This window comes from Stylophora pistillata, chromosome 6 (genome assembly GCF_964205215.1).
Source record: "Stylophora pistillata chromosome 6, jaStyPist1.2, whole genome shotgun sequence".
Lineage (NCBI taxonomy): Eukaryota > Metazoa > Cnidaria > Anthozoa > Scleractinia > Pocilloporidae > Stylophora > Stylophora pistillata.
In genome coordinates this window covers 20869575-20999574 of record NC_142524.1, presented here as the reverse complement: position 1 = coordinate 20999574, position 130000 = coordinate 20869575, and the positions used below count along the sequence as shown (strand labels likewise).

The 130000-nt window shown below is 38.4% G+C and overlaps 7 protein-coding genes, 3 long non-coding RNA genes and 4 pseudogenes across 11 annotated transcripts; 5 read left to right on the top strand and 9 right to left on the bottom strand.

Annotated features, from left to right (window-relative positions):
* Positions 1–6104: 6104 nt before the first annotated feature.
* LOC148728725 (uncharacterized) lies at positions 6105–7488 on the bottom strand. The gene is made up of 2 exons (XR_016002308.1): positions 6613–7488; positions 6105–6327 (listed from the first exon to the last, which is right to left on the bottom strand). It is a non-coding gene; the product is annotated as an uncharacterized LOC148728725 (long non-coding RNA).
* Positions 7489–31118: 23630 nt separating this feature from the next.
* On the bottom strand, positions 31119–31953 carry LOC148728724 (uncharacterized). Its single transcript, XR_016002307.1, has 2 exons — positions 31653–31953; positions 31119–31345 (listed from the first exon to the last, which is right to left on the bottom strand). It is a non-coding gene; the product is annotated as an uncharacterized LOC148728724 (long non-coding RNA).
* A 6211-nt stretch (positions 31954–38164) lies between these two features.
* LOC148728723 (uncharacterized) lies at positions 38165–41166 on the bottom strand. Its single transcript, XR_016002312.1, has 2 exons — positions 41002–41166; positions 38165–39558 (listed from the first exon to the last, which is right to left on the bottom strand). It is a non-coding gene; the product is annotated as an uncharacterized LOC148728723 (long non-coding RNA).
* Positions 41167–41708: 542 nt separating this feature from the next.
* On the top strand, positions 41709–44229 carry LOC111330700 (uncharacterized). Of its 2 annotated transcripts, XM_088762675.1 has the most exons (5): positions 41709–41799; positions 41912–42274; positions 42406–42448; positions 43037–43172; positions 43518–44229. In XM_088762675.1, the coding sequence occupies exons 1-5, from the start codon at positions 41724–41726 to the stop codon at positions 44025–44027; spliced, it is 1128 nt and encodes a 375-aa protein (XP_088618801.1). In that variant the 5' UTR covers positions 41709–41723; the 3' UTR covers positions 44028–44229. The 2 variants fall into 2 exon arrangements, with proteins under 2 accessions (XP_088618801.1, XP_022791341.2); XM_022935606.2 differs by having other exon boundaries at positions 41724–42274.
* A 609-nt stretch (positions 44230–44838) lies between these two features.
* LOC111330714 (cation channel sperm-associated auxiliary subunit gamma-like) lies at positions 44839–65124 on the top strand. The gene is made up of 24 exons (XM_088762720.1): positions 44839–45207; positions 46909–47102; positions 48000–48239; positions 48846–49065; positions 49473–49577; positions 49858–49912; positions 50486–50626; positions 50763–50846; positions 51436–51555; positions 52236–52298; positions 52657–52798; positions 53320–53437; positions 54474–54617; positions 56605–57103; positions 57922–58046; positions 59372–59452; positions 59929–59985; positions 60332–60473; positions 61034–61193; positions 61727–61810; positions 62813–62905; positions 63377–63482; positions 63897–64116; positions 64619–65124. The coding sequence occupies exons 1-24, from the start codon at positions 45013–45015 to the stop codon at positions 64693–64695; spliced, it is 3465 nt and encodes a 1154-aa protein (XP_088618846.1). The 5' UTR covers positions 44839–45012; the 3' UTR covers positions 64696–65124.
* Positions 65125–65375: 251 nt separating this feature from the next.
* On the top strand, positions 65376–66428 carry LOC148728722 (large ribosomal subunit protein uL30m-like). The gene has a single exon (XM_088762712.1). The coding sequence runs from the start codon at positions 65530–65532 to the stop codon at positions 65911–65913; it is 384 nt and encodes a 127-aa protein (XP_088618838.1). The 5' UTR covers positions 65376–65529; the 3' UTR covers positions 65914–66428.
* Positions 66429–67430: 1002 nt separating this feature from the next.
* Positions 67431–79641, bottom strand: LOC111330695 (polypeptide N-acetylgalactosaminyltransferase 2). The gene is made up of 15 exons (XM_022935600.2): positions 79341–79641; positions 78906–79099; positions 76540–76641; positions 75943–76010; positions 75594–75659; positions 74887–75008; positions 73837–73924; positions 72766–72853; positions 72104–72207; positions 71171–71297; positions 70598–70690; positions 70120–70203; positions 69821–69950; positions 69470–69589; positions 67431–68607 (listed from the first exon to the last, which is right to left on the bottom strand). The coding sequence occupies exons 1-15, from the start codon at positions 79539–79541 to the stop codon at positions 68458–68460; spliced, it is 1737 nt and encodes a 578-aa protein (XP_022791335.2). The 5' UTR covers positions 79542–79641; the 3' UTR covers positions 67431–68457.
* Positions 79642–81045: 1404 nt separating this feature from the next.
* On the bottom strand, positions 81046–83953 carry LOC148728721 (uncharacterized; annotated as a pseudogene).
* A 5455-nt stretch (positions 83954–89408) lies between these two features.
* LOC148728720 (uncharacterized) lies at positions 89409–90273 on the bottom strand (annotated as a pseudogene).
* A 1684-nt stretch (positions 90274–91957) lies between these two features.
* On the bottom strand, positions 91958–98133 carry LOC148728719 (uncharacterized; annotated as a pseudogene).
* A 6536-nt stretch (positions 98134–104669) lies between these two features.
* Positions 104670–113504, bottom strand: LOC148728717 (uncharacterized). The gene is made up of 3 exons (XM_088762711.1): positions 112611–113504; positions 105498–105688; positions 104670–105411 (listed from the first exon to the last, which is right to left on the bottom strand). Exon 1 carries the CDS (start codon positions 113242–113244, stop codon positions 112807–112809), a length of 438 nt encoding a protein of 145 aa, XP_088618837.1. The 5' UTR covers positions 113245–113504; the 3' UTR covers positions 104670–105411; positions 105498–105688; positions 112611–112806.
* On the bottom strand, positions 108621–111710 carry LOC148728718 (uncharacterized). Its single transcript, XM_088762704.1, has one exon. The coding sequence runs from the start codon at positions 111515–111517 to the stop codon at positions 110894–110896; it is 624 nt and encodes a 207-aa protein (XP_088618830.1). The 5' UTR covers positions 111518–111710; the 3' UTR covers positions 108621–110893.
* Positions 113505–117076: 3572 nt separating the features above from the next.
* On the top strand, positions 117077–118301 carry LOC148728716 (zinc finger protein 862-like; annotated as a pseudogene).
* Positions 118302–123376: 5075 nt separating this feature from the next.
* LOC148728715 (uncharacterized) lies at positions 123377–124760 on the top strand. Its single transcript, XM_088725021.1, has 2 exons — positions 123377–123746; positions 123880–124760. The coding sequence occupies exons 1-2, from the start codon at positions 123377–123379 to the stop codon at positions 124758–124760; spliced, it is 1251 nt and encodes a 416-aa protein (XP_088581147.1).
* Positions 124761–130000: the final 5240 nt, after the last annotated feature.

Here is a 130000-nt window from a genome sequence, read left to right as displayed (position 1 = left end):
GTTACGCTGTCGGAGCTTGTATGCAGAAAAGATAAGGTGGACCAGGCAGTGAAAACAGCCAACAAGCATCTAAAGAAGTTCTGCCATCAAAATGGACGGAAATTAATCCATCATGAGAACATATCTCATAGTGGACTCAACAAAGGTGGACTGCACTTAAATTTTAAAGGTAATGAGCAGTTTTATAATAATTTTAAATCGCACCTAGAATGAGATAATGCCATCAATGCCGTGCGGGATCAATTAAGCAACCAAAAGGCCGAAAAATCTGTCTCAATATTGCCTCCTTTGCGCGGTTTTAGAATGGCATCACTCAATATTAATCAATTAACTACTCATATAGACGAATTAAGAATCATATTAGCAAACAATGATATCGATATTGTTTCCATAAATGAAACAAAACTGAACGAGAGTATTCGAGATCATGAAGTTCATATTCCGGGATACGAAATAGTTCGCCGCAATAGACTAACAAAATGCGACGGAGGGGTATGCTTCTATGTAAAAACTTCAATCAACTTTACAGTACGAAATGACCTACACATGGATACACAAGAAAATCTTTGCTTGGAAATCCATAAGCCAAATTCAAAATCTTTTGTGATTGTTACTTGGTACAGACCACCTGACTCTCCTATTGCCATTTTTTCACCTTTTGAATCCCTAATTGGGAAATTGGATAGTGAAAATGTAGAATTTTTCGTACTGGGAGACATGAACTATGACATGATCACTACTCGATATGACAATAACACATCCAAATTAAAGAGTATTGCTGATGTCTACGGACTCGAGCAGCTCATCTCTGAACCTACGAGGATAACACCCACCTCATCAATTCTAATTGATTTAATCTATACCAACTGCTCGGATAAGATTGCATGTTCGGGAGTTTGTCATATCGGAATAAGTGATCATAGCATGGTGTATGTATATAGAAAACTTGCCTTCAATGGGATGTCTAACGGACATAATTCTATTACATATAGAAATTTCCGAAATTTCGATCGCCAAAAGTTTCGTTATGATATTCTATCTCAATGTTGGGATAATGTATACGAGTCTTCCAACCCAAACGTGATGTGGCAGCAATGGAAATGTACATTTCTGGCTATCGCTGACAAACATGCCTCACTGAAAACGATCCGCGTTCGTTCACGGAGTTCTCCGTGGATTACCTCTCAATTGAAAGACCTTATACATAAAAGAGACATATTAAAAATCAAAGCTAGCAAGGCAAATGATCCTAACGATTGGGCATTATTTAAGAAAGAAAAAGATATAGTTAATAAGCAAATACGCTCAGCTAAGCAAGTTTATTACCAAAATAGTTTTAATAAGCACACCAGCGACTCCCGAAAGACCTGGCAGACTATAGACCACTTTCATAAATGGCTGCCGTATAAATATTCTTTTGCTTAAATTTAAATTAGCCCTACTGGCCTCGCTTGAGATAATGTATTCTTTTGAAATTTGTACTGGAGAACGAGGCCAGTAGGGCTAATTTAAATTTAAACAAAAGAATATTAATCCGGCAGCCATTTATGAAAGTGGTCTATAAACGAGCTAACTTCTCGAAAATCTGGGAAAACGCCAGTGTCGTCACTAAAAGTGAACGGATTAACGATAACTAATCCGTTAGAGCTATCAAACGAATTTAATAACCGCTTTATTTAATCACTTTCACCAGAGTATGGTGAGGGTCGCACAACAGAGCGAGGCTCCAAATTAAGTGCGCCCAATATCCCACCCATCCCACCCCAGGGGAGGACATCCATCACACAGTAATCTCGTGTGTGGGAAATTAACGTCTCCTACCCCAACCCTGCAGGAGACGGGACCTCCATTTATTCGTCCCTATCCGAGAAGACTAGAATATCTAACCAATTCTTGATGTTATAGAAAGGTAGCAAATTCTTCTCAATTATTTTAAGACCCTGAGTGTTGGTCCGGCCGGGGCTCGAAGCCTCGACCTCCCGCACAACAGTCCAGCGCTCTATCCATTGAGCTAACCGGGAGGCGGTGAGCTAACCGGGAGGCGGTTAGCTCACCGCCTCCCGGTTTGCTAATATTGGTCCAAAACTTGCTAGTGAGACAAATTGTGATAGTCGTAGCTATCAAAGATATCTTACCGCAACAGATAAACGGTTTAAGCTCCAACCCACCAATCCAACTAAAGTATTTTCACTTTTAAATAAAGTAGACAAGTCAAAGGCAACGGGCCTTGACAAAATATCTTCTAGCTTTATCAGGGAATGTGCTGATCTTATTTGTGTGCCGAAATGTGATATTTTCAATCAATCTATTAGCCAAGGGGTTTCCGGACGACTGGAAATATGCAAGGATTACCCCTCTTTATAAACAGGGTGACCGCGGTGATGCTAACAATTACCGCCCAATATCGGTGATTCCAAAAATGACGAAGGTGTTTGAAAGGATAGTTTATGAACAGTTATATGCCTATTTGGAAGAGCACGATATTCTATGTCAAAACCAATCAGGGTTTCGTGCTAATCTTTCAACTGTAACAGCTTTGTTGGAAGCGACAGATTCTTGAGCATATAATATTGATAACGAGAAAATCAATGGAGTCATTTTTCTAGATTTCAAAAAAGCTTTTGAGACTGTTGATCATCAGATCCTTCGATCGAAACTAAACTATTATGGTATACATGGAAAATCTTTCAGATGATTTCGGTCATATTTGGAAAACCGAACACAAAAATGCTCTGTGAACGGGTCGCTATCCAATAGCTACCCATTGACTTGCGGCGTCCCTTAAGGGACCATCTTCGGTCCATTATTGTTCTTATTATATATCAACGATCTTCCAAATTGCTTATCAAATTGTAAACCGAGAATGTATGCCGATGACACGCACCTCACATATGCGGGAAGCAATCTTGAGAACGTTCAGTTTTGTCTAAATGAAGACCTACAAAACGTCTTCAACTGGCTACAAGCGAACAAACTCACGTTGAACATGACTAAAACCGAATTCATGCTAATAGGGTCGAGGCAGAGACTGAATACTCTCACAGCTTCACCAACAATTAAAATGAACAATACTCAAGTGAGCCAGGTTACAGCTACAAAATCGCTTGGTGTAATAATAGACGATAGACTCGATTGGCATAGTCGCATCGCAAAACTAACGAAAAAGATCGCCTCTGGTATCGGGGCCCTAAAGCGAATTAGGCACCTGACCCAGCATCAACCTTACATCTCATTTACCAAGCTTTAGTAAAAACCTCACTTTGATTGCTGTCACATTGTTTGGGGTAGCTGTGGGAAAACGCTACGAGACAAACTGCAGAAATCTCAGAATAGTGCAGTCCGTGTGTTGACATTCTCTAACTATAATGCTGATGCAACTGAGCTACTCGAGTTTTTGGGGTGGAAAAATCTTGCACGCCAGCAGGAAATCCATAAAACCACCATGATGTTTAGATGTCTGCACGGGCTAGCTCCAAGGTATCTATAATTATTCAAAGTTTACGTGGCGTGACCTGCTTATGACCTCAGGGACTCTGAAAATAAGCTTAATGTTCTACTACCGCGCACTAATTATTACAGAAAAAGCTTTAGCTAGAATGGCGCCATATTATGGAACAGTCTACCACGCGATATAAGGAACACAGAGTCTCTGGGGTTATTTAAACGTAAGATCAATGACATTCTTTAAGTCTAACGCACGGCATTCACGGAAAACAGCTTTAGTGTTATAGTATGTAGTTTTAATTTTAAATATCTTAGCATATGTGATATGTATTTTTATAGGCTGATGAATTGATCGTGTTCAAATAAAGATTAAATAATATAAAAAAAATAATAATAAGTGGAGTCTCCTGCGCGAGAGAAAGGAACGCAGACAAGAGACTGTGCTCGTAGGGTATGTGTGATCGTCCTCTTCAGTACAGTCCTGAGAATAACTGTCGTCGGTAGCGGTGACTGAAGAATGTTTCGACAACGTGAGCGGATCGGAAGTCATAATCGGGGTCAAGTGAGGAGATGCTCACTCAAAGAAACTTATGAATTCCGATTTGAAAAATACTCGAATGATTACAACGTAAATAAAATTAGTTTTAAGTATCATTAAAGAAACCAAATGCATCGCGAGGTAACTTTTCGTATGTGCTTAAGAAGTAGAAACTTAAACAAAAGAGAAAGAATGAGCTTTAAGGCTTCCCAACGAAAACGGTAGTTGCCGCCTGAATTTGTTTTACCTGAACTAAATTTTCTTCTTTTAGAGGCCTTTTTGTTTATACGTCGCCGAGTAGGCTATTTTAATTTCCACCTCGTGCGAAGCTGTTTTAATTTCCCAACCTCAAACACTTCCTGATAAGTCTTTCAATGCAATAAAACTTTCCTAGAAATCGACTGCTGAAAATTGCCGCCACTAGGGACGCCTTTTATAAAAAAAAACACCTTTCTTTTATCAAAGCGCTGGTCTTCAGCAAGTAAGGCTCGGTTATCAACGTTCAAGAAAAGATCAGAGCCCCCACTTTGTAGCTCAGCTTTCGGAGTGCACCCCTGGCAGATATTTATAGGGGTCTGCCATTTGGTTCTCCATGTGTAGACAAAATTCCAAATCACTTTAGTTTTGTTATCGCATCATAAAGATCCGGAGAAGAATCAATATCACCAATTCGTAAATTTCACAAGAAAATTCGTTGCAATAATGAATTTAAGATACTTTTGATTCCAAATCACTCATCTGTATTTAAAACGGCAAATAGCCATATACAGTCTTGTGAAAATCATATCCTACCAAAATATACCCGTTTCGAGACCAATACAGCTCGAGATCCCGTACCTTGAAGATGGAAGAGTGGTACACATGCTACCTAGGTCGCGTGGGAGAATAGGGACTTTAAGCAAACGTACCACAACGGCTACGGTAACTAGAACGTGGAAAAACAATAGATCTAATTGGCAGAACAATAGCCCAGCACATGCGTTTTAAAACTTTGTACATTTCTTAGCCGACCTTTCAAAACAACAACGTGAAATCACCAGAATTTGCGTCGTCTGCGAAGCGAAACCACGGCGGCAAATTATTTTAATTTACATTTGGAACTCAACGCTACTTTTATGCGTTATGTTGAGTTTGAGATCTGGCGCCCTATGAGACAGTAAACACATGCAGCCATTTTCGAAATTCTAACTAAAAGTAGAAACTCGTTTTTTAATCGAAGTCTTCCGTGGCGTTGCCGTCCTGACTGCTTAAAGCCCCTAATATCCCTAAATGCATCGGGGTCCTTCTTAGTATTCAAGGACGATATCGAACTTCAACCCCAAAACTAGATCAATTCATAATAGGGAAGTTTTAAAGTGAGTTTGTTTGAAAATTTGCATCCCATTTGTTGCAACACGCCCACATTAAACTGTGATAATTACATGTATAAGCGAAACGTTGATAGGTCCATTATCCAACATTATCCCCCTTCCGAAGTACATTCTGTATGCTAAGTCGTGGCTACAATTGGAAAAAACGGAGCGGTAATAAATGAAAAAAAAAATGAAGTAAGCTTTCTGAAAAATTTAGCTGGATATGACACAAGGCATATCACCATTGCGAATATTTTTAATTTTTTCTTTGATGTAGTGCTGTCACGCAGAACGACAATCATTTCCATCTCCAACAGCTATTAACTTAACTTGTTTATTCGCAAATAGTTTATAATGAACTCATTGTTTCTGAATCAGTCTTGCTAAGCAGCTGACTTGCTAAGCAGCTGATTTTTAATTTGGTATCATGATCCTTAAGCAAAATAAGTTGTGCCTCTTACGTCTAATTCTCTTAAAAAAAAAAAAAAAAAAAGAAAAAGAGAACACTTTCAACCACTCTTTTTGTAAACAGCTCAGTTCGAATAAGGACGAGTTTCTAGATTAATTCGAGGAAAATCGTACCCGATCAAGACATATGCTCATTTTGAGACCGAAACAGCTCCGTAATCCGCAACCCTCGAGAGGGGAGGGTGGGGGACATACTTATCAAGGACATGTGGGGGAATGTCCTTTAATACAATAGGATCCCACCTATTATTCAAGAACCAATGTCGAGACTCAGCGTCAAAACCAGACTATTCCAGACTTGCGAATTATTCATTTACTTTATTGAATTAACGAAAGAAAACGCGTTTAAAAGAGTGCTTCCTTTCTGTTTACTCATTTTTCAAACATTTCCCCAACAACATCTTCCTCACGCAGTCCTCTTTGGTGTGTATCTTCGTTCCGCATGATCTGTTCACAATTCAATTGTCGAGCAATCGAACAAACCCGTCTTGCGTGACCTTCCCTCCGCTTTCCTATTGGACAGGGCTACAAAAGAAGAAAACATGTATGGGTATACCAAAAATCACAATTGCATTCATCAGTTTTAACCAATTTCAATTTTCTGTGGCTTCAAACGAACGCTTTCTTGTTTGTTTTGTCTTTCTTTTGTTGTTGTTGTTGTTGTTGTTTTGCTTTTTTTTGGTTTTTGTAGTTTTCTTCGTTTTCCAAGCAGCATTCGTCTGTAGCAATTTTAATTTGGTTTAGGTTTAGTCAAACTGAGCTGAATTTGTCACTCAATATGGTGTAACTGCACATGCCCTTGTTACATACCGAGCCATGGGTGCAAGCTGTTGATAGTCCTACCCCATCGGATCCTTGGACAAGAAGCAGGGATAACAGGAACAGAATGCTTAACATCACTCGTGCTTCCATGACTTTCCTGATGTTCCTGACTTTCACTGAATGATTCAGTTGACGGTGCCTGTCTGGATCACTTTGATGCAGTAGGAAAGTGCCTGGGCTTTTATAGAGTGAATTTCGTGAGAAATCTGCATCTCCCTCGTTCCAAAACGCCTACATATAGTCAGCTTTATGAGATCAATTTCTTCCTGACATGAAAACAGTGAAACAAAATTCGCGTATCAAATAATTAAAGCGAAAGCCGGAAAAAATTTGATCTGCCCATTACCTCGATCCCTCGTCAAGAAGCATCTGGTCGCCTAAGGGTTGTTAGAATTGCACAAAACGTGCCGAGAATGAAAGAGACGATAAACGCAAAAACGTAACTTAAGTTTTTCCTAATAATCAGACTACTATTTTAACTGGACTAAGTTACCACTGATGCAAATAGATGCTTCACGAGTTTCCGGTCTGCATGTGTTTTTTCTTCGACTTTACTACCTGTGCCTGCAGCAGGTCAAGTTGAAACGTAAATTCATAAACTAATTTGCCCCAAAATAAAATATTTTATGTCTTCTACCGAATCTTTAGGGATTAATTTTTTATATTTTTCATTTTTATTTGGGATACCTAGGCGATGAGGAAAGGCAAGAAATACTAAGAGATCGATGAATCTTTTTATGGTGCCCTCACCATTGGTACAACTTACCGTTAAAAAATGAAAATTCCCTAAAAAATATTTGTATTAGACGTAAGTTTGAGGAAATAATGCGTGGCTAAAATTTATTCCAACGCAGTCCGTAATCCATAGTCCACGAGGCTTTGAATCTTAGACCTTCGGATTCCAACCTCCGATGCTTAATCACGACGAACCATCTAAACTGCGCCAACTGTTATACTTCAATGTTATGGTGTTTCAGGAGTCTAGATGTTTAATAAACCTTTTATTATTACTTGTTTGTAATCGTCCTCATTCTAACTAGAATAAATATGATAAATCAACCAGTAACTACTGAGTCGTTTAACAAAGGTAATGGCTGAATGAAAATTTATTTAGTTAGAACTATTAATTTAGCCGTTCTCAGTCAACATTGACCTCTCCGACAAGTTAACTCTTCCTCCCGACAGAAGACAGGACTTGAGGAAATGCCCGTTTAGAAACAAATTCAGAATAAAATGTAGTAAATTCTACTAAATGTAGAAAACTAATTAAAGGTCGCTCTTAACTTGTTTATCTTCAGCTGAAAACATCTGTTTAAACTTTTTCTAAAAGGGAGAGATCAATTTTCAGACTTAAATGTCAAAAATTAAAAAGGTTTTCAGTTTCTCAAAACCCTTATGCGCGTCGGTGGCTGGGTAGATACAGAAAGTTGGAAATAAATTGATAACGTTCTCAACGATAGGTTGATAACACAAGGCAAACCTCCGTAAGGAATTTTGATTGTAAGCGAGTTTTATCTATTTTTTGCTCTGACCGAGGGATGACACTCAAAATGACAACCTGAAAAAAATTGGGACACAGCTTTTAACCTAACTTATCCACTTGTTTTTCAAAATCACCTCATTTCTTGTAAATTAACTTACAGGTGTAGCTGAGCACCTGATGGAGAATCATATACTCAAACAGCTTAAGTGATAACTCTACCTCGAATAACAGGAACTGAGTAAAGTATTTTCATCTCTAGTATAACACCTCTAATGGAGATGGTCGAATTAAGACGAGCCAAAAGCAAAATGTTCTTGCAAACCAACAGCATACTCAAAAGCAAATAACTTTCAATTACAAGAATATGTTCAGTTCATGGTTTTCTTTTTGCTCAATTTGTTATTGATTTCCATTGCATTTTATAAATACTAACGCACTTTGTGAAACCGACTCATATTCCGTTCCATTGCAAGTTGGCAAATGGACAATATTTGCGTGTCAAGTGTCAGAAACTCCCCTAAAAAATGGAATTTTAAAAAACAAAAACAAAAAGGTCTTAAAAAAAACTCGTAGAATAAAGCAAGAGGTAAATTATTGCATTTTTACCTAGCAAGGTATTGTTTTCTTGAATCTCTCCCCTTATTATGTCTCGTTTTCAAGGTTAACTTTACGTAAGTTTTCATTACTGAAATGAGCTGTATCTACAAGAAGATCATTGACTAAAATGGTAACTGGGCCCGCGAGGAGTCCTGGGTAAGTAGTTATAGAATGAAGGGAGAGGAAGTGGGCGAGGCTTCATGTCAGTAGGGAAAAAATTCAAAGAGAGGAAAGCATTTTTAAAATTTCAATATGCTCTTTCGAATAACTTCCTTTATTACATGAATTCTAACAAAATACTATATCACGTGTCGATGTTATTACCGCCCACGGAGAACATACATACGAACCCTTTTTTTTCACGATGCCTTCCCAGTGACTGGGTGGATCAACATGGTTTTTGTACTTTTTACAAAAGGTTTTTCATAATTTACATTCATCATGAAGGTTTAAACTTTTTTTCATTAGGGACAGGTTGGTATGGCCAGCCTTATTAATAAGTACAAACCGAATTAGAAAACAACTTTCATTTAATAAATATAGTGTTTCTGCTTTTTTACAAATAGGCTTTTCATAAGTTGCTTCATCAGAAAGGTTGAAAAAAGTTTGCGGTCTTTATCCCATCTCAGTTTTCAAACAGGTTTGGCTGACCTTATTGAAAACTACTTATTGAAAAAAAGAAAATGAAAGGGAAGAGACTCGTAAAGCGTCCATTCACTGTATTGAATAAACAAAACTGACAAAGTGGAAGCAACTGCTACGGAGCTCAAATTACCTCGATAATGATATAGTCAGACATAAATAACACATTGAAAACAAAACAAAAAAAGAAACACTGTTTTCTTTCGGCTAGTTCACCTGCCTCGCCTCAAAAATACGAACTAACAGCTCAAGCAAATTAAGGTTTTGTATATGAGTGTGTCAAAATCTGATGGCGCTCGCGTTTAGACAACAATGAACTCAAAATCGCTCGTTTCGATCACGCAAAGGGTAATCTCGGGAGCGAGCATATCATGATCAGCGTACGTTTTTAATTTAACTGAGCTACGAACTGTCTCCCCTTCGTGATTCGGATAAAAAAAATGACTGTGAACGGGAGAAAAAGGATACGAGATTAACTACAAGCAAAAGAAGCAAAGAAATTTGTGCTTAATTCTAGCTGCTTTGTCTCACGAACATCAAAAAGCAAACCTCTTGGGTAAATTCAAGTTTCATAACATCAAAGTCTCATGCCGCTCGAGTTGTAAATTTCAATTAAGAGGCTCGTCGAAGCCAAGCAGAAGAAACTTTGGTGAACAAGCATGATCCATGTATAAGTTCCAAAACTCAACCAGTGTTTTTCTTAAGGCATGCTTCCGACAATGTTCTGATTAGTTAGTCGAAAACGAACGTACTGAAGAAATAAAAATTCCCCAGGTTCAAACTTGGAAGTACGTTGATGACACGACGGTGGCAGAGATCGTCGCGCGTAACGCATTAGGTGACGCCCAAACCGCTGTTAAAGTGGTAGAGGATTGGTCCAAAGCACAGAAGATGCAGCTTAATGCTAACAAATGCAAAGTTATGGTCATCGACTGCTAAAGGCAGAAAGACCATTTCATTCCCGTCTTGGTAGATGGCAAAGAATTGGAGACGGTAGAGTCGGCTAGGATCCTAGGCGTGACTATTTCGTGTAACCTTAAGTGGAATAACCACGTCAATGATGTTATAAAAAGAGCAAACAAACGATTATACTTTTTAGTCCTCTTAAAGAGGGCCCACGTTCCAGCGGATGACATAACTAATTTCTATTGTACAACTATACGTCCTGTTCTGGAATACTGCGCACAAATATTCCATCATGCGTTACTTGCGTATCTTAGTGATGACATTGAAAGGGTCCAAAGACGCGCATTATCCATCATTTCACCTGAACTGTCATACCATGACTCTTTAGAAAGGCACAGTTTAGCTTCGCTCTATGACAGACGTATGAAAGTATGTACGGATCTGTCTTTGTCTGTCTCAAATCCATCTCACAATATATACTAGACAATACTAGACACCGGCGCGTTTTTAACATGCCGCACTTTCGCACTGATCGTTTTAAATCTTCATTTATCCCGGCTGTGTGCGCGTGCTAACCTAGATTGTTTGCTATTCCACTGCTGTATATTAGTTATATTAGTAATTTTATTTAGGTCTTAGCATTTTTGTAACGTAATAGCGTAATATATTTAATTATAATATATTTAATAATAATAATATTTCATAACGTAATATATTTATGTAACGTAATTGATAGCCTTTCTGAGTGGTTCCTCTGGGCGGTCATTCTGGCAAATAATACACAGGTGCAAATAATGCACAGGTTGTCGAAACGTCAGTCACTGCCACCGACAACAGTCCTTCTCAGGACTACACTCACCCGGACGATCAGACTACACCTTCACAATACACAGTGTGCTACGGGACAGTTTCCTTTTTCTCGATTTTGGAAGTAACGGTATGGTGAAGCCCTCAGAAAAGGAATCTTTATCAGCCATTCTATAATCTAGTAACGAATTTTAAAGTAGCGTGTCACATAAAAAACATAAAGCCATAGAAAAAATATGGCAACCAAATATAAACATTTTGAAATATTGCAAGACATTGCGTTCTAAAAGGACATAAAAAACAATGGTCGACTGTTGTTGTTGTTTTTTTTGTTTTATAAAAGTATTAGTTTAAGTAAATAAGATACAGCTATTCTATAAACGTACTTACAGCTATTCTATAAACGTACTTACTCACGTGCTCGGTCACCTGACCTTGCTTTGCAAACTTTGAGCATGACTGGGAAATTATTTGTTAAGAAGCAACGATATCATAGGTTTCCCTTGATAATCAATTGCAAATAACGCTGTAAACAGAAGCTACCGAAATGAGCCTCGTTTTCATGTTGACCCAGAAATGGAAGAAAAATTACCATTTTTTATTGTTTCAGTTTGAATAAGCTAGAATTTGTGTCAAATTGTGTAATGCACTAAAAGTACGTATAAAAACATCAGTTTATCTGTGAATAACTAACACATTTATGGTAGTGAGGACGTTAAAATAGGTTAGTAAAAGCTCTAAAACATCATTTTTGACCTTGCAACTGTGACGTGCTCGGTCACGTGACCTCAATTTGAGCAATCTGAACATGGCTAAGATTCGTTCTACAAGGGTGTAACGATATTTGTAGATTCAGGTCAAAATAAACGTTTAATTTACGCATTATCAGTGGTCTTGTATCTTAAGCTGGTTTCCATGAATTTAAACAGGTGGCCTATTAAAATAGCCGCTTAACACGTAACCTATACCACACTTCAACTCTACTAACTAGCTGACATTGATAAGCAGGTCTTGTTCTATCAAAATCCACTATCAAACCTTTTCTGACCCGATCATTGTACGAAACCCTTTTTTTAGGGTCCTGGCTTCCGGACTATATATAGTCTTATATAATCAATGATTGTGAAAAGCACGCAATTCAGCCTATGGCTCCAATGTATTTTATTTGGTAATAAACTATCTATCTTACGTATATGTGCTCGATCCTTCGCAGGATCCGAGCCGAGCGATGACTGGTTCTATCTTTCTTGTGGATTGGCTCACCCCCAGGCTCTACTTGCCACTCACGCTCACCATGTCATTTTAATGCAATCACCCAATTGCAACCCGGGGAGCCAAACTCCATCACCTACTTCAAAGAGGATTAAAACATGCTATGTAACGTAAAAGGTATGACAGAGTCAGATCGACTCCAACTATCTCTAGAACAACACATTCTTGCTTGTGACATCCGTCACCTGCAAATGTAAGTGAAGGAGGAACAAAGAAATGGAAAATGGTAGATTTTACATGAGGAGTTCAATCTTTGGCCCTTGTTACCACTGTTGTGTTGGAAAATGAAAACAAAGAAGTTGAAGTTAACAAAAAAAATGGCGGACAATTTGAATCATATTTCTCACGAAGAAGAGCCAGAATGGCTGGCAAATATAGATTCAAGTTTTTTAGATGAATCGAACGAAGAAAAACACTAGACGATCAGGAAATTTCTTCATTTATTGAAGAAAAAAGAAACAGCAACGCGACAACGCGCCAATTCCGTTCCGCTTTACATACTTCTGTCACGCACTGTAAATAAATATCCACAAAATTCGCCCGCACTGAAATGTAAACAATTTGGCGTGTTGGATAATAAGTAACCTTTTAGACGATTTGTTGTGTAGTATCGCTGAGTATTTTTACTCGTTATTTGTATAAATACGGCGCAACTCGGGAAAATACTCAGCGATACTACACGACAAAACGTCTATGTCCTATCGAAGTTGTCATGGCATTTCACCATAGCAAATATATCCAAAACCTGGATAACGCAAAATCTCGACTCTGTAGTGAATGGCTACATCCGAAAATGGCTTGACATTCCGATATCTGGAACACTGAGCAATGTTTTCCTAGAAAGCAATAGATTTGGTCTTAATATTTGTCCTCCTTCTATCAAATTTACTCAGTGCCAGTCACTTCTCCGAAATTCATTAAAAAAGTCCCCAAATGATTCCTTGAAAGCTCTCTGGAAATCGTCAAGCTGTCACACTAATATTCAATATGATGTGTACAAATCCACTAAGGAAGTTCTTAAGGATTTCCGTTCTAATCAAGAGGATAAATTGGAACACCACCTAACATCTCAAGGTTTCTTCTTCTCAAATGTTATCAAGTATTCATTGTCATCTGTTAAATCTATTTGGTCAGTGGCACAGTCCCATCTACCGAAGAACATTTACAACTTTACCATCCGCTACATCAACAACTCTCTTCCTACACGTAAGAATTTGGTAAGATGGGGATTATCACAAAGTCCTGAATCTTCCTTTCGCCTTAATCCTGAGTCACTCCTTCATGTTGTCGCTGGTTGTCAACATTGCCTTGATCGCTTTACCTGGGGACACGACTCAATCCTTAACTTCATTGCCAAGTCCCTTCAACCTGTAATTAATGTTAGCTCCTCGATCTATGCAGATGTTACTGGTTTTCTAAATCCCTCAATAATAACTGGTGAAAATTATCGCACAGATCTTCTTTTCCTAACCCAGTCCAAGTGCCTATATGTTCTAGAATTAACAGTTGGTTTCGAATCTAACTTGTACAACAATGCAGTACGTAAGAAAGAGAAAAATATCGGAATTTGATTAACGAAATGAGTAGAACTTTCAGATGTGTGAAATTTGTAAATCTCTCCATGAGCTCCCTTGGCGTTTTCTCAGATGAATGCTCTACGTTCTTAGGCATGATGAATGACATAGGCATTGCCAAAAAGCAGCAACTTTATATAATCAAGAAAATGATAAATATAGCTATTAGAGCAACATATTACGTCTTTTGTTGTAGAAATAGGAATTGGGACAACCCAGATTTGATACAATTTTGATTTTTGTATGTCTGTTGAATAAGCCAATCTCAAGCAGCATTTGTAAATTGCCTACACGTAGTGAGATTTACAACTGTACACTTAAAAACACAAATAAAGTTTCCATTATTATTATTGTAGAAATAGGAATTGGGACAACCCAGATTTGATGCAATTTTGATCTCTGTGCGTGTGTTGAATAAGCCAATCTCAAGCAGCATTTGTAAATTTCCTATACATAGTGAGATTTACAATTGTACATTTAAAAACAAATAAAGTTTCCAGTATTATTATTAAGCTATTGAATGAAATTTAATTGTAGCGTGCAATATGTGAAAAAATTCCACACTTGGGAATGATATTATATTTGTTCTTCACCCCTTGTAATTCCAATTTTTGACTTGTCCAGCCGTTATGATGGCTTCTATTGCATTTAAATATGCGCTTAGCTGTTTTCAGTGTCGCTTCAGCTGATCAATAACATTCTTACAGTATATCCTGCTGTCCCTTTTTCCCGTGATGTGGCGTAAACGTGTAACGTTAATGAAAGAAAAGGTGATCATCAGCCATGTACATAAACACGGGGACAATTAGACAAATTAAGAGAGAGGAAATATTTGCTTTTCACCGTCACTGCATTTTTTAGTATCATTATTGTAGTGTAAGGTCGCTTTGTAAGCGGCCAAAGGCGCATGTACAGGGAAAAATTAAAGATGGCTTTACCTTTCTCAGTTGTGTAACTAGTCTTGACTCTTTTTGGCCTCTAACCAACGCTTTTTTTGTTTCTTTTGTCTTTGTTTAGTCTGTTTGTTTGTTTGTTTTGTTTAGTTTTCTTTTTTTTTTCGTTTTTGTTGTTTTTTTCGTTTTCTAGGCTGAGTTCGGCTGTAGTGAATGATTCGATGAGGTATGTATCGCAGTCTTAATAAACTGAAATGTGTTCTTCACTTTTAAATAATTTCTTTTTCTATAAGCTCTTCCCGTCTGCGGTGAAACAATTTTAATTTAGTTTCGACTCAGTCAAACTGAACTGAATTTATCACTCAATATTTGTAACTGCATATGCCCCTGTTACATACCGAGCCATGGGTGCAAGCTATTGATAGTCCTAACCCATCGGATCCTTGGACAAGAAGCAGGAATAACAGGAACAGAATACTTAAAATAACTCGTGCTTTCATGGCTTTCCTGACTTTCCTGAGATTCACTGAATGACTCAGTTGATAGTACCTGTCTGGATCACTCTGATACAATCGGAAACGGCCTGGGCTTTTATAGAGTGAATTTCGTGAGAGATCTGTATCTCCTTCGTTCCAAAACGCCCAAAGATAGTCATAACATTTATGAGATCAATTTCTTTCTTAAAAAAAACTGAAAAAAGCCAACAAAATCACTCCAAATCGAACGAATTTTTAGAATACAACAGAATCATAAAATATTCCGTTCTTACAAAATTTGACGTCCGAATTTCTTTTAAGCTTTCAAAGTTATTTTTATTGACAAATAGGTATACTAAAGATCTTATATTGATTACTTGTTTTTTAATTACCACCTTATCTTGCTTGAGATATTTACCCGAAATAGGTTTTCATTCGTGTCAACTTAAATGATCCTGACAATTCTTCATTGCTGTTTTGTAGTGCAACTAGTAAGGCATTTCCAAGACGTTTCATAACCATGAATTAACAAGAAAGGTTAGATAATGGATTGGATCAATACTAACTAATAACATCAACTGTATCACCTGTTTCATTCTAAGTTTTTAGTTGAGCTTTTGCAGGGGCTTGGGCTGCCAAAAATAAAAACACACGGCTCCAAATATTGTTTGCATGTCATCTTCTTTGCTTTTCCAAGTAAAATGATGATTATTCACAATTAGGGTGACCAACACTTCGTCCAGCTGTTTGTAAATATGACTCTACTTAATTAACTTTGAGGCTTTAATGCAACCGTTTTATGTTTTCCTCTCCTATTGGGTTCATTTTTCTCTCCACTGAGACAGAAATTTAGATTCAGATACTGTAGGGTGATTTGAAAGTATTAGCCGATATAGTAGCAAATTTATGATAAAACTGCAGACTCATTTGTAGAACAGACGTGCTTACCCTTCATTTCTCATCTCTCTTTATCATTCGGGAAACAAGAATAATAAATTATCCTGCTTCGATGCCAAAACACTTTAAAAACCTAACTAAAACAATTTGCAAAGAGGTCTTTAGAACAATCTATGCGGAATAAATTAAGTCCTGTTATTACTGAGAAATTAAGAAGTCATTTTCAGTTCTTTCTGTGTGCTTCATTTTCTGTTGCTTTGATAGGTGGGGAAAACCTTTACTTTAATTTTCGTAAATCTTATTGTGCACGCATAAAAACGGTTCGATAACACAAAATTGAACACGCGTACTTGTAATTATAAAATGGACTTTATAATCTTGAACGAACGTTGTACGGTTTCGAAAACTAAAAGAAACAAAGGAAATTACAACTATAAATACGCAAAAGGACTGGACAAACAAGAAACAAAATCAAAAAAAAACTTACGTTCGTGTCCTTATAATATAAACGATTTTCACTTCGATCGAGCACATGCTTTCTTTTATAACCCGCAACGCCTCTCGTGATCTAGCTAATAAGTGCATTAACACTTACGGTTCCTTGCACCACAACAAGAAACAGAATTGGAATACCAGAATAGGAATACCACTTTTGTTTTCATCTCTTGGATCGCCTTGATGCGGCTCAACCAGATGATGATAACAGCTGCTTAATTCAGTCTACCGCAGAAGGAAAGTGCCCAGGGCTTTCGTTACAGTGAAGAGGATAAGACATCGCTCTAGCAACTATCACTTGCAAGTCTTCTCCCTTACCCTAGCTGAATATTCATGACAACTGCTTTTGCGTGTAGATAAAGAAAAAATATATCTAACAACATTGATGTTTCAATTCAGCCGTTTTAAGTTATTCTAAAATTACTTCTTCTCCGAGTCGAGTTTTCTTTTCAGTTTCAATGATGATGAAACTTTTGATTCTGTTGATTAAAATTTTTATGACATGGATTATTTTACAAATACCATGTCTTTTCTAAAGCATCTCGGCGCAATTTTAAGAAAGCGCTCTTAGTCTATCAAAATATTCCTTAAGTAAGGAAGCACGAGGCGTTGCTTAAGTTTAATTCATTTCTTCTATTCATACATCCCTGTAAAAGAAGGAATGAAATAGGATCTCTCTCTCAGCGCTGGTCGTTCGCGAGTAACTTATCAATTCCTGAACGTTCAACAAGAAAATGTCAAAGCATGCTTTTTGGTTGTTCCTTATCCGGGGTGTGCCCATCGAAGATATTTGAAGAGGAGCTAATGCTCGAATACACACGTCGCAACCATATTTTGAATTCAAATTTTCAAATCAAAGTTTTCAAATCTTAAGGGCGTTCTGATGATTCAAACATTAACCGCTATCACTTATTGGTAAAGTTTATCCAAAAATCAGTACTTTGGGTACTTTTCTTTCTTTATTGCTCATATTAATTGAAGACCCAAACTAATTTTATACTGTATAAACCAAATTGATAAAATACATACCCTTTTTGAGTTCAAGCAGCTCACTACCGGCTCCAAATGATATACTTCACAGCCGACACTGATTTGGATCTGAATCTCTGATAACCTTCCAAAGATACGATGGCGTTAATAACACTCTCGTAGATACTTAAGATATCAATAACCGTTGTCTTAATAGCATTCTGCTAAGTTAAAGATCTTTTCCCGTATATGACGATTCGTAGCAAACTTTAATCTTAGAGTTTCTTCAGGTGTTTCATTGTGCGCATGAACGTTTTTGGGGAATGGATGACAATTGAAGCTGTTCAAGGAGTCAGTAATGAGACTCAGCCCTGACTATTGAAGGCAATGACATGTTCTGTGCAACAAGCAAAATGGTCATATTGACTCCGTTGATGTCTTTTACAATTTTTCCAGTTGTTTACAAATATTAATGTAGAGTATTTTATTAGCATTAAAGTTTTAATGTAGTCATTGTAGGTTTGGCACTTACGAGCAGATCCGTGCAAGAATCAAACAAAATCGCAAATCTTCGGCAAAGCTGAAAAAAATCAAATTCACTCGTCTTTTGCATATAGATAGCCTTTAGTAAGTATATAAATTCCATGCAGTTTTTTCCTTGAAATATCTGTTAATTCCTGAGAAAAACGGTGGAAGCCATTTTCAACTTAGGCACAATTTGGCGATCCCAAACGCGTTCAAACAGTCTGGAAATTAGGCATGATTCACTTGATTCGCTTGTCAAAACTGTTTCGCTAGAAAAAGCCGTCATAGTTCCAATTTGTTGTATAACTTACCATGGTCTAAACACCATGATTTCATAAACAATAGATTTATCTGAGTATTCAAGAGAAGCATAGTTGAAGTAGAGAAGTTTTGGCTCTCCCGTGCTACGTAAAACGGTAGGCGAAGAATAACGATAATTTTGAGCATGTGCCTTTGATTAGAATTTCGTAAGATTAATAATGACAATACCCGAGTTAACGATCTTTCAAAATATGTAAAGTTTACTTTAGGGAAATGAATGCGGGATTTTTAAAAATTTGTTGAAAATCGTCGACGAAATACCTAAAATCACGCCATGTTGTGTATGCGTGACCATTAACAAAAACAAAATCGTTTTTGTTTCAGAAATCACGGCAACTCAAAAAGCGTAAAGAACAATGCAAATATACGGACCCCAACTTGGATATGATATTCTCGAATTTTCAAAGTGCTTCATTGTACCGTTAGGTTAATTTCATTCGTGAGGTTTATCATGAACTGAGAAGCCCGCCGCTGCAGCCATGAACAGAACCGGCTTAGTTTTCAACGAATTCTTCGTAGCTCACTTTTCACATTTGTACCCTTTATACTGGTAATACAAATTTTTCTGAAAATTCTCAAGGAAACCATAAAAGGGCTGACAATAAAGCCAACTAGTTCAAGTACGTGTTCCCATGCAGTTTACCGTGGACTGTTTTGAGACTATATGTAAATTACGTCTTGCTCGCAAAGCACCACAAAATTTGCATATCAGGCTGAGCAAGAGTTCGTGACAGTAACTGGTGGATAAGGTATTCTCAATGGCCAAGATTAGGTCTTTTAGCCATACGTCTCTTTTCTTTTGTTTTTGACGATTGCTGTTCCGAAGTTTTCAATCAAATCAGTTCAAAACAGGAAAGAGGTCACGATGGTTTTTAATTGACAGAACTACCCTACGTAATCTGCATAGCGCGACATTATAATGTGATAAATTTGCGAACATGGACTGGCGACTATACTCCCGAAAGAGCAAAAACCTCTACCTTTTGTCCAAGAGCAGGAATACGCATAATATTGTCTTCCTTAATTTTAGAATTTTTCTTTAGTTCACGTGGGAAATAAAACATGCACTAATGAGGTCAATTTAATTACATAAACTTGAGGTGTTCCATTCTTCAAAAGTAAGTAACAAGAAAGATAAATTCTTGGTAAAATAGTTTATTAGCGAACTAAAGAGAAATCTGCTACTCCAAAGCAGAGTGAGCCCACACAAGCGGCGTGTCTGGTCGTTTGTTTGAAATATAAAGAAATGTATGCGAGAATATTAAGTCGTAATATATGGTACACTTATATCAAGGAATGTCTAAGCTCAAATGGCCGCAGAATGGAGAAAACAGCAAAACAGACTGAAACTCTGGACTCATATGAACAGCTAAGAATATAATATTTGATTTAAGGTTATTATATTTACTTTCAATTGCTATATGCATCGGAGTCGTGTTAATTTTTATTATGTCCATGTCTGGATGGTCACATGTTCACAACAGGATGGTGTGATTTTCTTGTCTTTCTTCGCGATTTTCAAAAACTTATAAAAAATTCCAAATTCATTTTCCCAAACTAAACTTTACATATTCTGAAAGACCATCAGCTCTAGTATTATTATTCGTAATCTTACGAAACTCTGAGCAAAGGCACATGCTAAAAACTATCGTTTTTCGCCTAACACGGGAGAGCCATAAGCTTTTGACTTCTCTTAAATACTAGAATTAATCCAATCTTTATGAAATCGCGGTGTTTAGACTATGACAAGTTGTACAACAACTTGAAACTGTGATGGCTTTCTCTAACACAGTTTTCTTGATAAGCGAGTCGAGTGAATCATGACCTATTTTAAACCTGTTCGGTGTCGCCAAATCGATCCTAGGACTGAAAACTAAACGTTTTCGTTTTTTCGGAAGCAAATAATTTTTTTAACGTGAAAACTGCACAGCAATTGTCTACTTTCTAAAGGCTACTTCTATGCAAAAGAACAGCGAGTTTTAGTTTTTTAACTTTGCCATGTAATGTTTGATTTTTGCACGGATTTGCTCTTAACTTTCTCCTCATTCAAAAGCAGAATCAGTTTGATTTCTATCGGCAGAGAAAAGGACTGGCCTCTATCAAAATAAGTTTATCATAAATCTCACGCAATCCTTCGAAGTACAGGTGTATAAAATGTGTCTCACTTTAATTTTTCACCTCTGCGAACCATTTGTTTAACCTCCGGGCAACATTGTATATTTAGAATATTCAAGAATTAAAACTAAAAGGGTGTTGGCTTCCTAAAATAACTAGAGACAATTCTAGGAAGCCAAATAACGTTTCTTGTCGTTTATGGATTAATTAAAAGGTAGCGGAAAAACAAACACACACCCCAGTTCTAATAATTCGAAATTTAAAAATCGGTCCTATTTTATAGTAACTGTCAAAAAATGCTATGAGGGAAAAGAATTTTTTTTCCAGATTTCAGCTGTACACACCGGCGTACGTGCGCTTATGGAAACTACCTCCAGGTTATCCTTCTTCGATGTAAAAGTGGTTCTGAGAGACAAAGAGATTTCCGTAGAATCTCAATGAATTAAAATGATGAGTTATTTTTTTAATTTTTTTCTTATTGATTTATTACACATTCCAACAATTAAGAAGCTCTTCTGTAACAATACTAATCTAATCTAAGTATAGAAGTAGTGTGGCACACGAGGACGGACAACTTCGCGCGAAGGAAGACATGTACTCAATAAAAAGTCTAAAAAGTTTAAAAACTTTTTAAACTTTTTATTGAGTATATGTCTTCCTTCGCTCGAAGTTGTCCGTCCTCGTGTGCCGCGCTACTTCTCCTACCATTTATCGAGGTTTGGACTGTGAATCCTTTTGGATCCTTTTGGCGCGGCGTCACTGTTGGCTCGAGACCTTTTAACTTATCATATATATTTAACAATTATTCCACGAGCGCGCGTTGGATATGAGATGATAGATAGCCAACGAGGCGCGTAGCGCCGAGTTGGCTATAATCATTTCATATCCGACAAGCGCGAGCGGAATAATTGTTTTATTAAAAAGGCCCCCAAGAAATTATTATTTTGTAAGAAGAAACTGGATTTTTTAGCTCCCTTCTGATTTTAAGCTGGTGCGTACGCTTACCATATTCGTAGATTATGGTATATTGGCTGATATACCATAATGGCTAAGCCAATAAAAAGTGTTGAATTGCATTATCCAATGATCCAGTTTTTAATAAATATATATATATATATAGAATAAATGTTTGAAAAGAAAATTTGCCCTAAGCAGGATTTGAACCCACGTCCCCCTGTTACTATTCAGGTGTGATGACCACTGCACTATTAGGCGGACAACGATGCTGGCAACACGGCGATCAAAGATGTGATTTACGTGATCGGAGACGTGGTCTCTCGGGAAATTGAACTTTTTAAGGTGACCGGGTAGGGGAGGCCTATAAGCCCATATGAAACCCAACTAAGGATAGTGTAGTGGTCATCACACCTGACTAGTAACAGGGGGACGTGGGTTCAAATCCCGCTCAGGGCAAATTTTCTTTTCAAAAATTCATTCTATTTAAGTATGATTACTTGGGGTGTACAGGGTCAGGGTTTCCCTCGCATACAGAATATATATATATATATATATATATATGTAGTAACTAATTAAAAGTATAATAACAATAATAAAATTAATCAATGTAACTTATCGTGAGATATTAAAATATACAATACATATTATGTGGATTCAAGACCGATATTTAGCAAATAAATGTTTCTTAGCACTACGGAAAAAAACATTATGTTCTAAAATGTTTCCTGTTGCTATCGGGAGTCTATTGAACAACTTTGCCGCCGAGTGCTGGAAAGTTCCTGATTCTCTAGGAGTAAAAAGTATGGGTTTCTCTTGATGATCTTAAATTATAAGCAGTTACTTCATGGAGAGTCAGTCTCAGATACTCGGGAAAGCTATTATTGTCGTACGATGATTTATGAGCGACTTTTAAAAATATTGAATTCAACGTTTTTTTTAACTGGTAACCAGTTTAACTTAATAATATCCTCGAGACCTGCAAATTTTCTTGTGACAAAGCCAGCACACGCATTCTGTAGACGTTAGAGACGCTTTTCTAGATAAACGGGCAAGGGATGAAATACCGTGCAAGCATAGTTTAGCTTTGAGAGAACTAGGCCTTCTCCGAAATGTTTTCTAACGTGGAATGGCGCTCGGTTTTTGAGCCTACGCAGAATGGAGAGAGACCACATGACGAGCTTAACAGAGAATCCACATGTGTGTTCCATGAGAGATGTTGATCTATGTGGACACCCAATAGCTTGGTACAAGAATTCTCTTTAGCGCTGAGTCCCCGCAAACAATAGGAACATCCCGTTCCTCTAAACTATGATAGCGTGACATCTCAGGTGTGGAGATGAGCATCCAGATTGTTTTAGCTGGATTCAAAGCCAGATTACAGCTAGTGGAATAGTTCTTGAAACTTGTGATGGTTTTATTTATTTGGGCTGCTGAGGAGTCCAAGTCTCCGGGCTTCGAGTGGACATAGGAAGTCGTATCGTCAGCATATTGATAACAAACGCACTGTAATTCCTTCTGAAGATCAGCAACGTAGAGATTAAAAATTACTGGACCAAGAATGGAACTCTGCGGGACTCCAAATTCAACTGTAGCCATGTCCGATTTTCTATCATCTATTTGCACCAACTGTCTTTGATCCGTAAGATAATCAACCATCCATAGTAAGAAATCCTTAGAAGAAGCAAGGTTATGCATCTTAGTGAAGACAGACTTGAATTGGACGGTGTGGAATGCTTTGCTGTAATCTGCACAGACCATTAATGTCACCTCCCCTCTGCTAGACGCTCGTATCAGGGCATCTCGAATTCCTAATAGAAAACTAGTGGTGGAATGTCCCTTGCGGAACCCCGAGATGGTAGGACCAAGAAGAGCTTCCTCGTTTATGTATTCAACGAGCTGGCGGAGCACTAAGCGTTCAAACATTTTAAAGACCGTTGGCAGGAGAGACACGGGACGGTGAACTGTATCACATCGAGGTTCACTAACCTTGGGAATCGGAGAAATTCTTGCAATCTTCCATAGTTTAGGAAAACTCGATGTCACAATGCATCTGTTAATTATGTGCGTTATAGGGCCAGAGATATAATCCTTTGCCAGTTTTACAAACTTCACCGGTATCTGATCCATGCCAGTCGACGTGTCAGAACGAAGTTCACTTATTTCTTGATCCACATCTTGTCTCGTTGCACAACGCAATTTAAAAGAAGAGCGGAAAGGCAATGGCTTCTCTGAAAAGGAGTGTACAAGTTCTATTAGGTCTGATCTTTCGTCTGGTTTGGTGCCCATTGTTCTTTCATTAGTTTTAATAAAGAATTCGTTCAGTCTATCCGGATCTGCTTGAAGACGTTTGGGGCTAGGATGGAGAATACGATGAATAATTCTCCAGACTTCCTTAGGTCGTTTTGAAGAGAGCGCGTTGGTTCCGAACGACCGTTTGGACTTATTAATTGTTGATTTAAGTTTGTTACGCACTTCTTTAAACGTATCCCAAGAATCATCAGTGTTTTTTTCATGAGCTTTACGTCGCAATTTACCACGCTCCGCCTGCAACTTGCGTATCTGATCGGAGTTCATCCATGGTGCAGGTGGGCGTGTGACCTTCATCCTCTTAAGGGGCGCAAGTCTCTCAATTCACTCACCAAAAAGTGTGTTGAACCCTTGCACCATGTCATCTGGTGAGTCCAAGCCGTAGATAAAGGACAGAGGCAGACGAGCACAGTCCATGACAAATTCATTTGCATTCAGGTTCTTCTCCAATCTAGTTTCCATAGTTTAGTTCCGTTATAACTAAAAACTACTTATCTGATTCAAAATATACCATACCGGTGGAAAAATAGAGGCCAAAATGTTAGACATTAGTCAAATAATACATCCCTTACATAATAAAATAGCAGGGTTGCAGCTAGGGGGTTGCTTATGATCTACCCTGTGGGTAGAGTCCCGACAGACACAACTTCAACGCTACACTGACAGTGACATGATGGCGTGCGGACGTGTATCTGAAGGCTCCACGAATTCCGCCGAATTTGTTGCCACTGAATCTTCTTCATCTCCCTTAAACCAATTTCTACATTGCGACGACAAACAAAGTCTATTCAAGTGGAAAGCGAGCCTAACACAACTTCAGGGATTTTTTCCCACAGTCCTGAATTCGGAAGTTTCTGCAACCGCGAGTCCCTCTGAAAGGTCTAGTTCTTTGAAGTCGAAGACAATCACGTTGGTTTTATTTAACAGTACCGGTACCTTACAAGTCCAAGGTCCGGATGCAAAAGCAATGAAAGCCAAACTGAAGAAACTACTCCAGTTACCGGTTGATGACGACTCAGTTATTCTCGTGAATGAAGAAGAAGCTTCTACTCCGGCGTTTAACAAGAATGCCAAATCAGTACAAGAGGAGTCGGACTGTCTGAAATCTGAAGTGCTGAACTTATGGGCTCATATAAAAGACAAACCTAATGAGAAAGACCTGAGATCCGAAAATTCTCGACTTAGGGAGATAATTCTATCTTTGAAGGAAGAAAATAAAAAGTTAGTCCAAGAACGCGATTCTTTAAGTTTTGCATTGCAAATCGTATCCAGAGAAGCAGCTACTCAATGCCGTTCAATGGGTAACACCTCTAACGAACATACCATTGTCCAAAATATGGATGAGTCAACACCTTGCGCCAACAAAGAAAAAGGCTTCCTTGTGAAATCAAAGAACAAAAGAAAGAAATCGAAAGGTAAAGGAGGTCCTAATAACACCCTGACAGGAAAAGAATCCGAACCCGAAAAACAACCAAAAGAGCGCACAACCCTGTTCATAGGAGATTCGATGATCTCAAGAATACCTGGAAAAGATCTGGGAAAAGCAGTTAACCACAAGGTTATAGTCAAGCCCTTCTCGGGCGCTACGACAATGGCCATGAATCACTATCTCAAGCCAAATCTGGAATCTTCGCCCAATAAAGTGATTTTACACATTGGGACTAATGATCTTAAAACCAGGGAACCAAAGGCTGTTGCGGAATCGATTGTGGATCTCGTGAGACAGATCGAGGGCACCTGTGATACTACAGTTACGCTGTCGGAGCTTGTATGCAGAAAAGATAAGCTGGACCAGGCAGTGAAAACAGCCAACAAGCATCTAAAGAAGTTCTGCCATCAAAATGGACGGAAATTAATCCATCATGAGAACATATCTCATAGTGGACTCAACAAAGGTGGACTGCACTTAAATTTTAAAGGTAATGAGCAGTTTTATGATCATTTTAAATCGCACCGAGAATGAGATAATGTGTTGTCCATCAATGCCGTGCGGGATCAATTAAGCAACCAAAAGGCCGAAAAATCTGTCTCAATATTGCCTCCTTTGCGCGGTTTTAGAATGGCATCACTCAATATTAATCAATTAACTACTCATATAGACGAATTAAGAATCATATTAGTAAACAATGATATCGATATTGTTTCCATAAATGAAACGAAACTGAATGAGAGTATTCGAGATCATGAAGTTCATATTCCGGGATACGAAATAGTTCGCCGCGATAGACTAACAAAATGCGGCGGAGGGGTATGCTTCTATGTAAAAACTTCAATCAACTTTATAGTACGAAATGACCTACACATAGATACACAAGAAAATCTTTGCTTGGAAATCCATAAGCCAAATTCAAAATCTTTTGTGATTGTTACTTGGTACAGACCACCTGACTCTCCTATTGCCATTTTTTCACCTTTTGAATCCCTAATTGGGAAATTGGATAGCGAAAATGTAGAATTTTTTGTACTGGGAGACATGAACTGTGACATGATCACTACTCGATATGACAATAACACATCCAAATTAAGGAGTATTGCTGATGTCTACGGACTCGACCAGCTCATCTCTGAACCGACGAGGATAACACCTACCTCATCAACTCTAATTGATTTAATCTATACCAACTGCTCGGATAAGATTGCGTGTTCGGGAGTTTGTCATATCGGAATAAGTGATCATAGCATGGTGTGTGTATATAGAAAACTTGCCCTGAATGGGATGTCTAACAGACATAATTCTATTACATATAGAAATTTCCGAAATTTCGATCGCCAAAAGTTTCGTTATGATATTCTATCTCAATGTTGGGATAATGTATACGAGTCTTCCAACCCAAACGTGATGTGGCAGCAATGGAAATGTACATTTCTGGCTATCACTGACAAACATGCCGCACCGAAAACGATGCGCGTTCGTTCACGGAGTTCTCCGTGGATTACCTCTAAATTCAAAGACCTTATGCATAACAGAGACATTAAAAATCAAAGGTAGCAAGGCAAATGATCCTAACGATTGGGCATTATTTAAGAAACAAAGAAATATAGTCAATAAGCAAATACGCTCAGCTAAGCAAGTTTATTATCAAAATAGTTTTAATAAGCACACCAGCGACTCCCGAAAGACCTGGCAGACTATAAACGAGCTAACTTCTCGAAAATCTAAAGTAAACTAAAAGTGAACGGATTAACGGTAACTAATCCGTTGGAGCTATCAAACGAATTCAATAACCACTTTGCTAATATTGGTCCAAAACTTGCCAGTGAGATAAATTGTGATAGTCGTAGCTATCAAAGATATCTTACCGCAACAGATAAACGGTTTAAGCTCCAACCCACCAATTCAACTAAAGTATTTTCACTTTTAAATAGACTAGACAAGTCAAAGGCAACGGGCCTTGACAAAATATCTGCTAGGTTTATCAGGGAATGTGCTGATCTTATTTGTGTGCCGATATGTGATATTTTCAATCAATCCATTAGCCAAGGGACGTTTCCAGACGACTGGAAATATGCAAGGATTATCCCTCTTTATAAACAGGATGACCGCGGTGATGCTAACAATTACCGCCCAATATCGGTGATTCCAATAATGGCGAAGGTGTTTGAAACGATAGTTTATGAACAGTTATATGCCTATTTGGAAGAGCACGATATTCTATGTCAAAACCAATCAGGGTTTCGTGCTAATCTTTCAACTGTAACAGCTTTGTTGGAAGCGACAGATTCTTGGGCATATAATATTGATAACGAGAAAATCAATGGAGTCATTTTTCTAGATTTGAAAAAAGCTTTTGACACTGTTGATCATCAGATCCTTCGATCGAAACTAAACTATTATGGTATACATGGAAAATCTTTCAGATGATTTCAGTCATATTTGGAAAACCGAACACAAAATGCTCTGTGAACGGGTCGCTATCCAATAGCTACTCATTGACTTGCGGCGTCCCTCACGGGACCATCTTCGGTCCATTCTTGTTCTTATTATATATCAACGATCTTCCAAATTGCTTATCAAATTGTAAACCGAGAATGTATGCCGATGACGCGCACCTCACATATGCGGGAAGAAATCTTGAGAACGTTCAGTTTTGTCTAAATGAAAACCTAGAAAACGTCTTCAACTGGCTACAAGCGAACAAACTCGCGTTGAACATGACTAAAACCGAATTCATGCTAATAGGGTCGAGGCAGAGACTGAATACTCTCACAACTTCACCAACAATTACAATGAACAATACTCAAGTGAGCCAGGTTACAGCTAAAAAGTCGCTTGGTGTAATAATAGACGATAAACTCGATTGACATAGTCACATCGCAAAACTAACGAAAAAGATCACCTCTGGTATCGGGGCCCTAAAGCGAATTAGGCACCTGACCCAGCATCAACTTTATTTCTCATTTAGGAAGCTTTAGTAAAACCTCACTTTGATTACTGTGACATTGTTTGGGGTAGCTGTGGGAAAATGCTACGAGACAAACTGCAGAAATTTCAGAATAGAGCAGTTCGTGTGTTGACATTCTCTAACTATGATGCTGATGCAACTGAGCTACTCGAGTTTTTGGGGTGGAAAAATCTTGCACGCCAGCAGGAAATCCGTAAAACCACCATGATGTTTAGATGTCTGCATGGGCTAGCTCCAAGGTATCTATATTCAAAGTTTACGTGGCGTGACTCTGCTTATGACTTCAGGGACTCTGAAATTAAGCTTAATGTTCCACTACCGCGCACTAATTATTACAGAAAAAGCTTTAGCTACAATGGCGCCACATTATGGAACAGCCTACCACGCGATATAAGGAACACAGAGTCTCTGGAGTTATTTAAACGTAAGATCAATGACATTCTTAAAGTCTAACGCACGGCATTCACGGAAAACAGCTTTAGTGTTATAGTATGTAGTTTTAATTTTAAATATCTTAGCATATGTGATATGTATTTTTATAGGCTGATGAATTGATCGTGTTCAAATAAAGATTAAATAAAATAAAATAAAAAAATAATAAGTGGAGTCTCCTGCGCGAGAGAAAGGAACGCAGACAAGAGACTGTGCTCGTAGGGTATGTGTGATCGTCCTCTTCAGTACAGTCCTGAGAATAACTGTCGTCGGTAGCGGCGACTGAAGAATGTTTCGACAACGTGAGCTGATCGGAAGTCATAATCGGGGTCAAGTGAGGAGATGCTCACTCAAAGAAACTTATGAATTCCGATTTGAAAAATACTCGAATGATTACAACGTAAATAAAATTAGTTTTAAGTATCATTAAAGAAACCAAATGCATCGCGAGGTAACTTTTCGTATGTGCTTAAGAAGTAGAAACTTAAACAAAAGAGAAAGAATGAGTTTTAAGGCTTCCCAACGAAAACGGTAGTTGCCGCCTGAATTTGTTTTACATGAACTAAATTTTCTTCTTTTAGAGGCCTTTTTGTTTATACGTCGCCGAGTAAGCTATTTTAATTTCCACCTCGTGCTAGGCACTCCCCAACCTCAAACACTTCCTGATAAGTCTTTCAATGCAATAAAACTTTCCTAAAAATCGACTGCTGAAAATTGCCGCGACTAGGGACGCCTTTTATAAAAAAAAAAACACCTTTCTTTTATCAAAGCGCTGGTCTTCAGCAAGTAAGGATCGATTATCAACGTTCAAGAAAAGATCAGAGCCCCCACTTTGTAGCTCAGCTTTCGGAGTGCACCCCTGGCAGATATTTATAGGGGTCTGCCATTTGGTTCTCCATGTGTAGACAATATTCCAAATAACTTTAGTTTTGTTATCGCATCATAAAGATCCGGAGAAGAATCAATATCACAATATCACCAATTCGTAATTTCACAAGAAAATTCGTTGCAATAATGAATTTAAGATACTTTTGATTCCAAATCACTCATCTGTATTTAAAACGGCAAATAGCCATATACAGTCTTGTGAAAATCATATCCTACCAAAATATACCCGTTTCGAGACCAATACAGCTCGAGATCCAGTACCTTGAAGATGGAAGAGTGGTACACATGCTACCTAGGTCGCGTGGGAGAATAGGGACTTTAAGCAAACGTACCACAACGGCTACGGTAACTAGAACGTGGAAAAACAATAGATCTAATTGGCAGAACAATAGCCCAGCACATGCGTTTTAAAACTTTGTACATTTCTTAGCCGACCTTTCAAAACAACAACGTGAAATCACCAGAATTTGCGTCGTCTGCGAAGCGAAACCACAGCGGCAAATTATTATTATTTACATTTGGAACTCAACGCTACTTTTATGCGTTATGTTGAGTTTGAGATCTGGCGCCCTATGAGACGGTAAACACATGCAGCCATTTTCGAAATTCTAACTAAAAGTAGAAACTCGTTTTTTAATCGACGTCTTCCGTGGCGTTGCCGTCCTGATTGCTTAAAGCCCCTAATATCCCTAAATGCATCGGGGTCCTTCTTAGTATTCAAGGACGATATCGAACTTCAACCCCAAAACTAGATCAATTCATAGTAGGGAAGTTTTAAAGTGAGTTTGTTTGAAAATTTGCATCCCATTTGTTGCAACACGCCCACATTAAACTGTGATAATTACATGTATAAGCGAAACGTTGATAGGTCCATTATCCAACATTATCCCCCTTCCGAAGTACATTCTGTATGCTAAGTCGTGGCTACAATTGGAAAAAACGGAGCGGTAATAAATGAAGAAAAAAATGAAGTAAGCTTTCTGAAAAATTTAGCTGGATATGACACAAGGCATATCACCATTGCGAATATTTTTAATTTTTTCTTTGATGTAGCGCTGTCACGCAGAACGACAATCATTTCCATCTCCAACAGCTATTAACTTAACTTGTTTATTCGCAAATAGTTTATAATGAACTCATTGTTTCTGAATCAGTCTTGCTAAGCAGCTGACTTGCTAAGCAGCTGATTTTTAATTTGGTATCATGATCCTTAAACAAAATAAGTTGTGCCTCTTACGTCCAATTCTCTTAAATAAAAAAAAGAAAAAGAGAACACTTTCAACCACTCTTTTTGTAAACAGCTCATTTCGAATAAGGACGAGTTTCTAGATTAATTCAAGGAAAATCGTACCCGATCAAGACATATGCTCATTTTGAGACCGAAACAGCTCCGTAATCCGCAACCCTCGAGAGGGGAGGGTGGGGGACATACTTATCAAGGACATGTGGGGGAATGTCCTTTAATACAACAGGATCCCACCTATTATTCAAGAACCAATGTCGAGACTCAGCGTCAAAACCAGACTATTCCAGACTTCCGAAGTGTTCTTTTACTTTATTGAATTAACGAAAGAAAACGCGTTTAAAAGGGTGCTTCCTTTCTGTTTACTCATTTTTCAAACATTTCCCCAACAACATCTTCCTCACGCAGTCCTCTTTGGTGTGTATCTTCGTCCCGCATGATCTGTTCACAATTCAATTGTCGAGCAATCGAACAAACCCGTCTTGCGTGACCTTCCCTCCGCTTTCCTTTTCGACAGGGCTACAAAAGAAGAAAACATGAATGGGTATACCAAAAATCACAATTGCATTCATCAGTTTTAACCAATTTCAATTTTCTGTGGCTTCAAACGAACGCTTTCTTGTTTGTTTTGTCTTTCTTTTGTTGTTGTTGTTGTTGTTGTTTTGCTTTTTTTTGGTTTTTGTAGTTTTCTTCGTTTTCCAAGCAGCATTCGTCTGTAGCAAATGATTAGATGAGGTGAAACAATTTTAATTTGGTTTCGGTTTAGTCAAACTGAGCTGAATTTGTCACTCAATATGGTGTAACTGCACATGCCCCTGTTACATACCGAGCCATGGGTGCAAGCTGTTGATAGTCCTAACCCATCGGATCCTTGGACAAGAAGCAGGGATAACAGGAACAGAATGCTTAACATCACTCGTGCTTCCATGACTTTCCTGATGTTCCTGACTTTCACTGAATGATTCAGTTGACGGTGCCTGTCTGGATCACTTTGATGCAGTAGGAAAGTGCCTGGGCTTTTATAGAGTGAATTTCGTGAGAAATCTGCATCTCCCTCGTTCCAAAACGCCTACATATAGTTAGCTTTATGAGATCAATTTCTTCCTGACATGAAAACAGTGAAATAAAATTCGCGTATCAAATAATTAAAGCGAAAGCCGGAAAAAATTTGATCTGCCCATTACCTCGATCCCTCGTCAAGAAGCATCTGGTCGCCTAAGGGTTGTTAGAATTGCACAAAACGTGCCGAGAATGAAAGAGACGATAAACGCAAAAACGTAACTTAAGTTTTTCCTAATAATCAGACTACTATTTTAACTGGACTAAGTTACCACTGATGCAAATAGATGCTTCACGAGTTTCCGGTCTGCATGTGTTTTTTCTTCGACTTTACTACCTGTGCCTGCAGCAGATCAAGTTGAAACGTAAATTCATAAACTAATTTGCCCCAAAATAAAATATTTTATGTCTTCTACCGAATCTTTAGGGATTAATTTTTTATATTTTTCATTTTTATTTGGGATACCTAGGCGATGAGGAAAGGCAAGAAATACTAAGAGATCGATGAATCTTTTTATGGTGCCCTCACCATTGGTACAACTTACCGTTAAAAAATGAAAATTCCCTAAAAAATATTTGTATTAGACGTAAGTTTGAGGAAATAATGCGTGGCTAAAATTTATTCCAACGCAGTCCGTAATCCATAGTCTACGAGGCTTTGAATCTTAGACCTTCGGATTCCAACCTCCGATGCTTAATCACGACAAACCATCTAAACTGCGCCAACTGTTATACTTCAATGTTATGGTGTTTCAGGAGTCTAGATGTTTAATAAACCTTTTATTATTACTTGTTTGTAATCGTCCTCATTCTAACTTGAATAAATATGATAAGTCAACCAGTAACTACTGAGTCGTTTAACAAAGGTGATGGCTGAATGAAAATTTATTTAGTTAGAACTATTAATTTAGCCGTTCTCAGTCAACATTGACCTCTCCGACAAGTTAACTCTTCCTCCCGACGGAAGACAGGACTTGAGGAAATGCCCGTTTAGAAACAAATTCAGAATAAAATGTAGTAAACTCTACTAAATGTAGAAAAGTAATTAAAAGTCGCTCTTAAATTGTTTATCTTCAGCTGAAAACATCTGTTTAAACTTTTTCTAAAAGGGAGAGATCAATTTTCAGACTTAAATGTCAAAAATTAAAAAGGTTTTCAGTTTCTCAAAACCCTTATGCGCGTCGGTGGCTGGGTAGATACAGAAAGTTGGAAATAAATTGATAACGTTCTCAACGATAGGTTGATAACACAAGGCAAACCTCCGTAAGGAATTTTGATTGTAAGCGAGTTTTATCTATTTTTTGCTCTGACCGAGGGATGACACTCAAAATGACAACCTGAAAAAAATTGGGACACAGCTTTTAACCTAACTTATCTACTTGTTTTTCAAAATCACCTCATTTCTTGTAAATTAACTTACAGGTGTAGCTGAGCACCTGATGGAGAATCATATACTCAAACAGCTTAAGTGATAACTCTACCTCGAATAACAGGAACTGAGTAAAGTATTTTCATCTCTAGTATAACACCTCTAACGGAGATGGTCGAATTAAGACGAGCCAAAAGCAAAATGTTCTTGCAAACCAACAGCGTACACAAAAGCAAATAACTTTCGGTTACAAGAATATGTTCAGTTCATGGTTTTCTTTTTGCTCATTTTGTTACTGATTTCCATTGCATTTTATAAATACTAACGCACTTTGTGAAACCGACTCATATTCCGTTCCATTGCAAGTTGGCAAATGGACAATATTTGCGTGTCAAGTGTCAGAAACTCCCCTAAAAAATGGAATTTTCGAAGTCAAAAACAAAAAGTTCTTAAACAAAACTCCTAGAATAAAGCAAGAGGTAAATTATTGCATTTTTACCTAGCAAGGTATTGTTTTCCTGAATTTCGCCCCTTTTTATGTTTGGTTTTCAAGGTTAACTTTACATGAGTTTTCATTACTGAATTGAGCTTTGTCTACAAGAAGATCAGTGACTAAAATGGTAACTGGGCCCGCGAGGAGTCCTGGGTAAGTAGTTATAGAATGGAGGGAGAGGAAGTGGGCGAGGCTTCATGTCAGTAAGGAAAAAATTCAAAGAGAGGAAAGCATTTTTAAAATTTCAATATGCTCTTTCGAATAACTTCCTTTATTACATGAATTCTAACGAAATACTATATCACGTGTCGATGTTATTACCGCCCACGGAGAACATACATACGGACTATCTTTCACGATGCCTTCCTAGTGACTGGGTGGATCAACATGGTTTTTGTACTTTTTACCAAAGGTTTTTCATAAATTACATTTATCATGAAGGTTTAAATTTTTTTTCTTATGAGGGACAGGTTGGTATGGCCAGCCTTATTAATAAGTACAAACCGAATTAGAAAACAACTTTCATTTAATAAATATAGTGTTTCTGCTTTTTTACAAATAGGCTTTTCATAATTTGCTTCATCAGAAAGGTTGAAAAAATAGGCCTAGAATAAGAACATTCTACTGACAACAATCACTCACTTGACTCTGATGATGACTTCCGCACAGGTTGTCGAAACGTCAGTCACTGCCACCGACAACAGTCCTTCTCAGGACTACACTCACCCGGACGATCAGACTACACCTTCACATGTTACCCCGGGTTCAAACCATTTACTGCAATGAACTCAAAATCGCCCGTTTCGATCATGCAAAGGGTAATCTCGTGAGCGAGCATATCATGATCAGCGTACGTTTTTAACTCAACTGAGCTGCCAACTGTCTCCCCTTCGTGGTTCGGATAACAAAAATAACTGTGAACGGGAGAAAAAGGATACGAGATTAACTACAAGCAAAAGAAGCAAAGAAATTTGTGCTTAATTCTACCTGCTTTGTCTCACGAACATCAAGAAGCAAACCTCTTGGTTAAATTCAGTTTCATAACATCAAAGTGTCATGCCGCTCGAGTTATTTATTTCAATTAAGAGGCTCGTCTAAGCCAAGCAGAAGAAACTTTGGTGAACAAGCATGATCCATGTACAAGTTCCAAAACTCAACCAGTGTTTTTCTTAAGACATGCTGCCGACAATGTTCTGATTAGTTAGTCGAAAACGAACGTACTGAAGAAATAAAAATTCCCCAGGTTCAAACTTGGAAGTACGTTGATGACACGACGGTGGCAGAGATCGTCGCGCGTAACGCATTAGGTGACGCCCAAACCGCTGTTAAAGTGGTAGAGGATTGGTCCAAAGCACAGAAGATGCAGCTTAATGCTGACAAATGCAAAGTTATGTTCATCGACTGCAAAAGGCAGAAACACCATTTCACTCCCGTCTTGGTAGATGGCAAAGAATTGGAGACGGTAGAGTCGGCTAGGATCCTAGGCGTGACTATTTCGTGTAACCTTAAGTGGAATAACCACGTCAATGATGTTATAAAAAGAGCAAACAAACGATTATACTTTTTAGTTCTCCTAAAGAGGGCCCGCGTTCCAGCGGATGACATAACTAATTTCTATTGTACTACTATACGTCCTGTTCTGGAATACTGCGCACAAATATTCCATCATGCGTTACCTGCGTATCTTAGTGATGACACTGAAAGGGTCCAAAGACGCGCATTATCCATCATTTCGCCTGAACTGTGATACCATGACTCTTTAGAAAGGCACAGTTTAGCTTCGCTCTATGACAGACGCATGAAAGTATGTACGGATCTGTCTTTGTCTGTCTCAAATCCATCTCACAATTTATATAACTTGCTGCCAGATAGGCATCTTTCAGCTAACAATACTAGACACCGGCGCGTTTTTAACATGCCGCGCATTCGCACTGATCGTTTTAAATCTTCATTTATCCCGGCTGTGTGCGCGTGCTAACCTAGATTTTTAGCTATTCCACTGCTGTATATTAGTTATATTAGTTATATTAGTAATTTTATTTAGGTCTTAGCATTTTTATAACGTAATAGAGTAATATATTTAATTATAATATATTTAATAATAATAATAATAATATTTAATAACGTAATACACCGGCGCGTTTTTAACATGCCGCGCTTTCGCACTGATCGTTTTAAATCTTCATTTATCCCGACTGTGTGCGCGTGCTAACCTAGATTTTTAGCTATTCCACTGCTGTATATTAGTTATATTAGTAATTTTATTTAGGTCTTAGCATTTTTGTAACGTAATAGCGTAATATATTTAATTATAATATATTTAATAATAATAATAATAATAATAATAATATTTAATAACGTAATATATTTATGTAACGTAATTGGTAGCCTTTCTGAGTGGTTCCTCTGGGCGGTCATTCTGGCAAATAATATACAGTGTGCTACGGGACAGTTTCCTTTTTCTCGATTTTGGAAGTAACGGTATGGCGAAGCCCTCAGAAAAGGAATCTTTATCAGCCATTCTATAATCTAATAACGAATTTTAAAGTAACGTGTCACATAAAAAACATAAAGCCATAAAAAGAAAATGGCAACCAAATATAAACATTTTGAAATATTGCAAGACATTGCGTTCTAAAAGGACATAAAAAACAATGGTCGATTGTTGTTGTTGTTTTTTTTGTTTTATAAAAGTATTAGTTTGAGTAAATAAGATACAGCTATTCTATAAACGTACTTACAGAGATTGCACTGCTTCAGCCATGGAGGCAGCCATGATGGATGGTGTAGCCTCGTTTTGAAGATTCGTGAAAAAGAGGCTACAGCCTCATTTCATTTTCCCACAAAAGTAACTATGATACTTGCAAAAATGAGCTAACGCATCACAGAACACCCGCAATTTCTAACCACAAAATCTATTATTTAACTGAAAAGCGAGATGAAAGTATAATATGCAGTAGATACCTTAAAAAGATCGGTCCCTGCTTTAAGCTACAAATTAATGGTGTAAAAGACCTGAAAAAATGGAGAATCAAGTCATTTAGCCGTAAATTACAATAAATAACAGTCTTATCCTTTAAGGAAGCAGGCAACAACTATTGTTCATGTAACAGGCATTTTCTAATACTGAAATATAACTTTTTGGCCTGTCTGAGGTCACGTGATCGGTCACGTGACCTTGCTTTGCAAACTTTGTGCATGACTGGGAAATTATTTGTTAAGAAGCAAAGATGTTATAGGTTTCCCTTGATAAACAATTGCAAATAACGCTGTAAACAGAAGCTACCGGAATGAGCCTCGTTTTCATGTTGACCCAGAAATGGAAGAAAAATTACCATTTTTTATTGTTTCAGTTTGAATAAGCTAGAATTTGTGTCAAATTGTGTACTGCACTAAAAGTACGTATAAAACATCAGTTTATCTGTGAATAATTAACACATGGTAGTGAAGACGTTAAAATAGGTTAGTAAAAGCTCTAAAACATCATTTTTGACCTTGCAGCTGAGACGTGTTCGGTCACGTGACCTAAATTTGAGCAATCTGAACATGGCTAAGATTCGTTCTACAAAGGTGTAATGATATTTGTAGATTCATGTCAAAATAAACGTTTAATTTACGCATTATCAGTGGTCTTGTATCTTAACCTCGTTTCCATGAATTTAAACAGGTGACCTATTAAAATAGCCGCTTAACTCGTAACCTATACCGTAATTCAACTCTACTAACTAGCTGACATTGATAAGCAGGTCTTGTTCTATCAAAATCCACTATCAAACATTTTCTGACCCGGTCATTGTACGAAACCCTTTTATTAGGGTCCTGGCTTCCGGACTATATATAGTCTTATGTAATCAATGATTGTGAAAAGCACGTAATGGCTGCTATGTATTTTATTTGGTAATAAACTATCTATCTATCTAAAGATGAATGTCGGCTAGCCGAGAGAGCCGAGCGATGACTGGTTCTATCTTTCTCGTGGATTGGCTCACCCCCAGGCTCTACTTGCCACTCACGCTCACCATGTCATTTTAATGCAATCACCCAATTGCAACCCGGGGAGCCAAACCTCATCACCTACTTCAAAGAGGATTAAAACATGCTATGTAACGTAAAAGGTGTGACAGAGTCAGACTCCAACTATCTCTAGAACAACACATTCTTGCTTGTGACATCCGTCACCTGCAAATGTAAGTGAAGGAGGAACAAAGAAAGAGAAAATGGTATATTTTACATGAGGAGGTCAATCTTTGGCCCTTGTTACCACTGTTGTGTTGGAAAATGAAGACCAAGAAGTTGGAGTTAACAAAAAAAAATGGCAGACAATTTGAATCATATTTCTGACGAAGAAGAGCCGGAATGGCTGGCAAATATAGATTCAAGTTTTTTAGATGAATCGAACGAAGAAAAACACAAGACGATCAGGAAATTTCTTCATTTATTGAAGAAAATAGAAACAGCAACGCGACAACGCGCCAATTCCGTTCCGCTTTACATACTTCTGTCACGCACCGTAAATAAATATCCGCAAAATTCGCCCGCATTGAAATGTAAACAATTTGGCGTGTTGGATAGTAAATAACTTTTAGACGTTTTGTTGTGTAGTATCGCTGAGTATTTTTACTCGTTATTTGTTTAAATACGGCGCAACTCGGGAAAATTCTCAGCGATACTACACAACAAAACGTCTAACATATATATATATATAATTTGGATATATCAACTTCGCTCCGACGAAGGGCTAACGCTCGAAACGTCAGCTTTTGTAATCATTACGGTGGCCAATTTACCATTTCAACTTTGTTGATATATCCAAATTATTTCGTTACTCCCACCGACGCAGCCCCAAACAGTTTCTTTCGAAACTATCAGCCTTTATTCATATATATATATATATATATATATTTGTAAAACAGAGGAAAATTACTTGAGCCGTTGCAGCTTTAAATGAACGTTTCGCAGTAGATCTTGAGGGATTAACAGTAACGTGAATGGTCCTACTGCTATATTAAGATTAAGGCTGTCATGGCAATGTCATGCCAATGAAAGGTAAGCGTTTTGAAAACTTATCTTTTTAAAATGTTTGTTAGTGAATGTTAGTAAATGTAGTTTGTTTATAATTTGATTTTATTTGTTGTAAAGCGCCACGGGAAATTTTTTGGAGTTGTGCACTATACAAATACTCTTTATTGTTATTATTATTATTATTATTATTATTATTATTACACGTTTCTAGAGCATATTAAACCTGAAAAATACCGCCAGTTTGGCTTTTCCCTCGAGTTCTTAAATCCTATTCACTTGTTTCAGTTCGCCGACGATGCCGCTGTGATAAGCGGTCAAGAATCAGAAAATCAACACCTACTTAATCGCTTCATATCATGGTGTAATTGGTCGAACATGACGATCGGAGTTGACAAATGTTCTACTTTTGGAATACGGAAACTGTGCACTAAATCTGTCCAATATTTACCCAAGCTGTTGATCAAAGGAGTTCTAATTCCCTGTGTGGAAATGGGTGAATCATTTCGTTACTTAGGTCGCCTCTTTGACTTCAACATGTCTAATAACCAACACAAATCTGAATTGTCTTCTCTTTTACAAATCTTGATGAATGACATCGATATAAAGCCACTGCATCCTATACACAAACTTCTTCTGTACAGCCGCTATGTCCTATCGAAGTTCTCATGGCATTTCACCATAGCAAATATATCCAAAACCTGGATAACGCAACATCTCGACTCTGTAGTGAATGGCTACATCCAAAAATGGCTTGATATTCCGATATCTGGAACACTGAGCAATGTTTTCCTAGAAAGCAATAGATTTGGTCTTAATATTTTTCCTCCTTCTATCAAATTTACTCAGTGCCAGTCACTTCTCCGAAATTCATTAAAAGAGTCCCCAAATGATTCCTTGAAAGCTTTCTGGAAATCGTCAAGCTGTCACACTAATATTCAATATGATGTGTACAAATCCACTAAGGAAGTTCTTATGGATTTCCGTTCTAATCAAGAGGATAAATTGCAACACCACCTAACATCTCAAGGTTTCTTCTTCTCAAATGTTATGAAGTATTTATTGTCATCTGTTAAATCTATTTGGTCAGTGGCCCAGTCCCATCTACCGAAGAACATTTACAACTTTACCATCCGCTACATCAACAACTCTCTTCCTACACGTAAGAATTTGGTAAGATGGGGATTATCACAAAGTCCTGATTCTTCCTTTTGCCTTAATCCTGAGTCACTCCTTCATGTTGTCGCTGGTTGTCAACAATGCCTTGATCGCTTTACCTGGGGACACGACTCAATCCTTAACTTCATTGCCAAGTCCCTTCAACTTGTAAGTAATGTAAGCTCCTCGATCTATGCAGATGTTACTGGTTTTCTAAATCCCTCAATAATAACTAGTGAAAATTATCGCCCAGATCTTCTTTTCCTAACCCAGTCCAAGTGCCTATGTGTTCTAGAATTAACAGTTGGTTTCGAATCTAACTTGTACAACAATGTAGAACGTAAAAAAGAAAAAGATATCGGAATTTGATTAATGAAATGAGTAGAACTTTCAGATGTGTGAAATTTGTAAATCTCTCCATGAGCTCCCTTGGCGTTTTCTCAGATGAATGCTCTACGTTCTTAGGCATGATGAATGACATAGGCATAGCAAAAAAGCAGCAACTTTGCATAAACAAGAAAATGATAAATATAGCTATTAGAGCAACATATTTCGTCTTTTGTTGTAGATATAGGAATTGGGACAACCCAGATTTGATGCAATTTTGATTTTTGTATGTCTGTTGAATAAGCCAATCTCAAGCAGCATTTGTAAATTGCCTAGACGTAGTGAGATTTACAATTGTACATTTAAAAACACAAATAAAGTTTCGATTATTATTATTGTAGTAATAGGAACTTGGACAACCCAGATTTGATGCAATTTTGATCTTTGTGAGTGTGTTGAATAAGCCAATCTCAAGCAGCATTTGTAAATTTTCTATACGTAGTGAGATTTACAATTGTACATTTAAAAACAAATAAAGTTTCCAGTATAATTATTAAGCTATTGAATGAAATTTAATTGTAGCGTGCAATATGTGGAAAAATTCCACACTTAGGAATGATATTATATTTGTTCTTCACCCCTTGTAATTCCAATTTTTGACATGTCCAGCCGTTATGATGGCTTCTATTGCATTTAAATATGCGCTTAGCTGTTTTCAGTGTCGCTTCAGCTGATCAATAACATTCTTACAGTGTATCCTGCTGCCCCTTTTTCCCGTGATGTGGCGTAATCGTGTAACGTTAATGAAAGAAAAGGTGATCATCAGCCATGTAGATAAATACAGCGACAATTAGACAAATTAAGAGAGAGGAAGTATTTGCTTTTCACCGTCTCTGCATTTTTTAGTATCATTATTGTAAGGTCGCTTTGTAAGCGGCCAAAGGCGCATGCGCAGGGAAAAATGAAAGATGGCTTTAACTTTCTCAGTTGTGTAACTAGTCTTGACTCTTTTTTCGCACAACTTATTACGTTATGACCACACGATAATTATGATTATTTTTTATTGAACTACTATCCTGAAAATATCAAATGCATCTTTGATGTAACAAAATACTTAACATCCTCGATTAGTTTCAAAATATAGCGGATTACTTCATTATATTCGATTTTATTTTCCTTCTCAACACACGTGTAAGTTAAGATGCTGACACAAGTATCGTGGCTTTCATTTCTTGTTTACTGATTTTATTTATTCATACATTTTAATTTGTTTTAATTCAAATAAATGCCCCATTTCGAGAAAGTATCTTAGTTTAATTTTCTTATTGTGATAATGCAAACAGGGAAATTAGTTGTGAGGAAGTGATAAAAAACTTTTATCTTTTAAAATATGCAAATTGACTTCTTCAAGCATAAGCTGAATATCTTCCAAAAATGGTCTTCCCCAAGACTTTAAAATTTGGAGCATTTAAATGTTGAACGCAGACACGTTATGTCCATGTAAGAGGTGTGTAACTGCACCTAAGTCAGTCAAAGCTTTAACAGCCTGTACGTTTTTCGGCCATAATGCAGTTTTTCTTGCTACCTGGTATAATTTTATCTCTGTTAATTGGCCAAGTAACTGCTAGCAAAGTCACCTACAAAAATATGAATGTTTCAGATCCTCACGGGTCCTCGCCTCACGGTCCACATATTACTTACCAGTACATAGACCAAGCCACGTTCACTAATGGAGGCACCAACAAGCTGGATGAAAAGATACAGAAAGTGGACGAGCGTTTAACCAGACTCATTGCCCTGTTTATTCTGCAGAAGAAAGTTGGCACCTCATCGGTCCGTCCCAGTGACGACTTTAAGAAGCAAGGCGAAAGTTTAGAGCGGGTGAACGATGGATTAACGAAGGTGCTTGGCTTGTTGCAAAACCTCGCTGGATCTTCGTCGAGCATGAACAATGACGAAGTTAAGAAACTCATCAAAGACTCACTGCAGAACAAGGCTGGCATGCCATGGATTCCGTACAAAGGTATGGGGATTGTGTTTCGATGGTTAATTTCATTAATGGGTCTTAATTTTTTAGAGGGTTGTGTTAAATAAAACTGGGAGATTCACGAGTGTTCAACTTATGGGCTATTACCTTTGCTGTTCTCCTTTCAGAAAAGGTAGCATCGTCGTGCAAAGAGATTTATTCGAAAAACAGGTGAGAATTGGTTGAAATTTTTACAGAGTTAAAAGCCGTTTGGCTGTGGGTTTTGAGAATGTCTCCATAATGTCCGGTAATAGCTTTAAGCGCAAAGCTGAAGACCCCATGGCAGAATTTGAGAAAAATATCGAGAAAAATAAAGTGTCTGCAAGAGTAAGGGAAATAATTAAATAAAAAGATTCAGATAGTTACGATGTGTAGATGGAAAATCCTTTCATGTCTCCTACGAGCTAACTCCCTTGGCCATTATATGGTAAAAGAGAAGTTCTGTAGCAAACCTTAGCAGAGAGAAAATTCTATGAAATCTTAGCCAGGAGTTTTCATGGAAAATGGAAACGATTAGGGCTCAAATAAAATCGACTATCTTATTTCTATAGACAACAGATTCATAAGATTCTCCCCTTCCGCTAGCATATCTCCCTTATAGCCAGCTTCAGCAGTTTTTTTTTTTCGCCGTTCCGCCTGTCACAAAACTTTTGTTCAGGTATATATTCAACTACTACTCTTTGATTTACCAAATGCCAAGATTGAGTCTGCCTTGTCAGTGGTGTTCTCATCAACCTTTATCTTTCTCGTCGAGATCAGGTTTCTGGCAAACGATGCTTACCTGCTTCAGACGGAATGTGGTTATGTCCCCATTTACTGTCACATGACCAAATCTGGCATGGGTGCATGCGGAGGAGGTGGATGGACGCTGGTCATGAAGATTGACGGCCAAAAGGTAGGTCCTTTGAAAAGCTCATTAATACAGTGTAGGAAGGAAACTATAAATGCTGTCGCCTCAGGGATTCGATCATTTATCGTCGGGGGAGGTTGTTGAACTCACGAAACTAAAATTTATAACAGAAGGTCAAAACCCCTGATCACGCCCATCAGTCAGCAAAGCTGTGAGAAAATCAACAAAGGAACATGTAGATTAAAATCCGATAATGGAAATACTCGTAGTTGACATTTTTAAGCCCCTGGATTTGATGAGAAGGGTCTGAGCGAGTCCGGAATAGTATTTTTCGACTATAAAACTGTGTTTGTGTGACGAACTTTGTTTCCGTTTGCTTTGTTATCACAGCGGACTTTTCACTACGACTCAAAATTCTGGGGCAACAAAGAAAACTACAACTTAGAAGGAGGAATGACTGGATTTGACCGACAAGAAACAAAACTGCCCACCTACTGGAACACACCCTTCTCCAAGATCTGTCTCGGAATGAAGATCGGCCTCCAGCCAGTCCGATTCAGTGTCATGAACGTCCACGCCAATTCCCTGCATTCATTGATTGCCAGTGGAGGATATCATAACACTTCGTACGGGCCTGAAAATTGGAAGACGTTGATTGGTTCCGAAGCCTCTTTGCAGACAGACTGTTACAGGGAGGGCTTCAATGTCATACCCGATTCTAGCTACTCCAAAGCTAGAATTGGCATAGTTGGTGCCCAGGGAAACACCTGCAGGTGGTATAGGTCATCTAGAATAGGCTTTGGTACTGGTGGTCGGCCTGATGATAGCAGCTCGTGTGGCAACGAGGATTCGCGCGGTGGTAAACATCTAAAAGCAATGGGGTACATCTTCGTTCAGTGACATAATAATATCGAATTGAAAACGCTTGAGCCTTGTAGCGCTGTGAAAGCTAGTTAAAACCTTTATAGAAATAAAAAAAAGAGTTCGGTTAAAAAATTTATACCAAAAGGGAGATCACGAGATGTACCTAAAATGATAAGTAATATAAACGATGAAGCAATGGATAAACAAGTAAATAAAACGATTTATTTGTGTTGTTTGATTCATATTTTTTTTTTATCTTTCGAGTGTAGATTGGTGGGAAATCTTCAGTCAAAAATCATCTAGGTTATCATTTTCTGAGTGTGTTTGCGGGTTCGTTCATAAACATTAAACGGATGAGATATAACAAAGAAAGCAAAATTCCGCTGCTATCGAAAATTTTCAAAGGAAAAAAAATCAAAGCTTTTATAACCTAGAGATACTAGAGACATTCTTTTGCAAGAAGGGAATATGTTAGGAAAAAAATACAGAAACCACCCGAAATTGAAAAAAATCGGAGACCCCTCCCCCGACTTGAGTATCGCAGGAAAAGGTTCTGCTTTCTCGGTAAGAGTTCTGTTTACTAATTGCAATACCATATACCGAGGCTTAATCTCCATTCCGACCCCACTTTATTTTATATAAAGAGACATGTCATTTAGATAGTGGTTTTTGGATATGGATTTTTGGACCCCGGAAATGTTTAAAACAAAGCCCATAGCTTTCACGAAGGAGTCTCTATCGTGGAGAAGGTTCTCTACAGTTGCGTGACATTTCCATAAGTCACTTGCGTTACAATGCAGGGAAAGAGGACTGGGAAAGACCAAAATTAATCATATAGAGAGAGGTGGAAGGTTAACGTTTTTAAATACAGCTGAAAGGCTCTTTCTAGAAAATACCAGGTGAAAACAACGACCCAACATCGATGAAACTATAGTTTCAATATCTCTCGCTACTAAAGTAATCGAACTCAGCCGTGAGACTTACAAATTGAAGGAGAAAGGCATGAAAAAGCCATAGAATAATGGAGAACTGGAAGTACTTCGCCATCTTTATCGTCCTCGTACTCGTGCTCAGCTTCACGCCTTGTATTGCCTCGAAAAAACCATGTTGGTGGGTACTAGATGCAGTGAAGAAGGAAAATCCTTCAAAGCCGACGTTTTTCATTATTCCAGGTGGACAGTATTTGTTGAGGATTAGAGTAAAGTGCGATGACATGGTGAGAACCTTAACTTTGAATCCACAGGTGGTTTGCTCGTTACGTCATTGTCGCCATGTTGATGGACGTAAACATTAGCTGCTTTTGTTCGTCCACCAACATTTATTTTCTTTCACCATTGTAACCAGTGATTGGTTGCAAATTACCTGTTGGGTAATTCATGACAAACTTAACCTTGATTTGTTTAAACGCAAAGCACCCCTTGAAATATCATGTTGGTAGATGTTGGCTGAGGATTTAGAGATCCACATGGGTGAGACTTAGTGGCCGTATTTTTCAATACCTGCCCCTTGGGCGCCATAATCAGTGGGATATGGATTAAAGCGTACAAAATGTCCTCAAAATGAAAGGAAATCATAATGCTTCAACCCCAATCAGCAATTCTGACACTCTTTTTAGGAGCAACTAGAGTTGAAGAAAAAGCATTTCCATATACAAGTGGACCCTGATATTTTATCATATTGGAAGTTTTTTTTTTTCAGTCTTAGAACTGATAACTAAAGCAACTACAGAAATTGAAATAGTGATCATCAATTGATTAATTTAATCAAATAAGAGTGTGTGGCTCCTAATTTCTCGCTACATTATCACCCTTAAATGAAATGCAAAGGCTACCAATTTAAGAAGGGGCCCTGTTTGTTAAACAGCTTCTTGTCAGTACCATAGGAAATTTATAAAGAACAGTGCAGAGTTGATAAATACTGATGTCAGGGCCAGGTGTAAAGGGTTACGGCAAAATGGATCAAGTGAATATGTCAGATTTAAGTAAATTCCTAAATTAGGAATTTATTGACAACAACATAGTACTTAAATTATATAAGTCATACATTCTACTTCACTTTGACTATTGTAGTCTTTTTTTGATAGGAATTAATAACACTTTATCAGACAAATTAGAACATACCAATTATTATGTACTTAGAACTCTCTTTAATTTACCCAAGTCTATTAGTTACGAGCAGATACAGTCGCAGTACAATTTAGATTCCATTAACCATAGGTGCCTGGTCCAAGCTCGCACACTTGTGTACAAAGGCTATCCTAATTATATAAGTAATATGTTTAGAATTAAAAACTGCACTTACAATCTTTGTGGTCATGTTAGCAGACTCGACCAGCCGGCCCCCGACACTAATTATAAACACAGATCTTTCTCATATATTGCGTGTCATCTTTGGAACAATTTACCTTTGCATATTAGGGCGGCCCCCAAGCTTAAAAATTTTCTTACCCAACTCAGGAAAGTTAAGTTATTGACTTGTGATTCCTAATCTGACTAGATTATATTGTAGGCAATGGTATAAATGATTCTAATTTTTTTGTACTAATTCTTAGTCTTTTTTTAAATACTCTTTTAAATACTTATAACTTTTAAATACTCATAACTATTGTAGATACATGTACATTTCTGTAACGAGTCTTTCTTAGACTCATCAATGTTATGTGTCTAAAGTTATTCATTCATTCGTTCATTCATTCATGTGCATTTGAGCATATCCACATGGAATTTGTGCACTACAAATGCTGCATTATTATTATTGTTATTATTATTATTATTATTCATCTTTTGGTAGTATTCTAGCAAGCATTTCATAATGGAAGGAAATATCAATTTGTTTGAAAATCCTGTGACCAAAGGTGAATTTCCTATTTCATTGGACATAATGCTAATTTTGGTTTACATTTGTTTTCTCTGTACAGATTGACTCCAAGATGGTAAGGTCATTGATAATGACAGGTGTTAATCCCATTGTTAGCATTGAAATGGAGCCATTTGGACTAAGTGAGCATAAATCCAGGAGATTTTCATTATTGATATCATCGTTGCTGGTAGAAATGGGAGATCAGGAAGCTTGTGGATGCTATTTCATCAATAAAACAATTACTAATGACAGGTGCGTACAATAGTAATAACACTGGGCATTAATTATGAAGTCTCTATCAATTTTTTAAACAAAATTTTCTTCCATCCAAGGAAAGAGAGAAAATCTAAGGGCTGCAGAGGTATATGGATTCCTTGATTAGGCCATTGAGGTTGAGATTTGACAATTAAGTCCAAAAGTATGGTTAAATGGTTTGTTTTCACTTTAGGGGAAAGTGTTTGGGTCATGCAGTGGAGGCAAAGTAGCCTAGTGCTGGACTTGTAATCTGCTGGTCCCAGGTTCAAGCCCTCCACTGCGGCAACCTCAACCTATTGGATTCTTCAGTTGCCCCAAGTTCAACTCCTTAGTTGCTTTTGGTTAGCCTCCATTCAGATTGAGTTTTTAACCACTTTGTTTCTTCATAAAGTTGGTTTCAATTTGTTTATAATGGCCCTGAAATTCCCACGCCCCAAACTTGTATGATCAATCGATTAATTGACAAAGTAACCGAGTTTACTTATTGACCTGTGTTGATGAAGTCAGTGTGTCTAAAGGACCAAAGATCTGTTATCTGACAAAATAGGTTGAAAATAGAATTTAAAGCCATGTAAACCATGTAAGTGAAAAAAACACTCCAACTAACTTCTACTTTCAACACACTACTGCGAAAACTTCAAAACTAGTTTCGTCTACGACCTCGTCAGTTGATGACAAAAGTCAGTTGATGGTTTTGTCATCAACTGACGAGGTCGTAGACAAAACTAGTTTTGAAGTTTTCGCAGTAGTGTGTTGAAAGTAGAAGTTAGTTGGAGTGTTTTTTTCACTTACATGGTTTATATGGCATTATGTAATACTTTCTTGGCTTTGATCAGTATAATTTCACAAGAATTTAAAGCATAGGCATGAAATAAAAACAAAGCTAAGGGCCAGGTTATATTTCATGTCAAGCCAATGCATTTGTGATGGTCCTCTACCCAATTGTGTGCACTCACAAGATGTTCAGATGGCAGAAGCTGGAGTTAAATGCTGCCAAGTTGAAACCAACTGTTCCAGTTTTGTAGAGCTGTGTAACCCAGCTTGGCTAGTTCCTCTTCATATCCCTGAAAGGGTACTAACTATACACTATGAGGTCATCTATAGTGGCATTGGACCTTATTTAGAATCTCACAGGTTGGAAAATAATTTTACTCATTTTCTTTCCCAATGCAATCAACTGACACTGTTTAACAGAGCTATTTTACCCATGTGACCAGTTTCTTTTGAAACACCAATTTGGCTGAGTAGTCATTGTTTAGCAACACTAACATGGTTGCCTTTACATCAAGTGAAAACACTCTATAGATACTCTACAGGGTGGAAGTCTTATTTTAATTGGGCTCATAGTTTTTCAAGCCTTCTGCTTACAAATAACAAACTAAATCACTTTCACCAAGAAAACTCTCTAAGACTACTTTTTTTTTAACAGACCTTGGAAAGCCTTTTGCAAGTGTTACTGCCAACTCCTTTAAACTAATATAAATGGCTTACTTCTTCTGCTCAACCAAAAAAAAACAATTTACATATCCATGCTTTCCTCTCAGCTTGAATGAGTTAAAGGCTTGTCTGTCAGGAAGATGTGTACTGATTACATTAAAAACCTCGAGCTATTCATTATGAGTTAGCAGTCCTTCCCTTTCCTTGTCTCTTTGTCTTTTTCTGAAGGGTGTGTGAAAAGACCATAGTGGGATTTGTTAAATTCTACAAGAAATTGAAGTAAGCATGTATATCAAATACCAGGCTTACCCTACATCTGGATGGATTTAGCTACCTGGTCAATAACACAAGACTTGGCAACAGACTTGGAGAGGAAGCACAGCTACCATCAATATTCCATTCAGTGCCAATCAACTGTGTCCCAAACCTGAGTCCAAATTGTGTTGTTGGATCCTTAGAAATGTCCAACCATGTCATCTTCACATCTTCTGAATTTGAAAAGATGATGTTTTTGAAGATCCAAGTGAGTGATTAAACCCGATACACTTTAGAACTCTACCATTCACTTACAGTTGTAGTAGTGACTGGTTTTCATAGCATTTCTTTTTGGTAGTTGAGCAAAGTATAATATGAATTGAAATATGCTGATTGCAGAGATAAGTATGAACATTTACATTTATGAATTATCCAAGATGAACGTAAAATTCACAAAGCATGCACACAACTATGTAACCAAGAGCATTTAAATTGAGAAGAACTCTGCAGTAATATTTTGTCTTGGCTCTGTATATTGTGGACTGTGGTAAAACTTACAGGCAGAAATGGATTTTGCTTCATTGTTATCAAAAACATAGTTTAAGCTCTATGTTGTCTTTTTGTTCTTGGTCTTAGAGGAGAGAAGTTGTGACCATTTATTGTATCTTTCTCTAGTTTGGAAACACAGTCAAAAATAGATGTGCAATGAGACAGTCAGAGGCACTTGTGGAGGTTAAAGGGGCACTGTCTCTTCCCGACAGAGTACTTATAAATACTGGTGTAAGAATGAATTGTGTATTTACTTTCTATGTTTTATAGTAACCCTTAAAAGTGTATTGCTATAAGAAAAGTCATCTAAAACCCAACCATTCGGTAAGAGAGCCATGTAATGTTTCATTTCTGGATGAAAGATGAAATTTATAGATATATTTAGGTAACTTTAACCAATTAAAATGAAGTGCAACTCCAAAAGAGGGGTAAAGAGTAAGGTATTACTGACTCTGGCAACTAGCACTCTGTACCAACCTAATTCCTATTTGGGTCATATTTTTATTCAAAGGCTGGCATATTGGAGCTGCAAGCCAAGCACTCAAAAATTCCTGCTTATGTTACCTGTAAGTATAGGTTGTTATTGGTATTTGAAAGTACAATATATTTATGTATCTTTGTCTACCTCTTTCCTCTATCTTATCTAATCTCAGCCTTATTTGCCCAGCTTTGACATTTGTGGATAAATAAGTGCTGCAAAACTTGGGTAGCACTGCTGTGCAGTACCCAACACACCCTTGCTCCCTTGCCACAGGCACCATAAAGAAAACTGGGGAGGGGCAGCCACAAGTAATCTTCAAGGCTGCCACGAATCTTTAATTTTTTTTTCTTTTTAACATGTAATATTACCACAACATAGAATATTATGACAATGCCTGGTTGAAGGAAGTCTGGTTGAAAACTCATAGTGACCCTTTCAGTTACATTGACTGATATTTTGATGAGCAGTATGGAGAAAAATTATGAGCGCTCAATGAGAACCCCTCCTCTAGTTCTTGAAACTTGTCTTGTTATGGACAAAGGTCTTTTGTAAGCCTCCCCACACCAAAAGGATCGTACTAATTTACAAGCAAATGGAACTCCATCAGGCTCAGACTACTTTATTAGTAGAACCTGACTGTAAAATTGTGCTTTAGCAGCAGAGAATTATTCGCTAGTATTGGATGGTTGTGTTAGCAAAATGGTTGGCCCAGTTCAGTCATCAATTCATACAGTGACAGTATTGAGTTTAGGAGATGAGCAGGACAAAGAAAAAGTCTTCATGGCAGTGCTAGAGAGAGGTAACTTCATTATTGTGTACTTTATGTGCAAGCTCTTTGCACATCAAAAGTTATTAATCATTCCTGACAGTGAATGAATGTGTTTATGCTTGTGTAATTGTTTAGTTCACGAGCTATCACTTATTTTTGTTTATAGGCAAACCTGCAAACTTTACCGAGCAGAGGGATTCAAGTGGTAAAAATGTCTGCCAGTTCTTGATTAATCTTCTCGACAATGCAGGTAAAAGTTAGGTGTGCTTCACAGCATTTATATCTAAATAAGTCGTGCACTTCTTAATTGTAACACTGAATAATTTGGGACAGCTGGATCTAATTTCGGACGTTTCAGTCTAATTTCAAACGATCCGTTTGAATCAAGATGGATCCGTCTAATTTGGAAGGAGCACCCGTAATATCGGATGGTTCCCTTCGATATTCGACTGTTCAGTCTAATATTAGATGGTATCGTCCGTTTTCAGACGGTTCTGGCTAAATGTTATTGCAGACAGTTTCGTTAATTTCGGAGAACTTCCGAACAGTTCGCCCACTTTTGGGCGATTTCGAGTCATTAATGTTGGACTTTTCCATCAGGTTCTTGGCGGTTCCGTCTTTAAATAAGGCGATGTGCGTGACTATAATCATGTCCAAAAAAGGCGATGTGCGTGACTATAATCATGTCTAAATAAGGCGATGTGCGTGACTATAATCATGTCCAAATCACGTCCTGAGCACCGAGGACTGTTGGTCAGAAAGTGACTTACAACCTTGCTTCGTAAAATGACAAATACATATGCTTCTTTTACTTTTTCGTTTTGTTGTTTTTTTCTTAGCAAGTTATTCATGTCAGGTGATTTCGGGCAGCATTAGTGGTGTGAAGACTGGATCATTTGTTGTCCTCGTTATGCTTGAGACTGCCTCTACAGAAACATTTCGTGTTCTTCGGTTTGAAGGTCAGTCTTTGAAGCTAAGAATTATAATTGAAACTTGAAATGTCAGCCTAAAGCTTTACAGAAGAACATCCCAGACTCATAATCATAATCACATAGGTGTTAGTTGACTTACAAAAAGTTGTAAATTAAAATGAGAGATCCCTGTGGGTGCTCATTCTGATATTTCTTTGTCGATTTTATCTTATTGTATGCTGGTAGTTAGTCTATATATATTAATTTGACAGGGAGAAGTTTTAATTAAATTCAGAATGGAAGATAGGTCGTCACGCTCGTTTGATAAGGAGCTCAGATTTATGTCATCAAAGGGGTCTCACTGCAAAGAGAGAACCTCTAGTTTGTTAATGTCCGAGGACTGGTTAGTTTAAAAGTTATGTGCCTTAAGCAATACTCCTGGGAGATCTTTCGTTATACCGATGATCAAACTCAAACTTCGTCAAATATCTTCCTTCGTGATCTATTTACAAGGTGCATTGTGGATCCTTTCCAACCCTGCAATTTTGAATCCTGATTTTGTCACAAGAGAAGTTATCCAGATCCACCGCATTTGTTACGACTATTTCATAGAGCATCAGTGCCTCACTTTAACAGTGAGAAAGCGAGGAACCACATACCTTTTTCCTCTTATTTATTTTTATTTTGCTTTGTTTTGTTTTGTTTTTTCCGTTTGTTTTGTGATACAGGAAGTTCCATGGAATGGAAAGCACTTTTTCACTTCCCTACGTTACTTCAGTCTCTGGAAACGGGTGAGTTAATCGAGTTTGTGTGCCATAAACTGGTAAATTGGTTTAAATTGGGGAAAGGGGCGGGAGGGTATCAATTGAGTGTTGAAATAATTCGAGATTGCATTCGCTTCTGTAATTGGTCCATAGCCAATCAGATGCAAAACTAAAACCGATCACGACTTGGTTGTCCTCCTTTCCCGCGCTTTAGGCAGTTCGTTTGCCTTATTTTTGTTCTTCGATGTTCAATTAGGCTACTTTAAGTTATTGTCATGGGTTGAAAGCAATTAGCAAGCTCCTCAGTATGTGAGTGTTTCAGTGTGAGTTGGTCATTGCGGAATTAAGTTAGATTATTTTACAAAGCCTTTTATTTTCTCTTTAGAAAGTGCAAATTGGCAGAGAATTGAATCCAATTTCACTGCTGAAGGTTCTGAGGTTGCCTCCCTGCTGTCACTTACAGATATATCATTCACTCCAGTTGCCTGTGAAAGTCTGTTTATTTGGGGAAATGTTCTATTTTTCAGGTATCTCTAATTTCATTTTTAAGTCTGAGATTATTGATTAATCTAGAACCATTAAATTTCTTGGGATAAAGAAGGAAAGAACTGTGGTCAGTAATGACAATAACGACGAAACGTCGGTTCGTTTTATCATCACTCCCAAAACCTCCACTGCCATCGTTGCTACCACTACTCCTACTGAATATGAAAGCGGTGTTCACGAAATAAACACCACTTTAGCAACAATACTTAAGCAGTAGTAAAAATTAGGCCCGAAAAACATTCAGGCCTATATACCAAATTTGAACCCATGAGCTGGTCGTTAGTTTGGTTCGTATTAAACCCGCGGACAACGGATTAAAAACAATTTTTGTTAATGATATCGTTGTTGTTGTAATTGTTGGTGTTGGTGTTTTTGTTCTGTCTTAGTATTTGAATTAGTTAGTCAACTGCGACATAGTCATAACTCTTTAAAGTTTAGGCAGTAAAGAAAACAGTGACTCTATCTGGTCAAAGTTTTGAAAGTGTGTTTCGATATCTTCCAGTCCGGACGGTGGGACTTCAATTCATTGGCTGAAGTCATTTTCTGGCAACTCCAACATAACTGTTTTCACGTCGTCTATGTTAGATGGAACTTTTGCATTCCTTACAGACAGCCAGGAGGTTAGACACGAATAACATAGTTTCAATTTATGTTCTGATTTATCGAGCTGGGGTAAGTTTCGAAAAGGTGAGAATGGATTCTCTGAATAGCTACACAAAGCTTTTCATCCTTCCCTTAACTTTAAAACCCCGAGAGTGCCCAGCATTTAATTTCTCCTCACAGCAATACTGCTGAATCGGTCATTAAGATCACGAGCCGAACAAAAGAAATGATTGCCAACTCAAGAAGACTTGGTTTGTAAACCAATTCTCCCGATCAGTACTGAAAGATATTGAAAGAAGAGAATGTGGAAATTGGTGATAGAGTGTAAAGGGATAACAGTTGTTAGTATATATTAAAACAGTGAATAGCGATGAAGGCGCGCTCTGATTGGCTAGTCAAACTCCGAACATCCTTTGCTGTTTGCCTCCGAGGATCTCGGGAAAAAATGGCGTCCCGGTTTACATCCGTGACAAGCGAAGAAAGGTCGTGACTAAAATGGATACCCCAAAATCAGGTTTCCGAGTAAGTAATGGAACTGAGGAAATTATTTTTGGTAAATAATTCGGTAAATCATTTATTCACTTCCATTCCTTGCTCGGAAACGTGATTTTGGAGTATCTGTCTAAGTCACGACCTGGGAAAAATGAGTTAAGTATATTTATTATTGGTAAATAGTTCGGTAAATACTTTTTTCAGTTCCATTCCTTGCTCGGGAACCTGATTTGGAGGTATCCATTTTAGTCACGACCAGGGAAGAAATCACTCAAATCAATTTTTGGTGGTGTATATTATCTCACTGTTTTAGTATATACTAAAACAACTATTCACCTCAGTGTCGGTGGTTAGCGGTGGATATTTACCAAGCCGCTTAGCGGCTCGGTAAATATCCACCACTGACCACCTCCACTTCGGTGAATAGTTGTTAAATAGCAACTTTATCTTTTCTCGTTTGCATCTGGCTTATGTACTTAAGAATTGTAAAGATTCGCCTGTAATCGGAAGAAGCCACATTAACAATAATTTTCTTCTGATTTATCACCGTCTTACATGTAGGTGTGGGTTGGTCAAGTTGGCTCGCCAAATGTTCAGCGGCTTCACAGCAGCGTTAGAATCAAAGGGCTAGCTCCAGATCTCTTCGGCCACAATAATTCGTTTATTGTATCGATATTCTTTGACTCGTCAGGGAGGTTGCAGCAGGTCAGTGCTCAGCGCAAAGGGTCACGTTTCAATAGATAGTATGTGGGTGTGAGTCAATTAAGGTCGAGTGGCATGGGTCTAAAGGACAGTAATTGGCTTGTTACCAGGCCGTCAAGGTTTCGGATTACCCAACGAATGCGTCAGTGATATTAATTTCTGTACACATGAGAAGATATCAGTAATATTAACTTAATCCCCATTTGATTGCCTTACTTATTCAAAGGTGAATGAACACTGAAAATGACTGTCAATGGTTTATCATGCTGCATGTTTAGTGTATGAGAAAGAATAAAGGCTGATAGTTTCGAAAGAAACTGTTTGGGGCTGCGTCGGTGGGAGTAACGAAATAATTTGGATATATCAACAAAGTTGAAATGGTAAATTGACCACCGTAACGATTCCAAAAGCTGACGTTTCGAGCGTTAGCCCTTCGTCGGAGCGAATAGAGGAATTGTGGGTTGTGTGTGCTTTTAAAGGCAGAAAATGGAGCTACGTTATTGGTGGGAACATGGCAACGCGAAAAACAAGAAGAAATTAGTGGAATGAAAAGCGTTCGTTGATCCCTGTGGGATTTAGACTACCCGTCTGAAAGATGAGCTTTTGTTCAAGATTTTTACGGCTTTCCGTGCTACCTAAGTGTAAGGAAAGACCGCAGATTGCCATATGTTGCTTAAAATGACTAAACCATAGGCAATTTTTTGGTCAGAAGTTCAAATGACAAAAACATAGGCAATGTTTGGTCAGAAGTTCTTTTCAGACTAATGACCAACCAGGCACTTTTAAATGCGTTCGCGCACGATGCAAAACGTGTCCTTTCATTCACAACACTTATAAAATATCGGGACCTAAACGATCCATTAAGATCACCGATCACTTCACGTACACCTCCGCCAATGTAATCTATTGCATAACTTGCACTTATTGCAAAAAGATATACATCGGCGAAACAGGCAGAAGACTAGGTGACCGATTCCGAGAACACCTTCGAGACGTGGAAAGGAATGACAAGGACACATCGAAACCAGTCGCTAGACATTTTAATTTACCTAATCATTCTAAGCAACATATGGCAATCTGCGGTCTTTCCTTACACTTAGGTAGCACGGAAAGCCGTAAAAATCTTGAACAAAAGCTCATCTTTCAAACCGGCAGTCTAAATCCCACAGGGATCAACGAACGCTTTTCATTCCACTAATTTATTCTTGTTTTTGTCGTTGCCGTGTTCCCACCAATAACGTAGCTCCATTTTCTGCCTTTAAAAGCACACACAACCCACAATTCCTCTATTCGCTCCGACGAAGGGCTAACGCTCGAAACGTCAGCTTTTGAAATCGTTACGTTGGCCAATTTACCATTTCAACTTTGTTGATATATCCAAATTATGAGAAAGAAGTTTTAATGTTACTACAAAGAGCTCATGTGAACCAAATCCATAAGAAGGTCTGCAAGAACGAGAAAATAGTGAAGTTCTCCTGACTTTGATTTGTATCTCTAGGGGAGAAGTATGAGCATATTAGCTTTATGTAGCATAGTCTTCTGTTATTTACATTGTTGCTAAAAGACAAAACACGTTAACAAATTTTGAGGAAGATTGTCGAACAGAGAACGATGTTCAGTATTCATTTGCCACTTGTATGGGCGCAAGCAATTCGTTGGAGAAGTGGGCCATATGCTTGTCTTAAATTTAAGAAAATATTTAAATATTATGCTTTTGACTTTATATAATTACTGATCTTAACAGTATGCTTGAGGCTTATCACATTTAAACCTTTCATATGGTGGGCCTCAGCAACTCGTTGCCTGTAGCTGAAAGGTAGAGAGCATCCCAGCGCAAAAAGGGTGTGAGGTTCCATTTCTTGTTTGGACCGAGATTTGTCTTCGTCTGATCCCAAATTGTCAAATTGTCCCATACTGACAAATGAATAACATTTTTTTTTGTTTAGATCGATGATATTCAGCACAGTTTTGTTTTCCTCGTCATTTGCAGATTGTTGCTGATAAAGACAGCGATGGAAATGAAACATTGTGTGTCTTTCGGAAGGAGATCCCACTTGGCCAAACAATATTTCGACAGTTATTTTCCCAAAAACGAGAGGAAAATATTCAAAAGTATAAAAAATCCAGGATTTTTTCAGGATCCTGCCTCAAAAAACCATTCTTCGATTTGAAGCAGCTCAACAGAGTTGAACGCACTTGCCCTTTCTCGCGCATCGCATTTGAAGCCAAACACGACGTACTTTATACAAGGAAATGCTTTAATAAATTTGAGCCGACCGTCTACAAAGCCGGCGGACCAGTTCAGAACAATACCATACTTGGCGAATTCTTCTCTAAAGTAGAACAGGGTATGAACTCGGACTGCGCAGGTATTAGTCGGGAAGAGACAGCAGATGTTAAAGACGTTTTGCCAGATTTGATTCATCTTGGACGATCAGAGTGGTACTCGTTTGTGTTTTATCTTTATTTGGAGAATGAGATTCAAGCAGGTGAGCCATGATCGAGGTAAAATAAGGGGAGACAAGGGAACAACAAGGGCGTCGGCTGAGATACGCCAGTAGTATTCTGGATATTGTAGTCTTCTCGGATAGGGTCGAATAAATGGAGGTCCCGTCTCCTGCAGGGTTAGGGGTAGGAGACGTTAATTTCCCACGCACGAGATGACTGTGTGATGGATGTCCTCCTCCGGGGTGGGGTGGGTGGGTGTGAGGGCCGCAGGTTAGAAAACTGTAATAGGTAATTGCGTTTCCCTCCTTAAATAAAGTGAAGTAAGTAAGTGAGTTTAGAACGGAAAGGGATGAGTGTTTTTCCAGACGTCTACCTTATGAGTGTTCTCTTCCGAAGTTGTTACGTCTCCATGCTTTCTACCTTTTTGCTGCTTTCACTCAGTTGTTGAGATCAAGATTAGGTCTCATACGGACGAACATACTCTTGTTTGAGAGATTATTAACCCTAGTGAAACTGATCTGGCCTCTCTCTCTCTCTCTCTCTCTCTCTCTCTATTCTCTGGTTTTCTCTCCCTCTTTCCAGTACTATATCCTCCATTTCTTTGTACCGTTTTATCCGACTGGAAGTCTCAATTTTAGAGTGATTTCATTGAGCCTCTTTAAATACATTTTACTGTGGGTGCCACCTAGTCCAAACTAAAAGCTCGCCTGTATTACTCCTGCAATTATTTCACGAGGAATTGGTGAGAGAACAGCAGTGAAACGGTAAGGTACTTTTTTTAGCATTTATGTGGTCTTAGTGTTAGAATGTTATTGCAACTTGAACAACTCACCCAAATCAAATTATCTTTTTTATCCAGACACCAGTTTACATTCTTGGAGTCTCGACCATCTCCGGGCCTCGCTCCACCTGTCAGACGCTACCATTTTGAATTTGACTTCTCGAAGATCAGAACTCGTCCCTCAAAAAGCTGTTAGATACGAGGTGAGAGTCGTATAGATGGGCACGTGATTTAAGTATTGTCACGGTCGCGAGTAACTAACTGAAGTCTATCTCCCATTACAGTGCTTTCAATAAGACCCGGCACCCCCCGGAGCTCCGGCGGGTATTCTGTTGCGAGTCGCCGGGTATATTTCACCGCGCTCAAATCACAGTCACCTCGCTAAGTCGCAATCAAGTCTCTTTCCGGGGGGTGTTATACCGAGGGAACTGAAGTCCATCTCCGATTACAGTGCTTTCAATAAGACCCGGCACCCCCGGAGCTCCGGCGGGTATTCTGTTGTGAGTCGCCGGGTATATTTCACCGCGCTCAAATCACAGTCACCTCGCTAAGTCGCAATCAAGTCTCTTTCCGGGGGGTGTTATACCGAGGGAACTGAAGTCCATCTCCGATTACAGTGCTTTCAATAAGACCCGGCACCCCCCGGAGCTCCGGCGGGTATTCTGTTGTGAGTCGCCGGGTATATTTCACCGCGCTCAAATCACAGTCACCTCGCTAAGTCGCAATCAAGTCTCTCTCCGGCGGGTGTTGTACCGAGGTAGCCACCTATTTCAAATATTATTGAAAGCTTTGCCGATTAATCTTGAATTTTGCTTTACAGTGACAGTTGGATCGATTTTTCTGTTGGGGTATATTTCAGACAAGTGTTAAATTATCATTGATACTGTATCATCCTAAGCATAATCATTGTCATGCATTATCATTGCCATTACCATTGTTAATGAAATTATCATCACCACTTTCATTATCTTTGTTATTATTACCGAAGCCTGTTCCTAGAATGTCGGGAGTTTATACGAGTTTGCATCCTTGGTGTTTAAGGGGGGCAAAAAAATAAAACGTTTTTAAAGGAGTTGATATTGCTAAACTTACTTTTTTTTTAATAAAAGGCAATATTCTGCGAACTCAGTTAACGGAGTAAGATCGCACATCTCCGTTGTTTGCGTCTATAAACTAAGGTTTAATGAGATTCTTCTTCTTCTGGCGAGTGAGTGAGAAATCAGTTTTCGGAGCATGTTTTCATATAGCAAGACCTAAAGACAGGGTTTTAGGGAACATTTCAACGGGAAAGCGCTCAACTGAAGTAAATATTTTGGCAAATAGATTTAGAGAGATGATGTAACTTGAACTCAGTCGTAGAACAGAGGAGAATGTTACTCGTTTGACACGAGTATGGTACAAAGAAAAAGTCCAAGTTCCTAAGAAGAATTCACGCCGCAGACGCTCGGATTTTTTTGGTTACACAAAATAGCAAAAATAACTACTAACCATCACCAAATGTATCTTACCACTTATCCAAATCACGTAGGTGACAGTGCAGGATTCAGGGCTTAAACTCCCACAATTCCGCCCAGGAGAGAAACTCACTCCAACATCTTTACATATTCAGGTAGAAAAATACCATCTAGTCAGGAGCTGAAAGCACGCATGTGAAAAACGCGTTGGCCAAGTGATCGCGCTAGACTCTGGATCGAAAGACATGGGTTGTGCTTAGGTTCTTTGGTTTGAAAGCTTATTTTCACAGTGCTTCTCCCCATGTAAATGTTCAGGGATAAATTTTTACTGGCAGTGGAAAGTACTGATACTCTAGGTGGAGTCACTGTAGAAACTGGTGTAGCTTTTTGGCGGTACTCACGCTCATCGGTGTGACTCGGCCGTGTAAAAAGACCACTCACTTACCCTTTATCTTGGTCATCCGGTGACAGAATATTTCACTGAAAAGCTTGTTTTGTAAGGACCTTCCGAAGTGCACTCCGTACGTGAAAATAACTGCGAGCTAAGTAGACCACAAAATGCAGTTGATTTCTCTATTTCAGAATTCCCTTACCTTTCTAAGTTTGTATACGTTTTTTTTTTTATTTTTAGATTTGGAATTCTTGTCTGTCTTGTAGCACCGGTTCTGGTCGTAGGGGTTCTATTCAGGTAGTGGGTATAAAATATATGTATACATGTAGTGCTGTACCTGACAAGAAATAGTGAGAATTACGTGGAATAGTCAGGCGAGATCACCGCAGAAGGAATTCCTCGAGATGCCCGTCACCACAATGGCCTTCATGTTTAGGCCTTGCTCCAGAAAATCGCCACACAAAAAAAAGAAATCATAATACGAGGCGTTGATGCAGGCTCCTCCTCCATGAGCCGTGTCCAAATTAGCGTCTTTGCCTGTTGAATTAAGATGGGCATGATCGAATATATTCAGCTGTTGAATAACTTTCGTTTAGCATCTTACTTCCCTCTCAAAACATGCTGACGTTGTTCTTTTGTCTAGGGCTCCTACGTCATGATTGTGCTCCTCGGGTGCCCTGCAGGTCGGAAGATTTACTTTGATCCCGAGTCCTCAAAAAACTCTTCGAGTAAAAAGCACTATTGTTCTGCCGTTCACGGAGTCCCGTGCTTCTACTTTTACCGAGGTAACGTTACAAATTTGGGCACTCAGTTTTAGCTAAACCTCCATCTTTCTTAGGCTTGTTAGATGTTCTGAGTTCTAAGCAAGCCTAAAACAGGATTTATATCATATTAAATATTTCACGCAGATGATTTATTAGAAAGATGAAATGACCATTGCAGTAAATTTTGAAAATTGGAATTGCCTCTATAGGCCTAAAGGAGAAATTAACTCTTAGGTAGCGCGATTTACATTTTCCTAATTCATTGCAAAGGTCATTCATTCGCTGGTTTAATTACATCGCTACTTTCCCGAAACATGCGGTTAATTTTTATATAAGATTCATTACTATGTCCTAGAGAACTTCCTGGAGAACTTCCTGGAGAACTTCCTATAGATTACGAGGGTCTCAATGAGATTACTGAGCTGTTAGTAGTAAAGCAGCCCAAAAAAAAAATGCCTAAAAAATGAAGCCGTAAAAGCCATCGCCCCAGTGAGACCCTCTTACAAGGATTTCTGGTGTTTCCGTGTATTTCTCATTTAATAAGACAAGAAAAGGCTAATGAATGCTATCTCAATTGGCAGATTTTTTACCAGTGTTTAAAGTCTTAGACTTAGCCACAGGTCAGGTGAATCAGTTCGATGGAAAATATTATCTAAAAATAGTGGGAGGAGGACCGACTTACCAGTCAGTAACAGACTACTCACAAGAGGAACAGATTATGTATAACTACCAAACAACAAGGTATCTGCAGTCATTTTATCCTCATCCAAAGATTATGTATAACTACCAAACAACAAGGTATCTGCAGTCATTTATCCTCATCCAAAGATTATGTATAACTACCAAACAACAAGGTATCTGCAATCATTTTATCCTCATCCAAAGATTAAACCTTTGTCAAGAGGCGTATTATTGAGTTGTAAATGTCATAGAATGTAAAGAGCCGTATGAGACTAACTGTCGTGGGTACAAAACCAACATTTTAAAAGCAAATTCATATCAAAGAATGATATTACAAGGAGCCTGTGAGAGCTAAAAGTCAACATGTCACCAGCTTCAAGCGGTTCTTATTTTTTCAAGAGGACAGCTCGAGTTTACGTAACTAATCACATTATATTGTTAAGCAAAACCAATAGAATTCTGGATTACTTTGACTCACCAATGGAAATTGTTTTATACATTAGGACCAGTAAGTACTTTGCTTACCTATATTTGTGTATTGTAGAATTTAGTGGCTGTAACATTAAGACCTCTTGATCGTGTATCTTTTGTAGCTCCATGGCATCTTTGATCTGGGCATCTAAATTAAAGACGCTGGGAGATATTCCAGTTTTTGATAGCAGGACAAATGGGATAAGGTCAGTGAGCTTTGTTATGATAAACTGTGAATGATCTCAGTGTGGTCGCGTGTCACCAAAGCAAAAACAGTCAGAGTGATGAGGACCTTGAAATCGAAATAAAAAATGACATTAACATCGACGCTGACATTGACATCGATGTTCACATTGAAATTCACCTTGGCATTGACGTTGAAATTGAATTTTACCACAATTGGCAGTATTGTCGCAATCCAATTGGCCAATTTGCCGTTGTCGATAAGAGTACAGACAACGCTGCTCGCGTCAACGTGTCACATAACGTGTCACGCACTGGAAGAATCGTTGTATTTGACGGCAATATTGTGGTAAAAACAAATCGACAGTGATTTGGCGTGCACTGTACTCTTATCGACAACGATATTCTTCATCACAGTGTTAAAAATTTGTTGTTATCGTTGTGGATAAGAGCACAGACAACGCAATCTGTTAAATCGGCATCGACATTAGGGTTGACTTTGACTTTGACGTTGGCATTGACGTTGATAAGACACATTGACAGTGGCTTTGACACATGATATTAAATTAATCGTTGGCATCAAAATAACATTGACATTAACATTGATATAGACATGAAAAGTGACTTTGGAATCACATCGGCCTTGATACTGATATTGACACAGACGCAGACATTGACTCTGATATCGACAGTAACATTGACTTTGGCAAATGATATCAACCTTAGTCCTAACCTTAGAAATGAGTTTGATCTTTACCTTTAAAGTGATACGGAGACGACTCACACGATCGCTAGTCTGACTCTCTGGGTATTGACTATGACTTTAACTTTAACATTGATTGTAGCATTGTTGTTGAATAGGTTTTGCCCCTGTCCTTGCATGGCAAGGATAACTCGCTGTTTCAATAATTGTCTCTCCCTTCAAGAAATTTTAAATGGTTGAATGAGGTGCTTAATGAAAGCTTTTGTGGCTAGACGATGAAAGAATTATGAATTATGAATCTGTCATCTTACGATCTTTATAGCTGGTTGTGTGGTACACAGAGTCCTTGTGCGGATATTGGCCCAAACTTCCCTGGAAATGCCGAGTATTATTTCAAGCTGGAATTCTCAAACAGGTAAACTGCGTCAAAGCCTGGTGTAGGAGTATAGAAACAACATTCGTTTGAGATCTCTCACACTAATCGCATTAACTCTAAAACGTTAATCCTCTTCGATAAAATGTACGCTTTCGAATTCATTATCGTTGGTATTGATAGTATACAAGGGGCTGGTCACAAATGAACCTATCTTTCTGGGTTTAACAACTTCTTTGTATCGAACCAATCAATCGAAGCTGGCTGTGTTGCAGTCCTCTTTATAGATCTTGTAGACATATGTTTAGCGTTATCCTCGTATATTTTCACAGCTGAAATGGTGTCGTAGCTAATGTTGTCGACGTTTTTAAAACCCTTTTCTTGTTGTGTGAATGAAGTGAGTTTTTCCGTTTTTCTCTGTTAGTGTCAATAAAAACCTCTCTTTTTTTTTTTTTTTTTTGGTTTTTTTTTTCATAAAGGGCGCATCTCTAATGTTTTGTTTCCACTTTTAAGGATCGTAGATGCCGACTCGTCAAACTGTGACTATACCATTCGATTCCTGATCCGAGTTCACGGCTTACCACCGGGCTCATTCAACCCATCATCCGTAATTGTCCTGGTAAGAAACTTATAGGAGGCGTCTCCTGGCCGCAAAGCCCTTCCTTCTTTCTAGTAAGCCCTACTCTCTTTCTTTTCCCCTCACTGTTAAAAAAAACTGTGAGTAGCAGTCGTTAGTATTCAAAGAGTTGCATAGCAAAGTTTGCAGTTCAGTATTTTAAATCCTGCTGTAGCCATTTTCAATATCGCTGAATCAGGTCTTAAACCAAAGAAATGCAAACAATATACAGCGGTATGATATACATTGAAATTGGGCGATAATTCGTAAAATAGAATTAGGAGGTAATCAATCGCATTTTAACTCGCAGTGAGTTTTGATAAAGGCACCACTCTCCAAAAGAATGTTTCCTTTTGGTGTCCGGTTTACTGGGTAGAGAGACAGCAAGTTATATCTGAACCTTTTTTTCATTCGCAGTCCTGTCTTGCCATCTTGACTGCTCTCATTTTAACCTTCTATCTGCTGAAAAGACAAGACTCTAAGGTCTGGAGGTATCTAAAGAGTGGGTTGTCTTTGGTACGCTACGTACCCTGCCTCTGTAGGGACGGGATCCGTAGCAAAGTGATTAGCATGCGCAGAAACAAGATAGACCCTTTGGAAGATCAAGGTCACGTTCAGCTTCAAGATGTTAATCAAGGTAACGTGCTTGTCGGAGATGAGGGCCATGCCAAAATTTTAGTTTCGTTTAAGTTCACACAGCAACTAGGTGGACAATCAGACATGTTTTGATGCTACTCTGGTTTAAAGATTAAATGATTGTAACCCGGAAATTACAATTCATCGAGCCAACGTTTCAACACTCTCCTGTGCAGTGCCTTCATCAGGGGTGATCTGACCGTTACAACAAGAGGCCCTTTTATATGCTCGCTAATTAGCTGCCCTTTTTAATGACGAGGTGTAAATAGGCGTCATTTTTTTCTGTTTGTTTAATTGGTTGCTTTCTCTGGTCTCTCTTTGAGGTTGTTTGTTTGCTAAGCTCTGTAGTTTAGTTTGCAAAAACTGTGATCCCTAGTAAGCAAGATGTAGTTGCAATCACTTGGCCACTCATTCTGCAGTTACAGCTCACATAAACTTTATTCCAGTATGTTCTAATACATTTTGCGAGCTAAAACTTTATGTATTTTCTGTAATGAACGCAGGTTCTGAATACACTCCTGAAGCTTCTATTGATGTGAGAGGAAACAGTCCACAACAACTCCAAACTACGAATGTTTAAGTATTGATTAAGCATCTCTTTAAGGCGAATAAGTATTACAAACCACTACAGAGATGCTCCTTTACCAGAAATCAAGCACTTTCCCAATCCTACTGTAACTGTTGGAGCTAAGACCTGGCTGTCAATAACTTGTTTTTTGTTTTTGTTTTGTTTTGTATTTTTTTTTTCTGTTTGTTTTTTGTTTGTTTGTTTGTTTTCACGCGTAGTCTGGATCAAAAGACATTGCTCGTTCAAACGCAATTTACTATCTCTTAAACTCGACCCAAACTTATGAGTAAGGGATTCGTGAAGTGTTCACCTGAAATGCAGCGAAAACGCTGGGCTAACCGATAGGCTCACTCAACTGTACCCGTTGTGTACCTTGTGTTCTTGATCCTGATATTGATCCATGACCACTTCACGAATAAAAAGTTTTCGACTTTGCAATTAGATCGAATTTAATGATCATTTATTGGTCATCAGTTATGCCAAAGGTTCCTGATAATTTTCGTTCTCACCGCCTCTGCTCTATCTAAATTCTTCGTATAATTTCAACAAACGAATCCTGTAGGATTTCTAACAGTATTCCCAGCGTTATCCCGAGCAGAATGGCTACGGTTTTATACCATCAATGCCTAAAACTCATTGTTGTTCATCATGCGGCAGTTGTCTGTAAACTCGATTAGAGAGACGAATTGCATTAGGCAGACACTGGCAAAGATTTTGGAGGGTGTCCATTTCAGACAGTTCTTTTTAAAGCGGACAATACTTTGAGACATACACTTACGAGACAGTTGTTTGGAAGGAATCCGCTTTCAAACTGAGCCCACATTTACCTTCCTTTATTTTTTCAACATGGCGTCTAAGGGTAAAGCTGTCGTACACAAACTTCACGCTGTAACTCAGGTTAGAAGCTGTATTGGCCGACCATGGTGGGAAAAAAGAACCATAAAGGCGCTGGGATTGGGAAAGTTAAATCAAACTGTGATTCAAAAGAATACAACCACGATCAATGGAACATTACGATCAGTGAAACATCTACTCGATATAAAACCGATAACGATCGTTAACGAAGAATCTTCCAGGGAACAGAGAAATGGCGACGAGGGGTTATTCCTCAGACAAAATGGACAGTTTCATCTCAGCAAGTTTCAAAAATTCCTCGAGGATAATCCAAACATGGAGGAGTTTATCAAGAAGAGAAAGAAACAGCAAATTTGGCAAAGGCGAAGGCCATAAGTTTAAAAAAGTGTCCATGTGTTTTGCTAGTGGAACTGACTCCAGCTGTACTTTTCATAGCTGCATCGTTACAAATACCGCTGTGATATCTTCTCTTACTTATTCGAGATTGTTACGGTGTTTGAAAGTGGATGATGTCGATGGCGACAGACGCTAATTATTGAGAATCGTATTGTCATGTGCGTCCATTTTTTAGTTCAATTTTTTTTTCGTGGATTACCACTTTTCCACATGGTTTGAACTTTATTTTCCTCTGTCTCAGATTATGACGACGAAGACGAAGGAAAATGATGTAAGAGGGATCTAACGAATGTTCAGAATTAAATTGAATGGCAGAATTTTGACATATTACATTTGCACTTGTAGTGCATCAGCTTTTGAGATCTTCACGTTATCAACCTGTGTTGTAGCCCTTACTTTTGCAGTACATGTCGACCTGGCAGATAATCATATTTTGTATAAAATTGTACCAATGATCATCAATAGATACTGTTCCAAATTGTTATGAATTTTTATTTATGGAAGTTTTGATAGTGTCTTCAAAAGAACTGTCACTGAGACCTGTTGTTGTAGACCGATGAGATAGTTTCTAAAACAGTTGTCATTATGCTGGTAAACATTGGGAATGCACTGAAATTTCAGTTCATAAGGCATGTCAGGTTTCCCTTTAGTAAGTTTGACGGCACTGCTCTTTGATAAACCCCCATTTTAAGAAGTTCCCCTTTTATTCCAGAGATTTCAAAATACCTGTTTTCAATTTTTGATAGTATTTCATAATATTTTCAAAAGATTGTCATTGTAAACTGTGCAGGGGTCAGCTGGAAAAGGAAAGGTGGGTGTGGTGGCATGACAATACTCTGGCCCATTCCACAATTTTGTGATATTTGATAAACATCTTTGGGTAGCTTTGAGCCAATTTCTGGGATTGACTGTTCTTTGTAATTGTAACCTTGCAAGTTTTTTTTTTTTTTTTTTTTTTTAAACAAAAGGAATTCATAAATTAATACTAGTACTTCCATGGCATCTTGTTCCAAAGTCCTTTGTGAATAAGAATGATGTTATGTTTATAAAGTGAGTTTTGTTTTGAGTTTGGTAACCAGAATGGACAGCTTAAGACCTGGTGGCCCACTTGATAGGGCATAAAACAACTAAGTGTACTGCCTCTCCAATCCCCCCCCTCCCCCAAATGGAACACCAGTCTATCACAGATAACCATGCAGTGGTTGTATTAGTGTTTGCCAAACCCTTTCCACCCCAAATGTGAAATGAAGGCTTATTTTAACCACACTGCAGCAATTTTCCAGAACTAGTGAGAAAAGCCTTCACCTGAATAATTTCACAACAACCACCACTTACAATACTAAACGCAGGCTGCAAATGTCACAAGGCTCCACAATTTTTCGTGCACCTACTTTCATGATGGACCAATTGACTTCCAGAGTCAATTCATAGAGTGCCTTAGACAAGTCAACTTAGTTTGGGTGTATTGGACAACCCTATAATTGACTGTACAATAATGTAGCTAAATTCTTTAATCAGTTCTTCCATGCAAGATTTACTTATTTAAGAAATTTTTGTAGTTTCACATCTTCTAAGTGCTTATGATGAACTTTTTAATTTCAGGATGAATAAATGAAAACCATGACATAAATAACTTCTTTTCCCAATTGAATTTTGTTACAATATTTTTGCTAAGCAAAATTTGCACATTGTTGGTAATAATCCCATGTGATACATGTGACGTTATGGTCCAATCAAAATTGCAAGTTTTCTTTCATAATCATTCTGTTAGATTACAAGAAAAGCTCTCCATCAGTTATTTTTACTATTGGAGAGGAAATATAAAAATATAAATTCAACTGGGCATTGTGTATAGAAACAGTAGTTTGAAATTATTTTCAATTGTTGAAATAAAGGAATACAGTGTACATACTGTACAAAGGAACTATAAGCTTGTTCACTGCATGATGTTTCTGAAATATGCTTAAGAAATATTGATCTTCTCTGGCAATATTGAAAACTTGCATTTTACCTTGAGTATAAATTTTGCAATAAAAAATTATACATGTGTACAGGTTTTAAATTTCACTTGGATATATTTTGTTCAACTTCACTCTTTCTGCAAATCAGAGTAAGCCTTTAAAACTTTGGGGGAAACTTCAAATTCTTTTTCAAAACCCTCTTTCAGATTACCCAACTTGTCCAAGTCTACACTTATTCACAACATACTAACATGTAATCATATTTCTACTCTTGCTAATTGCAGGTCACAGTGCATGAGACTGTACAGAATGTTATCAAAATCTAAGTTACATTTTATGATGGGTGAAATTTACAACTATCATTAATAGCACAAACAAAAATGTTTCCAAATAAAATCAGCTTCAGACAAAATACAAAATATTTCCTACCCTACAGTTATTTCATTGACCATAAAACAAATCAATCGATAGTTAGAATTGAAAACTGAATAATTATGTACTAAGTTAACTTCACTTTTATAAATTAATTTTAAAATTTATATCCTATCTAATAGAACCTTTGCTAAAGGTTCACCTCAAATGCCCAGCTTTGGCTAAATGAGTCACTACAAGAGTTTAAAACAAGTCCTTTCTCCTTTTGATCTTTGCTGTCCAGGCACTTTCCTGAGCCAACATGTCTTATCCTGTTAGAGCCCTTGTCATACTCCCAGTGCTACAGAGAAGAAAATTAAAAAAGGAGATGACAAAAATAGAAACAAAATGTACAAAGTGGTCTATCCACTCTCACAAGAGAAGAATTAGGCTTACCATGACAGACACACATTTAATTAGTGTCCTATTGGGGTCAATCATTAAATATTTATTGCGACTGGTTTAGTTGACATAGATGAAGTTTCCCAAAAGACAACTTTTAAGAAGCGACCATTAATATTTTTGGTTGAAGAGCCAATATTCATAGCCAGACAGCATGCGTTGTGCTCCCACCACACCCAGACAGACAATGGACAACTACCTGTTAAAGATGACTGGGGCTGTTAGATTTACCACAAAACAAGTTAATTGCGATTATGTCACCTAGAAAATGGCATTTCTTCATTTCATGCCTCTAATCACAGTCAACAGGGAGCATATGATTTCACCAAACTTCTAAATGTCAACTTGAAATGCCTCAAGTCTACTTTTCTGTTGAAAACGAATTTCTGGTAAAATCAGTTAAAACTAATTTAAGTCGTCCTTTGTTCTTGCTGCATTATCATATCCCTTACAGAAAGGAGATGGCTAGACTGAAAAACATTTAATTTCTCCTTACAAAAGTACCCCTAAATCCAAACATTAAAGTCACGAGAATAAAGGAAATGATCACCAACTATAGAAGCGTTTATTTGTTAAAAAAATTTCTCCTTTTCAACACCTTATAAAATGTACAGAAAACAGTATGAAGAATTATGTACAATAATGTAAAGGTGTAAATAGTAAATGGCAAGACATGTATGTGTATTGTACATTTCCTGTTAGACAGGATTCTTCTGGTACACAATGATTCTATGAACATAGTAAACTGTTTTCAACCATACCTGGTTGGCATTCTTTTCATCACATTCAAGTAATAGAGCTGGGGTTCCATCTTCCTCATTAGCAGTTTCCAGACAAAGTGTGTCATGTTTCAACATCTTGTTCTTGACAAAATTCCACAACTGCCAAATTAAAATTTCAATCAACATCATAAATTCTCTCTTGCCTGACTTGAATGTGCTCATCTAAGAATTCTACTGGTTGAAATCTATTATTGATGGAATCAAAGAGCCCTGCAGGCTTGTTGGGAAGCTCACATTTGCATCTGGGTTAGATTCACCAATCTCTGTGTGTACATGTGTGTATGCCAACATGAATGATACAGGCTGTGTTGTATAACTACATGTACTAACCTGGTTTCCCCCAGCACCATGACATTCAAACAGACCCACAGTACCCCCACCAGTATGCCCCAGTGTGTCCATGCAGTCTTTTCCTTGCTTGACCTCCCCAAATGCTGTGGTGTCATCACCCTCAGGAACTCTATTGGCATAAGATTATTGTTATAACAAAGATAAGAATGATATTGACTCTTAACAGCACTATCTCGGAACTCTGGACCAACCACAGAGAACAGTGAGGGAAGACTAATGCAATCCAGGATTACTCTCAACCTTTAATTGGAAATGGCTCATAATGGAATGCTACCCACCTGAGTTCAGGATACACATTCTGGACATACCACTTAAAAGGCTTACATTTCAATTTCTTCCGCAGTTCAAGTCGGCTTTGAATGCTGTTAAAAGAGATGGAGGAACATACTGTTACAGTTGTAACTGAGATAAAAGAAAGAATATCCATTGTGATCAAAGATACACAGTGAAGAGCATAACAACATTCCAAGTAAAGATTAAAAGGATAATTGATCAAAAACATCTGTCTACTCCCTAAGTAGATTAAAGCCTTTGTAACTAGATAAGTAAAAGGAAAAACTGGGTCACATACTATCAATCAAAATTAATTATCCTAATTTGTATACCAAATTGTGCCCAATCATTAACTAAGTGATAACTAATCATCAGCTATGGAGTAATTAAGGACCTATATATCTTTTCCAGTCAGCCTTTTAAAGGGAAAAAGATCAAGTAAAACCTGCATTACTCTAGAAAATTCTTGAATAGAAAACTCACTCTCCAAAAGGTGTGTTCTTAGCATAGGGAACTGCTGCATAGTAAAACTTTTTGTAATCATCCATCCAAACCTCTACAGCTCTTCTTGTATTTCTTAAAAGCAATAGACATAATTACAATTAATAAAATTGTTTATATTTACTATTTACAAGTTAAAACAATTTGGGCGCAGTTGTTCAAAGGGTGGATATCGCTTTCCAACAGATAAATCACAGCCCAGTGGATAAGTGTTAACAACATACTCTTTCCTGTTGTATCCACCAGGTAAAAATTTGTTTCATAGATGGTGTTATCCACACTTCAAACAACCAGGGTTAGATGACCTCCATTACATCTATACAACAAAATGCTAATTTCCACAAACACAATACACTACATTGTAATCAAAAAGAGAAATACAAGCACAAAATTGATTGTAATCAGAAACACTGTATGGCAAACTGTAACTAAAAGCTTGTCTTGAGTCCTAGGTTCTAGAAATTTGATAACAAATCTTGATATAAAATGAGAAAAGGAAAAAATTCAAAGGCATAAATGAGAAGTGCTGGCAAACACTGAAAGATCCTGACTTACTTTTGGAAGACATTCATGCTTCCCCCTGGAAATTTATAAGGATGTCTATTTCTAAACACGTGACCAACTCTAGAACAAGGAATTATTTCCATGCTTCCTCCGCACTGCCATGCTCTGAAGGAGATTTCTGGGTAAGGAGAGAAAAATCAGAACACATTTCATTTAGTGGATAGAAATGTACACACGTGTCGTGATGAAATGAGGGAAATGCAGTCAATATCTCAACCCTTTACCTCCCATAAGTTAAACCAAAAAAAAAAAAGATCCTTTCTATGTGATATCAAGACAATATCTAGCAGACAAGTGATAAGAATAAAGAAACGTATTCAATTTGGGTTTTATTAGTGTTGATTGAACACCAAATTATCTGAACAACATTGTACGATAAGTTAAGAGTAACATGCTATGAATTGTATGGCAGACAGCAAAGGTGAATTACTACACTAGGTGAAAAATTAGGAGTGAAAGCTTTTATCTCTAATATGATGTCCTGTCAAGAAAACAGTCACACAGCTAGCTGGGTAAATAACATCTCAAAGTGTAACTTACACCCCATTCTCACCAGCAAAACATTGTCTAGTTAAACTACCTTTAACTGATATAAAAAATTAGAAACAACCAAAAAACTAAATTTTTCATAGGATGCAACTACAGTGTAATTGTCAACTTGTATTTTCAAGGTGCTACTCTTGAATTCCACAAACGTGGGTTTGGCAGCATTTACATGAAGGAAAAAAATTTAATCCTTGTCTAACAAAACAGCTCTAAAACATATAGCTGTGGTGTGAATCGGGTATTTGGCTTGAGCAGGACACATTTCTATCCACTCTATGTCCTTAGGCAAATTCTGATGTACTGTAAGCATACCGTTTAACTCTAAATATAAACTTAGAGACTAACTTAAGTACAATGTACATGGTATAGTGTACAAACCTAAATTCTCTCCTCCCCAGATGTCCATGTCCATATCATATTTACCAATCCTTTCAAACCATTTCTTATCAATTGAAAAGAGTCCGCCAGCTATGACAGGAGTCCTGCAAGTAAAGTAGAACAAATCAAATAATGAGACGATACAAGTTTATTGAACATCCCAGACTGAGTTGCTGTAATTCTTAACTTGTACAGTGTAGATCATCTGTGACTGAGCAGGCTTAGTGAAAAACCTCAATCAACCCTATGGCCTTTATCATCTAATTTCTCTATACAATTTCACCCTTGAATCAAACATTAGGGTCATAAGATAATGTTCACCAGAAGCTCCTGATTGCTAAACAAATTCTCCTTGTCAACACCTTAGAAAATGCACGATACCTTTGTATAGAGAACAGTAAACTATGGAGAATATGCAAACTGATGTTAGGGAAAAACAGAAAATTCAGTTTTAAATAATTCCATTTGTTTACAATTTGATGATTGAATGCTCTAAAACTAATTGAGAAAAATTATCTCAAAACGGCTTTCAAACAGACAAATATAGAAACCCACACTAAAATTTAACACTGAGTTAGCCCTAATCGGCCTTCAAACAACTGGGCCAAGAATAGGAGAGTTATATGAAAAATCAGTTCATCCTGTACATCTGGCAGACATACCTAATTGGAGCCATAGGTCGTCCAGATCTCTCAGCAAGCACATTGGCTGGAAGGAAATCCCACTTGAAATTCAAGTTCCACCCAAATCCTGGAAGAATATTAACAATGTCTCATTCAGTATTCTGTTGCTCAGATTGTTACCGTAACCATGATTACAACAATTCACAACTATAACACAATAGAGGCAATTTATATTTTATGAAAATGAGAAGTACTACTTGGCTACAAAATCAATTGATGCACGATGGACACATTATAGTAAAATTACTTCAGTCAAACGATTTTTACCTAGTTTGAAATGTTGAATTCTTGGTCTAACAGAGGGTACATTGTGATACACTGTAATGTGCACTGTATATCAAACTATTTTGCAGTCTTTCATTCTGATTTTATGATTTTAAACTAAATTTGACTTTTACTTTATACAACGGTTGTAATCCAAGTACACCACTCATAACAAGGGGAAAGTCATTACATTGTCTGCTGCAGTATTTTCACCACTATACTGCCATTCAACTAAAATTTGACTGGGTAGATATCAGTAAAACTTCATCAAATATAGGTAGTCTGATGGTCCAATAGCAATCATCCAGACAGCCAGACTACTTACATATACAAGTTAATACTTTTCTAACCATTTTCATTGCATTACCACAGTAGGGTAGGACTAGAACGGAACATATGCGAACCATGCAAGTAGTCCACCCAATAAATCCCATCCATCCCACCCCAGGGGAGGACATCCATCACACAGTAATCTCGTGCGTGGGAAATTAACGTCCCCTAACCCTGCAGGAGACGGGACCTGCATTTATTTGTCCCTATCCGAGAAGACTAGAATAGTTCGTTTTCTTGATGTTATAGAAAGGTAGCATATTCTCAATTATTTTTAATTAAGACCTTGAGTGTTGGTCCGGCCAGGGCTTGAACCCTGGACCTCCTGCACAACAGTCCAGCTCTCTATCCATTGAGCTAACCAGAAACAACACTCCTATTAATTTAACAGTTTTGATAAAACCTGCTGATTGGAAATGTACATGTATCAAACAGAACAGAACAGGTGTATATTACCTCCTCTCAGATCTGATGAAGACCCCAGGTACTCAAATGTATCCATGTTGATTACATCAATGATTGGACTCACAATCATATTGCGATTCTAAACAAACAAACAAACAACAAAGTCAAAATAAGTAGAATACCTCCATACATGTAAGTTGGGTTTCCTCTTTAAAATGTAAAGAATGTACAACCACTCAGTCAGTACAACACACAGAGTACATTTACATGAACAAATATTGTTATGCAAGAAGGAGATGAAAAAAGGAAAACATCAGATGAGACATGTTATTTTGAAGCATGTACAGTGTACACTGTCTTGTATGTTACAATAAATTCTCCTAGTCTACCAGAAATACAAGGCAGAAACAAGGGGGAATAAGTTAACTAATCAGGATTTAATTTGGTATTCAAGGGGGTTTCCAAAACAAGAAATCTACAGTAATATGTAAAACTATTTAATCCAGTTTAATCATGGTGAGTGCAGAGGAAGATGTAAGGCTACAATGAACTTAATGATCTTAAAAAGTGCATCTTTTACTGAATGTACAAATACATGTGCATGTTTTTTTTACGGGGGAGGGGGGGGTATAAATTGTTTACAAAAAGCATGAAGTTTGATTTTTCTTTTTTATATATATACTGTGATTCTCAATGGAGACTAGATCAATCTAACCAATACCAACGTAATCCATGATGGCGTACTAATTACTATTTCCTGTTCATGCAGATAAGCATTCCTGAGTACAATTGAACACTTGTTTTATTAAAATGTTGAAATTCTATTAGGAAGGCAATTTTACATGCATAGAAAACAACAACTAGGTCAGTCATTTGTGAAAGGCATCTACCCAGGTACATGTACAGCACTAGTACCAGTCAAAAGTCTGTAGACAGTCTCCACTCAATGCTTGATCCTAGATACCCAAAACTATCGAGAATCAAGGATCAAGATTTGAGGGTAAAACATCAAGTATCAAGGATAGAGAATCGAGGATCCAGATGCTCTTCAAGGATCTTCATTGGTAAACTATTGTCTAAGAGCTACAAAATTTAAATCACCTCTTTAATCCTCTCAAGAAGTGGTTCCAGCCAGTTCTTATTACATTCACAGTGACTGTCCAAGAAAGTCAGTACCTCCCCTTTTGCTTCATCTGCCCCTCTTACACGAGACCTCATAAGTCCTGTAGAAAAAAATTCAGTCAAAAAGTATTCACATGGAGGCACTGACACCAAACAGTCCAACAGCCCAGCCCATTATACCAAAAAAGAGGAACAGCAACTTATTAATAAACTCAAAAAACATCGCTCCCAAAAATGCAAAGAAAGGATCTCATTAAGACTACCCAACCCCACATCTTTGTTCTTACAGGGCTGAGTATAAACCAAAATGTTCAATGTTTGTTTGTGTGCATAATGGCTGACTCATTTTTGTAATACATTGGGCTGATTAAGCTACCCTGATGAAGTAATTCATGTACCATCTATTAAGTGAATTATGGGTAGCAAAAGAAATTCAAAGTTCAACTGAGAAACAGCTTTTGGAAACAATGCAAGATTTTATTTATTTCTTCATTTACTTATTTTCTGATTACTATCATGGTGAGTGGATTACCTAGATTTGCTGAAGCATTAAGGAGAATGTTTAATAAACTAACTAAAGACGTTTGCATGCTCAAAATTGGCAAATATCAAGGTTGATCACAAACAGACCACTGTTTCTGTGGAATTATTGGAGGAACTCAGTGACAAAGTTAAAATCAACTGACCTTCTCTTTGGTTATTTCGAAGCACTCTCACTTTAGGTAGCTTCTCTAAAAGCTTTCCATCCAAAGCTATAGATACAGAGAATTTAAAATAAAATTATGTGAATATCAGTTTGTCTAATTATCATGAAGATAACGCTTCAAAAACAATGTTCATTATTCCACAAGTACAGCCTATCTAGTGTTTAATGGTTAACCCTTTGATAACTAAGAGTGACCAGCCTCAGATTTTTTTTTCAATATCACCCTTGAATCACACAGTCATGAGAACAACAGAAATGATCACCAACTTAAGAAAATATCATATGATAATTATAGTAAACTTGGGCAACTGGCAACTTTGAGAACTTACCATTATCACTAAAATCATCCACAAGAATAATTTCTTTTAACAAGTTAGGAGGACTTCTATTGAGAGAACTGCAAAAAGTAATTATAATAATAATTAATACCAAACTATTATATATAAAAAAAAATCAGTCAATTTGCCACACCATAACTTACAACAATGCCACCAACATTAATTATTTTAGCATGAACAATTAGCATCAAAATCAATTGATGCACCATGTTTGAAGAGTCCTATTTACATGTAGAACAATAGTCCTGTTTCAACCACAATCTAAATCAATTGAAAGACCCCCCTCCCCCATTCAATCTTGCCTGTACATGTATGTAATTAGTATTTCATGGAATCACAAGAAAACAATGTCATAGGGGGAAGAGGGAAATAGGTTACCTCAATGAGGGAAAAAGAGATAAAATAGAAGTTATCTGGGTTGAAAGGATCAAGGTGTCAAAAGTTTTGTTGCCAATTGAAGATGTACAGGTGTAGGAAATAATGCTCAGCAGTGCACATGCTTACGCATAGATGTGCATTTAAAATTGGGTAAGGGTGCAAAAACAAACTTAATTTCCAATATTACTTCTTCTGACAAAAATACTGTACCTTATGACTGTCCTTAATAAGGCAGCTCTACCTTCATTATGGAAACAAATAATAATACTTGTTGTTGGTAAATCATCAGCTATCCATAATCTTTCTTGGCACCTGAAAACACAGGAAGTACAGTGAATGTCACTACTAAGTTTTCAGGAGATAAATTCTTGATTGCTCATTATTTGCATGGACATAATTATGAGGCACACCAAGTGGGTCATTTATAGACATTTACCTCATCTTTGTTTGTGGAAAGGTACAATGCAGATGAAACCAATTTTCAATTGTGATAATAGATGTAAGGACTATATTACAAGGTGCAGGGAGTCAGAGACAGACACTGTACAGGTGTAGTTACATGTAGCTTGCTCCTGGATTGCCAGAAAGTGTGAAACTTTTGATTAAACACAAATTTCTCCCAGTGTTTTATAGGGGAGCACAAAACAACTGCAAAAGAGAACTCAGAAGTCTAACAGAAGTTACTTGGAACTCATTTCCTTGACCCCATGCAGTCTTTAAATCCTTTTGTGTTAGATTAGGCAGTGCCCCATTTCAACCAGGAGTCTCAATGGGTACCAAAAATCTAGGGGGTAGCCTAGGGATGCATGTAGCTTCCAGTCATCACTTAGAGTGGCCACAGTGCAGTGTCTAACTTCTAACAGTTTTATTATACTAATTAGGTAATCACATGATTTCGAGTGCAATTTGGAATAAATAAGCATTAGTAAATTTTTTCAAAGACTAACAAAATTGCATGAGCCCATAGGGCAAATGCAAGTTGTGGTGTTTGAAAAATTTAGAAGCGCTTATTTATTTCAAATTGCATGAGAAAAATGTGATTATGTTTTAACAATATACATAAGAAAAAATATGAGGTAGCTTATCATAATTATGCAGAAGAAAAGTGCACCCATCACATGCAAAAATAATTTATTCACACCCTGCAAGTGTCATTGACCTTGACATTGACCTTGACAAATCATTCTGACCAATCAGAATGTCTGGTTTGTTACTTTCTTTGCACTGAATTAACCCTCTTCTGCACTGAATTAACTCTCTTCTGCACTGAATTAACTCTCTTCTGCACTGAATTAACTCTCTTCTGCACTGAATTAACTCTCTTTTGCACTGAATTAACCCTCTTCTGCACTGAATTAACTCTCTTCTGCACTGAATTAACTCTCTTCTGCACTGAATTAACTCTCTTCTGCACTGAATTACCTGAAAACTGCATTTATCTCAACCAATCAGAACTCAGTAATTTTCTCATTTATATTATTACCCCTGAAACAGACATTAGGATCCTGAGAATGTAAGTATAGGTAATCGCATGGGGCTGAGTAAAATTAAGGATCAATATCACGCGTTTTCGGAAGTTGCTGAAATTGCGCGAGTCACACAGCGACGAGGGCAATTTCTGCAACTTCCAAAAACACAAGTGATATTAATCCTTAATTTTATGAGGAACCATGTGATTACTAGTTTATAATATAAGGGGCAAAATGTTTTCTTACTGATCTCGCGCAAAATGAGATGCTATTGTTACAAAACAAACAGAAATTTCTTTACCTTGGCAGCCATTGCTAAGCGATTTTCAGCCAATCATTTTCAAGGAATTTTTCCCTGCGGCAATTACAAAAATTAAGAAAAAATGCCCTCTGTCTTGACCAATCACAATTCAGTAATTTTGCCCCTTATATGATAAGATTAGAAATGATCCCAATCTGAATGCAAAGGAAAATTGTGAAGTCCACTCAAACAGTTAGGGGAAAAAATACAGAGTAAGTTATGGAATTATTTCCAATCAACAAGATTTGTCAATATAAATGTATACAAAAGTGTACAACTCCATTATTGATCAAGTGTTACGTCAAGATGGCTGAATTCTGGCTGTTTTTTTTTTTTTTTTTTTTTTTTTTTTTTTTTGCACTTTTGTGGACAGAGACACAGTCCAGGTCCATAAAACAGGAGAAAAAAAAAAGAACTAGTTAATAAAGCCAGGAATAATTCTAGAAACTTAAGAAAGCTTAATTACAACAAATCTGTTCTTGCAACATTTTATCTCGCAAGGAGTAGGAACATAACCTTCCCTGAATTCCTGAGCAAGTAGTTCCAAATGTTTGTTGCTGTGAAGGGCCTGTCAAACAACTTCTCTGAGGTGACAGAAGTGGTTTGATGGTCAATTTTCTTTCTCTCCCATCTATTATAATTCATGATCAGGATAAGGAGACTAAACTAAATTGTCAATCGACCTTTTTTTTTTAACCCGAGATTAAAAACTACCTGCTAAATCTGTATCTACATGTATTTGGTCAACATTACGGGTACGTACAAACGGTAACTACGTGTATCTTTTAACCAATTTTATTACTTACTGTGACGCTCTCACATCAGGAACATCTCTGTTAAAGGGAGCTTTGTCGCTAGCTTCTTGATTATAAGCATTACTGGCATAGGCATCTTCACCCTGCTTCACCCTGGTGACTCCTAGATAACTTTCCACGTCGAAATCCTCTACTCTACGAGTGTCTGTTTCAGCTGGTTTCCCTCTCAACCCAACAAATTCATTCTACGATCAAATTAAAACCACATAGTGAATCACCAAGGTGAAAATCCGAGGACAGGTTTCGTAAAAACCTTTTTTTAATACTATATTATCAAAGGCTTCATTTACAACTGAGACGAAGGGAAAAAACTTGACGCCACATTAAATAATAATTTGTCGAATTCCTTCTCGAATTTCGATTACATTTTATACACTAACTTAGGTAATTTAAAAATATATGATAACAAGAATAATTCAAGCTTACCTCGTCATCATAAGTGCCTCTATTGTCTACATTCAGTTGAAAGTTTCTGAGTGTGTCTTCATCATCGCTAACCCTAGGATCTCCGTTAGATCGAATGTCATCCCTCGATCCTGTCAACGGTGCTAGAAAATAAATCATACCCCCTAGCCATATTAATACTAAAATAACTAAAATTGTTTTCCGCCGCCTCAGTAATTTCATTTTCTTTGAATAAACAAACAACTATTAGGGCCAAAACATTCTCAATAAGTCTTTAAGAGCTGCCGACGTGGAAGCCATCAAAGGATGACTTGGTAACCACTCAGATTGGAAAAATTTCAAATTTAGCAAGGGAGGGGAGGACCAGTTAATGCTCTACCACGAAGTTTTTTTTGCATCCGTATCTCTACCCTGCGTCTTAGAGAAAATACACTGGACCTTGAAGAAATGATAATTTTAGAGAAAATCATGACTGTCTCAAACGCTGCACGACTCACATCTCCACATAGACAATTTCGGCGGTAAAAACGCAAAAAGCGGTAGAAGATAGTCAAAACAAAGAAAACAGAAACGACTCTCGTGAGTTTGGTGTGCTACAAAAACCGAGTTGGCTTTCTTTCCCGGCTCCCGAAGGAAACAAGTAATTCTGAATTCTTAATGAAGTGATATCTTTTTGCAATAAGCTAAATCCTCTATTAACCAAGCTTGTTCGGTCAAGATGGTTGGATATTAGCCTCATTCTTTTTTCGCATTTTTATGGATCTCAGTCGACTTGGTCTCGGTCCATAAAAATGCAAAAAAAGAACTCGGCCAATATCCAGCCACCTTGACCTCACGCTCGGTTAATAACGCATATTTACACCACTAACATTAAAACAAGATAACTCATGTTGCTTGAAATACCAACACTTAAACAACTTACAGTACAATACGATTACTAATGCCACTTGAAATATGATTCGATTCGCATTTGTTACTTGCGACAACTTTTTCACCTTCGATATTACATATTTTTGCATTATTGCATTCGGCTACAATCCTTGCTATATTGAGGTGGGAATTTGGAAAATCAAGCCAGTGTACACAAATAGTATAATGATTTATGAGAAACTAGAGAAGAGGCAGTCTGCGCCGGCTTTTGTGGGATGGACGTCGACGAAGATATTTCATTAGTCAAATATAATACAATCTATTCCGCAGAAGAGCTCATATTAAATTTGTGTATATTATTAAACCACGATATGGTACTTGAAAATATTGAAATGGAGCCTCTCTAGAATCGTATGCATTTTGAATCTGTTCTAAAGAGAAATTGCAATGGTCATTGGTTGCAAAATTTCTTGAGTTCTTTTTGGTAATGATCATCTTGTGTAATATTTTAAATAAAAATTGCTTAAGTTTGTTTCGTGGCATTGTTATTTAGGGCCTAAAAAGCTAGTGAAAAGCTGCACAAAAAGAACAAAACAAAGCTCTCGAACTTTCTGATAAATAAATTATTGCTGTCACATAATTTATCTCAAAGTATCGGCACTTCGCATATTCTTCTGACTTTGAATATTCAGTTGTAAAACAAATTGTGCGTGCGATGAAAGCACCAAGCATCAAAGGAAAAACGAGAGCATGCTTTACATACGTTTGTTGTGTGCACTCGCTTCAGCCCCCCCCATTGAATTTGTCAGAGAGACTGGAGAGAGAGAGATAAGATGGATAACGTTTTGCTATAAAATGCATCAGTCATGAGCATTAGTACCTTTATTATCGGTTATAGTTTTTACAGTCTAAATATCCTTTTCTCGATCAGTTAACTTAGGTTTGCCAAGGTTGTTTTTCTTTCATATTTTTCCATTGCGTTTTTAATGTTCGCAATCATATTTTCTCTCTTTGGCCCGGTAAATCGTTTTTCTTCCGTTAAAATTTTGAAAAGCAAACCAGGAATCACTCCGGTTACAAACATAGCAATAGTAATGGCTGAGGCCATGGCCGAAATGTCATATACATTTTCCAAAAAATGCAACTGAGCTTAAAGTTAACATTGTTAAAATAAGGGCCATATTACGTAGCATACGGAAGATTTCAACCATGATTGGCAAAACTTCTTTCTCATAGTTACAAATAAACCAGAACAGACCACTTGGGATTGTGCCCTCCCGGCACTTCTCATCGAAGATCATTTGCTTTACCTCCTGGTACCGTTTTTGTAAGTTATAGTAGCAAAGTTGTATGTTTCCTACGGCTACAATAAGAAATGTCACAAAAGGGCTCACAATTTCAGCATTTAAAACTAAACCAACTATGATGTAAGCGATCATTCTTACAATGAAACTACAAGACAGCCGCTGAGTAACAGACAGCTAAAAGTGCGAGAAATATGATACAAACAAAGAAGAAACAAAGTACGTTGTAAAAGCACGATGTTTTACTGCATTTGAGCTTGAACTTGTCAAATGTAATCATTAATAGGGTAAAATAGGGCGAGTAAACTACGCTATACACAAGTGATATTTTTATAAACGTACAGATAGAAACTACTCGTACGATGATGCCAGTGATCATAAGAAGAAAGGCGCAAGGTAAAATCAACAAAGAATTCACGGCTCTTTTAAACTTTACCTGCGGACTTTTGTCCTCCTCCCTAAGTCTGAACGGAAAATCATAACTCAGTACATTTATTATACACTCAAATTGGTTCTTGCATATTTCTATAAACGTGCATGGAGGGTTGTGAACTTTTTCTTTGAGTTTCTCCATGTGCATTGCTATGTCCTCGCCGACAGTAGCCCCCTTAAGTAAACTGCACACGGCGCACACATCGGGCAACAAAAAATCCTCTGGACTCGACCTTAAACCTATCAGTAAAGCGACGAGTAAGAGAGCGAAGCCAAAATACATGCCAGAATCTTTTTGTGACCAGAAAAGAAACCTGTAGTAAAGGGCTACTAAATGTGCATGTTTCATTGCCCTCTCCCTTAAAAATTCACTTTTCATCGTATAATTTAATCCTAGGATGATATATAAAACGGCTGGGATCACGCACAAGCAAAAAATAGCCAATCTGACGTTAAACAGAATCAACTCTGACAAACTCTTTGCATATTTGCAAAAGAAATTGCAACAAAAGATTGGACTGGCATCGTCGAAGTAAACTAAATCGCCTTTAACCGTGTTTTGACCTAATGAGGTGTTTTCTTGGTCACCTGTCGGTACGTTATCATTATCACTTTTGTTAGGAGATTGTTCCTGCTCCTCGCCAGTTGGGCTAGAATTATCTTGATTGTCTTCATGGGGTTGATGCTGTTCTGTTCTGTTCTGGTCTGGTCCGTTCTGTTGTTCTGTAGCTCGCCGTTCAAAACCACCGCAGATCTTCCTTCCCCGGTTTGGTAATGGGGCTAACCCTGCGACTCCTTGGAAACAGCTGAGGATAAAACATGAATTATCCTCGCCTTGGCCATTTGTGGGTTCGCCAGTATTATCACTTCCTGCCAAATTACGACTTGTTGATGGATCATAGTGACCTTCTTTCTTTTTGCTCTTCTCCTTTATTTCTAAATAGGCATCCTCCAATAAGAAGGGGAAGGCCGGACAATATAGCACTCAATATCTAGTCAGACTGTGATAAGAATAACATTGAAAGTCCCCAGCCATCCATTAATCTCAATGTCGTCCTCGCAACTGATTGAAAACTCTTTGACCGATTGTTGCTTACTTTTTTGCAACAGCGGTAAGTAATAACACCTTCAAAAAAATGTTTGTATTGAAGGCCTGTCTTCTATCAGAATATCGAGGCAAACAAAATTTGTTTCATCCGATGCTGTTTCATTCAGAATCGCTCTCCTGACCACCTTCAGTCGTTGACACGATGAACGCAAGTTTGCAAGACACCCAGTTGGTTGGTCTTCCAATTCCACGTCAATGCTTCGCACTTGATATGTCAAAAGACCTAAGGCTAAAATATCATTGTCATACGATAAAAAAAGCATGGGTTCGTTAATCGAGCTTGCCCAAACCCATTTCTTTAGAAGAAACAGTTCCTGTGTCTCCAATGGATGATAGCTGTCGTTTCCAATCTTTAATTTCAAGTAGACCATTCTCACGCCTTGCTCGGAAATTTTGAGACGGAATTCAGAAGGATACCTCTCTCCAACCGGAACAAGCTTGCACCGAGTCTCGCTACAATTCTCGGCTTTGGCTTGGCAAGTAGTGAGACAGAATGAAGGGATCCAAAAAGCGGTAATAAACTTGATGACTATGTTTCGCTGTAGAGTTATCCTTGTTTGTAAGCATGCAATTAAGTATATTGGCCGAGTCTCTCTCTCGGATCACTGGGTTTATTATCTATCTTTATGCAAAGTTTATTTTTATTCATTTTTGATATGATCATTGAGATCAAACCAGATAGCTGCAAAATAACAACAATGCCCCTTTTAAAATCTATTCGTCACTTTTTTGCCTTCAAAACAGCTCACTATTGGCAGCTTATCGAGTAGCCTGCAGCGCAGGCGTTTTATCAGGGCGAGTTAACGTTTATTACTCGCGATTCAGTTATTCAACCGGCCATGTTTGATTTGGAGTTAGAGTCGACGTTGGGGAAGGGAGCGGGAAGAGACGAATATTCATCATCCCACCACTAACCCCATCCTTCTTTTTGACTGTCGCTGTAAAACTCAAAGATGGCAACCAAGATACTGAGCGTTCGCCCGCTAGAATTGCAACTGCTTTGCAAGCTACTTGAATGAATGAATGAATGAATGAATAAATGAATGAACTTTAATAATTACTCCAGTACAGGCTTTTTAGCAACTATTTACAATGGTAGACAATTTACAATCACAAATGAACAACTCCAAATAGGGTAATAAAAATGAAAACAATATATGTATATATATATGTGTGTGTGTGAGTGTCCAATGGGTATCATACAAAGACTATTAAAGTGCCCCTCTTAGGGAGTCCTTCAAAGAATGTTTCATGCCCTGATAAGTGACTTTACTGAAAGCAAGTTCACTAGGTCACTACTCAGGGAAGTTAATAGTGAAGCTGCTCGATAGGCAAAGGTTCGTTGACCGTTTGTGGACTTATAAAAAGGGATCTGAAGTTTGTTGCTATGCCGCGTGGCTCGATCATGTATGGTGGTGCGTTTTTGTAACTTATTACATAGGTAGCCGGGTGCTAAATTATTGGCACACTTGTAGGCCATAACTGTACCTCTAAGTTGGGGTGTCTGGTCACTGAAAACCAGTTAAGTTGGTGCAATTGGGGAGTAACATGATCGTGCTTCCTGGAACCGGTGATGATCTTACAAGCAAAGTTTTGGATGAGTTGCAGTTTCTTTATATTAGTGGAGGATGTAATTGACCACACTGTTGAGCAATAGAACATTTTGCTGAATACCAGTGATGAAATAACGAGCATTAGTGTTTCCTTATCGGAACTGTTTTTAACTCTGTTGATCTGGACTAGTATTGATAAACAAGAAGAGACTAAGTAAGAACTGTGACTATCATAGGTCAGGTGTGAGTCAATGATCACACCCAAGTCTCTTGCTGAGTCAATAGGGGTAAGGGACTTCCCCAGGGATGACACCGAGAAGTCATTGGAATGTCTGTTTATCAGCTGTCTTGGGTCAATCAGCATAAATTTCGTTTTATCGGGGTTTATTAGCAACTGGTTTTCGCAACACCAAATAGCGACTCTTTGTAAGTCCTCCTCGAGCTTAATCTTGGCATTGTTAGGGTCAGTTGCATTGAAAGATAACAAGACTTTAGAATCATCGACGTAAGACTCAAGATGGCAAAATCGAGGCGCGTATGGTAGATCGTTCAAGTAAATGCAGAAAAGGAGTGGAGAAAGTATCGCGCCCTGAGGAACTCCGTGTGAGATCGGTAGCGGATCCGACCGGATGGAGCTGATGCGCACTGATTGGGTACGGCTAGACAAATAGCTCTACCGGATTGGTGGGAAGAGAGGCGGTTGTGAAAGATAATATAAGCGCTAAATTGTTCCAGAGCAATTTTTTCACACACCTTTGAAGCGAAATTGAGTAATGATAGCGGTCGGTTGTTTAATGGTTCTTCATGGTCTCCCTCTTTGAGGAGGGGTATGACTTCAGCTATCTTCCAGTCTGAGGGGAATGTGGACGTGCGGAGAGAGCAGTTGATGATCTCTGTCAGGGGACCCAGTACTACTTGTCTGGCCCTGAGGCCTTATTCAATGGAAGTAATAAGATGACCCGTCTCACATCCTCACAGCTCACGGGGCTGAAGTTGAAGTATTTATCAGTAGGTAGTACAGGGGGTGGAAGAGAGGCGTTTGCAAAGGTAATATTATTGTCATTAGCCAGCTGAGCAGCGGTGTTAGCAGCACGACTTCCGACTGATTGACCTGAAATCCACTCATCTTAATATGACTAACAATGTAGAACATTGTCCAGTGTTTCCGCCCTCCCAATATTCTCTTTGGAATTAATGAGGATTACTGTGACTAAGCAAAATAAGGTATATATATATAAACATTATGGAAGGTTCTGGAGTACACTAAAACATAATGTCTATTCTTCATTACGCATATATGACTTTACAACGAATATACCTTCTTATTGTCCTTCAATATCCTTTAATTATGAGTTTTTTTTTATTTGAAGGTAAACAAGCCTTGAACTATTAACGTGCAAGTACTTTTTTCACTAGGTTTGAAACAATTTGATATCTAGATGTTAAACTTCTGTCTATGACTACTTATTGAAGGAGTGAGGTCAAAACATTTTTTATTAGTGGTCAGTGTTGGAAGTCGACAATTTACAGAACACTTTCAGCCTAACACACCTCTGGACTTTTACATCGTCCCTTTCGATTCATGCAAGAATTAAAGAATAGAAGTGAAGATGGACGGCAGTCCTTGCACTGGTATCTTTGATCCAATAATATTTGTTTCATGTACGCTGCATGTACAAACGGATCAATAATACAAGTACTACGATAATAGCTAAGCCAAGCAAATACCAACCTGGCTACTATCTGAGAGAACAAAGAACATTTATTCGTCCGAGGTGTAAAACTGAAAGGTGCAAGAACAGTTTTCTTTTAAGTTACGTTTATTGTAGGTGATAATTAGATATTATTTTGTTTCTTATTTTACATAGGAATTCGACGCATGCTTGTGAATTTGTCATTCTGTAACATTTTTTAATTATTTAATTAATTTATTAGTTGTAATTTAGTAAGTTAGAAATTTTGCATTTGTAAACCTTATCGCAATTCAGCTCTTGGCTGCAAGTTTTTTAAGGTGAATAAACTATCTATCTATCTATCTAATAAAAATGATAATAGTAATATTAATGTATTATTATATTTTAGGGCAACTCACAATCTGAATGCATATTATTTCATACATGATGTTGAATTTTTAAGGAATTTTCCTATACTAGTTCTATCAATTGTATTTTGTAAATAATCTTGAATTGTGAATAAAGTTATTATTGCTATTATCATAACAACAATAATCATAATAAAAATTATAATAATGATAAAATATACTTATAGTAAAACCACCTGGGGAGAGGAGTAAAGGCAAGTGACTTTTCAAGAGGTTGAGAAACTCAGCCTGCGTCCTAGACAGCCTACACGATAAAGTGGATAGAGGCACTTGTGGCCGTGTTGTAGAGTATACTGCACTCAAGTCTCCCATTTGGCCGAACGGTTTTGGGCACATTTTAAAGCGTTGAGTAGTAGAAGATCCACAGTGAAAGATCCAGATAGAGGCTCCAGGGCCCGGATCTCTCCATTACAAATGTTTTTTTTAACTACGTGCCAGCAACCAACCTTTTTGCACTGACCACATTGCTTGTATTTTCTTGTCAATCAATAGGAAGTAATTAAACGTTCATGTCTTGAAAATTTTCTTACTTTATTAAGGCTACAATGCAAAAACTAAAAAGGATGCTGTGTTTTCTGAAAAAAACTTTAGATCCCCGTCCACCACTCCACCATCAAAAATAATTCTTGCATGTACCCCCGGAACGTATGCAAGAAAATAACCAAATAGAGAAGTAAAGAGGCTTGGAACACAATAAAGGCCGTAGTGGATATCCTTTCTGTACGGAGGAATATGCTTCACCTGAAATTCCAGGACTAGCATTCTTGGCTCCGAAAGCAGCTTTACCTTCTTTCCCCCTATAGAGGCTAATAGGTTAGCGGCTACGGCTCATTTGTTTCTTTTGAGAAACTAAAAGTATTTTACGCGTTGCGGGCTTAAAATTGTAACTCTTAATCGATAACTATTGTGTGAACGTTTCGTTATTCACCAAGTATACTTTGGAACCAAAATCGGCGAAAAGGACCGTAACGAGGTAATTACTGGCTGATATATTTACTGAATTGACACTATTTCCTCTCGTAGCGAGCCATGGGCCTCACGAAGCGAAAAAATTGTCTCACTTCCTTCTGGAATCATGAAAAGGCTTTATTTTTCGTTTGCAATCACTGATTGTGTAGTATAATCTAAACGGGGGATTTTCTGAAACTAGAAAAGCGGACAACGTGTATACTTAGATTTTGAAATATGGCTTTCGTCATTCCAAAATATCTTCCTCGTGTTATCCTAAAGCACTACAGAATGAAGAAATACAAACATGTTTTCAATATAAAATCAGTTTTGCAAATTTTGGTTCGCCGAATAAATGGAAAGATCTCCACACTAGAACTTCCGCAAAATATACTTAATAATTTTGCAGAACAAAAATAGATACAATTTGCGTACAATTCGCGACGACATTGCGATAATACTCGGCCTGTACAAATCGTAAGGGAAACCAAACGAACACAAATAATTGTAAAATTGAAACGAAAAGAAATTGCGGATTACATGTGCAATGATTAAAAATGACTTTAAAAATGACTTTAACCTTGAGGTTACTGAGGCTCCGGTTGACCCGCCTCGGTTTAACAATAAACATTATTCCACCATAACAAAAAAAGATACATGTAGGGGTATCAACGTTTGTGGGCATGATAGGGTTCTTTTAGCAATGACTAATGCATTTTTTTCAGCTGCCAGAAGAGAATGCGCGCACAACTAGTATGCGACTCGACAGACAGCTTATCCGACAAGAACAAATACCTTTACCGTGTTTTTTCGAAGAACAACTACAATGACGACTTCATCCGACGAAACACTCACCGACCCACTACCACTACCGAAACAAACGACACCGCAACCCTTCCACTACAGCAACCATACCGTACATAAAAGGCATGTCTGAAAACATCTCGCGCATCTTACTACCCTCCAATATCCGCGTCGCCCACAAACCCATCACCACACTACGTCAGTTACTAACCAACGTTAAAGACAAAGACGAACCGAGGAACAGACAGGGAGCGATTTATAAGATCAATTGTTCCGATTGCCAAGCCTCCTACATCGGTGAGACTTGCAGAAACCTCACAACAAGACTGACTGAACACAGACGGGCGACGAGGAAAGGTGATGTCAGCAATCACATTGCTGAACACCATCGACTTACCAACCACAACATTGAGTGGGGCTCTGCGCAATGCCTAAGCTACAGCACGGACTATTTTCAACGACTGACTCTGGAAAGCTGGTTTACTAACTTAGGACAGACTCCCCTAAAAAGATGTCAACAACTACCCGCTCCATACAAACGACTCATTCACGACATAAACATCACAAACAACCGAAAAAGAACGACCTAACTTTACCAACAGATCGAAACAGACCAATCACGACCGACTTACGTCACTTGAGTCTTACAGCCAACAACATCACGGCAAAACCAACCGATCATTTTACACGAACTGGAATAAGAACATTCTACTGACAACAATCATTCACTTGACTCTGATGATGACTTCCGCACAGGTTGTCGAAACGTCAGTGACTACCACCGACAACAGTCCTTCTCAGGACTACACTCACCCGGACGATCACACTACACCTTCAACACACGTAAGAAATAAGGTAAGCCATTTTTATTTAATATTTTCGCTTTTAACTACCTCCATGGATATCTTGTAGAAAATCCCATACACATCCTTATAAATCGATATGTAAATTGTGTTACTTGTGTGGTTCTTAAAGAGAGCTTGGATGCCCTGTGATGTAACTGTTTACCGCTAATTCTCCTAAGCGTCGGGACATGTTTCCACCCACAGAAACAGCATTTTCTCTGCAAATAGGGCAAATGACTTGTCTAATTTCTTCACAATTGGCAACAGTGATAGGGAAATTCTTAGGACTTGAAAATAAATCACAATCAAAGGAGCAAGAGCCATTGGTGTGCTCAGCGAACTTGGAAAATTTAGAACATTTGAAAACAAATGTTTCACAAGAGATACCATTGGTTTTTTATGCACCTCCTCCATAAATTTCCCCTCTATGATGAATTTTAATCCTAATCTTAGGTAGACAAAAATTGGAATAACACAGTACCACAGAAATGCAAATTTGAAAAGAGATGAAAATAAATCTGTACATTCTTTCGTATAAATCCCGAGAAAATAAGCCTGGGTAATTGGATTTGGTTCGTCTAAATAAAGTGAACGTTGCACATGTTTCTGTGATCCATCTTTGCTAATTTGGGAATCAGCTTGCTGACTTTGAGTCAGAATGGCTAAAGCTACAGGAAGAACTGGATCGTTATTTTTTGCATCGATATTTGTTGAGGCTTCATCGATTGATCCTTACTTGCTTATTTGTTGACTTGTCTGTCGCCTTCTGTTGACTATTGATTGTAGGTTTTTTTTGCGTCGGTCTTCTCTTTTACATTCCTCTTGAAGACTGAAAATAGAATCTGACAGGAAAAGGAGAAACGCTGGATACTAAAATATAATCAGCAAAGTCAAATGTTGAGACTGCCATTAAATACTTTGAACCAAACGCCAACTTGAACATCCAGCTCAGCGAGAGGAGCGACAAACAGTGCGGCCATCTTCAGTGATCAAAGTCAGACTGTAACCCAAGCTATCTGCATTGTTTTCTGTTCCGGAGTGATCATGCACACGAAGAATGCGAAAGTACGAAAAGGATTCCCCAAAACAGGCCACACGGAAAATATGGTTCAATTTTTGACTATGGATATCTTTATTTCACGTGAACTCGAGAGCATCAAACGATGTTTTGCCTGGCGTGCAACTTACCTGTAGCTGTAAAAACAGACACACGATCCCGTCGAGTTCCGATTATTCAATCGTTTTAGAGAAAGTATTTTATTTCCAACTTCGTATTTCAGTCTCCAAACTGAGGTGGCTTTAATTACACACCTGTGACGTATCACATCACCTGACCTGGATAGGACCGTTTTCAAAATGGCCGTCAATTGAGCATCAAAAAAATTTGTAGAAAATTTAGTTTTGCACAAAATATCGTTTATTTGCTCATTTAGGATTCTTTAACTCAAGAGGAATGTATCGGTACAACAAAAAGAATGGAAAATTTGGACGTCAGTTACCTTTTAAGAACGTCGAACCATTGTTGGCTCAGTAGTAAAGGCGCTTTCGGTCCTTGAACTTTCAGCAAAACTCGACTAGTAGAGTCCGTTTAAGGTGACTGGAAGTGAAGTTTTGTTATGTAGTTGACTACGAACAGCCTTATCGGGAATATGTAAAAAAACATAATTTGCGAATATTTTAGTCTACATACTGTATGATTTTACGCCAATAATAAAGGAGCATATCGTGACGTGTTCATTCTTATGCTTAGGACTCTATTCAAATCTATAGACTGGACGTGATATAAAATTTGTGCATTCTTTATTATTGGTTTCATATTATCCCTTAAAAGAAATTACACACAAGCATTGTTTCTCATTTGCAACAAAAACATGATGAAATCAATCTTGTCCCGAAAGGTAGGTAACTCGTTTAAAAAAATATAGCACTGTCAGCTGAGTGAACAGCTAATTACTCTTGCTCGTTTATCTCGGTGTTATATCGAAATAAAACAAGCAGACAGCCTGAGAGCGGAAACCATTTAAGTTCATGTCAAGAGACCTTCTGGAATCCCAAAGTATACAACGCAGTGTCCTGGTAAAACAAAAAAACAATCGAACAAGCGACACAGTCCTGCTACGTAAATAATAAGCACATAATGTTTCTCGAATGACGACCTAAACTTTAAAAAACATATATAATCATCACGCTCAAGTTATCCAAACCTGTACCACTCTTTGCCGCATTGACCTTTACAATATAGAGGGAAAACAACAGGATTTAAAGCAAATGAATAAAGGCTGATAGTTTCTAAAGAAACTGTTTGGCGCTGCGTCGGTGGGGGTAACGAAATAATTTGAATATATCAACAAAGTTGAAAAGGTAAATTGGCCACCGTTACGGTTATAAAAGCTGACGTTTCGAGCGTTAGCCCTTCGTCGGAGCGAATGAAGCCCTTCGTCCTGCGAATGAAGCCCTTCGTCATTCGCCCCGACGAAGGGCTAACGCTCGAAACGTCAGTTTTTATAACCGTAATGGTGGGCAATTTACCTTTTCAACTTTGTTGATATATTCAAAGGATTTAAAGCAGGTTGGATAATGGTTATTTTGAGTGAAACAAATATCAGATAAAAATTGTCACTAAAATGTGCCAGTTTCAGCTGCTTTGACTTCCTAAAAGGGGCTTTTAAAATGGTAGTGGCATAACAGAGAGTAAGAAAAGATAATTTACACCTGTGCACTTAACTTTAATCATCTGCATGCATAAAACCAGTAAAGGTCATGTCCTCCTCCAGCTGGTTGGGCTCTGAGAAGTGGGCACGTATTCTTGGGCACTGCGCAAGAAGGTAAAGAGACCCGGACTTTTTTGCCCAGGGTACCCCAACACCACCTGACTAGTTGTCTATAGGCAGTGTGGTGGTTTTTCTGAAACCCTTGCCCCCCATAAGCAGAAGAGCCATACTGCTGCTTGTTCTGCAGCCAAGCTGTCTGCAAAACCCATACATTGAGGCACACTGCCTCAAATCCTGGATGCTGAACAATACATATGGGTTCTGCCTGCAGCTCTTCCACTGCAATAGCCTCCACATTTTTATTTTTCACTTCATCTACTTCTTGACAGCAGATGCTCTCTTCCTCCCTCAACATTGATTGGTAGTTTCCGCACTGACACCTTGTAACAAAAGAATCAGTATAGTAACAATTTTTATCACGATATTGAATAGAAGAAATAGAGAACAAACACAAGCTGTACGATCAGTACCGCATCGATTTCACTGTGGGAAACATGTTGCGTAGTGACTGTGTCTTGCAGTTTCACTCTAAGAATGCTCGCCTACATCACACTTTGCTTAGTTTTAAATGTTGAGATCGCAAGCTCTTTTATTACCCTTTTAAATGAACCCGTAGAAAACGTTCCACTCTGTTACTATGACTTACAGAAACGTACCCAAAAAGTAAAGCAAATAATTTTCTAGAAGTGGGAAAAAAGCACACTGCATGTTCTCATGTTCCTCTTTCGCTTGCCGCCTCCATCGCATGCACAATTTGTTGCGGGTGATTTAGAAGAAGCTAGAAAAATATGCAAAGTAATTTACCATAAAACCCCTTCAGCTTTCTTTTATTTCTTTAGTCCTCGGGTGTATTGTTTCGCCCAATCCTGATTTCGTAATTCGATGAGAAATTAATCAAAGAGTTTTGAAGTCTCACTTGAACTTGTAGACGATAAAGGCAAAGGAAAAACTCGTTAGCTTGGCAACGTGGCACATACACTTCTAAAATGATTCGTTGCAAAGTATACCTGGTTTAATCCCTGTGATCCGTATTCGTTGAAAAAAAATGGATAAAATTGTTCCAAAGTGGCCATATACGGTCATTTTTAATCATTTTAACAAAGCCTATTGTGATCAAAGTTGATCCGCTTTTCTTGATACGAGAAAAAAATTAAAAACAAACAAACAAACAAACAAAATGATGGACGCAACGTCCTGGAAGAGTGAGAAAAAGACCCAGACATCTAAATTTAATTTGAATTGCTAAATTCCACAGTAATTCTGTAGTTTTGTAAATTGTTTTAATTCTCTGATTAGAGAGACAAACTAACCCCCGAGTTAGGCTTTCGAGTTAGGATTTCGAGTTAGGATTTCGAGTTAGGATTTCGAGTTAGGATTTCGAGTTAGGATTTCGAGTTAGGATTTCGAGTTAGGATTTCGAGTTAGGATTTCGAGTTGGATTTTCGAGTAAGGATGTAGAGTCGGTTTTTTCGAGATGCTTACTAGTAATCCAGCTGCAACGAATCGGCTGGTCCAATACAGTCAACAAAAGAATTCGTGTAGGGATGGGGTTAGTTTTTACTTTTTTATTCTGCGACGTCACTATGTAAAGCATACATGAAGTAAGAGGCAAGACATTGAGTCTTCCACAAACTCATTTCCCTTCGCCACTAACATGCTCCTCATTTCAAAAATGGCAAGATTGGGAAAGCTTTAATACCAAAAGATAAACGAAGCGAAAAAAATTACGATAACCGGGCGTAAATCGAAGGTAAGACCTAGAATATGATTTTTCTTGTCATATCTATTCTGGTGATACAAATTCAGAAATCCGCGTTAAGAATTAGACACAACAAAAGGCAAATATATAAATCCTGTAATCTCACCATATTTTGAAGACCGACAAATGGCACCAATGCTGCTTTACAGTGCTTTCCTAGTTCCCCAACCCCCAGTAACTGTTTTTTTCTCTGCAAAAAGGCTTCATAAAAGGGGTGGCCCTTAGACTTCTCGGAACAAACTCCTCTCAAACGATATTCCAGGAGAAAATTGCAAATTTCAAAGCGCATTTGCTAAAGAGAGGCTACCCAGGGAACCTCATTAACACAACCCTATCAGAGGTGAATTTCAAAAACAGGAAATTAGCTCTTCAACAGAAACCGAAGACGAACCAACGAATCTTGCCTTTTGTTACACAATACCAACCATCAGTGCCAAACCTAAAGCAAATTCGCATGAAAAACTGGCATTTGATAGAAACGCAACCACTACTGAGCGAACTATACAAAAATCCGCCACTCGTGTCTTAAAAAAGCGGGCGATCGCTCAAAGACATACTCCTGAGGGTCAAACTTTGAATAGGCTATTCTAAACACGCGCTGGGGAGTCGCATAGGCCTGTCAACCCCATTTAACACAAAAAAATCCCGCCAAAAAATCCTAACTCGAAAATCCAACTCGAAATCCAACTCGAAATCCTAATTCGGTAAATAGGCAAACTCGTTTTCAACGAAGTTAACTATATATGAAAACAATGAGCGTGGCGGCATCTTAAACAGGCAAAGATTTGAAAACATGTCAAGTGCCGCAATAGACGACATAATTACAAGAGCAGAAACAAAGAAAACCAAACAATCCACCAAATGGGCTATCCGAGTTTTTGAAGGAGAGTTTTTTTGTTGCAAAATATAATAAATACAGTATGAAAACCTCGAATAGAGTGGACGCACATTTGCTAAATTTTCTTTCCAAAAAAACAAAACAATCAAGGAAAGTGGATAATTTAAAAATCGGCTAGCACACACACGTTTCTTACCAACAACTACAACTTTCTCCCGAAAATGAACACCAAAATACAAATAAAAGTCTTTTTCCTCTTTCGTTGTCGTTTTTTAATAGCTTGGTGCAGTGAAAGAAAAGTTTCCAAGAACGAAATGAACAGCAAAGAGCTTGACCTAAATCTATACTGCTTTTGAGAAGCATGAACAAAAGATGGTGCATTGTATTCAAGGTCATCCCTTCAAGGATTGCGAAATGCAATTGAAAGATACCTCCACAACCCGTCTTTTAACAGGAGAATCTCCACTTCAAAAAGCAGAGATTTCCAAGCGTGAAATAAGCTCCTCCAGATTCAGAAAAAGCTAAAGAGCCGCGAGAACAAGGAAAATGCAAAGACACAAACCTCCAATTCCAGTAGCAGACCTTCAAAAGCTGAAGTCGTCAAATACAAACCGGGGAGACAATCCATGGGGTCTTCTGCGGAATATCGGGCTTCATATAACCTAGTACTGGTGTTGTCGAGGACGCGAAGGTCTGCGACAGTTGACTAAGCAAAGCTTCCAGTTCTTATTAGACGACAACGGACGGGAATACGTTTCAATGACCCATGACGAGGCTACTAAGATCCATCCAGGGGGATTGAAGACATCAGCAGTGTAGAAAAGGAGGCCAGGATGTATTCAACATCAGAGGATCCACTTTTTGACGGCCTCAACTGCCGCACGAACTATCTCCAGAGGTTAATCCCGTCTGCGAAGCACTTTTTCAGTACCCAAAGCGAGCCGTGAAATCTGAAGATGAAGTTTGTTACGACAACAAGCCTCTGGGGGTCAACAAAATTGAAGGAATGAGAAAAGAAATTTCTAAACTGGCGTCTCTTTTGAGAATCTACACGAACCATAGTGTCAGAGCCACTGCAATCAGGCTGTGGTCCAACGCGTAAGTTCCATCGCGGCACATAATGGCGATCTCTGGTCATCGCAGTGAGGTTAGCCTGAAGAATTACAACACTCGTCCATCTGGTGAACAGCTAAGGGCTTGTTTAGATATTCCTCTCTGGTGCAATGAATGGAAGACCATCGCAGCCAAGTTCCTCTGATGCAGCCACCGGTTCAGAAAATCCTCCCGCTACTGTAAATTCGATCGTTGTTTATTCACGGAAAAACAAAGCGCAGCAGTTTGTCAAGTTCGAACCACAGGCTTTAAACAGTTTGTTTGCAAATTGTCGCGTCGATAACGTGCAGGTCTCATGGGCCAAAATTCGGCCGGATTTCATCAATCATGTTATTATAAATACTGGTTTTTGTACGCAGAAAGTGCACTTTTAGGCATTCGAATTATTAAGTTAGATCTGCGATTTGTCGTGATAGCTTTTGATGGTTTGACATTTTGACAACTTAAGTCTTGTTCATCTCATCAAATTAGGTTTCTGCTGCTCATTATGAAAATATTGATAACTTACAAAGTCCACTGACCACGGCGATCTCCGAGGTCAACCAATGGCCAATGGGCAACAGCCAATAAACTTCCTCTCAATGAGAACAAGACAAAAGTGCTTACCATCACTGGTAAGCGACTCTCAACCAGAATTGAACATGGTCTTGAGGTTCTTATTAATGGAAAGCAACTTGAAAATGTGAAATTTGCAAAACTTTTGGGAGTGGAGATAGATTAATAATTAACATTTATTCCTCATATTGATAAATTATGCAAGAAATTATCGAAGAGAATAGGTATTTTGAAAAGATCAAATACTGCTTACCACTAAAACATCGCCTTCTATTTTATAATACTATGATAAGACCAGTAATGGATTATGTAAATGTTGTTTGGTCCAGCTGTGACAAACATTGCCTCAACCGTGTCTTAAAGCTGTAGAAAAGGGCTGCTAGGATTATTTTAGATGCTGATTCTCGAGCCTCCTCTGTAAAGTTATTTAACAAACTTAAATGGTTACCTTTTTCTGAACAGGCCAAGATAGCAAAATGCTCCATTGTACATAAACGGTTACAAGGAAATGTACCTGCTTACTTAAAAACTTTGCTGAAACTTTCTAGCGAAACTCAATCACGAGAAACCAGATATGCAAATTTTAATTTAGCTTGTCCGATCGTCAAACATCAAAAGGAAGGAGGAAGAACCTTTACAGCGACAGCATGTAAAACGTGGAACACCCTGCCACTATCAACTGGAAAACTGGCCACCTTAAGTAGTTTTAAAACTTCACTCTGGAAGAGCATTTTTAATGACCAACAGGTTTTAAATCATTTTACTCTGTAATTTTCATAGCTCATTTCTTTGTAGTTAAGCCATAGTTTTTAATATCTCTAACATTTTTACTATATTTTTAGTGCTAGGAGGGCCACTGGTTTATCAGTATTCTTTACTATTTTTGTGCTACTCTCATTAAGTAAAGCCTTACTTACTTACTTACTTACTTACTTACTAGGTTGCCCATTCTAACAAGGATTGTGATTGGCGTATTGTAAGCGTGCTCTGTCAAAGCTCTGTAAAGAGCATGCTGACGACACTATCGTTCGCTTTGAAAATAAAGTCTGTTCGAAAATTGCAAGTAATGCGTGGGGAATTAAACGGATTCGTTATTATAAAACAAATAGAGAAGCCTTGACTGTGCTCTGTTCTGTAGTAAAGCACTTAGGAAGCGGCTAGAGCCCTCAAGAAGTGGGGAGAAACACTGGACTACATCTCGTGTTTCTCCTTACACCCCTTTCGTGCTCTAGCCGCTTTCTGCGTGCTTTACTACAGAGGAGAGCACAGTCAAGGCTTCTCTATCTGTTAAATATATGTAGAATATCAACACAATGAATAAATCTCGTTAACAAGTCTGCCTTTTCCTACCCACAATAAACCAGGCCTCGTATGATTCAATTCTTCGATCTTCTAATTATATTGCAGGTACTTAGAGGACCTAGACCCAGTGGTAGAGGCTTTACAAAGGGAACTGCAGACTGGGAATTTAAAAAAAAAACACATTCTTTACAAAGTCATTAAAAATGCGTTAGAATTTGCACAGAAGTCAGCAGATGCTAGAAAGCACTTGATCTTCCATCAGCGTTTGAAGCGGTGAAATCACAATTATTTTACTACTGCCACGTGGACGCGAGAACAGCTCATCGGCGACGATTGGGGCAGCATACAAGGTTGATGATTTCCCGTATACAGTAGGAAGACTTGCATACACGTCTTTTCCTTCAAAAAGGGCTTGAAGACATTTTTCTTGCTCGGTATAGGGTGAAGCAATTTTAAAAACGTCGCAAACACTCTCAATTGCTCGATGAAAAGTGGTCACGCTGACCGCCATTTTGAAAATCGGAATGAGTTGAGACGAACCACGAAAATTTTGGTCAGCGGAAACCAGTTTTTTTAATTTATGCAAAGTTATTACCATACACGATTAGCAACGGTAAATCACAGACGCCCCCTTCCCGATTTTTTCGAGGGGATGGGGCGGCTGTACACAGGCTATCTGTTTCCCGTTAACTTGGTTTAAGTCAAGAAAAACCCGTCACTTGACCCAGTCACGCTGAAAGCCTCTTTTGTTACCGAAGTAAAGTGTGGAATTATCACTTCGTTGGATAACAATTTGTCTCTGCCAGTTGGCATAGAGCAAAAAGAGTTTCAGGTGAACATACAGCAGAACGTATCCAAAAGCGCGTCACACAACTTCAAATCTGTTTGCGATGTCTGATGCATAGCACACCCACAGGCATGGATGTTATTGTAGGTTCAGGGGAGTGCTGTTCACTTCGTTGTGAAGGTATGTTATAATAATAATAATAACAATCTTTTATTAGGAAGCTCCATCACAAAAGTGGTTTACATAGAGGTCCTAATGTTGACCTAAGATAGCCGAATTTGTATGGGAAAAAACACTCCATTCGTCAAAATTCTTACAAAAATCACGGGATACTAAGCAGTGGCAATAACGGATTATACAGTTGTAAAGAAGAGGATTAGGATTGACCTTAAGATCACTTTAAACACTGTTGAAAGACACGTTCCGATACAAAGATAACAGCTGGTTGTCATGCAATACGGAGAATTGCTTTTCAGTCAGCATGGCGTTGCTATGCGGAGATCGGCCACGTGATCAACTCCTGCAAAAGGCCTATTTGGCTGTTAAGGTGCTGATGATGTGCGATGGTTCCATTTCCCTTGTTAATACTTTAAAACTAAGAAAGGGTCATTGCCATTCAATGAAGTATGTATAATTTCAAGTGGGTCAAACACAGTTGATTATAACAATAGCCTCTCCACGAGTGAGCAGACTCTACAGTAACGACATATGTTCTTTATATCACCTTATGGCCTGTCTACAAGGGGAAGCAGTGTGCCAAGCCTGCAGTAAAAAGGGGCAGAAATCTTCCGATTGTTTATTGCGAGCCTGTGAGCTATGTTTGACCTCGGGATGCAAATGCATGAAGTTGTTAGTACTTGTGTGGACAGCAGACTGTGAGGAGAACAACAAGCAGGCCATGGAAAAGCTACCGGTAGTGACGCTTTCCTCAAATGGCGAGATTGCAGACCATCTGAGGTACCTTCGGCCTTTACCTGAAGCAGTTCACCTTGCTAAGTATTTTAAATCAGCCTTTGCAAACTGGTTTTTGTACTGCAATGGTAAGCGACTCAATCTCTCGAACCTTCGTTTGCTTTACAACGGTGGAGATGAAGGTATCAAACGGCAAATGCGACAGGCAGTCGCTTTAAGCGCTATACGAAATCGTGATAGAATGTCAGTGGAAGCTATGCTTCTTATAGCAAAGCAATCCGTACGGGAAGTGATCCGTCAAATCCCACGACTGGTGCAGACAGTTATTCCTGAGCCTTTCCGCTTATACAAAGAGAACACAAAAGGGGTTTAAGTAAACCCAACCGGCATCTGTATTGCTGATCATGGCAGTCTTTTAATAACTGACAACAAAAAGTCCTGCTTGTTTCTTGCACGCCTCCACTACCCTGTTGAGATCACAGAGGTCTCGAGGTCCTTAAGAAGCCAAAGGGGTGTCACCTATGCGAATGTCGTCTTCGTAGCTGTTACGGGTAACGGGAGATTAGCATACAAAGCCACACTGTCATCAGTCTTCATAGAACCAAAGAAGATGAGAATTGATGAGTTACGCATTCAAGTTGAAGAAACATCCCAACAGTTGCAAGGAAGAAAGAGTTAGTAAGGGCACTGTCAAAGTGGATTTCCGATCAAAGGAAAGCAGTAAAGTATTCAGCAACCGACCTAAATACGCCAAAGCTAGACAAAGAAATTAAATTTCCCTTAGCTGTAACTGTTGCTGCAACAGACATGCTCATGGTTACTGAAGGCCACTCTCACTGTGTATTTCAAGTCACAATTAGAAACGATGGTGCCTGCTTAAGGGGAACTGTCACTCTATTGTTGAAGTTATCCGAAAGCTCACAGCTCTATGGGCTGGCCCTCACAGGAACTGACTTGTACATTTCAGATTCAAGCAGTGATGGGGGAATTATCACGATAAGCCTCACAACTTCAGATAGTGTCATTATTGTGAAAAACGGCTCATTACTCTGCCATACTGTCCACGGAATAGGCGTGATGAATGACGGTGACGTTGTATCCACTGACCAAGGCTCCCGTGTTATTCGAGTCTTGTCAGAAGATGGTGCACACAGAGAAATAACGGATTTTGTAGGATCCGGTGAGGAGATGTCAAAAGATGGTTCCTACCTTGCTGCTTCGTTCTCGCAGCCAACAGCCGTATGTGTTGAAGGGGCAACTCGGTTTGTTACTGACACAGCTGTAGGAGCTGTCAAGCTTATCATTCCTACAACTTCTCTTGCAAATTCTGGAGGAGTTATATGAACAATTGTTAAGCGAACTCACGATATAGCAGATATTTTGCCTGAAGGTGAAAGTTGCGATAACGATGATGAGTCCGACGAAGAATACAAAGTTTGCCGGCATCTTAAGAACGTGTCTCTGTAAGAATCAAACATCTTGGGAAATGAAAATTTTCAACCCCTTCAAATTTTGCAGGCAGTTAGGTACTCCGGGGGGATGCACAAAAGTGCCCTTTTTAAAGGTTGCAGCACTTTTATTTCCATGGTAATAACGGCTGCTTGTTCGAGGCCTAGGCCTCATTTTCATACAAAAACACCGTAAAAGTTTAAAATGTTTATTTTTCTATCTCAAGTTAATTACAACATTACCGATTGATAGAACTCAGTATGCCCTCATTACAGCAAATGGAACAGGGATTTTATCACAATCATTTTCCACAAATTTAGCTTTTCTCAGGGAATCTTTTACATGCTTGAACATTATTTTGGCTTTAAACCTTGAGAATTCTTTTTCTTGATAATAAAATGCTATAGCAAGTGCCTAAAAAATCACAAAGGTTCTTTTTTTCGGTGTCGCACGGACCGAGGAGTACAGATTTGTCACTGATAAATCAACAGGCACAATCTTCTCAGTTATTAGCTTGATAATCTCCACAAACTAACGTTATTGGACCGAACGATCTCCTTCTTCTTCCCGGCCACCTCAGGGGAAAACTAAAGAGACCTTTGACTTCCTGTCGTATAAATCACCGGAAGATTGCGTTATATTCATCTTTCTTTCAACTTATAAAAGATATCCTGGAAAAAAATTGTGGAAAATAACCGTGATGAAGTCGCCGTTCTTTTTCCTGAAGAACCTGGAGCAATCCAGATTACATATTAACCATGGGGAGTTTCATTCCAGTCACGAGTTGCACTTTGAGTGTGGATGATGAGTAGTTTGAAAGGTGGAATTATAAGACTATTATTTCACTGAATCTTTCATTTCGAACTTTGTTTTGATTTTTTTTTGATCAAGACATTAAAGGAAACATTGACTGACTCGATTGCACTGCGGCGGTGATAAGTCTCGTTATTATATCTTATGCAAATTTTCTGACAGTTTTCTAACAGTTTTCAGATGATTCGAAATATCTCAGTTCCTTTCATCCGAAAATGACTACCCGAACCTGCTCTGTGTAAGCCGGAGAGGCAATGTGTCGTACAAATTGCTCTTGTGGCAACAGGGTTTTACATGTAGTACTATCGCTGACAAGTTGTGAGTCATACTCCTACTATCTGTGTTTACGAACGTTCAATCAAGGTTTTCCTGTCTTTTTTTTGGTTTTTCATACCTCAGAATGTGTGGAAATCTGCTGAAATATCGAAAATTGCCCATTTCTCGTCTTCTCTGGAGTGACCTGATGGAAACTTCAGGGAGAAATCCAGCGTCACGCCATCGTGATAACGTATATGTTTATGACAGATGACCGGTGTTACGTTGGTTCCGTGTAGATCAGCCAACTTTAACATGTTTCAAATGACAGACAAGCATAACGGTGTATCGTCAGTAGATTTCGGTTTGCTCAAATTTCCATGAAAAAAGGTACAGTACTCGGAATCTGGATAATATGCACGCGATTTAAGTTACATGATTGTAGTTACGTCGAATAGTCCTTCATGATGGTTGATCAATTTTTTTTTAAATATTAAAGGTAGAGGCGAGATTTCTCTTCGGGACATTGCTAAGAAGATAACATTCTTTCAAAGTCTTGCACTTTTCATTCGTCTGAAATGCTTGTTGAGAAAATTATATGTAAACATGGCTAATTTATGCAATATCTGATTTTTGAGCTTCGTTCGCGAATTGCCACTATGAAAAGTAGAGGCAGGCCTGCAGAGATTCTTACACATTTAAAAACTAGAATATTATAACCAACTAAGTGCGAAGTTTCAGTTCCAGATTCGGTGTACTTTTGGAGAAATTTTAGAAAAACGTTATCCCAGTTTTACCCTACAGCAAAACTGACCGAAACTGTACCAAGATAAATAATCTATTGGTGTGTTCACATTCACTTCCAGGGAATGTTACTATGTATGCTAGAAGTACCAATGTGTAATGTTTAATTTAACTTGAGATAGAGAAAAAAACATTTTACAATTTTTTTTCCGATATTTTTGTACGAAAATGGGACCGTTGGCCTCGAACAAGCAGCCTTTGTTACTATGGCAACAAGAGTGCTGCAACCTTTAAAAATGGCATTTTTGTGCATCCCCCCTGAGTGCCTAACTGCGTGCAAAATTTGAAGGGGGGTTGAAAATTTTCGTTTCCCAAGATGTTTGATTCTTACAGACTCGTTCTTAACCAATTCTTCACACATTCGCAATTTAAGACAATTTTCTCCATCAAAACGCTTACAAACACAATAATTGTGCCAGCACGTGTTGCCCACGATAAAAAAAAAAACTTTCCAAAGAAAGCCAGATTGCAGATTACGTCAAGGGCGCCAAAAATTCATACCTTGAGGTTGCTCTTAGGAGCCTTTGATTATTTTCAAAACGGTTTATTTCGGGTTGTCCTCAGTGTAAAAACTTCACAACTGACGTCACAGCATCTATAGAAGCAGGACTTGATCGGTAATCAAGGGATCAGGGGATCAGTGAATCAGTACAACGATGGATCAGTCAATCAGGAGATCAACGAAGGTCAGTAGATCAATGGATCAGTAGATCAATGGATCAGTTAGTCAGGAGATCAACGAAGGTCAGTAGATCAATGGATCAGTACATCGATGGATCAGTCAATCAGGAGATCAACGAAGGTCAGTAGATCAATGGATCAGTACATCGATGGATCAGTCAATCAGGAGATCAACGAAGGTCAGGAGATCAACGAAGGTCAGTAGATCAATGGATCAGTAGAATGATGGATCGGTAGTTCGATGGATCACTGGATCAGTAGATCGATGGATCGCCATATATTTCCGGGAGGGGTGGAACGATGTCATATATACATATTGTAATGTTGTAACGCACCCCTACCCCGGGGGATATGGTCTTGACGGAAGAACACGTGTTGCAGGAATGGCGACTTGAATAAAGTCTTGAGTTTTAGTGTTGATTGATCTGAAGGAAGCGAACTTCTATATATCTAGTTTTTATATATAATTTATACATTTTAGATTTCTTATTGCTTGTAATTCTTTTTAACTGGTCACCGATTAATACCAGTCGATCTATATCTTTGATCGACTGACCGGTTTCTTACCAGGATAAATAAAGTTATTATTATTAGATCAGTAGATCGATGGACCGAGAAGGGGTCGCCATATATTTCCGGGAGGGGTGGAACGATGTCATATATATATATTGTAATGTTGTAACGCACCCCTACCCCGGGGGATATGGTCTTGACGGATGAACACGTGTTGCAGGAATGGCGACTTGAATAAAGCCTTGAGTTTTAGTGTTGATTGATCTGAAGGAAGCGAACTCATAACGGTACGTTACAATATTATATATTCGCCTAACAAGAGGGGTCGATCCATATATTTCATCTGGTTGGTAGCTCCAACTGTAAACCGCTTTTTCAATACTCATAGAATGCCTGAACTCGTAAAGCACATCGAATGGGAGATGAATTAGGTCAAGGTTACGAGTTCGTTAGTCTGCCTAAATTTCTCCCAAATCCTTAGTCGCCATTTTGTTGGTGTTTCACTGGTCAGCGGAGATGAAATGGATCTGAATTACACCTCATGTATGTGACACCTACTTATAGAGCTAATAAGGAATCCAGTTTTCTGAAAAACAGTTTTTGTGTTGATTTTAAGATCAAGAGTGGTTGTTTGTTTTTCTTACATTAGTGGCAAATCAGGGAATGATCGAAGGAAGAAGAGGATGATAAACTTAATATTCATAATAGCCAATGCAATTTTCCAGGTGATTATGAAAATGCGCACACTCTGATTTATCTAAAATTATGTCATTTAGCCATGGTCACCTTGCATGCACAAGAAGCGTGAAGCTCTAATTTCCATTACTTCACAATTTATTCTGTTTTTTTTTTTTTTCATAGAACAGACAGGGAGAATGAAACAAAAAATCCAGTTTTTCTTCTTATGCCACCTGAGAAATTACTTGTATACCAAATACATTAATTTCCTCAGGCTGTGTGAATACTTGTGGGGATTATTTAGTACTGCTAATCGTGACAATAAGCAATTACAAGTGATGAAGTGATGTAAACTGACAAGAGAGATAGGACAATACAATACAAATTTTATTTGAAAAAAAGAAATGTGTGTTACATAAAAAAATCTTAATTTTATAATTATATTTATCCAGATGAAATATTTTAAAAGTTGGCAAAAGGGGCCAAGGGAAAAAAAACTAGTTAAAAAAGACAAATGTCTAAAAAAAATCTAATTATAACGCAAGTTTTCCAATGTGGAATAAAAATAAAAATTGTTATCTACTGTAGCCGAGTTAGTACCTTGTGGTGGTTTATTACGAAATTGTGTATTAGTATGTTGTGCGGCATTATTAAGCGGTGGTGTGTTAGTTTGGTGTTGTGCGGCATTTGGACGTTGCGGTGCGATGTGTTGTGCATTACTGCGGTGTAGGGTATGAGTCCTATAGGGTGTGCGTGGACGGTGACGATTTGGGAAATGGGCCCGGTAATGGCCCATGCCCCCACATCTGTGGCATTGGTGCACTGGGTTTCTTCGTAGCTCAGAAGAGCACTGTGCGGAGTAATGACCGCTCCGATGGCACCGGTGGCAACGAGGTTCTATTGATAAAGATGATCAAACAAAATTTATTAGTAAATCATTATTGGTGACATAATCAAATTGATGAAAGGCTCTTGATACTCACGGTTGGTTGACAGGCGATCTCTGAGATCGCCTGTTGACCTCCCATTTCTTCTTTCTCTTCTTTCCAGCCGTACTCTCCTTTGAATCCTCATCCCCCTTCGATCTTCATCATCCCTTCTCCTTTCTCTCTCTCCACGCAGTATCTCCTCTCTCTCTTCTTCAGAAACGATGTCGCCCCAACTGTGTGACATTCTAAAGTGAAAGAACATATACCATGAAATCTTAGATGAAATAAAAAAGAGCGGAAATAAGAAAAGCTTCAACTCAGGCGAATTTTACTAATGCTGGATTTGAATCCCGTTCATTTTTCCAAAGTCTCCTGTTATTTGTTCATTTCAAATTTTCTTCTCCAAATTTGCCCTCCCCGCCCAAACATACAGTACTTTGGATGTTTTCACCGGTTGTAAAAGTTTTGATTAAAAAGAGACAAGTTGGGATTGCACTTGAAAATCCAATGTCCCCCCATGTCAGATTTAACGTACCGCAGAACAAAAAACAATTTGGAAAACGTTTCCTATGGGTTACACCACAGAGGAATGGCACCTGCAGAGATATTCCAATGATGAAATAAATCAATCAAACCGTGCTTACTCCCTGCACGGTTTTCTGTGCTTTGCAAACGAAACAAAATAAAAATATGTCGGAAAAAAGCCCAACACCATTTTGGGATAAAGCTGTTCAGGAGATTCCTGCCAACGCGTTCCAACGAACTTAAGTATTTTATTACAATGAGAGAAAAGGACGGGAAACCGCTCAAATGTCAAGAACTGATCATGCAGTGACAGATGTCGGCATGGGTCTTTTTGCAACGAGAATACCCAAAATTTCTGGCCCAAAGTTGCCGCAGTCCACAAGTTTGTGTGTCAGCTCTAAATTGTAATCTACATTCCTGTGTTTTCAGGCTGTAGAAGTTTTGCATTCCTTATCAAGTAACTTTGTGTGACTTTCAATTGAAGATGCTTGTTCTTTGTGCGTGAGTTCCTCCGTTCGACTTAAAGAACTTGATCTAATTTTTATTTTAAATTTTCTGCTTGTTGCTTTCAACGACAACTCAAATGGGCAAGACGTTTCGTTCTCTTTTCTTGAACATTTAAATAAAAATTTATCGACAATGGAAGCTAAATTTCGGCAAGATGCGGAAATGAAATTGCGTGACAACTCGGGGGAATAATTCATCCAAATTCCCAAGTCGCCACGCGCTAATTAAAATTCTAAGTATTAAACGTACCTCTTGAATCAAAAGAATAAAGGCTGATAGTTTCGAAAGAAACTGTTTGGGGCTGCGTCGGTGGGAGTAACGAAATAATTTGGATATATCAACAAAGTTGAAATGGTAAATTGGCCACCGTAATGATTACAAACGCTGACGTTTCGAGCGTTAGCCCTTCGTCGGAGCGAATAGGAAGGGCTAACGCTCGAAACGTCAGCTTTTGTAATCATTACGGTGGCCAATTTACCATTTCAACTTTGTTGATATATCCAAATTATCTTGAATCAAAAGTTTAGGCGAAGGAAGAGAGCACTCCAAAATATGCTGTAAAAGTACTGTGAAAGGAACAATCCAATATGTAACCTCTGTGTATTCCAGTAAAGTAATATAGATGCCGAGGTATTTAAAATGTTCAGAATATTAAAAACGACTTTTTTTCAAGACCGCGTGAGAGGTGGCACATCGACTGAAAAATGACGATCCTCACACTTCCGTCAGAGATGCCTTAAGGTGAACTTGGAAACATGGTAAGGTTTTTTTCCCAGACTTGCTTCTTTATCCTAGAAAATTCACGAAAACTGAAACGAGCGTCGGTAGCCGTAAAATGACGGAAATCAGTGCCCCGAGTAGAGGCAAAAGAACTTTGCTCATGAAAAGCGCAAAAGAAAGCAAGCCCGTATCAATTTGACTGACAATTGTATAGGAGGGATTGAGGTATAGCTTGAGTTTACAACGGGACCGTTTCGTTTAATTTTAACACCACGGAACGCTTTTAAAAATCACCAATATTTAAAATCCAAATATCGCATTTTGTGGCACATTTTCAATTATTATTTTCACCATGCGGTATAACTCGGAATTGGTTCAGGTTAAGTATACTACAAGTGGAAATAGTGTTGTTTTCGAGAATATAAAAAATTAATTTGGGGCTTTTCATTTCCGCATTGAAAAAACCAGCTGAACTTTGTGAAAATCGCAACATCGTCAGTTACGTCACGACATTATCTAATCAGGCACCCCATGGTTAAATCCGGAATTCCAAGCACATTTTAGAAGTTAGCACCGTAGTCGATTAGGAAAATCAATACAGTAAGCTAGCCTTGCATAGCTAACCACGGCAGATTGGTTTTTATCTCTGCTTTCGTTTCAAATACTCATCCATTTTCCATGGCGGAATTGTTTACAATAACAAATTCCTTGAGCTAGCTGAGGGCGTTTGTTTTTCTTTGGGAATTCGAACACCTATAAGTCCTAAGAAAGTTCTGGGGTAAACTTGAGCTTCATTGTGGACTTGAAAGAGGACAAGTCAAAAATTTATGACGGCAGGTCAGATGTTCTTTGCCGAAGACGTTGAAGACGAGAAGCAATCTGATACTACCATGAATTCAACATACTCAAACGTTTGTCACGCAAAGTCGTGACAAATAACATATTCAATATTTATCTAATAAGCAAGTTTTTAAAAGTGTTATTCTCGTGGCCCAAAAAACCCCAAGAAAGGAACAATCCAAAGTGTTTTTGTTTTCGTGTTTGTTTCAGTTTTCGTGAATTTTCTGGGATAAAGAAGCAAGTCTGGGAAAAAACACCTTACTACGTTTCCAAGTTCACCTTAAGGCATCTCTGACGGAAATGTGAGGATCGTCATTTTTCAGTCGATGTGCCACCTCTCACACGGTCTTGAAAAAAATTCGCAAATATTTACAATCAAAAAAACACTTTGGATTGTTCCCTTCTTGGGGTTTTTTGGGCCACGAGAATAATACTTTTAAAAACTTGCTTATTAGATAAATATTGAATATGTTACCTTAGAAGAGTGTTTCACTGAAAAGCAGAGATATACAACTGTAGGAAGACTCGAACGTCAGGATAAAATAGTAACATCGCTTGCTTGAGCTGTATTGGGAATTATTACACGACTCGGGCAGTCAGAGGGCCAATAACTAAAATTAAGCAATCAAAATGCTCTATTGCCGGTCAATATTCTCTCAGTATTGGCACTGTCCCAAATGGTCCCGAATGATACCGCACTTGTGACCCTTTGAACTTCAGTCGTATAATAAATCTCTTATTAACCAAGCTTGCTCTGGACCGTACTGGAAGAATATCGGCCCTCGGTCTTTTTTTGTACGGACCTCGCTGCGCTCGGTCCGTACTGTCATGACCTTGGGCCGATATTCTCCCAGTACGGCCCTCGCGCTTGGTTAATAAGATATATATATGTATATATATATTGGCCCTGGATATTTTTGTACGGACCTCCTTGCGCTCCCTCCATACTACCACGATTTTGGGTCAATAATCCTCAGTACGGCCCTCGCGTTTGGTTAATAAGAAGCAATTCTTTGCGGCAACTCCTTATTTGTCTTCCTTTCCTCCGCCTCTGTAATTAACAAGGCTGACATATTAAGTCCCTGGAAGCAAACCACAAATTTAAAGAAAATCCGGAACAACATGCCGCGCCATTTTGGCAGTTTGACTAGACTGGCGCTTTGCAGCATTTTTGAAATCCTTCCTCGAAATGATAATTTTTAACGAAAACCTGAAAAAGGGTTAGCTAGAAAATTTTTCTTAAAAATGCCTTACTAATTCTGCGATAAGGCCTGCGCGTTTTTCCGTTAGCATGGGCTGGATAACTCTTCTAGAATAAACGGCAGCTTTGTGACCATCTTCTTCATCGAACGACTAAAAAAGAGTGATGCAAGGAACTGGTGATAAAGTCCGATTGCTGGAAAGCGTGTCAAGAATTGGCGCTCGATCTAAAATTAACTTGTTCTATTTTGGCCTCAACATCGGTATTGCCGCCAGTCTTTAGGTGTTCAGAAATACGGCACGACATAAGCTGAAATAGTCTTAGCTGAAATAGTCTTTGCTGAAATATCAAAAGAATTACCTGTTACTTGACTTAGTTGTTTTAACAGTTTCCAGCCCAATCAATTTCAGCGAGTTTTGTAACCAGAACTCTCAATTTGGGAAGAACGTTCTTAACTCAGCTAAGATTCTTTTTTTGTAGTAGTTATTTCAAATGGCACATTGTTTATCATACATTTATCCTCAGGTCTGGTTCACCCTATCTGTTTCATTCTGTTTCCAGCTGCATACTTGGTATTCTTCTCCTATTCCATTCATTTCGTACGTTGTCTGTATTTCGCCTTTACTCTGACCTTTAATCCTTTCCCTAAACTTTTATCTAAAGCTATTTGTTGTTCTGTGTTCTGCTTATTGGCTCTTCTAGGTAATGTCAGTATTACATTCAACTCTGCTGCTAAGTTAACAAGTTTCACAGCAATGACTAACTGATAAGAAAAATTTTCATATAAACAAATTTGTTTAAAAACGCTATTCATTGATATTCGTGGCCGTAAAATTACAAGATGGGAACAAGATTGAATTAATTTCAGCCTTGCGTAACAAATGCTTGAGTGTGTCACATCTACACACAAATTGCTTCCCGCCTTTAACGTCTTTGGCAAAGATAATTTGACCTGCTGTTATAAATGATTGAATAGCCCATTTCCGAATTACCCTTGGCCACATTTTCAAAACGAGGCCTACTGCTCAACCATCCTTGTGAAAATGAGTTTAATTTGCATGTGAATGAAAACTTATTATCATATGAAAGCATTAGCACCAGGAATCGTTTTGAAAAGAAGGCCAAGGGTAATTCTGAAATGGGCTACTGTCCTCTTTCAAGTCCACAATGAAGCTCAAGTTTACCCCAGAGCTTCCTTAGGACTTACAGGTGTTCAAATACCCAAAGAAAAGCAGACGCCCTCTGCTAGCTCAAGGAATGTGTTATTGTGAACTCCGCTATGGGAAATGGATGAGAAATTGCAACGAAAGCAGAGATAAAAACCAATCTGCCGTGGTTAGCTATGCAAGGCTAGCTTACTGTATTGATTTCCTGATCGACCTCGGTGCTAACTTCTAAAATGTTCTTGGAATTCTGGATTTAACCCCGAGGTGCCTAATTAGATAATGTCGTGACGTAAATGACGATGTTGCGATTTTCCCAAAGTTAAGCCTGGTTTTCTGCACTAACTTAAGCGAACAACCAAATGAAAACAAGACACAACAAATCATGGAGAACATTGGATTGTGCGCTGCGAGCAACGCCATCAATCCGAAGTAAAATACAAAGAAGTAAGGACGCATGAGTGAACTGAGCCAAGCAAAAACGATTTAAATACTTATCTTGAACAAGGGACCCAAGTGTTGGGGAGGGATTGAATCCTTACGGACTGCATGATCGCCTGCAAAGGGCTTTGCGAATTTGAAGCAACATTCGAAGCGGTAGACTGGGAACCACCACGAGTGAAAGGGCGAGGCTGACGACGACGCTTCTCTTTGATTTTCCTCTCCGCTCTCCTCTCCGCGCGACACATCCTTTTCTCGTTGTCTGAGTCTGACGCCAACTCGTCTGACATGTACTCATTCACGTTTTGCCAACCAAACTCGCTCTTATAAGTTATCTCAATGGCTTTTATGCGCTTGGATATGATACCCGTACCTTCCTCCAAGGCTGCTTTCACTTTGTCGTACGACTTGTTCTTTAGGACACTCGTTGCCGCATCAAATTTATCCAGCACCTCGAGCTCGTGATCAAGCGGCTGTTGATTTCCCTTTCTTTTACATGTATAGTTTTCACGGCGAGCCTTTTTGACGGCTTTCCCGACGGTGGCGCCATTTTCTTCGAAAAAACGTTGAGCCAAACTGCCTAGCCTTGCCTCAATCACTCCAGTAAGGCTATCCGTTAGACGACCGACCAACACGTTAACAGTAGACTGAATCGCTTCGCTGATCGCTGCATCCATTACGGCCACACCGACGTCTGCCGCGTCCGGCCAAGGAAAGTGAAGGTCGCTACTCTGGTCGATGAACTGAAAAAAGTTCTGTATGCGATGGCGTTCTCAACCCGAAGGATGAATACCAATTAACCTCAGACTTATATACCACTATGCAAATAACTACACACAAGAGACATACCAGAACGCGTGCTTAGCGACGACCACATTCCATAGACCACTTTCATAAATAGCTGCCGGATGAATATTCTTTTGTTTAAATTTAAATAAGTCCTTCTGGCCTCGTTCTCCAGTAAAAAATTCAAGAGTACATTATCTCAAGCGAGGCCAGAAGGGCTAATTCAAATTTAAACAAAAGAATATTAATCCGGCAGCCATTTATGAAAGTGGTCTATACAGAACGTGCAGAAATCAAATATCTGCTAAACTTCGTAACGCAGATATTAAGATATTTCCGTGCGGAAATGAAAAGCCCCAAATTAATTTTTATATCCTCGAAAACAACACCATTTCCAGTTATCATGAGCTTGACCTGAACCGATTCCGAGTTATACCGCGTGGTGAAAATGATAATTGAAAATGAGCTACAAAATGCGATATTTGGATTTTAAATATTGGTGATTTTTAAAAGCATTCCGTGATGTTAAAATTAAACGAAACGGTCCCGTTTTAGAATTAGGCCACACCTCAATCCCTCCTATACAATTTTGTCAAATTGATACGAGCTTGCTTTCTTTTGCGCTTTTCATGAGCAAAGTTCATTTGCCTCTACTCGGGGCACTGATTTCCGCCACTTTACAGCTACCGACGCTCGTTTCAGTTTTCGTGAATTTTCTAGGATAAAGAAGCAAGTCTGGGAAAAAAAAAACCTCACCACGTTTTTAAGTTCACCATGAGGTATCTCTGGGCAAAATATAAAGGTTTTCAATTTTTTGATCATTTGCCACATTTTTCGATTTTTACTAGGTCAATTCAAACATTCGCTCTTAACAAGTTGTAAAAAGCAAAAAACCTAATCACGAATCCTTTATTAAAATTACTCCGGGCACTCCGCTCTCCTCAACCTCACATAAAGCAATGTTTGATTACATTTAAATTCTACCTTGTTTTTGCTTCTTGCCAGTTGTTGTACTGCCACCTCCACACGTGTTACGTTTCGCACCAAAGTTTCACTTTTCGTTTTATTTTTCCATGCTAAATACTAGTCCAGGTCGGGGTATCTTTCAATAATTTTTTCTATAGCTTTTCTCGTTTCTTTTTCTTCATCCAACATTTTTGTTGCCTTGGAGTTTCCATTCCTAGTGGAACTTTTGGTCGATGGCTTCTCCCCTCAAACTGTCATACTGCGAATTCTCGCAAAGTTCCTTAGCCTTCTCGTTCCACCATTTTCTCCTATCTTTTTCTGACCCGGTGGAAGCCTCGATATCCATCAGCGAGTAAAGGCGTACTCCCTTCCTTACTGCAGCCGACGCGTATCGAGTTGAAGGAGAAGATTTAGCTCCAAAAGTTTTCGTCAACGTAATCTGAACGGTGCGGGAACACTTAGCAGGTGGATTTTCGCTCGGCGGTTCTTTAACGCCTGAAGACCCTGACGCGGAAATTTGCTCCGGAATTTCTTCTGTGGGGTTGTGGTCTTCTGGCTCTTTAGGAGCAGTTATTTTTAAGCTGTCAATGTCTTCTTTGAACACACAGATCGACAATGCATCATCACTGTGGAGGGCATCTGAAAGGCTCATATTACCTTCCTGAAAGTGGTTTATTGGCGATCCCCAGGTAGAGATTAAATGTAAATTTTTAGGCACCAGTTCATCGACTTCACGAATTTTTTTAACGCACCATCGACTTCTTCGCGAATTTTTTTAACGCACATCAGTGAGATTTACACTCACGTCATCAACGAAAATTACTGCCAAAGATGCTCCACTCTCCAACTGCTTAATCATTACAGGCTTCATTATTGCCAATTAAAGCCAATCTTACGTTACACAGTGTGAGTTGTTCCTATGCGTACCTAGTAGACTGCGAGACTGAAAGAGAATCAAACGTGGCACACTGAGTTGTTCCTAGGCGTACCTAGTAGACTGCGAGACTGAAAGAGAATCAAACGTGGAGCAGTGAGTTTTTCCTATGCGTACCTAGTGGACTGCGAGACTGAAAGAGAATCAAACGTGGCACAGTGTGAGTTGTTCCTATGCGTACCTAATGGACTGCGAGGCTGAAAGAGAATCAAACGTGGCACACTGTAAGTTGTTCCTATGCGTACCTAGTGGACTGCGAGACTGAAAGAGAATCAAACGTGGCACAGTGTGAGTTGTTTCTATGCGTACCTAGTAGACTGCGAGGCTGAAAGAGAATCAAACGTGGCACACTGTAAGTTGTTCCTATGCATACCTAGTGGACTGCGAGACTGAAAGAGAATCAAACGTGGCACACTGTGAGTTGTTCCTATGTGTACCTAGTAGACTGCGAGACTGAAAGAGAATCAAACGTGGCACACTGTGAGTTGTTCCTATGCGTACCTAGTGGACTGCGAGACTGAAAGAGAATCAAACGTGGCACACTGTGAGTTGTTCCTAGGCGTACCTAGTAAACTGCGAGACTGAAAGAGAATCAAACGTGGCACAGAGTGAGTTGTTCTTGTGCGTACCGACTAGAATGCACGACTTTAAGTCAATCTAACGTGGCACAGTGTGATTTGTTCCTGTGCGTAGCGAATAAAACGCGAGATAGAGAGGCAGACTAGAATCCAGTCCTATGTAACAGTCTTGTATAAAAGATTTTTCCTGCAGGCTTTTTTGCGGGCCGAATATAGTGCGAGAATAGCAGTGAATCTGGCAAAATAAATGGGAAACGATATAAATTGCCTTTGTGTTAAACAGTCATCAGATTACAATTTGGTGATTCGCAGTGCTCAGTTTACGCATCGTTACACCCAGGGATGCAATGGTCAAATGTTAGGCACGTATTCAGTAACCAACAAAAAATGAAAAGAGTAAGCCTTGCCGTAGCCCATCGCCGAAACTTCCACAAGTTTATCTATCGGCTCCAAATTACAATATATATTTCTGTGTTCAATATGTGAAATTTTTGCTTTCCTTATCTATTTACTTTTCTCTACTTCTTCGAGCGCGGGTTCTCCGTTCGACCCTGAACTACTTGATGCTTTTGCAGGAAGGTCCACTTCTTTACAGTTAAAATAAGTTACTGTGTTGTAGCACTTACTGTTCACTAAGTTCATCATATTGTGATAGTATTTAAACTTTTCAATTTTACTAGGTCAATAACTCCAATTGATGCAGTTAAACAACTACTGTGCCTCCATTCTAGTAGATCCACCCGGAACTAGCAGGGAGAATAATTTGTCTGACAGTAAAGAGGACACTTCTGCCTGCGAAAATCAGAGTGATGTCCAGCCTGTTGCTTGTTCTCCAATGAAACCAGCACCTGAGGTACTGAACGAGCTTGCAGCCTAGATAAACGCCAGTTGCCTTGCCAAATTCAAGATAGCTCGCAATTTTATGTGGGAAGGAGCCAAGAGAGCAGTATCTCGTAAATCATTCTCGCCAGCTAACAAAGTATCTGTAAAGTTCACTGATGATAGTGGGACCAGTGAGTTGCCATTGATTGGGGCGAGCCCAAGAGAGAGTTCTTTACGCTAACACTCCAACACATCCATGATTCTCAGCTTATGTGCAGAGAAATTGCGACTGATACAGGCGCATTTGCGACTAAAAATTTTTACCTTTACGACTAAAATTTTTACCTTTGCAACTAAAATTAGCCCATTAGTCGCAGATTTGCGACCAGTCTGTGGCCGGTCATTCGGTCACATATTAACGATTGGCGACTATTAAGCCTAAGTTAATAAGGGATTATCATATTAAAGATTCCTGTGTCTTTTTATAAATAAAAATTTAAAATCTTCGGGTAAAATCCTGTTAAATTTACCTTAAAGTTACGAAGCTCGATCGCCCATTTCAGCGCCATTAAAGCAGTTCCTTTAAGTTGTGTATGGCGGGCACAATGTTTAGAAAGATTACCACTGATTCGTAATAACTCAGACGAAGAAGTGAACATGTGGGGCAAGGATTGTGAAATAGTTATATTCCATCTTCGATCTTTCGCAAACACTTCACAATGTATGTTGGTGACCAGGAGTTGAAACATTTCAAACGTCTTCTCCTTGACAATAAATTCGAAGAAGCCAGGAAAATATTAGCGCAAAACAAAGGTGATTTCCAGAAAGAGCTAGAGGTCAAAATTCCGAGTGGGCTGAAAGATCTTCGAAGGGATGACTTCGCCACAGTTCTGATCCCAGACGACGTCAACCGACCCAGAGGTCAATGTTTGTTTGCACTTAAAGCGACACCAAATGAAGAGTGCCTGTTTAATGCAAGCTCTATTCTTGTTCATGGGAACGAGTCAGCTGCAATGTTTACACGCCTTCTAGTTGCTGGCGAGTTGTATGTTAACGCATCGTTTTACGCTGATCATGACGTTTTTGTTGACACAATAAGATCTAACACAGATCTTTCCCTGGACACCCTGTTTACAGTTGCTCTTTCTGAAGCAGGTGCTCTACTCAGAAACTGGCAGCAAAACCGATGCCGCAAACTCCGAAGCGCTGGTTGCATGTACTAGGGGAGAATGGTTGTCACTCATGGTCATCCTGGGCCTCGCTTCCGTTCTTTCCAAACAAGTATATTCCATCTATCCAGATGTGAATTTCCGGTTTCGAAGCCTCATTCACAGAATAGTGAAACCATGAAACAAAATAGTGAAACCATGCCACAAACCATGAAGCCTAAGTTAATATCCTTTGGTCTAGAGATGGCGGTTTTGATAATCATCCTGGGGTATGAACCAAACCATTTCGTTCCTTTAATCAGTGAGGATGAATTTGCCGACTGCCCTATAAAGCAAGAAAACACTGCTAGTGCAGGACGGAAAACAAAACAGGGAACACTTTTATCCTTTATGAAAACACCACCCGTGCCTAAAATCAGTTCAGATAATTCCTGCTCTACTAAAACGGTTCCTCTAGATCTGTACCTGGTAAGAAATGAAATGCTGTGGCAGAAAAACTTAGTGTGGACGCTCAGCCAGATGTTAAAAAGTCAACGGATTCGACAAAGCACAAGATTTGTCACAAATGGAAGGATGAGTTTCCGTGGCTTACTGTTCGAGAAGAAGACCAAGCCTTACTTTGAAGTGTGTTGTGATGCCCCTTATGCAGCAGGCAAAACCCAGTTTTTGACAGGATGTACCTCGACTAAGATGGAAACCATACAGAAACACGCAGCAAGTAATGGCCATTTACTTTCCCAGGCAGCCGTACTTCCTAAGCAAAAGCCAGTACGAGAGACAATAATAGCCCAGAGTTTGGCCAAGGGTAAAAAAGAGCAGGAAGAGAAAGACCGGAGAGAAGTAGCAGTGAAGATAACGACAGCCTACTTCCTGGCAAAAGAATAAATCCCTTTAAGCAAGTTTCAGGGTCTCATTAATTAGCGGAAAAAGAATGGCCTGGAGTTAACATGTACATACGCAAACAACAAAACATGCGTTGAGATGGTATCTGTCCTTGGAAAGTTGTTCAAGGAGGAAACAGCTCAGAATATAAACAAGAGTAACTACATCAGTATGATAGCGGACGAAGCCACGGACGCAGGGGACCAGGAAAACGAAACTGTTTTCTGTCGATATGTGCTAGATGGTTGCCCAGTTAACCTGTTGATTGGTCATAAGGCTGTTGAACATGCAAACGCAGAAGGTAGGTTATAAGATTTGCGTGCCCTTTTACAGTCAATACCAACAATTACCAAAGCCTCATGTACTGTTATAATAAAAAAATTTAGTTTAGGGTTTAATAAAGCTGTATGTTCTACGTTCAAAGAAGCTGATGTGAGCTGGGAATCAAAACTTGTTGCTTTTGGTGCAGACGGCACATCGGTAAACCTAGGAAAGAAGTCTGGGCTTGAAACCCTCCTAAGACAAGAGGTACCCCATCGTGTGGACTTTCACTGTTTGCCTCATCGACTTGAACTTGCCCTATTAGAACTCCAGAACAGCTGTAAATCAGTAGATGATGTCTATAATTTCTTTCAACTGATCTGGAAAACATATAACTATAGCCCCAAGAGTGTGCGCGCCCTGAAATCTATCACCGATGAGCTGCAAATCAACGTATTCAAGCCAACATAAGTAAGAGGCACCCGCTGGGTTCCACACGTCAGCTGAGCCCTTAACGTGTCTGTTGGATCCACGAAACTGAGTGAGACTGAATTTGGTCAATATTCTGCTGAAGTGATGCACATGGAAGACCTCAGCGTTAATTCGAACACTGCTGCCATTCAGGGCTGAGCACGGCACATCGCTGAGAAAATGAAAGATGTCAATTTTGCTGCATTTTGCCATTTTTAGCCGATTTATTTCCTATTTTAGGGAGGCTTAGTTTACGGATGCAGCGAAATGACATCATTCTGCCAACAGTTGTGTCCCTTCTGAAGGAAACCCTGATGGCCATTGAAAGCCTTCTGAGTCGACGGTTCCTGATGGCCATTTAGCACAGTTCCTCCAGGCAACAAGAACCAGTCGAACATTCCAGGGCATTGTTCTAAGAGGCTCCCTGGAAGTTAAATTAAAGCGGGGTAGAACCATGACAGGCAGCCTTCAGTCTGAAATCCAAAATGCAGTGGTTCAAACACAGAAGTTGGGCTGTTTGAAAGCATGAGATAGCATGAGTCTAACGGTAAAAAGTTTGAAAGAGCTTTGGGCAAAGGATTTTTTTCCCAACATACGAGAAGAGATCCGCAAAGAAGTCGATTCGCTCAAAGCTGGCCTTCAAGACCTCCGAAAACGATTGGAAGAAATTGAAAAGTCCCAAGACTTCATTTCAAAGAAATACGATACAGTGATATCAACCATTATGGACGTAAAAGAACACAATGACAGTCTAAAGGGCGATATTAGAGTGATAAAAGAAGACGTTGGGAAGCTTGTAAACGATTATCTTAATGTTGAGATTTTGAACAGAATGGTCTACTTTCTCATTTTCAGTACGGCTTCCGTCGCATGCGCTCTACTGAACTGGCCGTTACTCATCTAACCGATGCTATCAGAAGAGAAGCTGAGAATGGTAAGCTGACAGGCTGTGTTTTCATCGATCTATCAAAGGCGTTTGACACCATCAGTCACTCTGGCCTCCTGAGCAAGCTTTCAACTTACGGAGTTCGTGGAACAGAACTCGCATGGTTCACTGATTACCTTTTCTGCAGATCACAAGTTGTCCAATATAAAGGCGTGCTATCAGAACCTCAACCCATTCTCACAGGTGTTCCTCAGGGAAGTATCCTGGGTCCTATCTTATTCATTATCTTTTTCAACGATGTACATAAACCGCTTCAACACTCGAAGATTATCACTTATGCCGACGATTCAGTCATCTATACCTCTTCTAAAGATATTGATACTATACAGAGAAGCCTTAGCGAGGATATGAATAACCTGTGCGAGTGGTTTAAAGACAACGAACTGATCATTAACCTAAAAAAGGACAAGACGGAGTCTATGTTATTTGGAACAGCTAAAAGAATCAACCTTCAAGACAAGGAACTTAAACTTTCTGTTAATGGGACACTCATCAATAACACCTCTACCTATAAGTACTTAGGTGTTCACCTTGACTCATCACTAAACCTTGCATCACATTTTGACCGAATCTATAAAAAAGCTGCAACCAGAATTAATCTCTTGCGATCAATTCGTCCTTTGATCGACCAAAAGTGTGCAGAATCGATCTATAACACTATGATCGCACCTATTTTTAACTATTGCGGAACACTTGGTCTTAGCTTTCCGGATTACCGAAAGGAAATGATAAAGAACATCGAACAACGAGGCTTTAAAGTTATTGGCAATAGTTCTTTTAATCCCCCATCTGTGAACAATTTGATCAAGCGTAAAAGCTGTTTGTTTGTTTTCGACTGTCTCCTGAATAATGTTTGCACACCCTTTAAGAACTACTTCGAAAGACTGGTTCATTCTAAGGCCACTAGGAATAACGGTATATCAGTGAAATTACCCAAAGTACGTTTAGAATTCGGTAAAAAGAGCTTCTATTACCAAGGAGCAAAGACTTTCAACAACCTGCCTGCTGAACTAAGGTCGTTAGATTCGAGACTGAAATTTAAGAACAAATTGCGAGATTATTTTAGTTAAATTCGATCTAAACGTGGTTATAGGTATCCTTTTTCAGAGCATTTTATTTTATTGTATGCTTTTCTAGACCTTAAGATCAATGATTATATCTTGTTAAGTTTTATTTTATTTATTTATTTATTATTTTGACAGGACCCCAAGGACAACAGTGTTACACACTGATGGGTTTTCAATCCTGTATAAAAATTCGTTATTATTATTATTATTATTATTATTATTATTATTAGATCCAGTTGGATGAGCTTGAGCAGTACGCACGAAGAGATTGCCTCGAGATAACTGGTATTCCGATCGTACCAAATGATAACCCAGCATTGCTGGTAAAAGAAATGTCTGAGATTATGGGAGTGAACCTCAGCCCAAACGATATATCGATCGCTCACCGTTTGCCGCCAACGAAGAAAGTGAAAGATCGACTAATCGTAAACTTCACTCGAAGAGAGAAAAGAGACGAAATCTACAGCAACAGGAAAAGATTAAAATCTAAGCGGACTAAAGACCTTCCGTCGGTGGTCTGCGAGCCGGAATCTGTGGCTGTAAGGCATAAAGCCCTAATTCATGTCAATGAAAGCCTGACGCCGTACAGAAAGTGGCTACTGGGCAGAATTTTACAATTCAAGCGCGACCGTAACCACAAGTTACGGGACGGCTAACGGTAAAATAATGCTGAAGAAAACGGAGAGCTCAACTAAGAAATGTTTTGTGACACATGAGGAATTCGAAGAATTCCTCGATCAGCTTGATTAAATATAGCTTGATTAAATATAGCTCAATTTAACAACCTCTATAAATGTATACTATTATGGATCTAGACATGGCTAATCATTAAGAAAACGTAAGTAGTTCTTTACCATTTTATGGGTTAAATGATAGAGAATTTTATGTTATGTTTGGTAGCTGGCCGGATGGGCGCCATGATGATCTTCACTTCTAGGATCTTCTCCCTAATCCAAATAAATTCGACGAATACGACCCAGATTTAATGTTAAATACCCCTTGCTCAGAATATTATTCAGTCCGCAGTTTTAATAAAATGCTAGCTAAAACAGACGCCACATATTTTTCAATTCTTCACTGCAATATCAGAAGTCTTTCTAAAAACCGAAATTTATTGGAAGAACTATTATACTCCATTGATACCAAAGTGGATATTCTTGGAATTACAGAAACCAAATTGGGTGAGAATTCTGCTAGTAATGTAAATATCAACGGCTATAATTTATTTCACACAGACTCTCCAACAAAAGCGGGTGAAGCCGCTCTGTATATCGCTAATAATCTTAAAGCAGTACCTAGGCCTGATATTAAATTTGATATAACACTAGTTGAATCATGCTGGGCAGAAATTGATGCTGGCAAAGGTAAAAAGAAGATTATAATAGGCTGTATCTACAAGCATCCTACTTGTGATCTAGAACAGTTTTGCAACCAACTAAATGATATAATCAAATTAATTAATTCCAATAAGCATGAAATATACATCTTTGGAGATAGGAATAGAAATTCCTGAAATTTAATGAACACGTCCAAACTGAAGAATTCTTAGATATGCTCTATGCCAACAACATCTTACCAATCATTACTAAACCTACCAGGCTTACTGATCATACAGCAACACTCATTGACCATATATATACAAATTGTTTTAAAAATCTTACGGCAAGAATCCTGACAGTTGATTTAACAGATCATCTCCCCATTTTCTGCATAGTTAAAACCCAGCCCACACGGAACAATGAAAAAATATATATTTTCGAGACTATTCCAAATTTAAAAAAGACCTATACTTGCATGATATAAATCAGATTGCTTGGCATGAAATTCTTAATCCCCAAAATAATTTAAATGAGAAGCTAAGGGAGACAATTAATATCTTGAATGAAATTGTTGACAAACATGCACCTATCAGGCTGGCTAGCCAAAGCAAACAAAAGCAACTTAATAAGCCATGGCTCACTAAGGCTATTTTAAAATCAGTAAAAAGGAAACCGAAAATGTACCGTACACATTACTTAAGCAATGACTCCCAAAAAAAAAGGGAATATAAACATTATGCAGCTATTCTTTCACATCTTAAGAATAAAAGACAGACTATTATAGCATGCAATTCTCAAAGTACAATGATAATCTTAAACAAACTTGGAAACTTATCGGTACTCTTGGTAAAAGGAAAACTAGAGGTCAAACTTTCCTTACAAAAATTACTCATAATAACAGGACTTATTCACAAGAAAAGGACATTGCTGAATTATTCAATAATTTCTTTGTCAACATTGGGCCAACTTTAGCACAGAAAATTAAACCTGATCATACAGACCCTTTTCAATACATAGAATCTACACCATCAAACAGCTTCTACCTTGCTCCAGTAACCCTAGCACAAGTGTTTACATTGTTTGCTGGGCTAAAAGAAAATAAAGCATCACTCACTGTTCCTAATACGCTTATCAAACTTGCAGCTGAACAGCTCTCTGCACCCTTCACTGAGATCTACAATGAGTCAATATCATCAAGGGAGTTTCCTTAAGCCTTTAAGATATCAAAAGTAACCCCAATATCTAAAAGCGGTACTGTATCTGAGTTAGGTAATTATAGACCAATAGCAGTTATTTCTCCCTTCAGTAAAGTACTGGAAAGACTAGTATATGAACAGCTTGTGTCCTATTTAGAAAAAGAATGATGCCTACTTTTTAACTATCAATTTGGCTTTCGAAAGGGATATTCCACCGAATATGCAATTCTCGAAACTGTAGAGAACTTGAAGTCAGCAATTGACAGTCAACAAATTACATGTGGTATATTCGTAGACTTTTCTAAGAACTTTGACACAATTAACCATCATATTCTCTTAGGAAAATTATACAAATATGGGATCCGAGGAGTCCCCCATGCATAGTTTTCGAGCTATATAACTAATCGTAAGCATTGTGTCAAAGTTGGTAATACAGAATCTAGCCTGAAAACTATTACATGCGGTGCACCCCAAGGCTCCACACTAGGTCCGTTGCTGTGTCTGTTGTATATTAACACTTGTTGTATATTAACGATTTGCCTAGGTCTTCAGAGAAATTAACTTTTAGGATTTTTGCAGATGATACAAATATGTTTTATTCTTCAAAAGACCCTGAGCAGCTCCAATCAGTTATTGATGAAGAACTTAGAAAGGTCTTAAAATACTGTGCTGCAAATATGCTGTCAATTAATTTCAAGAAGACTAATTATATGATTATTACCTCATTTAAAAAGAGAACAAATATCAGAATAACAGCTTGCAATATAGGACAAAAATCTCAGATAAAATATTTGGGGGGTTTTATTGATGAACATTTAAAATGGGATGCTCAGCTCCAGCATATAAACAATAAAATAACAAAAAACATCGGAATTCTATTTAAGCTTAGACATTATTTACCTGTGAGCACACTCAAACAACTGTACTATACTCTCATATATCCATATCTTCTAACATATGGATTGATGTGCTAGGGAACTGCATACTGTTATGACGTATGCTAAGCACGTGACTCACCTCGGGCGTTGTTGTTGTTAGTACATGCGCCATTAAACTGATGGAGTTAATATTGCAATTCACTATATTCTCGTCTCTCCGAACACTACAAATTTTGGCGACGAGTTACGGGATTAAGTAACATGCCCGGGGGAGATAATACCACCGAGGTCGAAGTCGAAAGAGCGAGTGCAGCTTCATTCAGTGCTCCAGTTGCTGGTTATTTCGGACAAATGGAGAATTTTGACCCAAAAGCGGAAGAGTGGTCGACATACGTAGAGCGTTTGGAGATGTTCTTTGTGGTGAACAATGTTCCCAACGAGAAAAAGGCAGCCAGTTTACTTACCTTGATTGGTGGGAAGATGTATGCTTTGTTAAAGAGTTTAACTGCGCCGACTAAACCGACGGAGTTATCGTTCACGGAAATTGTAGAAGTTATGGGCCGACATTTGACGCCGAAACCAATTATCATCGCCGAAAGGTACAAATTTCACAAGTACAATCAAGTGGAAGGTCAGTCAATTCGTGAATTCTTAGCCAAGTTGCAAAAATTAGCAGAAACTTGTGAGTTTGGGGTATATCGCGATGAAGCATTGAGGGATAGACTGGTATGTGGCATTACCTCACAAACGATTCGAATTAATAGGAGTAGCAGATTTAACACTAAAGAAAGCAGTAGATATCGCCGTTGGCATGGAGTTGATGGACATGGAAATATTCGAGATTTCTAGTGAGCCTAAACCCGTTCGGAAGGTGGAGGTACATGATCCATGTTTTCGTTGTGGTAGGCGAAATCATTCACCTGAAAAGTGTTTTCATAAAGATTCCGAGTGTCACATATGCAAACGAAAAGGGCACATCAGTCCACTATGTCTGCAGAAGAAGTCGGCGAAATCCCCAACCCAAGGTAAACTCAAGCCACAAAAATTTAAACAGGGAAAGAAGAAGGAAAAAGATTCAAGAATTAAGTTGTTAGGCACTGGAAGTGGTTCTGGTAGTGAGGCTTCTGACTCCTCACATCCTGGAAACTCCGGTGACACATACCACCGTGAATGGCCTATGTTTCCTGTAAGAGATTCCTCAAAAAAGAAATCGGATGAAATGTTGATACCGCTTAATATCAATAATGTTCCCTGTAAACTAGAATTGGACACAGGAGCTGCAGTGACTGTGATCCCTGAAGAAATATGGCAAAAAGATTTGGGCTCAGTTCCTTTGCAAAAGTCTAACGTGACTTTAAGGAGCTATTCTGGGTATTCGATACCAGTGTATGGAGAAACTGCTCTTCATGTTAAGTATGGCTCCCAAGAACTTGACCTACCCATTATAGTTACTAAAGGGAAAAGTGTTGCTCTCATGGGAAGAGATTGGTTGTCCAAGATTACGTTGAACTGGCACCGCATTAATGCTGTTCGACAAGCTAACCAACCAAGACCCAAGTTAGAAGACGTAGTTCAACAGTACCCCAAACTGTTTGATGGTAAACTAGGTACCATTACTGGATTCACAGCTCAGCTCAAAGTGTAAGAGAATGCTACACCTCAGTATTTCAAGTCTCGTCCGATGCCTTACGCACTCAGGGAGAAGGTGGAAAAGGAGCTGAAGCGCCTGGTGAAAGGAGTATTAAAAAAGGTTGAAAGTTCGGATTGGGCCACACCAATTGTTCCCGTTCTTAAACCAGATGGAACAGTGAGAATTTGTGGCGATTTCAAACTCACCATTAACCCTTACTTAGATGTCCCAGAGTACCCTATGCCGACACCAGACAAATTATTCACAAAGTTGAATGGAGGTGAATTATTTACTAAGTAATTAATATTACTTCATTTTATTTATTGTGATGGTAATGTTTTTAATTACTTAGTTACTCAAGTGACACCTTGAATTAGCAAAGGCCAGGGCCGTCAGAAAATTCAGCTTATCTGATTTTTCGCAAAGTTAGTTTTTTGTTAGCTGCTGCTAATGGGATTTCAATGAGAATTCAAATAGTTGACAAAGTTTGCTCCTGTCCGATGTAGTGACGAGTTCCTTCTGTGGACATTTTCAGTTTCTTACAAATGACAAAAAACCCTAATGCTTTAGCATTTATATTCCATAGAATTCCTTTAATTGTCTTTATTGTAGACGTCAATAGAAAGATTTCAACGTAGAAGTGGACACAATTAAGCCCCCATCCCATCCCCTCACAATTGCCTCGCTTGACCAAGGCTTAGCTCAGGCATGGTGTCATGGAAGTGTTAGGAATTTATTTATTAAATGTAAATTATTTTTTTTATTCTCTTAGGATCAGTGTAGTTCGTGATTATTTGTATCTGTTACGTAATTTTTATTCTTCACTTGTGTAAACTGTTGTGTAATTAACCTTTATTGTGTATATCAAATAGTTTTCTTCATTCTTTTCGGGCACCTTGCGTCCATGTGTATTTAAGGATTTGGGTGGTTTGGTACGGTGTGGTTTTTTTTTTAAGAAGTGAGGTGAAGGTTTGTGAGTTACGAGCGAAGAGCGTGGAAAAATTTGAGTCGACGGAGACTCGGCACAGTATCATTTCTGAGAAATTCATTCAGAATAATCGTTCCATTTCACGGTAGAAAACCATTTGCGGGGGAACGGATGTGCAAAGAATCTACCAGACTGTGAGCTAAAGGAAGAAGAGATAGTAATTAATTCAATAACAAGTCTGAGCGAACCAAGTTACGAGAAGAAAAAAGTTGAAAACTGCAAAGTTGTCAGAAGACGAGCAAAGTTGAGAACTGGTGAGACAGGAACCTGGTTGGAGAAACGGGAGTTTGGTTTGGCAGGGCACTGTTTGTTGGTGGAGCGTGGTGATTTGTGGACAAGAGAAGAACACGGACGCGGGCGTAAGGTGAAATCCAACCGAACTGAACTAAAAAAAAAAAAACCTTTTTTTTATCTTAATAGTAATAATCTTGTAAATAGTTTTAGTGTACTGTAGTTTAAGTTAGCGTATTCCTGTAAATTAATTAGATCATTGTATTATCGTTATTGTTAGTCGCTTTATTGTTTTAATTAGCATAATAAATATCTCTAGGCCTACGTTTAGTTGTATTGTGGCGTGTGTTCTCGGACTCGTTTATGTTCTGTGTTTTGTTTGTGTTAGGGGGCACCCACCTTTGTGGCGCGGATTCGTCACACATGGACCTAAAACAAGATGGCGGTCATGCTTTTTCGTCCAGTCTTGATTAGTGTTCACCTGAGACTCAGATGTTGCGAGAATATGGCTTATACTATTTTATGAAACAAAACGAAACGAAACGAAATTCTGCAAAATGGCGTTTTTCACCATTATTTACCAAATATGTCCTCTTCGTACCAAACTAAATGTGTCCACTAATAAAATGATCAATATTTTTAAGAGCCTGGTCACCTCTCATTTTATTGACCATAGTAGACCTCGTTTCACAAAGTAGTAATTTTGACAGAATTATTATTTTGCGAAATGGTGATTAGTTGATGACAGTCTTCTCGAAGGTGAAAAACAAACCAAACCCACCAAACCTTGTCAATTTTGAGCTGAATTGTTTGCATCCCTTTACAAATAATTCCATTCACAACAGCTAAAAAAGTCCTTTAAAAAGAATGGACGGAAGAAATGTTTTACGTACTTTTCCCTTTTGAAGTACATGACCATGGTGTTCTCATAGGTTAGCTTTGCAGGTTCCTTGAAAATAAAATGTTTCTGTGCTGAACCATGGCGATTTTTTCTATTTTCAACTCAAGGCCGATTCTCTGGGTGAAAGGCGTGTTCTGAGCATGAGAATGACTGACAATATCTCTCTAGGTTACCTAAAACTATTATTCTTTTCCCCGAAACTATATCCTGAAGTTTTCTTTTGCCCTAACCTTTATTTATGCTCATGTGATATGTCATGTGACCAAACTTTTAAAGTGCACCTACACCCAAAAAATTTTTTTCGCTTAACGAAGTAAGCTTATTATTTTGAGTATTTCTGCGCAAAAATTTTTTTATTTGCTCAAATCTTCAATTTTCTATGCCCAGTCAAAATACGGAAAATCGGCCGCCATCTTGCCCCACGACCGAGTTTAAAGAGGAATGGCTCTAGTGGGTAATGTGACGTCAAATCGAGAACACGAAAGTCTGCATTTCACACATTTTCACTTGTTTGGGAAGGTTGTAGTCGATAATTGTCCGAAAATATGCCGACTAAGTGTGTTGTAGAAGGATGTAGCAACGTGCGAAATTTGCAAGAGGGTATCGCGCTTCATACATTCTTCATACAACACACCTAGTCGGCATATTTCGGACAATATCGACGACAATCTTCCCAAACAAGTGAAAATGTGTGAGATGCAGACTTTCGTGTTCTCGATTTGACGTCACATTACCCGCTAGAGCCATTCTTCTTTAAACTCGGTCGTGGGGCAAGATGGCGGCCGATTTTCCGTATTTTGACTGGGCATAGAAAATTAAAGATTTGAGCAAATTAAAAAATTTTTGTACAGAAATACTCCAAAAAATAAGCTTATATCGTTAAGCGAAAAAAAAATTGGGGGTTTAGGTGCACTTTAACATGAAGGAAACTGGAGAATTGGTGGTAATTTTACTTTGTTTGGATAAACAAATTGGCATTTCTCAAAGAGCATAAACATACCTTAGGCCCGGTTCAGACGACGAACTTTTCAAGAGCTGAACCTAATACATTAAATTAAGTACATGAAAAGTTTGGCCTGTGAATCAATTAGGGACGCCTGTTTCAATTTGGAGCGGCTCAGCCGTTCTTTTCGCCTAGCTCGACCGGGAATTTCGCCTTTGAGGCAACTTTTAAACGCCTTTGATTCAGACACCGAACCTTTCACGTACCGAACCTAATGAAATAATTTGCGAGATTTTAGGCACTGACTACAACGCCAGGAAAGCGGATGATGGGTTTGGTAGATTGCTCCACTGAAGAGGACTTTGAACGGGAGTTCAAGGTTCTAGAGCAACAGTGACGCAAGTCAATTCACTGAATGGCTATATACAAGAGAAGGCCGTCTCCGTCCGTTATCTAGAAGCATGAAAAAAATGCATATTGCAACCTGTTGACGTTGGTGCTGGCTTTGGAAACCTACCTAACAAGTGGCAGAACCAGAGAGCAGAGGCGTGCCCACAATATTATTAAAGAAGGAATTTCCAGGCAGAAAACAGATCAGGTGACTATACACGAACTAATTGAGATTCGTGTAGTGCAGCCTCATCTGGACGAGCTAGTTAAGGCCATTTATCAAATGGAAGAATATAGTCTGTCTGAAGAATATAAACAGCTTGAGGTTGATCCATTACAGTGGTCACAAATGACGCCACAGCAACGTGATGCAAGGGTTAGAAAGGTCTTTAGCTTAATATATATGTTGACACCTGTTCTTCCCAACACTCAACTGAATTTCTCCAATTGTTGGATTCTTTCAATCTTACTCAACATACACATGGCTCAACACATAAAGATCGACACATCTTAGACCTTGTGATTACAGGATCTGATGATAATATTGTTTCGAATTTAACAATTGGTTTGGTTCTCCTTTTGTCATCTCTGATCATGCTGCTGTTCACTTCCAACTCTCGCTTAATAAGCCGCCGCTCGACAAGAAGATTATTTCATTCACAAAGCTTTGATCTATTGATTTTGATAATTTCTGTGTTGATGTTATGAATTCGAGCCTTCCTGATCTTTTTACCTCGTCATCTTCATCCTTGGATTATTTGATTGATCAATATAACAGTCCTTACTTCCATACTTGAGACTCATGCTCCACTGCAAACCAACATAGTTACTTTGCGTCCAGCTGCACCTTGGTATTCTGAGGAGATAAATAATTTAAAGAGATCCCGTAGAAAACTTGAACGACACTGGCGAATGAACAAACTTCCTTCTCATCGTAAGTTGTTTATCGAGGGATGTGATGCTGTCAACAACTTAATTCGTGACTCCAAGAAGAATTATTTCGCATCATTAATCAATGAGAATCAGTCAAATTATAAACAGCTTTTTAAGATAATTGATAAACTACTACAAAGGAAAACAGATATTCAATATCCCCCCTGCAAATCGCCCACTGATCTTGCTAACAAGTTTATTGAGTACTTCACTACAAAGATAGATAGAATACGGGGTCATATAACGACTGCTGCTTTGTCTCATCGAGATACAGTTCCTGTTGATGACAACGCCTGTCCATGTTCTTTTGATATTTTCAAAATGGTAACAACGGACAAAGTTCATACAAGTATCATGAATCTGGCTGCTACGTCATGTGCTCTTGATCCTCTTCCCGGTTATGTTACAAGAAATGCACTTAGTGTTCTGTTGCATTTCATTTCCAAAATAATAAATATCTCATTGGAATCTGGTCGGATGCCTTCGAAACTCAAGGTTGCCATGTTACGCCCGCTCCTTAAGAAACCTTCTTTGGATCATACTAAATTCTGCAATTATCGCCCTGTATCGAATCTTTCATTTATTAGCAAAGCAATTGAAAAATTGGTAGCTAATAAACTTATCTCCTACATTAACGAATATGAGTTAAATGAGACATTCCAGTCGGTGTACAAGCAATATCACAGTACTGAAACTGCATTTATTCGTGTTCACAATGATATTCTCTCTGCAATTGATAATCGTCGAATCGTAATTTTACTGTTGTTAGACCTTTCCGCTGCCTTCGATACAGTCGATCATACCATCCTACTCTCTCGTTTACGTGTATGGTTTGGGATAGTTGGAAAGCCTCCATTATGGTTGCAATC

Excerpts from the sequence above, each read along its gene's own strand:
- LOC111330700 (XM_022935606.2), top strand. The coding sequence starts at position 41,818 with ATGCAGTTTTTCTTGCTACCTGGTATAATTTTATCTCTGTTAATTGGC. Across the intron at positions 42,275-42,405 it reads GCCATGGATTCCGTACAAAG|AAAAGGTAGCATCGTCGTGC; the intron begins GTATGGGGATTG and ends TTCTCCTTTCAG. Across the intron at positions 43,173-43,517 it reads TGAAGATTGACGGCCAAAAG|CGGACTTTTCACTACGACTC; the intron begins GTAGGTCCTTTG and ends TTGTTATCACAG.
- LOC111330714 (XM_088762720.1), top strand. The coding sequence starts at position 45,013 with ATGGAGAACTGGAAGTACTTCGCCATCTTTATCGTCCTCGTACTCGTG. Across the intron at positions 58,047-59,371 it reads AAAAAGCTGTTAGATACGAG|GTGACAGTGCAGGATTCAGG; the intron begins GTGAGAGTCGTA and ends CAAATCACGTAG. Across the intron at positions 61,811-62,812 it reads AGCAGGACAAATGGGATAAG|CTGGTTGTGTGGTACACAGA; the intron begins GTCAGTGAGCTT and ends CGATCTTTATAG.
- LOC148728722 (XM_088762712.1), top strand. The coding sequence starts at position 65,530 with ATGGCGTCTAAGGGTAAAGCTGTCGTACACAAACTTCACGCTGTAACT.
- LOC111330695 (XM_022935600.2), bottom strand. The coding sequence starts at position 79,541 with ATGAAATTACTGAGGCGGCGGAAAACAATTTTAGTTATTTTAGTATTA. Across the intron at positions 72,854-73,836 it reads TTCATCAGATCTGAGAGGAG|GATTTGGGTGGAACTTGAAT; the intron begins GTAATATACACC and ends ATATTCTTCCAG. Across the intron at positions 70,204-70,597 it reads AAGAACACACCTTTTGGAGA|CATTCAAAGCCGACTTGAAC; the intron begins GTGAGTTTTCTA and ends CTCTTTTAACAG.
- LOC148728718 (XM_088762704.1), bottom strand. The coding sequence starts at position 111,517 with ATGGATGCAGCGATCAGCGAAGCGATTCAGTCTACTGTTAACGTGTTG.
- LOC148728717 (XM_088762711.1), bottom strand. The coding sequence starts at position 113,244 with ATGAGCCTTTCAGATGCCCTCCACAGTGATGATGCATTGTCGATCTGT.
- LOC148728715 (XM_088725021.1), top strand. The coding sequence starts at position 123,377 with ATGCCCGGGGGAGATAATACCACCGAGGTCGAAGTCGAAAGAGCGAGT. Across the intron at positions 123,747-123,879 it reads CAAGTACAATCAAGTGGAAG|GAGTAGCAGATTTAACACTA; the intron begins GTCAGTCAATTC and ends TCGAATTAATAG.